The sequence below is a fragment of the Jaculus jaculus genome, chromosome 1, assembly GCF_020740685.1.
Source record: "Jaculus jaculus isolate mJacJac1 chromosome 1, mJacJac1.mat.Y.cur, whole genome shotgun sequence".
Lineage (NCBI taxonomy): Eukaryota > Metazoa > Chordata > Mammalia > Rodentia > Dipodidae > Jaculus > Jaculus jaculus.
This window is the reverse complement of record NC_059102.1, coordinates 235027074-235171252: the sequence shown is the minus strand read 5'-3', so window position 1 is coordinate 235171252 and position 144179 is coordinate 235027074. Positions and strand designations below refer to the sequence as shown.

The window sequence follows — 144179 nt, the reverse complement described above, 5'->3', positions numbered from 1 at the left end:
GCAGTGTGCTGAGACGGTTTTCCTGAGGAAAGTGTTTATGGGCTGGACTAGAGCAGAGTCCCACAAAGTGTGCTGCGGAGTCCATCTTGACTTCTGCATTCTGGTTTATTTTCATGGACCTCAGTCCTGGGGAGACGCATTCTTTGCTGGCTCTGTTGATCATTCACACAGAAGGGAGTGTTGCTTCTGTAGATTACTTTTAAGTATGGAAAATTCTTAGATATAATCAAAAGTGTGGAGGATAGTCCAGCGAGAACCCCCCTCCTCTGCCCCTATGCCCCCTCCTTGGCTTGGATGGTGATTAACTCGGGACTCTTTCTGTTTCATCTCTGGTCCCACCCATCCCACTCCACCCTGGATTACTTTGAAGCTAATCCAGTCCTCATATATCTTTAAGATGCTCAGATTGCAAACCCCTTCCAAGAGCCAAAGAAGCGATTCACCTTGAGAAGAAAGACATCCGATACGCTATTACGACACCATTTAGCAAGGGTCTTGCCTTTCTTCCTCCGCAAACATAGTTGCACTCTCCTTGAGCCATACTAGACTTTGCATCCTTTTAGGAGGCAAACAGCCCCTGGTTGTTCTCGTCTAAACGTACTCAGCTAAGATGACTGCAATGTGACTTCCTCAGACACCCCCACCACCGTCATCTACCATCTTGCCACGTCATCTCTACTCACTTTCTCTCTATACCCTTGGTTCCAGATCTGATCTTCATCCCCTTGTCCTTGCTTTCCAGGGTCCCACTTTCCCAGCATTCCAAAACACACAGGATGGTCTAGGGTGCCACAGGAACCTGCTAAGTCAGTTGTTGTTCCCACCTCTTAATCCCATCAGAACCGTCTCTCTCGTGAGGGCAGCACAGTGCTTGCTATAAGCCGCCACAGATGCATGAGTCAAAGAGAACTCTGGCTGCTAATGCAAACACGGGCTGACCTTGTGTCTTCAAACAGTACCTTATCTCCACCCGAGCAATACTCCTCGAATAACTAATAAACGCCAAAGAAAGTTAGGGAGGGGAAAAAAGAAAAAACCTAACAAAAATTATTATGATGACTTCAAGAGCCAGGGAAAGATAGTAGGTTCTTCTAAAGTTACACCGTCACCGTCAGCAGCTGTGGGGTACATTAAAGCAAGAGGCCGGGGGAGGGACCACAGAGCATATTTCAAAGCTGCCTGCTGCAGGAACAGAAAGCAAAGGGGGTGTCGTGTGGAATACGCCAAGTGTTTGAAGTGGACAAGATTTCTAGCATGTTGCCTTGATGCCTGTACATACTTAATAACAGATGTTTGGTCTCTCTAGGCAGATAATTGTCCTGCTGTAAGGTTGATTTGACCTGCCTGAGCGTCCGGCTTTCAAGCGCTACGGCAATAACAAACGATCTGAGCGCCTCTCTCTTTTTTTGCTGGGAGAATGCTCAGCCACGCTTCCTTTTAAGCACATAATTACTCGGCGGCAACCGAAGCCCATACATCGCCCTCTCCTAATGGCCATGCAGCCATTCGGCCATAATTTATGGGGACAGGGTTCAAAGTTTTAATAATATTTGGATAATATCATTGCCCACACGTCGGTGGCGTCGTGATAGATAGAAGGAGAGTGGGCTTATTTCGATTCCATGCATGACAGTGTGCACGTTAACGACTGGGTGCCCGGCACAGCCTTTATGGAAACTGCCACCAGACCATCAGCTCATGAATTATAGATCTGGGCATGAAGGATTATAACAGTGGTGGGGATCACATCAGGAACGTTGTTCATAAGGAACTGCCCCGTTAGTGCCTCTTCCTTATGCAGATAAATGAATTGCAGGGAATACCAAAATGGTGTAAATAAACCCTTAGTGGATAACATATTAGCACATCAACATAAAAAAATCTACGCTTGGGTCTGCTTGGAGATATTTATGTTTATACTCTCTGCTCAAGTGGCTTCCTTAATTTTTTTTTTTTTTTTTTTTTTGGTTTCTTACCACTCACCTCATAATTCCCACATCCCAATGGTACCGCTGGGCACGTTTCTCCAATGTTCTGCAGAGACTGTGGCTCCAATGCTCTGTGGAGAATGTGGACATCCATCCTCAGTTTGCTCAGAGAATCCTTTTGGGGCAGGCAGAGGGATAAAAGCTGTTCACCAAGTTCAAGGCTGACAGGCTTGCTTCGGGAGAACAGCGGTGCGCCCACAGGACAGCGGCCGCACTCTGGCAAATGGTGGAAGAAAAGTTGGCATCTGTGTCCTCAGAAGCGAAAAGAAGAGTCACCAGCCCTAAGGCAGGAAGAAAAGAGCCCCAGAAAGGCTCAAGTTCAACACACACTACTCAGAAGCACAGGTGGCAAAACAGAGGTTCACAGAGAAGGGCCTCCTTCTTGGCTTGTTACCAAGCCAAGATTCCTGGCTCCTGAGTGCTGCCCCAGGCTGCCTTATCTAGCCTGAGTTTTCCTCTCCCCAAAATGTAAACATTCAACACCAGCTCTCCATGATAGTGCTAAGACTGCACTGGGTCTGCCAACTTCCTCCTCCTAATCTCGACTTGACTCACCCTGAACTTTGACAAGGCTCGCGTGCCATGAGCAATAGCTGAATTTACACACTCGATATCCATTTAATCTGAAGGATTTATTTGGAAAGGACACCAATTACAGCTGCACCTCAGAATAGCTAGACAACAGCACATTTAAATCTCTTTAAATAGCCTGCTGGAGGAGAACCAGCAAGCACTCCCTGCCCAGGTTCGGATCCTAAACCATCACTTGCCTGGGCCTTGGTGGTGTAGCCTGAGCTACAGAGTGAGAGCTGTGTCAAAACAACACCAAAAATTTAACCAGAAATCCATGTGCTGTTACTTGGCTGGGTCCTTTAGGAGGTCATGCCTATGGGACCCTGCGGTGGCATGAGACGCTTTACAAGAAGTGGAAGAGAAATCCAAGCTGGCATGCTCACTCTGTTTCCATGTGAATCCCTCTATCAAGTGAAGAGGCATCTTGTCCCTCACCAGATGCCAAACAGATGTCCCTGCTGTGCCTTCAGACTTACCAGTCTATAGACTCACACACCAAATAAACTTCTGTTCTTCATAAACTACCCAGTCTGGGGGATTTTGTTATAGCATCAGAAACAGATTAAGACAATACTCCAATAGGGTAGCTACTTGAGTGATGGCCACTTTGCAGACAAGGGAGTCAAGCAATAAGAAATTAGTTTGCCCAAGTCATAGAACAGGTGGGTCAGGATGAATGGGTAAGGTTGGAATGGGTCACTTGGCAATCAAAGCTATGCATGGGTCTACAAGCAGAAGAAATTTAAATGCCCAGAGTAGCACTCTCTGTCCAGAGAGCAGGATGTGTCAGGAACAGGAGGACAGGAGGTATGACCCAAAGAAAATTAGGACAGGGCTCAAGGTTCCCATGACCTTCCCATGTGCCACTGCTCATCACATCTGTACCCACACACTGGCTTCCTGGAGGGAAGGTGGAGGACATAGGTCTGCAAGGGTGCCGTGGGAGCAGCAGGAAGCCTCTGACCGCCCCACCTTGCTCAGTCTCAGGGTCATCCTGAAACACTGCACACCATGGCTTTCTGGACTAGGTAGGTCAGGAAAAGCGCCCTTGGTAACACAAAATGGCGAAACAGGGTGGCAGCTTCTTCCTGGCACCACACTTCCAGAGAACTGCGCAGTGCCCTTCACCTTCACTCATGCCGACCAATCACACACTCGGGGTGGGTGGGCCTCACCTTCCCCTTTCAATAAAAGTGCAGTTCGCATGGTAGCTGTGGGGTTTTTCTTGCTCTGGAAACCCCCTCCTCTCTGGGGAGTCGGCTTTCTTTCCCCTTCCCTTCTTACTCTAAAATAAATTTTATTCTTTTAAAATACTTTCCTTCTGGACTGGAGAAATGGCTTAGTGGTTAAACCACTTGACTGCAAAGCCAAAGGACCCAGGTGAAATTCCCCAGGACCTATGTAAGCCAGATGCACAAGGGGGCACATGCATCTGGAGTTTGTTTGCAGTGACTACAGGCCCTGGCATGCCCATTGTTTCTCTCTCTCTCTCTCTCTCTCTCTCTCTCTCTCTCTTTCTTTGTCTCTCTCTTCTCTCTGCTTGAAAATAAATAAATAAAATTTTAAAAAATACTTACCTTCCCCTTAATTCTTGAATTGGCAGAGAATACAAACCCAGTAGCCCTAGACAGTACCAGTACCTCAGAACAGGAATGAAATGCCAAGAACCTCATGGCTGCTGACCTTGGGCCTCCTGGCATCACCTTCCACAGCCTCCTAGTTGCCCCTGACCTTGGAACCATCACTGCAAACAGAGCAGCGGACTTCCAGGAGACATTTCACTCCATGTAGTACAGAGGGGAAAGCTGATATCCAGAAAGATAGTTGCCCTTCTCAAATGCACGAGACAAACCAATAGCAGATCCAAGATGGAAGCCCAGACACAGTCCTTGCCTTCATGGAGTTTCATTTGGGCATGGAGAGACACTTAACACATGGTCATGGCAAATGGATCACTTCAAACTGTAGGAAAGATCTTCAACTCATCTTGAGAACTCCTGGACAGTGTGTTTTCAACTAATCCCATGTGCTTCCACTTCCTGAAGCCCCAGGAGCCAGACATGCTACAGCCATGGGAGCTTCCATGTGCTCTCAGAGAAAGAGTGCAGGACTCTAAAGACCTATCATGCTAGTGCTTATCAGGGATCTTGAATGCTGGCCTCTTAAATATCACCCACAACCTTTTGGGTTTTCAGTGCTAAGAATGGAGCAAGGACTTCATGCATGCTAGACAAACACTCTACCCCTGAGTCATACCCATTAGGTGAATGCATTGGTCCCTGGAGTGAATGAGAACCACCTCCACAGAGTTTTCTCCTAAAGGGGAAAGGGTGGTGTCATTCTTATCTATTGAGATTCTGTAGTCTGACTGAACACAGAGGTTTTCAAGGTGAGTGGGGCAGGTCATTTAGAATCCAGTAAGTGTCATGTGATAAATGGAGGTTGCTGGAGGTGGAGGTAGAGTTAGGACTGCTGGACATAGCAAGTGAGTGTGGGGGGGGGGGCACTGAGGGTTTCTATTAGTTACCTTTCTCATGGCTGTAATATAATAGCTGAGAAGCAACTTAAGGAAGAGTTATTATAGTCCAAGTGATGATTCCAAGGTCAGGAGCAACTTGGGCTTTAGGAGAGGCTAAGGAAGGTGATGTTAGGAGGCCCAAGGTCCATCATTCTGGAGAAGTCAACAGCTGGTCACATTGAGTCCATACTCAAGAAGCAGAGACCAGACAGGAAGTGAAGCCAGACTAGGAAACCTGAGGGCTCATGCCTTGTGTCCCACTTCTTCCAATTAGGAATGGCCTCAAGACCAGCCTACAGCCAGGGACCAAACTGTTCAAGCATGAGAGCCTATGAGGGACATTTCATTCAAAATACAGCAAGGGGATGGAGAGATGGCTTCACAGTTAAGGCACTTGACTGGGAAGCTTAAGGACCCAGGTTCAATTCCCCAGTGTCCACGTAAATCAGATGCATAAAGTGGCACATGGGTCTGGAGTTTGCAGTGTCTTGAGGCCCTGACATGCCCATTCTCTCTATCTGCCTCCCTTCCCCTCTCTCTGTCAAAGTAAGTAAATAATTTTTTTTTTTAAAAAAAGCAAGGGTTCCGGGAGGGTGAGGGGGTTCAAAGTCTTAGGACAAGGTATATTGTTGGAGATAAAGTGGTGAGTATAGCTGCCTTCAAAGTTATAGGACATAACACCTTGGATGCCTTCTTTCGAAGAATTGATGGGTCTTTCAGGGTAGTCCTGTAATGAGCAATTAACTGGCCAGGCAAAAAGTATTTTGTGGAATACTCAAGCTATGCTAACGAAGACAACAGGATCAAGTCATGTTACTGCCGACCGTGAGCTACATGGGGCAGATGGTGTTGGCTTTCATAGAAGAAACAGCTATTCAAGTCAGCCAACAAAGGCAGTAACAGTAAGAATAACTCTCACTCTGTGGCAGTCTGTGTCAGGAAGGTGTGAGATCTAGTTCTGAGCAGCACACTCTGAGGTCGAGACCCACCAAGCTTCCCAGCCAGAGCCTTTTTCTTTGAAGGTGGAGAGCTGCAATCCAAAGTTATGTTGGCTCTCCTGCTCTGTGTTAAAAGAACACACAAAAACGGACCCGTAATCTCACCAGGGATAACCAGTTCCAGACCCTGGGTGATCACCCTTACAGTTTCTCCTGTGTCTGGATATCCATACGCATAATTTCAGTCATGACTATTTTTACTCAACTGTCCAACTCTTTCATGACACATTCTTCTTCCTTGCTGGATCGTATCCATTGTTTTGTGGAGAAACGTGGCAAAATTCCTGTGGAAACTACTTCTGTTGGAAGCCCACACTGTTCCAATGGTATTGTCATTCTACCTTGCTTGTATCTAGGCCTGGCCAATTCTCTGGGACTTAAAACAATGTGACTGGCTCTGAGATAAACATGTGATATAAATCAGACCAATAAGAGTCTTCCTGAGACATTTCTCAAGGAGAATGCCCCAGAATACTTAGACATGTATATCAATACGCCTTACATTGCAATAGGTTGGAGAGAGACTGTAACAATGAAGCCAAAATGAGGAAAACAGAGCCAGCAACCTGGGGGTGTGGGGTGGTTATCTGAGCTTCAGGATCCAGCTACGCCTGAGGTCTTCTGACTCTTGCACTGTGCAGGTGAAGGGGGTCAGTAAATTCCTTTATGGAATCAGCTAGTTTGAATTGCATTCTAACACCCACATTCTTCTTCCAGTTGTTCTAAGGCCTTGGGTCCCACACCAAAGATTGGACTGTTGAGCTCTGGAAACCTCCAGTAATTCCTTCTTCATCACCAACAAACAGTTCTCAAGTCCCATTAGTGAAAGTTTACACTGTTCAAATCTTGGTGTTGTGGCAGCTGCCCAGTCTGCTCAGAATTTTGTCTTCTCACCCACATCCACCTGGAAGACCACCTCACACTGGGAAGTCCAAGTTGAAAACCGTCTCTGTGAAAATTGCTGGCTAACTTGCATCTTCTCATCTACCACCTGGCACCATGGACATCACTATCCACCATCACCTCTACCACCTCCTCCAGTTCTATCACCACTGCCATCATTCGAAGCAGCAACAGGTTAGAGAGATGGCTTAGCGGTTAAGGCATTTGTCTGCAAAGCCAAAGGACCTTGGTTCGATTCCCCAGGACCCATGTAAGCCAGATGCACAAGGTGGTGCATGCGTCTGGGGTTCATTTGCAATGGGTAGAGGCCCTAGGGTACCCATTCTGTGTGTGTGTGTGTGTGTGTGTGTGTGTGTGTGTGTGTGTTCCTCTTTTCCTCCCTCACTGTCTCAAACAAATAAATTAATTAAATTAAAAATAAAAAGCAGCCACACCACCCCTTCCAATACCACCATCATCTCCACTGGCTCCACCACCATGTGCCTCACCACCTGTGCTGAGGTGAGCGTGCCTTCTCCTGCCATTTCACAATCTTAGCCAACCTCCAAGGAACTTTACAAGTGATCGATCTGTGGACATCCCAAACTGAGAGCTCATTGAAGGCAGGGACCTTCTGATCAGGAGGCCAGGCAAAATGCAGTCACTCAGTAATGGACATGGTTCATCTCTGTCATGGAAAAGCCAGGTTCCTGAGCAGGAGGCTGAGGCAAAGCTCTTGGCCCCCATCTGTGCTCCTTCTCAGCATCCTTGAGTCCTCACCAGCCAGGTTGGTGAGGGGATGAGCCCTCTTGTCCCTGCTGACATCTCCATGCTGGGCAGCAATAAGATTTTCCACTTTGTCCAAATCATTATGCAGAGCCCCGATGAGCTCATTCTAGGCAGGTTCCACAGCAGCCTGGGACATGCTGGAGGCAGGTACCAGCTCAGTTCAATACCAGATACCAGGTGTTATGCCAAGCAGATCAGACATCAGCCAATACTTGCTGAGTGGAAAGAGTTTCATTTCAAATGCAGATTGAATATCCAGAATTCCAAAATGCTCTAAAATCCAAAAGTTTTTTTTTAACATTGATCTAATTCTACAAGTGAAAAATTCTACACCTTGACCTCATGGGATATGTCACAGTGACAATGAAAATGCACACACACAAAAGTATTACATAAAATTACTTTCAGACTGTGTGTAACACATGTATAAAACATAAATAAATTTGGTGTTTAGATTTGTGTCTAGTCTACAAGGCATCACATTTCCTATATACAAGTATTTCACAATGTACAAAAGTTCACACTCCAAAACACTTCAACACCAAGCATTTTAGATAAGAGATACTCAACTTGCGATAACTGTTGGGGTGAAATACCCTAGTATAGCCATCTCAAAGTTCAGAGAAAGGCTGCTTCAGACTCTGCAGGCTTGCTTGGAGAGGGGTCATGGATGACTGGTATCTCTCTCAAGGTCCAAGGTGACATGGATGCTGTTTGTACAGATACTCCATGCCATGGAACACAGTGCTCGCCTTTAAGAGGTGAGGGAGAAGGAGGAATCTTGGGTTGGAAGGCCCAAGAAGAGCAGGATGTCCCAACCCCATGTCCATCAATCCAGCACCCCCTAAGGTATAGAGCCAAAATAGAGACCTTATCAGAGGGTCGGGCCTGTGGAGGACACTACTGGAAAGTGGCTGGTCCCTAGGGGACCTCCTGTTTGGCCAACAAACAGAAGGGACAAAATCCTCAAGCTGACCAAACATGAGGCAGGGCTGCCTGGGCACACAAGCTTTGTCTCTGCGTGGATTAAGATAGAGCTGGGGCTGGGCTCTTTTTTTTCTTTCTTTCTTGTTTTTTTTTTTTTTTTTTTTTAAGTGCTGAGAAAAGCCATTAAGGGATTAACACCCCGATTTATGAAAATGGAGGATGATAAAAGAACAATGGGGTGACAGCATTGTGTAAACGACATTGATTCATTTCAGAGACAGGGGCTGTTAACTGGGAGAAATGGAGAAATAAATGGAACAATGAGGAGATGCTTTTACCAGCTTGTCATTAATTAGCCGGGAGTACAATTGTTTTATTGTCCTTTTTGAAAAATACAAAATTGGTAGGAAAATACAAGCACTGAGCAGATCGATGACTCCACGTCGCAGGCTGACATCTGCTTTCCCTCCTCTCCTCAAGCCTGGCCTCCAGAAGTGGCTGCACAAGAGCGGAAAAGACGCTTTCCTCTGGCAGAAGGTCTCTGGGGGCTGAGGGTACAGAGACACCCCTATAAGGACACCCGATCCTTCGTGGTGGAGGGTGGGCTCTAAGAAGGAGAGCAAAGCCCTGCAAGGAAGGAGGTCTGGAGATAGGACACCTGCAAGGTGGCTGACAGCGGCAGAAGCACAAGGTGCCCAGGGGAAGGAGGAAGTGCTTCAGAGACAGCAAGTCCCGTGCCATGGTCCTCATCTGATGGACAGCTCACCAGACCAGGATGAGGCTGTCCCTACCCCATCCAGTTATCTCCACCTATTAGGATTCTAGATCCTTCTAGAATGCACATGATGGCGAGACTGATCCAAGCAGCAAAGCGGGCCCACGTCAGACGAGGGGCCCCGGCCACAGTGGCATTCTGCAGAGCTATGGTGAAACCCTGCTTCAGGGAAGGTTGCCCTTCTGCTTCAGGGATCGTGAAACAAGACTTGCCAGGTGTCGCGGCAGTGGCAGTTAGCATAAGGCAAAGGCATGGTGTGGGCCCAGGGCCATGGAAACCTGCCTGGGGAGTGCTGATGGATAAGGTCTGACATGGGCCACCAGGCTTGTCTTCACCCTCTGGCCACACAGGTGCAACCAGAGAAGGGAGTAAAGCTAGTGGAATGCCAGTTCTGTCCAGCTGTCTATCTGCATGAGTCATTTGTAACAAGCTAGTAAGGAGTTAGCCAACTGTACTGTGTTAAGACAGAGTTAGATGATCCCACACAAGGGGTTAATAGCACTTATAAAGAAAAATAAATAAATAAAAACACCCAGAGAACCAGTTTGACCAGTAAGGAAACTGTAAACAGCTTTCCCATTGTTCTTGCCTGTGGTGACTACTGGCCATTGTTTGGCCTTTAATCTGGAAACACAGCAGATATAAATATAGCTATTTTACAGCATTGTTGCCTTTCAGCCCAAGATCAAACAATGCATCTTTTTATGTCTCCAGTCTTTACGTTGATATAAAGATGTCTTTATGCAGGAAGAATCTATATGTATGTGTCACATATGAATGGGGACCGGTGGTAGGCTTTATGCATTCATACCACACACTTAGTGTCTCCTATGTGCCAGGCACTGCTCTGGAGCAACAAACAAGAAGTGAAGCCTGCCCCTACCCCTACTCTAAAGAATGTACATTGCCTGGTACAAATAAATAAGTAAATAAATAAGTAAAGTGGTCACAGCATTAGATCACATTAGTTAACACTAAAGCCATGGAGAAACATGAAGAGGGTAGGAAGTGTGGGTGAAGATGCTATTTTTTTGTGCATGTGCATGCCTGCCGGGGTCTCTTGTCACTACAAACAAACACCAAGCTTACATGCCACTCTTTCCGTCAGGCTTTACTGGGGGAGTTGAACCGTGGCTTTGCAAAGAAGCGCCTTTAACCACAGAGCCATCTTTTCAGCCCCAGAAATACCAGGGCTCAGGCATGGCCTCACTAACAAGGCAGAAAGCGAGCAGACCCCAGATGTGAGCTATCCACCATGATGGGTGGAAGGTCAAGCCAGTGCTGAGGCCTGGAGGCAGGTCTGAAGTCCAGAAAGAATCAAGGAGACTGAGCAGAAAGAAGGGTAGGAGAAAAGACCATGACAGAGTGAAGGAGAGAGGGAGAGGCCAGGCAGAGCCTGTGGCTGCGTCCTAGAAGGGACATTGCAGCTACTGAGAACGCAGCAGGATCCAGAAGCTGGGCAGCCTGATGTCAGAGACGTTTCTAGCTTCTGCTGTGTGCATCTCTCCTCCTCAACAAAGGCATCCACAGTGGCTGTGGTGTGCAGAGGGAACAGCAGAAAGAACGGTCACAGAGCCGTAACGAGCTGCTACCCAGCTCCCACTGCTGGTTTGACCTGAAGGCTGTGAGCCAGGAATGACAAAAGTTTAGCCTCTTTCAAGAAAGGCTGGTAGAAAGAACCAGCTATTCTCTTTCATATGTGGAACCTGAAAACCTGTTGACCTGAATGTGGAAAAATAGTGGGGTGGTTAGATGTTGGGGAGGGTTGAAGGGCATTGGACAAAGAGGCTGGATTTGACCAGTGCATATTAGACCTCATTAATATGTGTAATGAATGTTCATCAAAAAACAAAATTAGGTTCTAGGGAGACCGCTCAGCAGGAAATGTGCTTGCAGTGCAAGTATGCAGGCTAGATTCTCCAGGTTTAATTCCCCAGCACCTTCTAAGCAGCTGGGTGTGGCCAGTAAGCTGTCCTGTGAGAGGAGAGACCGAAGAATCTCTGAGGCTCGGTGGCCGGCCAGTCTGATTGAGTACGACAGTGTTGAGCCCCATGGGAGATGTCATCCCAAGGAAACACTTGGATGAGCAAGGCCTGAGCATACTCCATGTTCTCCTCTGGTTTTTGCACACACATGCACAGGGCATGCACATCTGAACATATGCATGCATACATTACACACACATCCACTTGTAATTTTCCTGCAAATTGTTTCACATTCCCATATACTATCCCTCCCAATGCAGTGTTAGCACAAGCATGAAAGAAAGTAGTTACAGTATATTAGATTAATTAAGGTTAAGAAGAGTAAGAGGAAAACTTTTTTTAAAAAAAGGCTGAGCTTTCCACGTGTCTCTTGATTTTAAACAAGTGTCTTAACCCTGCCTTACCTGTGCCTTTGCCCCTCCTGACTTCAGATAGCCCAGTCATGAATGGCCCTAAAATAATGGTAGAAAGCTCCAGAAATAAACAATTTATGTGTTTTAAAGAACTTTTATTATAGCATTTTGATGATTGTTCTATTTTAACTATGTTCAACTTATGGTTGTTAAACTTTTATTAGGCCTATTTTAAGATATATAATATATTATATTGCACATTAATATATAATAGAGTGCATTATATAATATACTTATATATATAAAATATGATTATATATATATATATATATATATATATATATATATAACATAAAGGGTTTCCTACTCTCTGCAATATTGGGAATTCTCACAATGAGAAGTAATATATAGTAAAACAAAGCAAACCAGAGGCCAGGGTCACCCACAAGTTATCAGTTTACACTCTCCCTGAATTTCTTCAGGAAGAAGACTCATAGAACCCATTTTCCTGCCCTTTATTCACAGGCTGCCAGCAAACTCAAGGGTAAATTTAACTTCAAGGTATTAAACTATAATGCATCAAGTTCTTGGCAAAATCATCTTCTCTCTCCTAGTTCTCAGTCTCATTTACGTTGTAAATGTCCAGTTTAAGAAGATTGTTTGCTCTTTACAATAAGCAACCTCTAATCATGTAGAATAAAGACTTTAGTATGTCTGAACTGAAGGAGACTGGCTCCTGTGACTCTTGTAACCATGCTTCTTGGATATGGAAGGGGCTGGAAGTGCCTTGTCTCAGGCTTTTGCCACTTCAAGCTCATGCATTTGAACTCCATCATTCAATTTGGGTTGGTTGGAAATAACCACTGTGATGTAAACTGACTGTCAATTTGACAGGACATAATCTCCTGTGAGGGATGATGTAGATTAGATTAGCTTCCTGATTAGGTTAATTAAGGCAGAAAGATCCACCTTGACCATGGGCAGCAGAATTTCATGGGCTGAGCGCTACATAGAAAAGAGATTGTTGGCTTTGCAGCAGCTTTCATCACTCTCTGCTTCCTCACAGCACTGATGTGAGCAGCTGCCTCAAGTTCCTGCAGCCACACCTTTCCCACCATAATGGATGATAACCTAGAACTGTAAACTGAAATGAGCCCTTCCCCCTTACAATGATTTTTTGTCAGGTATTTTGCCCCAGCAACCAGAAAGCATGAGACATCCACCAAAAACACTAGTGCTTTCTAAGTATGTTTACCCATTAGTGTCCTTGGCGATTGTTATTTAGTACCCTAATATATATCTGCAGATATTCAAGTGTCATGTGCAAAATAATGTAGTATGGGCACAAAGCCCAAACACATCTTCCTGGTTGGTTGTAGCCTTGGATGCAGAAGTCATGAACTCAGGGTTAATTCACACAGTGCATAAGTTCTTAGTGTCCTCTGTGACTACCTTCATTTCTAGAGCTTTTCAGAGGGTGGCCTTTGGGCCTGCATGTAGCGCCATTAACTTGTCTTGTTCACGGCTCACCACTTCCTGCCACCATCCACTGTGGCAGCCCACCACTGCAGCACAAAGTCCTTGCTTTGAACCCACCCTGTCTCCCACTGTCCTTGACCTCTAAAAGAGGCTCATCTCCCCGCTGGATCCCAGGGCCCTGCTCTACCTCGCTGCTGCTCCACTGCCAAGTTTCCTTGGTTTTACTCTGTATTCCAAGCCTGGGAGATTGGCGTATCTCCCAGGACTGCATCTTTCCAGTCAAACAGGGAGAACTCCGCCTGTAGCCAGTGCGCTGGAAACTCCATGGAGCAGAGCCAAGCACAGGATGCTTGAGCTGAGGCTACCAAGGCCATGGACAGCGTCCTCAGCTGGTCCCTATAGATCCTTATCTTGGAGTTCCCATGAGGCTAATGGGAAAGGGGCTGAACCACCAGCTTTTGGCCTCCCACATTAGGCCATGAGAATCTGGAGTGATGGATATACCATAGTCACCATGTGTCCTTGGCACAGAGTTTGTTCTTTAAGGGCACTCAGAAGTTTGGTAGCTGACAGAAAGCCATGTTGGGTTCCAGTCTTGCTTGTTCCAAGAAGTAGCAGATAGCCACTTCGACTTCACAGGTCTCTGTCTTTGCATCTGAGGAAAGAGACGGAAGTGCTTTCACTGAATTTGCATAAAAGTTTATGAATTACTTATGAGAAAAGGAGAATTCTCTGAACCTCGTTCAAGGGTGTCTAGCAAGCTTTGTGTCATTGAAACTGTTCTTCAGGGAGCCGAAGCCCAGTTCACAGTGGCTCAGGCCACAGTGGATGTAACAGTGACAAGGAAGAGCCTCTGGGTACATCTCAACCTTGTGACTTGAGAGACAACTCAGTGTTGGCCCCAGAAGGTACAGGCCTAGAGTTCAAGGCCTGGATCTGCCATTTCCATCTCATAGGATCTTTGACAAATAGCTCAGGTCTGGACTGCCCCTGTGCATGTGGGTGGTGATAACAGGACTTCTGGGAAAATTAAATCATGGGTCAAGTGCTGGGGGAGAAGAGCTGTAGAACTTGCAGCTTTTGTGATATTTTGTTTGTTTGTTTGTTTGTTTTATTGGAGTGTTCTTTTGGGAGAGGGATTTGTTTTTTCAAAGTAGCGCCTTGCTATAGGCTGGCCTTTACTTACCAGCTTTTTGTCTCAGCCTCCTATATGCCACCACACCCAACATTTAGTAACCTTCCTTTTGGGGAAAAATTGCCCACTTTCTGTTGTATATTTTTCTTTTATTTGAGAGAGAGAGATACAGAAATAGGCATGGAGAGAGAGAGAGAGAGAGGGAGAGAGAGAGAGAGAGAGAGAGAGAGAGAGAGAGAGAATGGGTGTGCCAGGGCCTCCAGCCACTACAAACGAACTCCAGATGCATGCGCTCCCTTGTGCATCTGGCTCATGTGGGTCCTGGGGAGTCAGACATAGGTCCTTTGATTTTGCAAGCAAGTGACTTTAACTGCTAAGCCATCTCTCCAGCCCCCACTTTCTGTGTTTTAAAGGAGATAATCCACCTCCTCCTTTGTTAGAGGACAAAAATGGCAGTGTTAGGGCTCAGCAAATGAAACCACAGGTACGCATGTTACTTTGACTTCATACAGAAAGTTCCCAGGGTGAGGGCTTCTCTGAAATCCCCATATCTACCTAAAGAGTGATTCACCCAAGAGGAATGCTGACCGCCTTCAGATTTTCGAATATACTCTATTATACAAGAAAGAGCACACTCGCAGCACAGAGACACTGAAGATCAGATGTTACATCTCAAGCCCAGAGGAGCTTTGTTTTCTTAGCCCATCTTGTCTACAAAAAAACAGGTACGCGCCCCTAAAATTACTTACTGTACTCTGCTCCCCCACCCATGCTTCAACCATCTGCCTCTTCTTTGAACCTCCCTCCTTTTGACATGGCTCCTAGGTATGTGTTTATTAGTATATTTGAATACCTTTTCTCATGTGAGCCTTTCTACCATGTGTTTACTATAGCAGACTCAAATACTTGACCTTCAAAGGAAATTTTCTAATTTCCCTAGATCCCTTGTGTTTGTCAGACATATGTGACCTTTGGTCCACCAATCAGAAACATCCACCCCAGGATAGGTGCTTTATCCCTGTGATACAAAAAGGATGGAATTGGGAAGCATTGGGGAACAACAGTGACCACACTTAACCTCCAACCAGAGGTGGCAATGTCTAGGAAGGCAGTAAGCAGGGTGACCCCAAGAATGTTAGCAGTGCATCCAAGGCATAGGAGTGGTGGCCCTCACCCCATCTTCCTATCTGCATCACCAGGCTTCAGTGTCCCCTGATCCTTTTTTCTCCAGTTTTGACAGTGACACAGAACCTCCCACACTCTTGGATTAATTTCTTTCTTACTTAAATTAACCAGTTGCTTCTGCTCCTACCAAGCCTTCCTGATACATGAAGACAGGGCAGAAGGGCTGCGCAAAGTTCTGGAAGTTTGGGGGCTTTCATTCTTTGAGAATATGGACTCTCTTTTTAATGACAACTTCCATAGTTGTAAACAATAACCCATGGTAATTCCCTCCATCCCCCAACATTCCCCTTTGAAACTCCACTCTCTATCATGTCCCCTCCCCCTCTCAGTCTCTCTTTTATTTTGATGTCATGATCTTTTCTTCCTATTATGATGGTCTTGTGTAGGAGTGCCAGGAACTGTGAGGTCATGGATATCAAGGCCATTTTGTGTCTGGAGGAGCACGTTGTAAGGAGTCCTACCCTTCCTTTGGCTCTTACATTCTTTCTGCCAACTCTTCTGCAATGGACCCTGAGCCTTAGAAGGTGTGATAGAGATATTTCAGTGCTGAGCACTCCTCTGTCACTTCTTCTCAGCACCATGGTGCCTTCTGAGGCATCCCAAGGTCACTGCCATCTGAAAAGAGAAGCTTCTCTAACCAAAAGTGAGAGTAGCATTAATATATGCATATGAACATTACGAGAACTGTTTACTGGGTAGTTTGGTGAACATAGTATATACATTTAGCCAGACACCAGCAGATGTTATACCCTAGGGCTCATGACTACCTCTGGTGTAGGTTTTCAGTATTAGGGATGTATTCCATCCCAAAGAGCAGGCCTCCAGTCCAATTAGAGACTGGCCGGTTTCCCCTATAACAGACATGCCACTATTGCACCTGTTGGCTCATTTGGCCTTGGCCATATTTAAGGCTTACAGTGTCCACTGGGGAGTATCTTTACTGGTGATTTCTCTCTCTCCCATTGAATTGCATGCAGCATGGCTTTTTCCAGCTGTCAGATGGTCTACATGGAGGAGGGTTTCAGTTCAGCTCTAGCAGGATTTCTCTGTGACCTTGCAGCCCAAGTATGTGGAGTCTTCACAAATAGGGTGTTACCATTTATTCCTGGTGGGAAACCAAGGGCCTCAGCAATGGTCTGTCATGTTTTGAAGGTATCAGGGATCTTCTCAGCCAACAACTCACTGGAAGGTATTGCATCTCTGGCACTGAAAATTCTCTAGTAACAATCTGTGGCTTCTGAGTGTTCCAGTATCCAAAAAACATGTTTCCATATGACTTATTTATATCCTCATAGATTTTGATTACCCTCCTTCCACCTTTCCTTTACTCAATCTCTTCCCCTGATCTCAGTTTAAAAAAATATTGTATTTAGTTATTTGTCAGAAAAGAGACAAGGAGAGAGGGAGAGAGAGAGAGAGAGAGAGAGAGAGAGAGAGAGAATGGGTGAGCCAGGGCCTCTAGCCATTGCAAATTAACTCCAGAAGCATGTACCACTGTGCATCTGGCTTTCTATGGGTACTGGGGAATCGAGCCTGGGTCATTAGGCTTTTGTAGGCAAGTGCCTTTAACCATGGAACCATCTTTCCAGTCTGAGTATGGACCTTTGAAGGAGGGCTTTTCATCATAATCAAGCACCCATGGGTGTTAGGACTCTGCAGCAGACACTGAGGGATGGACCTCCCACCCCTTACCAAGATGCTCGGGCTGTCGTTGAAAGTGTTGGTAGTCCACTTCACCCACCAGTCACCACACAGGGATGCTACCTGGACTCCCAAGGGAAGATGAAGCAGCAAGAAGAGGTGAAAGAGAATGAGAAGAATGTAAGAAACTCCTACAACAACATGCTGTCTTCATTCAGCTCAAACACAGCCATGTGGGTACAAAAGAGTGTGGCAAGACCCAGCCTAGCCTGTCTTGAGAAGGGCCACCCACCATGGGAAGAAAAGTGCAGAACTTGGTTCAAGGCTTGTTGGGTGTCACTGGTAAGTAAAAACCAAGCAATTTGCATCTTCAACTCAAACTGCCCTTCTTTAGAATCCAGGGATGGAAGGGTCACGAGCTCAAACTGGAAGCCACAGACGGGGCATGCTCACTGATCACCTTTTCCATGGAGGCAACAAAATCCAAAGGAAATGGCCCTAGCAAAAGTTTTCAGACCTTGAAGGGGAGGGCCGTCAGAATCTTCAGGATAACCATCAGCGCACCATCCCAGGGCCCTGCAGTGAACCCTGATTTGCTTCTAGCAAATTCCCAGGAGATGCTCACACTGAGAACCTCAGGCAGAGGAAAGCATTTACAATGAGGATGGAATCCTACCTCTGGGGATAGACTGTGAGTCAGCTGTGGCCTTAGTGCCCCTGATATCCTGGCCATTGCTGCTGGATCAAAGTTTGACCTTAGACCTAAGCTGGCCCAATTAGCATCTCCTTTCTGGGAGTTTTAGAACTGCTGCACAGAGACCGCAACTGAGTCTCATGTGTGGACCCAAGGAGTTGAGTGGAGAGAGTGTGAGGGCGAATACACCTCCACACAGAAGATACAAGGACCTGGATGTTCCAGAAAGTCTATGTTCCTTTTTGTTTCCAGGGGCCTGTGCCCCCCAGTATTTGGATTCCATCACATAATGATGATGCATATGTGTGTGTGTGTGTGTGTATACATACATATATATAAAATTTTTCATTTTAAACCAAGTAAATTAAGTCATATAAACTCTATGATATATTTAAATTTTATTGTCAAAAATAAAAGTCATGTAAAAACAGCCGGGTGTGGAGGCACACACCTTTAATCCCAGCACTTGGGAGGCAGAGGTAGGAGGATTACAGTGAATTCAAGGCCACCGTGAGATTGCATACAGAATTCCAGATCAGCCTGGACTAGAGTGAAACCCTGCCTCAAAACACACACACACACACACACACACACACACACACACACACACACACACACATATATATATATATATATATATATATATATATATATATAGAGAGAGAGAGAGAGAGAGAGAGAGAGAGAGAGAGAGAGAGGGTGCCAAAAGAAGGGGAGGAGTGTTTTGCAATACTTCTAGACACAAAGTGGCCATGGCACTCATGACCAGCACAAGACCTGCATACTAGGAGGTGAAAAATGATGACATCAAAATACAAAAGAAATTAGCTGGATAGAAGAAAGGATTCAGTGGAGAGAGAAAGGAAGGGTGGTGGGAGGGGATTATGTTCACGGTATATTGTTGATATGTATGGAGGATGTTAATGAAAAGTTAATAATTTTTTTTGAAAAAGGAAATTTTTGTTTTATTTTGTATTTCATTGTAATGAGGAAAAAATGTTATATCTCTGGTGCCTCTATGTAATAAACATCACTTAAGTCACTGAGAAGTCCTGCAGTGAGTGATTCTGGATACATGAGCTTAGATTCAGCATCCACCTATTCCTTTTCATGTATAAAATTCATTTTCAGGGACTACAGAATTCTTTGCAGCTCTAGACTTTTTGTAATGGCAGCAACTTAACAGCTGCTGCTCCATCCCTCCCCCCACAGCCCATGCTGTGCTAAGAGGGGGTCTCCTCTAATTAATTGGCCCTGGGATTCACTGTCATTGGTCCAAACTAGGGGTATACCCATCTTTGAGCCAATCATTGTGGACCAAGAGCTTAGACCATACTGCTTAGATTAGACCAATGAGGACTTTCTGGGATCAAAGGGCGAGGTCGACTCTCCCATGCCACCTGATTAAAGATGGGTGAAAGAAACTTCCCCCAAAACAATGAGGCATCCCTGGAGGGAGCAGGAGACAGAGACAAGAGACAGAGGTCTCAAAAGTGACCAACACATGCCCACTGTGACCTGTGGCTCTAGTCCATGATTCTTCTTTGCTTAATCTTTCTTGAGTTAATTTAAAACTTTTTAAAAGTATTTCATTTTTATTTATTTATTTATTTATTTGAGAGATATAGAGGCAGACAGAGAGAATGGGTATTCCAGGGCCTTTTACATGGAAAACAAACTCCAGGTGCATGCTCCACCTTGTGCATTTGGCTTTTGTTTAGTTTAGGGAATCGAACCTGGGTCCTTCGGTTTTGCAGGCAAGTGCCTTAACTGCTAAGCCATCTCTCCAGCCCAATTTGAAACTTGTGACCAGAGTTCTTGCTAAAGTTGATCTTCCCCTTCTTACTTTCACTACCAGCTCTTTCTAAAACATTTCTGAGCTGCCTCCAGGACATCCCCAGTTAAACGGAGAGAGAGGGAAGTGAAGTCACATCTCATTCCCTCCAGGGGATAGAGAGAGGCTCACATGGTTGGGGTCAGGATCCTAGTTTCTAAGAACATTGAACAGAAATGCAGCTATTCAGACCAATGATAGGCTCTGAACAAGATTTAAATGATGGTACTGAGGAAAGTTTCTGAAGACAAGTAGAAAGTGTTTAAATAAAAATTCTACACATTGCATAATGTTCTATGAAGTCTAAACTGTGTGGAGGAAGATTCTGTGAGCTGACTCACCTGCACGGAATCCAAGCTTGAGGAATTGCAACCCCCAGGATGATTTTGTCCTAATAGGACTGTTTTCATTCCTACGTCCCCTGTATCAACGTTTCTGGAGGGAACACTTTCAAGATCCTCTGCAATGAGATGAAACTATTACCTCAAAACCATTTAAATAATTAAAGCCATAAAATAAATAATGCTGTGTAATCAGTGGGGTGGAATTAATTAGGAGGAAAATGACAGATAATAGGCAATTGTCCTTTTCAAATATGCTGAATCACAAGCAGGCACAATGGCATAGGGCCTTATGTGAAGAACACAAATCTTGAAAATCTGGAGTGCAAAGCAATTTGAAACTGTCTATAAAGATGGACTTAGTAATGTCCTTCCAATGTTTTGGTTTCCAAGAAAGATATATATGATTAAAATCCATGTGGAAGCCAGGCAGGTTGGTACACACCTTCAATTCCTAACACTCTGGAAGAAGAGGTAGGATTGCTGTGAGTTCAAGGCCAGTCTGAGACTATATAGTGAATCCCAGGTCAGCCTGGGCTAAAGCAAGACCCTACCTCAAAAACCAAAACAAACAAAAACACACATATGGATTCCAGGCATGTAATCCCAGCATTCTGCAGGCTGAGGTACAAGGATCTGGAGTTTGCACCCAGCCTGGGTTACATAGCAAGACCATTATTTCAAAAACTAAAATAAAAATAGGGCCTGAAATAAAAAATAGGGCTTGGAGAGATGTCTTAAGGGTTAAAGGCACTTGCCTGCAAAGCCTCATGTCTTGTGTTTGATTCCCCAGCACCCACATAAAGCTAGATTAAAAAAGTAGCACGTGAATGTGGAGTTTGTTTTCCATGGCAAGAGCCCCTGGAGTGCCCATTCTCTTTCCCTCCCTTCCTCCTCCTTTTCTCTCTCTCTCTCTCTCTTTCTCTCTCTGTCTATCTTTTCCTCTCCTTGTAAATAGATTTTTTGAAAAGTTAAACAAAAAACCAAAGGTCTGATAAGATGGAATAACACTTAAATGCTATTGTTTGCAAAGCCTGCTGGTCCAGGTTCAATTTCTAAGCCACCTATGTAAGCTGGATGCAAAAGGTGATGCAAGCATCCGATGTTCCTTTAGCAGCCGCAAGAGGCCCTGGCACTGCCACACAGCAAACGATCTCCAGATACATGTGCCATTTTTTGTGCACCTGACATTATGTGGATCCTGAGGAATCAAACTCAGGACTCAAGGCTTTACAGGCAAATGCTTTTAACGTGCATACAAACACACATGTGAATAATAAAAAAAATTAAATATGCTCTTTTATGTTTTTTTTTAATTATTTATTTATTTATTTGAGAGCGACAGACACAGAGAGAGACTGGTAGAGGGAGAGAGAGAGAATGGGCGCGCCAGGGCTTCCAGCCACTGCAAACGAACTCCGGATGCGTGCGCCCCCTTGTGCATCTGGCTAACGTGGGACCTGGGGAACCGAGCCTCGAACTGTGGTCCTTAGGCTTCACAGGCAAGCGCTTAACCGCTAAGCCATCTCTCCAGCCCAAATATGCTCTTTTAATAAATTTAATCTTAAAATTCCTACTGCTCTTAGCCGGGTATGGTGGCACACACCTTTAATCCCAGCACTCGGGAGGTAGAGGTAGGAGGATCTCCATGAGTTCAAGGCCACCCTGAGATGACTGAGTTAATTCCAGGTCAGCCTGGACCAGAGTGAGACCCTGAGTCAAAAAACAAAAAACAACAAAGAAATTCCTACTGCATAATATTTATTACCTTAACAACAGTCTAAATTTGATATAAATACAGTAGTCTATGCTTTGTAACCTAAAAGTTCCCATGATGCAACCCGGCTGATTACTGCAATGACATGTTCTTATTGCCTTTGCCACTCTCTACTCAGCATCCCCTTCTTTTTCCTTGTCCTCATAAATGTCTGCTTCAGAACTCAAGTTCTCTAATGGCTTCTCTTTCCTATACTCCCTGGCCAGAATTTTCTCCATGCTCCTATCCAAAAGGGCAAAATGTGTTTTCCAAACAGTTTTACAGCAGTACAAAGACTAGTATCTTAAATTGTTTTTTTGGTCATCTGCAACAAAATTTACTAATTACAATCTGAAATATATTTATATGCATATTCTTACATTTATAAAAACACACACATGTGCACACAGATATGGCTTACATGGATGGATTGGGAATTGTAAACTATTTTTTTTTTTGAACACCTTATTTCATCCTCCAAGAATCAGACCTATAAAGTAAGACATATCAACCAATCTCCAACACATTGCCATTTACTGACAGGCGCCGGTTCCCCCATGCAAATGGGAGGGCAGTTCAAATAAACAAACACTTAGTGATGTCCAACGAAGTGTAAACAAGATCCAAATAAATGAGTGGGTACGTTTACTTCCTGCTCAGGCGTCAGTTCCTTATTAGTTTGTCTTAAACCAGGGCTTCATTGCCTCCAATCGGATGGGATTCATCAGCCACGTTGCCTCCCGGTGCTGGTTAGTTCTAGAAAATTAATGCTGCAATGAATGCTAGACACATGTTAAAGCATGATCGTGACTCACGTAATTCTCCCTTTTTCGCTCATGGCTGATCATTCCATTACGTCATAATTATCATACAACTATAGCACAAATGCATGGTTATTTCCATCCCTCCGTCCAGATGGTCGGTTACATGATAATTACAGTATGTTTGTACTTACTGGGTTTAATTACCAGATAATCAGGAAGAACATGCAAATTGCTAGGTTGTTGTAACACAGTACATTGAACCAAGTGAAACCTGTGTATTGCATATAAGTAAACAAGCTCTTACAGGGGACGGTGCTGGTGACGTGGGACGACAAGAACGCCCAAGGTTGCTGAGAGGGGCATGGTGTGGCTTAGCATTACACTCGCCGAGCTCGGATTAATGTCCAGATGACAAGGAAATGTAATGGGAGAGACGCTCATGCTGCCACGCCTGCGTGGGGACAATGGGGACCTGGCCACAGGAGTGGCTGCATGAGGTGCCAGCTTGTGGCTCTGGTATCCAGCTTTTCCAAGTGAGCGCATTCCAGAGTCACCTGCACACATCTGTTCTCAGCCCAAACATGCACCTGCCCAAGTGCGGGTAGGGCAAGATTGCAAAACAGCCAAGCACACTTCTGTCTGACCAAATCATTGGTGCAGGCAGAAGCCGGCTCCCAGAGCCCCAGTGTGAGCCGTCAGTGACCGGTGCTGGAGCTAAGTCATTCTTCCCTTCACTCATCAAGGGGAGTGACTCAAGTCAATACTGTCTGATTCCTGGATCAGGCCACTGCTGGACACTGCACAGTTGCCTCATTAGCGTACTTCCCTGCTTCCTCCCCCACCCCACCCCCCACGATTTCTAGTTGAAAGTTCTGTTGTGAAGGGGCCACCTTCTTCCCAGTTTACTGAAGTGAGACTTGGGACCGCTACAGTCAGCATATTCCCTCTCCCATGGCTATCGTGATTGGCTGAATGTTGGACATAAGCCACGTAAACCAATCTTACATCGGAATATTTTCTGGGGGAAAAATGCCAGAAGCAAGACATGTCACCCTTCCCTCTTGGATGTGTACAGTGAAATCTGAAGCCACAAGTCTATTTGCAGCTGTAAGGAAGAAACTGGGTCTTTTGTGACATCTTTGAGCCATGGGATGCAGTTTTACCTGAATGAATCCTTCATCTACATTTTGCAAGAACATGAGTGAACAAACGACCTCTGCTTGCATATGCCACCTTTACTGGTAGTTTTTGATATTGACAACTAGAGCCATAATTCCTTTGAAGCTGTCAGATTTCACTGTCTGGCTTGCCACAGGAAATCCCTTATCACCCTGTTTTAAGTTTTAAAATTACTATTATTTTTTGAAGTGTGTGCATGTGCGTGTGTGTGTATGTGTGTGTGTGTGTGTGTGTGTGTGTGTGTGTGTGTGTGTGAGTACGCATGCTTGCTAGGACTACAGAAGCCCACCCTGGCTTCTGGCTTTTTAATGTGGGATCTGGGGATCAAACCCAGGTACTCACTTGAACAGCCAGCACTTTCTCCACAAAGCCATCTCCCCTGTTTTTGTTTTGAAACATGGAGCTCAGGAGGGCATCTGGTTCATGATCCTCCCACATTACCAGCCTGAGTGCTGGGATTACAGGTGCTCATCATCATGCCCAGCGCTTAGATTCCTCAGCCCTACTCCTAGATCAGCTCTGAGACCTCATTTCTGAAGCTTCTGCATTAACTGCTATCCCTGTTGATATGAGAAGAGCGAGAAGGCCTTGGTCCTGGGGGAGGAAGCAGGGGAATCTTTCCAAAACTCTGCTCTTCTCCCATGAAATCCAGAGGGGAACTGAGAGACGAGCCAGGTGGAATATTACTTGAAGTCACTCCAAGTCATTATCCAGGGTGTGCAAGATCAAGGAAACGGCCAGGAAGACAAGTGACTGATAAACCCAGAGGCAAAGGACAGGCACGGTGCCGAGGAGTGAAAGGGCCCTGGGCAGAGAGGCAGAGCCCTGTGTGTAGGGTTGCCCTCAGCCAGGGTGTGTCATCTGTCTATTTCAGAGTTGGATTGGTTATTTTCTCCTTCCTGGGACACAATACACAACCAGAAGCAACTTATGGAAGGAAAAGGGTTTAATTTGACTTAGAGTTCCACAAGGTAGAGTCCATCACCGTGGGGGTGAAGAAGCAGAACAGGAAACCTGTTTTGACAGGGAAGGAAACAGAGGAAGAGAGTGAAGACCAAGTGGGGGCCGGGCTCAAAAAATGCCAAGGCTGACCTCCAGTGACTCACTTCCTCCAGCAAGGCTCCACCTCCCAAGGTCCCACCATCTCCCTCAACAGCACCACTGAACCAGTTACCTTCTCGTTACTGGAACCAGAAGCACCCCACCAGAAGCAGCTTATGAGAGGAAAGGGTTTATCTTGGCTTACGGTTTCAAGGGGAAGCTTCATCTTGGCAGGGAAAGGACAGCAGAGTAGGCAGCCACGCATCACATTTTGTCACAGCAACAGGAAGGAAGTAGTCCGAGTGAGCCAGCTCTAAACGCGACAGTCTGCCCTGGTGGCAAGGCTCCAGCAAACTCTAAGCCTCCCCAAAGCTCCACTGGCAAGTTGTCAAAACACATAAGCCCATGGGAGACATTTCATTCAAACCAACACAACCACCAACTGGTTATCAAATATCCAAACCCAGATCTCCACAAAAGCCAATACTTGAAGCATCCCTGTCAGGCCGGATGCTCAGTCAGCTCCCGCCCACCCCCCGCATCCCAAGTGACCATGACGTGATGCTGATTTGTGGCTCCTGTTCTGCCTTCCCAGGGATCATGGATTCTACCCTCTGAAATGGTAAAGCCAAATCAGTCCCTTTTCCTTCCTCAAATTGCTTCTGGTCAAGTAATTTGTTCCAGCAATGAAAGAGTGCAATTAGAGCCATCAAATTAAAGAGACGGATACCTCCTATGGCTCCATCCCTCTGCAGCAGGTGCAGGTGTTGTGGGGAGGAATACAGAAGAGAAGTAAACCAAAGAGATGTTCAGGGAGAACTTCCCGCTGGAAAAGTCAATGACATGGAAACCCAAGGACAGAGAAGCCATAGGCACAAGCAGGAGTAGGCATGACTCCAGGAGAAGCCAAGGGCTTGGTAGACAGAGGGGGTGTGCAGATTTTGGGAAGCAGGGAGAAGTCTGTGTGGAAGAAAGGCAGAGAGATTTCTGGCTCAATGGAAATACAGCTGCCCAGGCAAACAGGCCATAGCTTCAAGGCTGGGAGGGACAGACCTGGCACTTTACCTCCAGGACAGCTTGTAACAGGTAAACTGGCCTGTTCAGTTAGGCATGTAAGGAGATCAGCTTAGCCTGTAAGGGGATCGCTGCCTATGTTTTACTCTATGTTTCTAAGCTGCTTTTCATAGATCTTCTTTGTGGAGGATAAAAATACTAACTCACTCCCAAACCACATGGATGGAATGGCACATACTGTTAATACCAGCGACTTGAGAGGCTGAGGCAGGAGGATATAAAATTCCAGGCCTTATCAACATTCCATCATAGATGATACAGGAGGGCAGAAGGCCCCCATTCCTCCCTCAGGAGTTACAGGCAGCTAACGGTGATAGGGAAGTGTGTGACTTCTGTGGTGGTATAACCACCCAGAGGATGTACTCTGGGCAAGTAGCCCCACCCCAGTTATGCAGACAACTCTCATTAAACTCAGCGGGTCACACCCACATACAAACAAAAAGAAGAGATCAGGTAGAAGAGGGACTAGTTAGGAAGAAAAGAGGTTCAGTGGAAGAGAGATGAGGAGAGAGGTCAAGAGAAGGTAATGGGAAGGAATTATGATCAAAAAACATTATATACATGTATAAACATTTTCAACAATAAAATAAGTTTTTAAAAAGATCCAGGCCTGCATGGGTTACAGAGTAAGTTCAAGTCCAGCCTGTGCAACCTACTGAAACCTTATTTCAAAATTAAAATTAAAAGGGCTGAAGAGATGGTTTTGCAGTTAAGGGGCTTTCCTGCAAAGCCTAAGGACCCAGGTTTGGCTCCCCAGAACCCACATATGCCAGATGCACATGGTTGTGCATGCGTCTGAAGTTCGTTTGCAGTGGCTAGAGACCACAGTATGCCCATTCTTTCTCTCTCTCTCTCTCTCTAATAAATAAATAAATAATTTAGAAACATTTTAAAAGGGCAGTGAATATATTTCCACAGTAAAGCATTTGCCTAGTATACATAAGGCCCTATATTCAATCCCTAGCTCTGCACTAAATAAACAAATGAAGGAATAAATAAATAACCCCCAAACCGATTTTCCTATAGCCCAAAGTACAACACATGCTGTGGGCTTCAGGCGCACTCAGGCCACATTGATTTCCTCTTCACACCTGTCTGATATTCAAGACACCCTTGGAGCACTCCCAATGAATCTTTGCAGCTGTTGTCATTGAAGCCGAAGGCCCGGTGCTCAGCGTGTGTCGACACAGCAAAACCCAGCATTTCCCCAACTCTAGTCACCAGGCGTAGTGACTTCTTCACCACCATGGGCCATCTTCTCTCTGGTCAGGATGCTGCCATCATGGAGATGTCAACCACCTCTCTTTCTGGTGCTATAAAGCTTAAGTGGGACATTAACTCAGAATGCTATTGGAATCAGAAAGCTAGATGTATCCTGCGTTAGATGATCATAATTATGCATGCAGCTGAACTCGTATGGACCAAGACAGATGACAAAGAAAGACAGGAAATGGACTTTTATGTACATGAGTTGCTTTATGGAAATATGCTTCAGGTTTTCTTGACACAGTCCCCCACTGCCTCTGACTTTTCTTCTATTTTTTATACAGCCAATCATCATCATCATCATCATTGACACTGCTAATAAGAATGATAGCCAGCAAGCCACAATGGCAAGAACAGTAACCACTCATTATGATTACAATGTGCCGTGTTCAGAATTAAGCACCTGAAATAAATTAGCTCCTTTCATATTTACTCACAATAACCTTGTGTGACACACAATATTATATCCCACTTCACAGATTAGAAAATTGAGACAGAAAAGCAAACAGTAACTAGTACTAGAGGGAGGATTTGAACTCAGGCCCTGAGACGCCAATACCCACACACACTTGACCCAGGAGAAAGCACAGGTTATGAATTATAAGAAAGTCAGTCCCAGATTCCACATCCATTGACTTTTGTGATGCCCAGCACAGGACAGATGTCTGTCTGCTGCCCACTATTTATCCTTGGTGAACTTCCTACGAACCACAGCACAGAGCCAAGCTAGGCCCAATCACCTGGGCCAAGTTCTCATTAAAATGTGTGTATGTGTGTTTAAGGGGCCTAATGATTATTTTCAGTCCTGGTTCCTGCTTATTTGGTTGGGTTTTTCACAATTAATTAGGAGCCTACATTAATGAGGAGGGAAGCACGTGTCCAGCTGGTCCTCCCAGATGTTCCTGGGAAGAGACTCTCCAATTTTCACAGCATGGCAGTGTAAACACATGTGGAAAAGCTGCTCGGGGCTGGTGCAGTCCTCAGTGTGCCCCGTGAGAAGGAACTTAGAGCTGATACAGTTTTCAGTGTGTCCCGTGAGAAGGAACCTAGGGCTGCCTGGATGTCTGGGTTACCAAGGTCTAAAATGATGGCCCCCCAAAACAATGCTGGTGTGGCTCTGCCACAGGACAACCATGATTACACTTCCTTATCGGGATCCTGAGCAAGGACAAAGGAAGCCTCAGATAAGAGCAAGAAGGGAAGAGTAGAGTTGTCCCTGAAGAGCAGAGGGTGAAGGACACATGAATGTCACTGGTAACTCTGCATCATGCCAATGGCCTACTTTCCCTTCTGGTGGTGGCCTTGAAGTTCCCTTTGTCCCCATGATGAGAAAAGACTCACCAACTTGTCACGGTGTGATGGTTCATATTGATTGTCAACTTGACTGTGCCTAGAATCCCCTGTGAGGGATTATGTAGTTTAGATTAGTTTCTGGGCATGCCTGGAGGAATCAGCTTCCTTAGGTTAACTGAAGTGGGGAGACGCACCTTCGCTGTGAGTGGCGCCATGCCATGGGCTGGCATTCTGGACTATCTAAAAAGGAGCGTGTTGACTGGGTAGCAGCATTTGTCACTTTGAAACGTCACTGTGAGCTGAATGTGAGCAGCTGCCTCAAGCTCCTGCCAACATGCCTTCCCTACCGTGACCTCTCTAACCTTGAAGTGGAAGCTGAAATTAAAAAAAAAGAAAGAAAGAAAGAAAGAAAGAAAGAAAGAAAGAAAGAAAGAAAGAAAGAAAGAAAGAAAGAAAGAAAAGAAAAAACCTTTCCTCTCTTCAACTAATTTTTGTCAGGTATATTGTCTCAGTAATGAGAAGTTAACAGATACACTCAGGTTCATTCTGAATGACACTCAGTATCTCTCCAAGGATGATGAGAGGCCTCTCCCTTTCCGTGGCCTCCGCTCCCAGGAACCAAGAAGAATGAGGATGACTCTGGAAATGGACAGAAAACAAGCATCGGTTGGCTATCTCTCCCAAGGCACTGGATCCAGGCCAGGCACTGAGGCACGGGCCTGTGGCTACCTTCCCTACCTTGGCCCCAGATATTGGCACAGTCCACAAGCTCCCTTGGGTACGTGCATCAGCGCAGTACTGTTCAGCCCAGGGAGGGAAGGAGGTGCTGGCTACAGCGCATGAACCTTCACAGTGTTACGTACACGAGCGAAAAGGCCAAAGAATGAGCGGTGCTATTTGCCTGAGACACCTAGAGAGGGCGAAAGTTCAGAGACAGCGGAATGGGGATACCTGGGGAGTTAGCATTTAATGGGGTACCGTTTCATTTTGGGGTTTCAGAAAGATCTGGAGATGGATATGCTGTTGGTTACGTAGCAATGTGAACATGTTAACATTGTTTCACTTTACATTTAAAGTGGATAAAAAGGCAAATTGTATGCTGATGCTACTTTACCATTATGAAAGAAAAAGATCAGGAAAGGAAGGAAAGATGGGGGGAGGGGCTGAAATCACCCACTGGGCCCAGCTTTTCCCTGCATGGCCCTCGGGTAAGTCCCTTGCTCAAATTGGACCTCACTGGTCTCCACAGCATGTGCACAGATATTATAGCATGCTCTGGGCACTGAGGCTATGGGGAGCTTTTGCCCTCAGACTTTTTATTCAGTTATCACTTTATTGGAATTTATATGGAAAAGAGGAAGAAAACCTACAACTTGCACTTTTTGTTTAGAACCAAATACTTAGATATCAAAAAGTAAAGATGGATTGGAGAGATGGCTTAGCAGCTAAGGAGCTTGCTTGTGAAACCTAACGATCCAGGTTCGACTCCCCAGGACCCACGTAAGCCGGATGCACAAGGTGGAGTACATGTCTAGATTTCTTTTGTGGTGGCTAGAGGCCCTGGTACACCAATTCTTTCCCTCTCTTCCTCACAAATAAACTTAAAAACATCAAATTTTAAAGAAAAAATACCCTAAAATCTTTGGCTACTTTTAAGTGATGAGTGGTTGGGTTTTTATGAATGTATATTAATTGTACAAAATAATGGGTTTCAACATGACATTATCATATACCTAATTGTCCCCTTCTACTGGCAAGTCACTTTTCAAAATTAGATTGCACGCGTGATAGAAAGCATGCAGTCCTTCCCTGTCTTACTGAGTCTGACTAGTGTAACACTGCATGATAAGCTCCTGTTCTACCCATTTTCTTTCTGTGACATGACTTTGTCCTTCTTTACGGCAGAATACTACTCTGCTGGGCATAGGTGACACATTCATGGACAGGAACAGAGGCTGATCCCACAGCTTGGCCACTTTGAACAGTGCTGCCATCAGCGTGGCTGGGCAGTTGGTTCCTACTGAATGCTGACTTGATTCCTTCAGGCATGTGTACTCAGAAGTGGGGACAGTTGGGTCATATGGAATAGTAGTTCTCTCACTACTGGGGACAAAACATCCAACTTATGAAAGCAACTTATTAAAAAGGAAAAGGGTTTATTTCAGCTTACAGTTCAAATGTAAGTTTCACCATGGTGTTGGGACAACATGACAGGCCTGATCAGGAAGTCTGGGTCACATCTCCCCATCAGCAGGATGTGAGAAGGTCTGAGTGCTGAACTTGGAGCTGGGCTGTGTTACTGCAAAGCCTGCCTCCAGTGACACACCCGCTCTGACAAGGCTCCATCTCCCAAAGGCCCCACACTTCCCCAGGGTGATGCCAGCTGGCACCCAAATGAAACACATGAGCAATGGGAGACATTTTAGTCAAACCACTACATATGGCAATTCTATTTTTTTTTTTTAATTTTGGCTTATAAGAGATAAAGAAAGGGTGAGAGAGAGGGAGAGAAATGGCACATCTGGGCCTCCAGCCACTGCAGTCACACTCCAGACTCATGTATTCCACCTTGTGCACACGCATCTCTTTGTGTGTATGCGTCACCTTGTGCATCTGGCTTACATGGGTTCTGGGGAGTCAAGCCTAGGTCCTTAGGCTTCGCAGGCAAGTACCTTAACTACTAAACCATCTCTCCAGCCCTGCAATTCTATTTTTGATTTTGATTTTTGTCCTCCATCCCCCATCCTTCTTCCATTGAACCCCTTCTTCTTCTCAACTATTCTTGCTCCTGCTTTAATGTCATGTTCCCCCTCTGCTTCCATTCATGATGACGTATTGATAAGCTCAATACTGCTCAAGTCTTGTGCAAGTCATGACAGTCACTGATTTGTTTTTTCTTTTGAGGAACATCTATGCTGATTTCCACATTTTTCATTGATTGATACTAACAGCTTACACTGTAGTGACCTTCATGTTGCTGGGACAAAGTATCTGACTGCAAGTGGCTGATGGGAGGAAAGCATTTACTTTGGCTTACAGCCATGAGGGGAAGCCTCACGATGGCAGAGCAGAGACTGAGCATCACCTCTGCCACAGCAGGTGGAAAGCAGCAGCCGGAGAGTGAACGGAGCTAGTCCCTCAGCCTCTCCCCAGCAGCACGCCTCCCCCAGCCAGCCTCCACCTCCCAAAGGACCATCAGCTGGGGGCCATCCAGTACGAACACTTGAATTTATGAGGAACATCTGTTGCAAACCGCCACACAAATGTTTTCTTTTTTTTATTATAACAAGACAGACATAACATAAAACTTCTACTTTAATCCTTTTTCAGTGTATTATACAGTAACATTAAGTGCAGTCACACTATTATGCAGTTATCGTCACTAACTATCCCCAGAACTTTCTCATCAGCCCATCCTGAAACTCTGCTCCCTTTATACACTAATTCCCCCTTCTGCCCTAGCCCACAACCAACTCCATAGTACTTTTATGCACCTGAGCACCCTAGGGGTCGGAAGGGGGATCTCACATTATCTGTCTTTCTATAACTGGCTTATTTTTCTTGGCATACCATCTTCAAGGTTCACACTGATAACATGTGTCAGAATTCTCTGTCTTCAGCGGCTAACATTCCTTTGTAAACCTGCAATTTGTTCACCCATCCATCCTCCCTGTATTCTTAGGTTACTTCCCTCTTTTGCCTTCCACAGACAATATTACTGTGAACACAGGTGTGCAGCATCTCATTTCTTTTGCTCTCAATATGGCCAGAAATGGAACCATTGAGGTATATAATAATTTTATATATTTCATTTTGAGACATAATCAATATGTTCTACAGTAGATGGATTTTCCATTCTCACCAATAATACAGAACAAGCCCAGTTTTGCTACTTTTGTACCAACGTGGTATTTTCTGTTTTGTTTTGTTTTTAAAATATAATTGTTATAGCCGTCCCCAAGTGTGTGGACTAGAATGCCTTGTAGTTTTGACACACATTTTCCTAGTGATTTAGGACAGTAAATATCTTTCTTGCTTTTGAAAAATATCTTCACCCATGTTTTGTGAACTTTTTACCTGTTTTGACTGCTGTTGAACTATGTTTTTATATATATTAGATACTAAGCATGCACATACACGTGATCTCAAAATGGTCTTTCAGATCTCTCAGATACTGTGTATTGCCTTCTTATTCTGTTGGTGAGTCTTTCATACACAAGTCTTAAATCTTGATAAACTCTGGTGTACTTAATTACTGGTATCATAGCTATGAAATCATTGCTGAATCCAACATCCTTAAGCTTTTCTTCTATATTTTCTTTCTGTCTTCCTTCCCCCCGCTCTCTTTTGTTTTGTTTTGTTTGTTCGTTTGTTTTGTTTTGTTTTTTGAGGTAGGATCTCACTCTAGTGCAAACTGACCTGTCTCAGGTTGGCCTTGAACTCACAGCAATCCTCCTATCTCTGCCTCTGTAGTGCTGGGATTAAAGGCATGCATCACCAAACCTGGCCTCTCCTACATTTTCTTTCAAGTATTTTATAGTTTTAGTGCATACACTGAAGTTTTCAATCTATTTTGAAAATTTTGGGTTTACTTACAGCTTCATTTTTTTAATATATTTTTTAAATTTTATTTATTTATTTGAGAGCGACAGACACAGAGAGAAAGACAGGTAGAGGGAGAGAGAGAGAATGGGCGCGCCAGGGCTTCCAGCCTCTGCAAACGAATTCCAGACGTGTGCACCCCCTTGTGCATCTGGCTAACGTGGGACCTGGGGAACCGAGCCTCGAACTGGGGTCCTTAGGCTTCACAGGCAAGCACTTAACTGCTAAGCCATCTCTCCAGCCCCAGCTTCATTTTTTATGCTATTATTATTTTGTCATTTTTTTATGAGAGAGAGCATGAGGGGGAGAAAGAGAGAAGGGGGGAGAAAATTGGCATGCCAGGGCCTTCCACCACTGTAAATAGAGCTTCAGATGTGTGCGCAACCTTGTGCTTGAGTCACCTTGTGCATGTGGCTTACATGGGACCTGGGGAGTCAAACATGGGTTCTTAGGCTTTGTAGGTAAGTGCCTTGACAGCTAAAGCTATTTCTCCAGCCCAGGTTCATTTTATTTTAATTTTTGCCTGTGTGTGCATGTATGTAATGTGGTGTGTGTGTGTGTGTGTGTGTGTGTGTGTGTGTGTGTACATGTATGTGCATTTGCAACACCCCATACACTCACCTGCAGTAGGGGTAGCTTGCGTGTGGTGGCTGGAGTGGAACCTCAGTCATCCCACACCACTGTCTTCAGCCTGGTCTTGATGATTGAGGCAGAGCCTCCTTTTACTGATCCTGGAGCTTATGGGAGAGATTCTCCAAAGATTCTCAAGTCTTTCCTCTCCTGCAGGACTGGGGCTTTACATGCACTGCTTCACATGGAATCTAGAGATTTGACTTCACCCAGTCAAAGGCTTCCTCAGGCCTGCATGCTTGTGAAGGAATCTCTCTTAACTGTGGAGCCATCTCTCCAGCCTAGCTTTATTATTTTGCATGTAGAACTCCTATTTTCCCAGCTCTATTTGATAAAAAGCCTATCCTTTGCCCAAGAAGTGGTCTTAGCTCTCCTATTGAAACTGATCATATGAGCCAGGGCATGTTTCTAGACTCTGTTCTGCCCACTGATCTGCATGTCAGCTGTGGTGCTGGTGCCATACCGTTTTGCTTAGTATAGCTTTATAATAGTATTTGTCATCCACAATTTTAAGATTATACTGGCTATTGGGAGTCTTTAGACATTCTTTGAGAGTGTACAGAGGTTGCAGAGTGGATTTTGCATTTCTGAAAAAAATAATACAGTTAAGATATTTTGTTGTATGTGTGGTCTATGTAGTGTGGTGTATATGGCACATGCACATATGTGTGCAGGCATGTGTGTCCTGAGCATGCCCATGTGGAAGTCAGAGGAGAACGTTGGGTTTTCCCCTTCTGTTGTTAATCTGCATGCTTCCAGGAGATGCATCTCACGCTCTTTCTGGAGCTCACCCTTTGTACAGGCCTCGGTGGTTCTGTGATATCAGCTCCCTGCAGAACTGGGGTAACAGGCATGCGTGACCACATTTAGCTCTTTATGTGTGTACTAGGTGGTCTAAGGCCCCCTCAGACCCTCATGTTTGCATGCAAAGCACTCTTACCACTGAGCCATCTCTCCAACCCTATAATGATTAAGATTTTGATAGGTATTGCCTTGAATAACATTGACATCTTAACAATATTGTCTTTGCATCGACTAAAATGGGTTGTGTTTGTAATCCTTCATTAATTTCATTTATTTATTTATTTGTTTTTTGATTTTTCATGGTAGGGTCTCACTCTAGCCCAGGCTGACCTGGAATTCACTATATAGTCTCAGGATAATCTTGAACTCACGGGGATCCTCTTTCCTCTGCTTCCCCAGTGCTGGGGTTAAAGGTGTGCGCCACCACGTGTGGCCTCTAATCCTTTCAATCTTCTTTAACTTCTCTGAGCAGTGTTTCATGATTTGCTTCGTGAGGTCTCTTGTGCGCCTGGCTAAATTAACGTACTATAGAATGCTGATGCTATGATAAACAGAATTTTCCTTGCTCTTCAGACTGTCCCGTGTTGGTACTCATAAACACAACCCCTTCCATGTTCACTTCTGTTCTGCCATTTCAGTCAATGCACTTACAGTTCTAGCATTTTTATTTGTGTCGTGGGCTTGCTCTGTTTTCTACAAATAAGATGAAAGTATTTGCAAAGAGAGATCACTTTCTTTCTCCCTGGCTAACTGGAATGTCTTTAATTTCTTGTCTAATAACTCTTCCTACAGATTCCAATAGTGTTTTAAGTAGAAACAGTAAAGATCAGCACCCTTGTCTTCTTCCAGTTTTACAAGGGAAATAGCCCCTCTTTCCACGTTGAATCTGGAGTTAGCCATGAGATATTCATGCCCTTTACATCACCTTAATTTCCTTCTATTCCTAGATTTTTTTCCAAAAAATACTTTTTGTTCTTTTTAATATTTTTTTAATTTTTATTTATTTATTTGAGTGAGAGAGAAAAAATGGGCACACTAGGGCCTCCAGCCACATTAAATGAACTCCAGATGCATACGCCACCTTGTGCATCTATCTGGCTTATGTGGGTCATGGGGAACTGAACCTGGGTCTTCTGGCTTTGCAGGCATGTGCCTTAACTGTTAAGCCATCTCTCCAACCCTAACATATATATATATATATAATATTATTTATTATATATTTATTATTTATATATATATAAATATAAACATATATAAAAATAAGTTATATATGTATGTATGTATGTATGTATGTATGTATGTGTGTGTGTGTATGTGTATATATATATATATATATATATATATATATATATAACTTCTTTATTTGCAAGCAGAGAGAAAACATGAGAGTGGGCATTCCACTGCAAACAAACTCCAGACACATGTGCCTCTTTTTGCATCTGGCTTTACATGGGTACTGATAATCAAACCTGGGTTGTTAGGTTCTGCAGGCAAGTGCCTTAGCTGCTGAGCCATCGCTCCAGCCCTAGTCCTAGACACTTGCATGCCTGTTATATGATCTTTCTGTACCCACTGAGATGCTCTTGAGTTTTTGTTTCCTTCCCGCTTTCAGTGCTGCTCATTCCACTGATTTTTACATGCTAACCATCCTTTCACCGAGGAACAGATGCCATTTGGTCACAGCATATGATCCTTTTAACATGCTGTTGAATTGGTTTTGCTGCGATTTGTTGAGGTTCAATCCCTTTTAATACCAGTCTGAGATTTCCTAGAGTTGTTGTTGTTGTTACTGTTGCTGTTCCACTTCAGTTTTATCAGGGTAACACCAGCCTCACTGAGGGAGTGAGGAAATATCCCCTTCTCTTGAACTTGGTGGAAGAATTTGAGAAAACTGAGCATTAATTAACTTTGTGGTACTTGGTTGAATTTACCAGTGAGGCTTTTTTTTTTTTTTTTTTTAAGGTTTTTGAGGTAGGATCTCGTTCTAGTCCAGGTTGGAATTCACTATGTACTCACAGGATGACCTCGAACTCACATCAATCCTCCTACCTCTGCCTCCCAAGTGCTGAGATTAAAGACCTGCTCAACCACACCCAACAGAGAATGGGCACACCAGGGCCTCTGACCACTCACTGCAAATGAACTCCAGGTGCATGTGCCACTATGTGCATCTGACTTTAGGTGAATACTGGGGAAATAAACCTGGGTCATTAGGCTTTGCAGGCCAAGTGCCTTAACTGCTGAGCCATCTCTCCAGCCCCTGGCTTTTCTTTGTTGAAGGGTTTTGATTACTTAATCACACTCTTCGCTAGCTACAGGTTAATTCTCTACTTCTTCCTGATCGGCTTTAATTGGATATGTTGCTGTAGGAATTTGTCTATTTCATCTAGATTACCCATTTTGTTAACAAGTAATTGCTCACAATACTGACATTTTTATTTCTACAAAATAAATGTGTCCATTTTCATTTTTATTTTAATAACATCTCTCCCTTTTCTTAGCCAATCTAGTAAAGTTTATCATTTTTGTTGATCTTTTCAAATAACCACTTTTGGTTTCATTGTTTTTTTCCCCTTTTTATCTGATTTTAGTAACCTACTTCAGATTACTTTCACTTACTATTAGCATGGATTTTCTTTCTCCACTATTTGTACCTCTAAAGTTAAGGTCAGTCCCATGATAGCCCATAGTTGATCATGTGTTTGATCTATTCTCCCAATGTTCACCATTTATGGAGAAGTTGAATCCATTTACAGTTAAGGTAATAAATGATAACAGAGTGATTAAGTAATCAAAACTCTTCAACAAAGAAAAGCCAAAAGAGTTGTACCATGACAATGAATTCCCTTGACTTAAAAAAAAAAATATTTATCTATTAGAGACAAAGAGGGAAGGAGAAAATGGGTGCCCTGGGGCCTTTAGCTACTGCAAATGAACTCCAGATACGTGTGCCACCATATGCATCTGGCTTACATGGTTTCTGAAGAATCGAACCTAGGTCCTTGGGCTTTGCAGGCAAGCGCCTTAGCTGCTAAGCCACCTCTCTAGCCCCGATTTGGCTTTTTATTCAACTGGAAATGTCTTAACTTCGCTTCACTTTTGAGTAAATGTCTTAATAGTATGTGGTTTGTGGTCAGTGGGTCTTTGTTGCTGGTGGTGGTGAGGTTTCATGTTGCACTCTAAATACAGCATCCCACAGCCTTCGGGTGTCCCAGTTTTCTGTCGGGAAATAAGTCAGTACTACTGAGAACCCTTTAAACATGGCAATCCATTCTCTCTTGTTGCTGTCAGGACTGTCTCTTGGTCTTTCCCTTTGGTAGTCTGATGATGTGTCTATAAGTGAGTCTCTTTGGGCTTGTCTTACTAGGAAGTTATTAGAGTTTTTGATTTTGTATAGATAGATAGATAGATAGATAGATAGATAGATAGACAGAGATAGATAGATAGATAGATAGATAGATAGATAGATAGATAGATAGATAGATAGATAGATAGATACTGCATCATGTGATGTCCTTATGGGGAGTATTCAGCCATTATTTCCCCTTCCTTCCAGGACTCTCATGATGCTTACTGCCTGTTGGCATTCCACAGGACCTCAAGGCTCTCTGCAGCTAGTTCCTGCTTTTTTTTTTGTTTGTTTCTTTCCCTTTCTGGTCTTCAAACTTAATTATTTTAAATGTCCTGTCCCCGAATTCACTGATCCTCCACTTTGTTTGCTCAAGTCCATTGTTGACCCCCTCTAGTAAATTTCTATTCAGTTATATTTTTCAGCTCCAAAAATTCTGCTTAGGAATTTTTTTATTTCCTTATTGTCAGAGGTAGGGTTCAAATTAGAGGACTAAAACCACACTTTTTCTTAGAAATAGAAAGTTAATTTATTATTAGCAACGCAAGAGTGGGAATTTTAGAAAGGGGGGAGCAAGGAACTGGGAGAGTCGGTGTGAGCCCAGAAATAAGGCATACATAAACACACACACACACACACACACACACACACAGAAAGAGGGTTTCCTTTTGGGTTTTTTTTTATGGAAGATGCTCAACTGACATGAGCAGAAATTGGCCAAAATACTGCCTGCACTGTTCCCTTGCTACAGCATTCACTTAAATAAAGCAGGTTGGCCTCCGTGATCACAGGTAAAATGTTCCTTCTTACGTGTTTCTCTTTAAGTATCACCATTATGGTGCTACTGAGCATTTTCTTTTGATGAAAAAGAAAAGTGTCATGGGCTGCAGTCTCCTTCCATCACTGTCCTCACCAAGTCCATTAATATGCTTACAACACTAGTACCAGTTATTTTATTTGACAATGCTTAGTATGGTATTTGTATATTTGTTTGTATTCCAGTTTGGTTCAATAATGAGTGTGTAAACTGCATATGTGAAATAAATGTAAGTACTAATGTAAAACAAAAACAAAAGAGAAAGAGAGAAAGTGAGAGACGTATGTGTGCAGGAAAAGGCAAGAGATTGACAGAGACAGTGAATGACCACAGAACACCAAGTGATTTGCAGATCAGAAAACATGTGCCTTACTTCAGGAAAGAGGGCCAGAAAGAGAGAAAGAAGGGGCATGTGGACATTTTTGCCCGTGACCTTGGAGTGTGGTGATTTGCCCAGTTGAAGAAGGGCTCTATGGCGGCATGAGCTAGTGTTCAGGGAAGGAGCCAGCATGGCTGGATCTCCAATTGAGCTTTGGCTAGGCACTAAGAGACAGAATGAACTCTGAGACTCTAATGCTCATCTGTGATAATGTTGTCACTTTTTATGTACTATATTTTTAAAATTTTCTGTAATTCTTGGCCCATACTTCCCTTTACTTCTATGAGCCTAACTTAGACCTTCCTTCCTCCCTTTCTTTCTTTTCTTTTTTTTTTTTTTTTTTTTTTTTTTGAGGTAGGGTCTCACTCTATTCCAGGCTGACCTGGAACTCACTCTGTAGTCCCAGGCTGGCCACAAACTCACAGCAGTCCTCCTACTTCTGCCTCCAGAGTGTTGGAATCACCTTTCTTTCTTTTTTGAGGCAGCTCCTCACTCTAACCCAGGCTAACCTAGAATTCACTCTGTAGCCCAGGCTGGCCTCAAACTCATGTCACTCCTCCTACCTCAGCTGCCAGAGCACTGAGGTAATAGGCCCAGCTTTGAAGTTCATTTCTGTAAGGACTTTTTGTGCCACTTTACAGAAAGGATAAGGTGATGGGCCATGTTTTCATCTTTCATTGTATCTGGATTCTGATGGTGAAAATCAGGCATTTGAGAAAACAGCAATGTCTTCCAGTCTTTGCATGTTAATTAACGAAGGAAGTTCTTCACTAATTTCCCAAGTTTTGAGATTAGCCTGAGGAGAAACCTGAAGTTCTTGTCAGCTGTCTCCTGACCATGTCTTCACGTCTTGTGTGCGTGACTTTTTCGGTTCCTGTGCACTCTCACCTTCTGTCTCCTTAGATGTGCTGTCTCCACGGTGATTTCTTGTCCCACATCTCAGGATCTTTGTCCTGCTGAAGCATCAACACTTCTCCTCACCTAAGACTCTTGTTAGCAAATCAAAGGCAATCCTTCATAAACCCCACCAGACAGGCTGGAATGTGGCAACTGGAGATGTTCCCTCTGGTTTGAAGACAGGAATTGGGACCAAGATTGGGCACCGGGGAAAATACTATAAGATTTCTACCCCATTGAATGATGTTCTTTTCTGAATTTCTGTGGATCAATCACTACTTTCCAAACTCCTATGAGGTTGCTTTGCCAGGTTGTGGATGCTTGTAAGGGCTCCATAACAGAACAGGAACCTGGAGAAGCTCCCAGTCTGCCCTTTGCTGATATCCCCTTTATAGGATAGCCCTATGAAAGAATCCAGAAGAGAAAGAAGGAAGAGAGTGATAGAGGGAGGGAGGGAGAAAGAGAGGGAAAGAAGAAAGAAAGAGCAGGAAGGGCATAGGAAAGGAGGGATAGAACGGGGGAGGAAAGGAAGGAGGGAGAGAAGGCAAGGCCACATTTTCTATGCGTGTGTGTGTGTGTGAGAGAGAGAGAAAACCTATTGCCACACTCAAGGTAATGAACATAGTTCTAATCCTCAGGGATTTCTTCCCAGCTCTTTCCAATCCTTTCCCCTTTCTCTGACCTCTTTCACCCCCACCATTCTCAAAGAGCCTCTGGGCTGCTTTCTGTCACTGTAGGCTTGTTTGCACTTAACGTATGCGAAGGCTCCTATGGCACATGTCCTTTCGGTCTTTCACTCTGCCCGATCAACCTGAGATCCATCTATAGTGTGACGAGTGTCAATATCAATTCACTTTCTCCTTGAGTAGCTTTCCATTCTATGAGACCCCAGGTTTTCCATCTGTTCCCTTGTGGTGAATAGCACCTTGTGTCTAGTTTGGGATTACTAAAAATAAAGCTGCAGTGGAGAGTCAGGTGCAAGGTTTTCATTTTTGTGGCCATGAGGTATTGTTACTTTGAGATAAGTAGCTAAGAGCTGACTGGGCACACCATATTGTAGGATTGTGCTTAACTCACCAAGAACCTGCCAAAATATTTTGAAAGAGTTTGTAGTATTTTATATTTTAATCACTGTGGTGGTTTGATTCAGGTGTCCACCATAAGCTTAAGTGTTCTGAATGCTAGATTCCCAGCAGATGAAGATTTGAGAATTAACGCCTCCTGGAGGCAGTGTATTGTTGGGGGCAGGCTTATGGGTGTTATAGCCAGTTTCCCCATGCCAGTGATTGGCACACTCTCCTGTCCGTGTTATCCACCTGATTTTGGCCAGGGGGTGATGTCCACCCTCTGCTCATGCCATCATTTCCCCCTGCCATCATGGTTCTTCCCCCTTAAGCCTGTAAGCCAAAATAAACCTCTTTCTCCTACAAGCTGCTCTTGGTTGGGTGATTTCCACCAGCAATGCGAACCTGACTGCGACAGTAAAGTGGTACTGAGGAGTGGGATTGCTGCTAGACACCTGACTGTGTGGCTTTGGCCTTTGGGAACTGATTTTCAAGAGAAATGTGGAAGGATTTCAAACCTTGGCCTAAGAGATGCCTTGCAGTGCGGTAAATACAGCTTGATGGACTATTCTGGTCAGAGTTGAGAGACCTGAATGCAGTAAGAACTATGGACTGTGAGGTTTGGCTTATGAGGGTGAGAAAGAGCTTTGCTTGGACTGGGCTAGTAGTTTGTGTGGGAAGCTTGCTGTTATGCCCGTGTCCTGAGAAGTTGTGCAGGGTTGCTTTGCATAGAAATGAACTGGTGTGAGCAGAGGGATATGGCATAGAAAACTGCCTACCCATTTAGCTGCAATTGAGAGATTATAACCTTTGAGATTGGGCCAGGTGACCTGCACTGGGGCAACAGGAAGAATGTAGACTCTTTTGAAGGGGCCTGAGTTCTAAAGGCATGTCCCATGTCCTGTTCTGCAAAGTCTGCTCTATTCCCCCTGGATTAGCAAACTGGCACCCTACCTGGTATCATAGAGTATAAGAAATGCAAGAAAGAGAGGGTCATTGAGTTTGCAACACCATCTTGTTTTGGAAATAGCCATGGGCAGTGTGAAGCAGGTTTTCTGGATGCCTGCATGGAGACCCCATGGAGTCTTGATGTTGGTTAGAATTATCGGACTTGGAAATTTGTCACTGGCTAGAGTTGTTGGACTTGAAGCTATAGAGTTTGATGTTTGCCCTGGTTGTTTTAAAACTTGTATTGGCTGAATGTTTCTTTGCTATGCCCAATGCCATCTTTTGTAGTGTGAATGTTTATTCTGTGCCATTATGGGTTTTTTGAGGTCATTCTTTTGGTGTTATGACTCAGTTAAAAGATCTTGGACTATGGGGATGCATGAGCATCACTGGAATTGATAAAAGCTATGGAGAATTTCAAAGTTGGATGAATGCACTGCATTTTTTATTTTTTAAAAATATGTTTTTATTTTTATTTATTAGAGAGAAGGGGAGGGAGAGAGAGAGAGAATGGGCATGTCAGGGCCTCTAGCCACTGCAAACAAACACATGTGCCACCATGTGCATCTGGCTTATGTGGGGCCTGGAAAATTGAACCTGGACACAGGCAAATGCCTGAACCACTAAGCCATCTCTCCAGACCATGCATTGCATTTTTATATCATGTATGGTTATCAGTTTGCAGAATTGGAGGCAGAATGTGGTGGTTTGATTCAGGTGTCCCCCCATAAACTTAGGTGTTCTGAATGCCAGGTTCCTAGCAGATGGATATTTGGGAATTAACGTCTCCTGGAGGGAGTGTATTGTTGGGGGCAGGCTTATGGGTGTTACAGCCAGTTTCACCTTGCCAGTGTTTGGCACACTCTCCTGTTGCTATTGTCCACCTGATGTTGGTCAGGGGGTGATACCTACCCTCTGCTCCTGTTGTTGTTTTCCCTGCAATTATGGAGCTTCCCTTCAAGCCTGTAAGCCAAAATAAACCACTTTTTGCCGAAAGCTGCTCTTTGTCGGTGATTTCTGCCAGCAACATGAACCTGATTGCAACAGTCACAGATGAATGAGGCTTTTAATTCTGCCACATTCATTCATATGTTTATTTATTTATTAGGTGTTTTCAAGTAGGGTCTCACTCTAGCCCAGGCTGACCTCACACTGATGGTGATCCTCCTACTTCAGCCTCCCAAGTACTGGGATTTTAGACATGAGCCACCATGTTGGCTTAATTCTGTTACTTTCTTACCACGCTTCCCACTTTCCACTGTGTTAATTCTAATACAGGTGTGTGGCATCTCATGTGCTTGTAAACTGACTTGCTCATGAGACAAAAGACATGGAGCACATGTCCCTGTGTTTAATTTGTCTTCCACATAGCAAAGAAGCTATGTGGAAGACCAAAGAAGGTTAAATGTCTGTTCAAATCTTCGGTCCATTTTTCTTAGGTTGATTTAGTTTTCTCATTATTGAGGAACTGGAAGGTATATGTGTGAATGGGTTTGTGTGTGTGAACTTGTGTGGATGTGGGAAGTGTGGGTGTGTGTGAAGCTGTGTGGAGGTGTGCATGTGAGGAGTGAGAGTGTATAAAGGCGTGTGGGTGTATGGGCATGGGATGTAGGTGTGTGTTATGTGGAGGGGTGTGGTGTGTGCAGATGTGTGGATGAGTGTGTTCTTTATCAGATGACCAATTTGCAAATATTCATTCCCACTATGTGGCTGTCTGTTCATTCTGTTTCTTTTCTTTTTCCTTTTTTTGTGTTTTTTTTCAAATATTTTTTGTTCATTTTTATTTATTTATTAGATTTATTTATTAGAGAGAGACAGATAGAGAGAGAATGGGCGCACCAGGGCTTCCAGCCACTGCAAACGAACTCCAGACGCATGTGCCCCCTTGTGCATCTGGCTAATGTGGGTCTTGGGGAATCGAGCCTTGAACCGGGGTCCTTAGGCTTCACAGGCAAGTGCTTAACTGCTAAGCCATCTCTCTAGCCCCCCTTTTTTGTGTTTTGTGTGTGTGTGTGTTGTTTTGCTTTTTGAGGTAGAATCTTGCTCTAGCCCAGGCTGACCTGGAATTCACTATGTAGTCTCAGGGTGGCCTCAAACTCACGGTGATTCTCCTACCTCAGCCTCCCAAATTCTGGGATTAAAGGCATGCGCCACCATACTTGGCCCTTGTCTTTTCATTTTCTTAATGCCTTTTGCAAAGATGTTCCTGTAAATTATGGTGATATCAAAATTTATTTCATGGATATTTTTATTATAGCTGAGAAGATGTTGACTAAATTATAAAGTCAAAATATTTTTTTCCTCTGGATGGAGAGATGGCTTAGTGGTTAAGGTACCTGCCTGTAAAACCTAAGGACCCAGGTTAGATTCCCAGTATTCACACAAGCCAGATGCACATGGTGGCACATGCATATGGAGTTCGTTTGCACTGGCTAGAGTCCCTGGCATGCCTATTCTCCCTCTCTCTTTCTCTCTCTCTCAAATAAATAAGTAAATAAGCCAGGTGTGGTGGCACATGCCTTTAACCCCAGCTCCTGGGAGGCAGAGGTAGGAGGATCACCATGAGTTCAAATCTACCTTAAGACTACATAGTGAATTCCAGGTCAGCCTGGGCTAGAGTGAGACCCTACCTCAAAAAACCAAAAGTAAATAAATAAATTATTTAAATTTTTTTTTCTCTTTAGCCTTTATTAACTTATGCTTTGCACATAGGCTCAGAATTCATTTAGACTTTTCTTTCTCTTTTTTTGTATTTTTTGTATTTTTTTTTTATATTTTATTTATTTTTATTTTATATACACACACACATATATATATATTTGGTTTTTGAGGTAGGGTCTCACTCTAACCCAGGCTGACCTAGAATTCACTATGTAGTCTCAGGGTGGCCTCGAACTCATGGTGATCCTTCTACTTCAGCCTCCCAAGTGCTGGGATTAAAGGTATACACCACCATGCCCACCCAAGTATTTTATTTATTTATTTGAGAGAGAGAAAGAGCATGCCAGGGCCTCTGGCCACTGCAAATGAACTCCAGACACAAGTGCCACCTTGTGCATCTTGCTTTACATGGGTCCTGGGGAACTGAAGCTGGGTCCTTAGGCTTTGCAGGCAAGCACCTAAACCACTGAGCCATCTCTCCAGCCCTAGGCTTTTCTTATGGTGCACAATGGGGACCCACAACCACTGCTTTACATACAGCTCCCCATTTCCTGGCAAGATCTCCTTTCCCCACTGCAATGCCTCTGCCTTGTCCAGCGTCACTCGCCGGCCAGGGTGTGAGTCCCCATAAGGCTTGCTTGTTGTTCTCTCATCATGCATTTGCCAATTTCCAGCCATCTGTGCTCTTCTTCACCAGAGCTTTCTTAGAGGTCTTGAAGCCAACCAGTGTTAGCACTCCATTTTCTTCTTTGGCACACTTCTGCCAACCCTCCTAAGCTCTGTATATTTCCATGGGAACTTGAAAAGCAATTTGTCAGTTTCTGTACAACAAAAGCTTAGCCAGGTGTGGTGGCGCACACCTTTAATCCTAGCACTTGGGAGGCAGAGGTAAGAGGTTTGCAGTGAGTTCAAGGCTACCCTGAGACTACATAGTGAATTCCAAGTCAGCTTGGGCTGGAGCAAGACCCTACGTTGAAAAACCAAAAAAAAAAAAAAAGCTTGCTGGAGTTCGGCTGAGATCTGAGATCACACCTGATCTGCAGCTACACAAGTGTGATCAGACTCCTCACCATGAACACGGTGTATGGTTCCATGTCCTCAGGTCTTCATTTCAGCAGCTGCCTTCCCGACTTTAGTGTTTGGGATTTTTCAGTCAAACTTTACACTGAAGTATTTGAAACAAGGGGTCATCAACATGGAGGCCTTTAATTTCTGAAGTAAGAATAAAGAGCTGAGGGTGGACTAGGCTGCGGACGAGGAGACCAATTAAGACGCTGTTTCACAGTCCAGGCAAGTGCTGATGGAGATTTGGGCCAGGATGGTGACAGTGCAGATGGACAAATGAACTGGCTTGAGATTTAATTACATGGAACCACATGGAACTGTCATTTTTTTCTTTTTTTTTTTTTGGCCAAAGAAGCTATAATTACTGGCAACTTTATATGATTCAACCTAATACGTTGGAGGTTGGTCAGGACTCAGGACTGATGGGTTAATTAGAAGCAAGGAAGCATCAAGGGTGGCCTAGGATCGGAGCTCAAGCTCCCTCAGACCACAGAGGTGAGATTAGGGAGCCCAGCACCCCCATTCTCCCTGCCTTTCCCTTCCTTCCTTCGCAACCTCTTCCTCTCTCCCTCGTCTTTCACTTTTAAGGGGACACAATTACCACAGGCTACATGTTTACTTTTAAACTTGCGTTTTTCCCACCTGGCTCCTGCTGGCGTTTTAATGGTTCTTGGTGGCTTAGCTTTTCATGGGCAGGGCACACAGAAAGAGCACATTTTCTGCGCACAGTTTGAGGTTCATGCACACTCCCTTAACGTCACAGCCATAGCAACACACCCTTAACTTTTTATTTCTTTGAGCCCAGCCCTCATCTGGAAGGGTTCTGGGCCACATTTTTGAGCACTTTGGTGCCGATGATCATGAGTTTATGGAGGGGTGGCTAGCAGCGCATGCTGGAGTTTATGCTCAAATTACTATCCTAAATGACTCCGTGGGGGGTTTCCTTCAGGGGTCACTGAGAGCCAGAGTGGAATGTTTTTCCTTCTTCGCTTTATCCCAGGCCTTGGGGCACGAGAACCATAAATGCAGGTAATGTGTTTAATAGCCTGATTCTCTAGCTCGTTTTTTTTCCACCCCTTCCCCCCACCCCCAGTAATCCTCATGAAACCTCACCAAACGGGCTGGAGACTCACTTTTCCCTGCCTTGTTTCTGCAAAAGCTGAGGTTTGGGTGGTGGGACAGCATGACAGGACTCTCCCTGCCTGTGGCTCAGCCAGATGGGAATGACTGTCCCCGAGCCCACCAGAGCCATCTAAACTGTGAAGCCCTACACATAGGTAGTGAGCTCCCCATCACTAGAGGTGTTCAAGCAGTGAACAGACTGCGGCATGACAAAGATATTTGTCACTGGAGATTTGCACATCCGACAGGGAGTTGAACAATACTGCAACCCCCATCTGTAACTCTGCTTTCCATGCTTTCAATTGATTGCTTCTAAATAGAGAATTCTAGAGAAGAAAAACGAGAACTCTTAAGTTGCATGTCTTTCTGAGTAGCCTGAGGAAGTCTTGCTCCATGCTGTTTAAGTCATGAATCATCATGTATCCGCGCTCTGTCTACTGCCCAGCCGCTAGCCATGTTGACAATTGGCTCATCAGATCCATTCTTTTGGGCATCTCAGGGCTCGTGTTCAGGTGGAGTGTCGCATGGAGTGTCAGGTTCTGCACAAAGCCACCGTCTCGCTTCCTATCGTGATGTCTGAATTCTGTCATCCTACATCATCACAGGCGACAGAGAGGCAAGTGGATGACAGTCAGACACAGACAGACTACATCCACACGACTGTCACTGCCATCCTCTCTTTTTAGTAGTTACGACGAAGCTATTGCCATATTAATTTATAAACCAAACTTCCTCGTGAGTATATGCATAGTCTACGGAGGTTCCATTCTATCACAGTTTCAGGCAGTCACTGGCGGGTCAGTCCGCATAAAGCAAGTGAGGGGACATATGTACCATAAAGCTTCTTGCAACACAAACTTTGTCTGAGATTAAACCCTTCATTGTTTTACCACACGTGTATTAAACACCTGCCAGTCCTGTTATTATCAATGCTGGGAGATGGGCTTAGGACAGAGCGGTGACCAGTTTTGCACATGAACCCTGCCCTCAGGGAGCATCTATCTAACGTGGTGACAGTAACAAGTAAGTCATTTGCAGCAAGGTGTTGACAATTCTTGTGACTCTCAGGGGCAGGCAGGGGCCTTGGCTAGCATTTACATGGATTATCTCAGACACTTTCTGACCCTTTAAGGTCAAATTTCTCTTTATAAGTGATAGTGATCAAATTCAGCATCCAAAAGTTTACACAAATTGCTCAAGCTTACACAGCTGCTGGTTGCTAGCTGCTAGCAGACCACAGCTTCAGGAGTCTGGGGTTTGTCCTTTAAAAATAAATAAGTAAATTTTGTTTATTTGCATGTGTGTGTTGGCACAGTAGGGTCTTTTGCCACTGCAAAAGAATGCCAAACACTGGGGGCTCGAGAGGGGGCTCAGTAATTAAAGATGCTTGTTTACAAAGCCTGACACACTGGGTTCAATTCCCCAGTACCCACGTGAAGAAAGATGCACAAAGTGGCACATAAATCTGGAGTTTACTTGCAGTGGCAAGAAGCTCTGACACACCCATTCTTTCTCTCTCTGTGTCTTCCTCTGCTTGCAAATAAACAAATGAATAACTTTAAAAGTATGCCAAACACATGTGCCACTTTGCACCCAGCTTTACATGGATGCAAGCAAATGCCTTTAACTGCTGAGTCATCTTCCCAGCCTGCAGAGTCTATACCTTTAAGAAATAGTGCCTCTGTTTAAGATTTCTCCAAGGCCAAGTGAACACTCTGGCCTTACAACCACCATGCACCCGAGCCCCATTCTTACCTCAAGAAAGGCACACATGCAGGTCCACACACCTCCTCTCCTCTGGTCTAACATATTAGCCCTCAGAGGCCTTCCAATAAAAACTGTTTCTCTGCCCCAGGCAATTAATCTTGCTAGCTCAAAAACATTCATAAATTACAATTACACATTTTGCTTAAAACCTGAGGCTTGATCCTCACCAGGTATCCAACAGCTGCTTTGAAAGCAAAGAATAGAAAAAAGACAAGAAAATTGGTAAAGACCTTACTGTGTGCTGAGCCCTGGGAGCAGGGGGCGGGGCGGGGGAGGGCTGAGCTACTGGAACATAGGACACAGATGCAATCAGAGAAAAGCTACCGGCCCTGGGCAGTATAAGGTTTAGCTGCACAGGAAGAGACATGCTGGTTGTAGGCAACAGGGAACCAAGTAAAAGACTCCCATGTGACATTGGAGATGTTCTTTGTTTGTTTGTCTTTTGGTTTTTTTGAGATAGGATCTCACTCTAGCCCAGGCTGACCTGGAATTCACTATGGAGTCTCAGGGTGGCCTCGAACGGACAGCAATCCTCCTACCTCTGCCTCCCGAGTGCTGGGATTAAAGGCGTGTGTCACCACTCCTGGGTGGAGATGTTTTTCAAAAGTAGAATTGCTGTGTGGTTTTGGACAAATCCCTTCTCCTCTCTGAGTCTCTGGTTCTGCAGCTGCACTGATGTTTTCTGGTAGAATTTCTGTGGAAAGTTTGGCTGTTCTCTATCTGCAATATCCATTAGCCCGATGAGACTTCAGAGCTCACGGTGGTTATTGTGACTACCCTTTAAAGTTCTAAGTTTGGGAAGTTTAGGTGTTTTAATTTAAGTAGTCCTGTGTAACATATCACTACCATGTTGGACAGCGCAGGTCTAGCCAACTGGGAGACAGAAAGCTTTGTCTGTTTGAAGTGGAATATTGGCAGAGAACTTTGGGAAGTGAGTTTTGCCTCACCTGCCTTGAAGTAATAGTGCTGAAATGCTTGGGCTTTGGAGACAGAAGACTGACTGCTTCCAGCTTTGGTGGTACATTTGTTTGTGAGATCCTGAATGAATCTCTTGGCCTCAGAGTGCCTCAGTTTCCCCATCTGCCAACTTTGAATAATAGTAGCATCCAGCTTACAGGGTTGTTTTAAGAACTAAATGATAAGGCGGCATGGTGGCACGCGCCTTTAATCCCAGCACCTGGGAGGCAGAGGGTCACTGTGAGTTTGAGGCCAGCCCGGAACAACAGAGTGAGTTTCAGGTCAGCCTGAGCTAGTGTGAGACTCTACATGGGGATAAAAAAAAAAAAAAAAGAAAGGAAGGAAGGAAGAACAAGAACTAAATGAGGTAATGGTGTCTGTCGGAACAATGGTACGCACTCAGTGCGCGTGGTTAAGAACTGTACCTCTGTTACCAAAATAGCATGGTGAGATTCACCTCGTGAATTTCACTGGGTCCTCCAGCCCCTGCCTCTTTACCAGAGAGGCATCAGAAAGGTCTGTGGACTATTTTCTTTCAGATGCCAAGGTGGAATGATGGCAACCCAGAGCTGAGTGAAAGGAGACCCTGTGTTTGTCAGGACCATTCCACCTATTGACCTGTGTCAGAAGTCTTCTCCTTCCCAAGCCCTTGGGAGATGCCGCAAGTTTAACCATGTGCCTCAGCACCCCAGAGACCTGTGTGGAAGGCATCGAGGTTTTTCTTGAGTTCTTAGATTCAGTGAGAAGCACAAGTTAACTAGGTAATGATTAGAGTGAGGCATTCAATGATTTCATCCACATTTGTTAAGGCTGTTAACCAAATCCAAATGGGCCTGAACAAGAACACAGTCTTTCTTTCATTTTTCTTTCTTGCCTTCCAATGTATTTGCAAAGGAAAAACCCTTCAGAACATAGGATGTATTCTTAGGTATCTTTGTGTTCAGTTTAGTGTGATGGTAACTATGAAGTGTCCACGTGCAAGCGACTCTGTGCAGAGTGTCACCGGTGTGACCAACAGTGTGTGACCTTGGAACAATGTCCTCTTCTTTGAGTTTGCTTCAGTATCCCCATAGATCCAATAAGGACTTGGACTCGGGATGGAGAGTGATTCTTTAAATGCCTTTTGACTTGGAGAGTCCAAATTTTTCTTTTGTCTGTTTGTTTTTAATTTTTTTGTGCATTTTTATCTATTTATTTGAGAGTGACAGAGAGAGAAAGAGGCAAATAGATATAGAGAAAGTGGATGTGCCAAGGCCTCCAGCCACTGCAAATGAACTCCAGATGCATGCGCCACTTTATGCATTTGGTTTATGTGGGTCCTGGGGAATCTACCTCAAACCAGGGTCCTTAGGCTTCACAGGCAAGCACTTAACCGCTAAGTTGTCTCTCCAGCCCTGAGTCCAAGTTTTAATAGTATTCTTTCCTTTTCTTTTTGCAGAGTTTTAAAAATATTTTTTATGTGCACATATGTGTTTATATGTATGTGTGCATACACATGTGTGCCAAGGCCTCTTGCAGCTTCAAGAGCTAGATGCTTGCATCACTTTGTGATCCTGCCTAAGTGGGTGGCTGGGGAATTGAACTCAGGCTGGCAGGTTTTGTAAACAAGCGCCTTTAACTGCTGAGCCATCTTGCTAGCCCCCATGCCCTTTCTTTTAAAAATAACAGTATAACATAGTCAACAAGGACTTGTCATTAAAATGCAATGCCATTCTGTGAGTCCAGAATTGCACTTATTAGGAATAAAAACCTTAAAGACCTCCAGGGGCCAAGCAGGTGGTAGCCATGAGCTACAGAGCTGGGCAGACTCAGGATAAATCGTAGCACCCATGCTTTCAAGGAGGCTACTATCCCATGTCTCCAGGGAATGTCACCTCAAGGGAAGGTGGCCTTTGTTGACATATCTCCAGCTTTTCCGAGCAACACTAGAAATCTGGACATTTTAAAATAAAGTATCTCAGTTTTAAATGTTAGCTCAAAAGCTTGCAAAAGCCCTAGGTCAAGCACGGATTATGAACTTGTCCTTCCTCCTGGTAAGTCCAGGGCCTGATGACTGGGCCCAAATGCCTGGTTTGTCTTTAGAATAAATCCAGGCACTAAACATTTTTTAAAATCTTTTAAATCTGATTCTTTCTGCTAAAAATCAATAAAAATCAATGTCCCAAACCAGTGTAATCCACCATGGGCTAGCCAAAAACTCAAAGCAAACAAGAGCTCTGCTAGTCTCTGGGAGTTGGCTTCCCTGTGCCAAGAGTTGGCATTCAGAGCTCTATGTTGTTCATCTCATCAGTTTCTCAAGCAGCAAAACCCCACCGGTCTGGATTATCTTGAATTCCTGGGCAGCTTAGCAATCAAGTTGTCCCCATTGCTAAGCCATAAAGTCACTTTCCCAGAATTGTCAGGAAACCAACATCCAAGGTAATGTTTGGTCCCCATCTAAACTGTCCTAGAAATGGTCATATTGTCCCAGTTGTTCCATCCATAGAAGTCTGTATCTTCCCCAACAGCAATTGTAGTGAAAGAGGAATAGATATTTCTATTCCCTTGTTTACTGTCTTTTCTTCATTGATCTCCTAAAAGGAAAGACTGATGACCAAGGATAGGATAGAGACAAGAAGAGGACAAGAAAAAGAAGCAACTCAAAGTGGAAGTCCTTAATGTAATGTCCACCTGACAATGTCACACACACTCCTACTTTCAATATGTATTTTAAAGACAGATGGCCTTGTTTTCAAAACATGTTTTGCTCAGGCACATTTGGATACACACATTGAAAAATAGGCTTGTATCCTTGGCCCCAGCCACATCTCCATGTGGATACCACAGGATGATTTGATTCATAGGTAATGTACTGAAAGAATGTCTCAGGCCCTGTCAACTTGAAATCTTGCATCCATGGAGAATGCCAACCACAGTGCACATGTATGTGGTTGGGTGGAGGGGGCAAATGAGCTTTTCTAAATACATGGCTCTGAAAAGATCTTCCAAAGGGTCCAAAGCCAATGTCCCAGAGGCAGGGAACAATAGCCCCAGGAATGATTATACTATCTCTGAACACCTTCACCTCCTTGGTGTCCTGAAGTTAATTAGTCTTTGTGAAGAATAGAGCTATGCCTCTCTTGCATCTGAGGATTTTTACTCATGTACCTAAGCGCATCAGTTCTCTGATGGCTCAGGAGGGAGTGCAGAATGGTAGGTTCAGTCACTGCTTCCAAGATGCTTGGCCACCAAGCTATATAAGCTAGTAAGATCCCGTGTGTTACCCACCAAGGCTTCAGTGGTAAGATCTACAGCCCTAGAAGAAAAACATTCAAAAACTCAGGAAGTCAGAGGAGTGTAAATGGGTGGTATATGGCCAGCTCAATTTTCATGACGAAGGATGAAAACAGCAGCACAGACAGATGGTGACAAAATATATATATGCATATGCTTGACTATTACACAAGCATTTTTTTCTAAAGTTACTTCTTGAATAAGAGGGAGTTGGGTCATATTTAAATCTGCATAAGGTCTCATTCTATCATTTAATAATAAGTTACTTCAAATATATTATTTTGAATAAGCAATGTTATTTCAGGAAAACAAGTCAGCCTGAAATAACTTCAACCATCTGGCTTAGGATGCTGAGAAAGGTCACCTAACACAATCAATAAGGAAAGAGGAAAGGGGCACTTAAACAGCTTTAGTCATATTTCCTGGGGGTAAGAATTTATAAGAGTAAGCCTTGAAGATTGCTGTGTACAAGCCTTTAAGTGACTAATCAGAGGTTCTTAGAGTAATTTGTCAGTACTGAAGAATATCAACAGTACTTATGAATTATGATACAATTTCCAATGACAGTAGCATTAACAGGCCAAAAATATTTAAGCATCTGAACACAAAGGGGGGATATTCTACAATAACAAGAAGATGTGACAACTATAATCATATGTGCACGCAACAAACAGAAGCCAAAATGTACACAACAGTAACTGACAAAATTAAAGGAAAACAGACAATGGAATGGTAATCGCTAAGAACTTACATACCCCATTCTGTACAACGGATAAAACAATTAGGCAGAGATATCAACACAGTATTGGAAGCTGCAAGGCCTAGTAGATGTCTATACTGAACTCGGCACTCTATATTCTTTCTTCTCAAGTGCACATGAAACGTTTGCCCAGATACACCATATGTTAGGTCGTACATTAGGTCTCAACGCACTTAAAAAGATTAAAATTAGACAAAATAATACCTCTGGCCAGGATGGAAATGGCACTAGAAATAAGTAACGCAAAATAAGTTGGAAAAAGCCATAAATGTGTTGAAATTAAATGATACCATCCTAACTAAACAATGATCAACACGCAAAGCATGAGAGAAATTTGAAAATACATTGAAATGAGTGAAAATTAATCTACAACATACCAAAATTTACAGGACTTAGCTAAAACAGTGCTTGCAGAGAAATTTCTGGCTATAAATGCCTTTCTTTGTTCTTTTTTTCCTTCATTTGTATGTGTGTGTGTGTGTGTGTGTGTGTGTGTGTGTGTGCGTGTGTGTGTGCTCATGCACCTACATGCATGCATGAGCATACATGCACTGCAAATAAACTCCAAACTTTTGTGCCCGGCTTATATGAGTTGCTTGGGAACTCAGGTTGAACTTGAGCCAGTAGGCTTCACAAGCAAGCACCTTTAACCACCAAGCAACCTTCTCAGCCTCATAAATACTTTCTTTAAAGAAATTGATAATCGAGCCGGGCATGGTGGCACACGCCTTTATCCCAGCACTTGGGAAGCAGAGGTAGGAGGATTGCCATGAGTTCGAGGCCACCCTGAGACTCCATAGTGAATTCCAGGTCAGCCTGGGCTAGAATGAGACCCTACCTTGAAAAAAAAAAGAAATTGATAACCTAAAAATTGATAACCTAAACTTCTATCTTGAGAAACCAGAAAAAGCAAAGCAAAGGAAGCCCCAAGCAAGCAACGGGAAAGGAACAGTAAAGATCAGTATGGACAGAAACAGAACACAGATGAAAAAGAAATTGAGAAAGCTGATGAAATCAAAGGTTGGTTCTTCGATAAACAAAGATCATCAAAATTGACAAACCTCTAGCCAAACTACCAAGAAAAAAGAGAGAGGAAGAAAAGCCTCAAATCATTGAAAGCGGGAAACAGTAAAAAGTTTACATTGACCTTTCAGGAAGAGTGCAGCGTTTCTACTTTCTGTGGATCCTAAAGTTTACAGAGAAAGATAGAAGAATTAAGTAGTCAAATAATCTTAGTTGGAGGACTAAGACCTCCTTTCTCCAAGACAGCACAGGGTCAGACTTCTTCTGGTACCACCTTTGATTCCTTCCCATCCATTCTACCTGTCCTTTGTAGGAACCCAAAAGAACCAATGCAGACATTCATGTATTATGCAATATGACCCATGTCCTGAACACGCATCTTTCCCTCTTATGCCCTAGAGCTTATAAAGTGACCAAAATAGAAAGAATGAATAGTATTTTGACTGGATGGATGGATGGATGGATGGATGGATGGATGGATGGATGGATGGGTGATGACTCAAAATCCTTTACCTGAGTAGAAATAGATGAGGCAGTGTGGTTTCCTGGATGGCTACTACAGAAGGGACACTAAATTCAGAAACCTGGAAACCTTCTTTCTAGGCCCTCCGTGTACAAATGCATCACTAGTGCTGAGTCACTGTTTTGCAACCTCCGCGCCACGTGGAGCATTCATGGGATGGATAACTAAATGTCCTCTAGGTATAGGCTTTGTATCTTAGGACTAAGTGGCTTTGTCCAGCCATTTCCAGTACATGGAACCTGGTCTTTTATTATTTCAAAGCCAATTTAGAGGAACTTTTCATTAAATCTTTCAACATGGTCACACCCAGCAGTGAGTATAAATGTAATGCTCTCTCTTGAAATCTTTGCACAACTTGAATACAGAGTTCCTTCTGTTTAAAAAAAAATCACATGGCACCCTATCAGTATTCACACTAAGTTTTTGGCATAGTAATTTGTCAGCTCCAATGATGTCACTCTGTAAACTGGCCTTAAATTCTGTTTTCTATTATGGATGGGGAAGGGCATTGTGGATGGGAGTTTATGGGATGCCTTGGGTTTGACAGAGAGTCATGTGGGTAACAAAATAGGCAAAGGAGGTCTTTAACATTTTGAGTCTTCCTGAAAAACTAGGAGTTGTTTCTGAGTACACCATAGCAAAGAAAATTACTCAGTCCTTTCTTTGTCTTGTCTCTCAATTTCTAAAACATTCTAATTCAAAATTGGTTTACATTTTAGAGATTTTCTTAACATAGAAAACGGCTTGTTCTAATTTCAGAAATTTTCTTTTTCATATTAAATCAAGATATTTTTCACTGGCTTCAATCACAAGAGATGTGACCAGGACTTACTTTTCAGCATTCTTTTTTTTTTTTTAATATTATTTATTTATTTATTTGGGAGCTACAGACAGAGAGAGAGAGAGAGGGAAACAGAGAGAGAGAGAGAGGGAGAGAATGGGCGCGCCAGGGCTTCCAGCCACTGCAAACGAACTCCAGACGCGTGTGCCCCCTTGTGCATCTGGCTAACGTGGGTCCTGGGGAATCAAGCCTCGAACCGGGTCCTTCAGCTTCACAGACAAGTGCTTAACCACTAAGCCATTTCTCCAGCCCACTTTTCAGCATTCTTGCCTGGGCTGACATGATGGTTCAAATGTGGCCACACACTTGACGTGACTTACTATCTGATTGCTTTAGCAGCATTAGTCTACTTTGCCTTGTATTATTTTCTGGAGGTGCTAAAAGCCACAAATGCTCCCCACTCTACAATCATAAAACATTGTCCTTACTAAGGAAAGATAAGAATCAAATGCTTGGTTAAAAATTTGGTAATTTTGCCGGGTGTGGTGGTACACACCTTTAATCCCAGCACTCAGGAGGCAGAGGTAGGAGGATTGTTGTGAGTTTGAGGCCTCCCTGAGACTACAAAGTGAATTCCAGGTCAGCATGGGCTAGAGTGAGACCCTACCTCGAAAAAAAAAAAAAAAAAACAGTTGGTAATTTTTCCTTTGATCTACTAGAACTATGCTATTGTTAAAAATCACCTATATCTTGAATCTACCTTTAAAGTACTACTTTATAGCAATCTACATTGAGTTTTCTTTCAGTTACATAAATGCAAACTATGATTATGGTTTACTCTTTCCCTGATTTGATTTTTCATGAAGACAAATACAGACTTTACATTTAAAATAGCAAAACCTTTCTCTACCTTTTGAGGCAACTCAGTATTGGAAAGCCTTTGGGACAGTCACAGGCCCATGAAAAGATATTTCTATACATACTTGGTGTTGGTGACCCTAAGGCTCATTTTCAAGGCTTTTTTCGATTTTGTTGAGAGTGAATGTTTCTTTGTTTGTTGTCAGTGCTGGGCTTGAATCCAGAACCCTAAACATGGTAGGTAAGTGCTGTGCCGCTGAGTTACATGCAGCCTTATCTGTTTTGAGAATCTTAGCTGTAACACACCTCCTGAGCCAGGGGCCCTGAGAATCAGAGGGAGGAAACATGTGAGCAGGCTGATCATCTGCATGCCTGTGGACAAATTTAAGGGAGGTTTGAATGTCTGATTTACTGGGAAGTGAAAGGTCAGAGGATTTATTAGGACCATCAATGCCAGAGCCATGTAAAAGAACAGAGGCCAGAACTCCCCTGGCACTGCCATCCCCTTGCCAGCCTCTCACCTTGCATTCCATTGCCCCTTCTGTGCCAGGTTCTTGCTCTGGGGGGAAGTGCTTTGAGGACTGAGGAATTGATCTAAGGAATCCTTTGGTTAGGGGGAATCATCTGTAAGCAGAATCTGGATCCATCTGTGTGTCCAGGCTTGGTCACATGGTGAAATGGAGGAAGAAAAACATCAGGTCTGGTAGCCACAGATATGGCAGGACCATTGTGGGTAGGAGGGAAGGATAGGCCCTCAATAGTCATTTCACCTCCCCACAACAGGGCCTTCCCTACAGGAAAAGGGGATGATGATGGTACCTCATGTCTCTGCCATTGCTTTGTGTAGGAGGTCAATAATTTCTTACTGCTGAGACTCAAGCACCAAGGCCACCCCACCTAGGAGAGGAAAAATAAAATATCATCCTGGCAGTGAGATACTTCCCAGAGAGTTCTTGGTCAGGGAAATACCTGAGGTCTCCAAAATATATACATGCTTTGCCAAAACTAGATGGTTAAGACCCTATTGCTAAGGTCCCACATGTGTTGGTTGCTAGATAGTCAATAATCAAAATGGGTAATGAGCTGAAAGCCTTCTTCTCCTTGCTGGCTAGCTATCAGAGTGCTGGGAACTGCTATGCAAGCTGCTGAGAAAGTCAGCTTTCTTATCCAATAATGGACCCACCCTGCCTGCTATAAAACTAGCCAGGCAAGATGTACCTACTATTGCAATAGTGACATGACTGTCATAGGGGTAATCAACTCTTCTTTTAAAAACCTTTTAGGGCTGGAGAGATGGCTTAGCGGTTAAGCACTTGCCTGTGAAGCCTAAGGATCCCGGTTCGAGGCTCGATTCCCCAGGTCCCACATTAGCCAGATGCACATGAGGGTGCAAGCGTCTGGAGTTCGTTTGCAGTGGCTAGAGGCCCTGGCACGCCCATTCTCTCTCTCTTCTCTCCCTATCTGCCTCTTTCTCTCTCTGTCACTATCAAATAAATAAAAATAAACAAAAAAAATTTAAAAAAAAACCTTTTAAATATTTTACTTTATTTGTTTATTGGAGAGAGAGAGATGGGCAGATAGAAACAGAGAATGGGTTGACAGGGCCTCTAGCCGCTACAAATAAACTCCAGACACATGTGCCAGCTTGTGCATCTGGCTTACATGGGTTCTGGGGAATCAAATCTGGTTCTTTGGCTTCATAGGCAGGCACCTTAACTGCTAAGCAATATCTCCAGCCCTAATTTTTAAAAAATATTTTATTTTGTTTATTTATTGGAGGTAGAGAGAGAGAGGTAGATAGAGAGAATGGGTGCACCAGGGCCTCCACTACAAACAAATTCCAGGTGCATGCACTACCTTGCACATTTGGCTTACATGGATCCTAGGGAATCAAACATGGGTTTTAGGTTTTGCAGACAAATGCATTAACCACTAAGCAATCTCTCCAGACCAGCAATTCCTCTTTTGACTGGATCTCACACCCACTGAATGGGTGGCGATCCATGCCAGGCACTAAAAACCTAGTCAAAAGCCTATGGGTAAGAAGATCATGGATATAGGAAGGGAAATTGCCAACTGCTGTTTAACTAAATGGATATGATGTGATTACCAAATTGCGCCTTTAAAATTTATATGATTATGCCCATAGGTTAGTCCACTGATCTCAGAAAGAAAAAAAAAATGAGTGATATCTTTACAGAGATGGAAAGAAGAAAGAAATGAAGGAAGAGGAAAGAGAGAGAAAGAAAGAAAATAGTTTTTAAAAAAGAGCTAAAGGGGGCTGGGGAAATTGCTTTGTGGTTAAGGCATTTGCCTGTGAAGCCTAAGGACCCCATTCAATTCCCCAGAACCCACATAAGCCAGATGCACAAGGGGGCACATGTGTCTGGAGTTGGTTTGCAGTGGCTAGAGGTCCTGCTGTGCCCATTCTCACTCTCTCTCTATCTGCCTCTTCCTCTCTCTCTCTCTTGAATTAAAAAAGGAGGGGAGCTAAAGGGCTGGAGAGATGGCTTAGTGGTTAAGGCACTTGCCTGTGAAGCCAAAGGACCCATGTTCAACTCTCCAGATCCCACGTAAGCACAAAGGTGAGGCAAACACAAGATCACACATGCCCACTAGGTGGCGCAAGCATTTGGAGTTCTGTTGCAGAGGCTGAGGACTTGGTTCACCAGTTCTTTCTCTTTCTCTCTCTTCTCTTTCTCTCTCTGCTGCACTCTCTCTGAAATAAAACTTTTTAAAGGAACTAAAGGATTGAGGAGATGGCTCAGTTGATAAAATGCTTGCCAAGAAAGCATGAGGAACTGAGTTCAATCCCTAACACCTATGTAAAATGGTAGGTGTGATGGTACATGCCTGTAATTCCAAAACTGAGGAGGCAGCAACAGCAGATCCCTGGAGCTCACTAGTGAGATAATGTAGCAAATCAGTCAGCTCTTGGTTCAGTGAGAGATAAGAGGAAGATACTCAACAGTGACCTCTGACCTCAACAGGTATGTGCACACACGTGCCCACACAAAGCACACATGCACACACAATATAAAATAAAGATAAAATAATTAAAAAAATGAATGGGGGCAGCGACAATGGAAAAGAGTGTACCAACTCATGATGTATCCATACAAAATATGTTGCCAATAATAATAGTAAGGAAAAAAAGGAATAGCCATGTGCGGTGCTGTATGCCTTTAATCCCAGCACTCAAGAGTCAGAAGTAGGAGGATTTCTGTGAATTCAGCTCAAGACCGGCCTGAACTGATATAGTGGATTCTAGGTCAGCCTGGGCTAGAGTGTGATAACTAACCTGCCTTGAAAAACAAAAAAAAGAAAAAGAAAGAAAGGAATAAAAGAGATTACATTGAAAAGGGCTTGAAGAAATGGCTTACCAGTTAAGGCACTTGCCTCAAACCTAAGGACCCAGATTCAATTCCCCAGTACCCGTGTAAGCCAGAGGCACAAGGTGGCACATATGCCTACAGTTAGTTTGTAGTGGCTTGAGGCCCAGGTTCTATCTTCCTCTTTCTCTCTCTCTCTTTCTCAAACAAATAAAATATTTTTGAAAGACATTGCAAATTTCAAGATAAGGTTCCTGACAATGGTCACAGAGATTGCTAAACAATGCTTTCTCCTGTCCTAACATTTTGTGCTTCTCAGTTGGCAAATTACGGAGGAACACAGCCTTTAACATCTAGAAAGCCCTGCTATCTGTAGGGTGAAACACTGTCCCATAGGGTACATGTCTGCCTAATCATCTTAAAGTCCCTAAGAAATCCACAAAGATCCTGGCTCTTTAAATCAAGGGTGAGGTGAGCCCTCCTCCCCCCACCTCCCCTCTCCTCAGTCCCTGAGAAGTGTGAGCACGCTGGCATTTCCTTCTAACCCCAAGTGCTTCTGAGACAAGGCAAAGCCGCAAGCTGCAGCCTAACCCAAGCTCAGCTACAGCACAACCACCGGCCAGACCACGTCAATGGAGTTTTCTGAAGGCTTGAGTGGGGATACCCACAGCCTCTCTCCCATGGGATGGTTGACTGAATGCATGGAAAACCACATGCACGCAACTGGGATAAGCACAAGGTCTGGGACAAATGGCGAAGGTTTGATCCAAACTGGAAAATGCTGCCCCCACTCCTCTTCTCCCAGCCAAGGCAAGGAGGTCAGGCTCTGACCAGTTTAGAAACTGTTCAGCAGTTAAAGGCACTTGCTTGCAAAGCCTGAAGAGCCAGGTAAGAATTCCCCGACATCCATGTAAAATCAAATGCCAAAAGTGACACAAGCATCTAGGGTTCATTTGCAGAGGCAAGAAAACCCACCATGTACACACGCGCGCACGCGCACACACACACACACACACACACTTAAATAAGAAGAAAAACTAACATTCATCAAGAAAACTACAGCAGTCAAATAATAATAACCATCGGGGAGGAGTCCTCAGGTTGAATGATTTGTCTCCCCAAAGCTCACTTTGATACCTGGTCCCCAGTGCTACAGAACTGGGAGATGGAACCTCATGGGAGATGTTTGGGGCATGCACTGGGCTCTTGGGAATAGACTAATGCTCTACGCAGGAGTAAATGGGTTCTTGCTCCTGGAGAGTAAGACTGCCAAGCTCGCTGGCTTTTTTGCTGATTTCCTCTTTATGCTCTAAGATAAGCAGCGTGAGGCTCTCACCAGCACCATGCTTTTAGACTCCCCTGGCCTTCAGAACCATGAGCCAAAGTTCACCCCACCCTCCCTTACAGATGCCTCATTCTCAGAGGCTTCCTTTCAGTAACAGCGTCCTGAAGCACGTAGAGAGAAACGGTTACCAGTCCTCAGCTTTGAGGTCCTCATTTCAGTTCCTCCGATGGTGGCCTTTCCTTGGTGATCATGACTAGGGCTAAAGTAAGCTCTGCCCTTGCAGAAAGACAGTGGATAGACCTTGACAAAGTGTGGAGTTGGGCTAACCAGAGTCACGTTCCTTTCACTGCTGCAATCTCACCCCTGACACTTCTACCTGTTGTCCATCCTTGAGCTTTCCCCTGCCCTAAGAAGAGGGCGGAAAAACCAGGCCCAGGGGCTACAGATGACCTACAAACCTTGGGAAGCACGTTTCACCACCTCAGCGTAGCCTGCTTGCAAATTTTCTAAGAACAGGAAGCATTAAGGCAAGGAGGTGGCATCAACCTGCGAGTGAGCCCCACACCCATGGTTCAGTTGCCAAGGGGCTCTTGGAGTCAGGAGCCCTGCCTCTCTTGCCAGATGCTGAGCAGTCCTCTGGCAGCATCCCTCCCGGCTCTAACCATGTGGCACTTTGTAGTTTAGAAAATTATGCCACTATTGCATGTGTTGGCTCATTTGGCCTGGCTGGCCAAATATAAGGCTTGCAGTATCCACTGTTGGGTATCTTCACTAGTGACTTTTCTCTCTCCCATTGAACTGCGTGCAGTGAAGCTTTGTCCAGCTTTCTGTCATCTGGTCTACATGGAAGATGTTTTCAGGTCAGCTCCAGCAGTGTCTCAGTGGCCTTGCAGCCCACGTCTGTGGAGTCTTCAGCAATAGGGTCTTACCATCTATTACTGGTGGGAAACCAAGGGCCTTGGAAATGGCCTGTAATGTTTTGGGGGCATCGGGGACCTCCCTGGCCAACAACTCACTGGAAGGTATCCCATCCTTGGCACTGAAAATTTTCTAGTAACAATCTATGGCTCCTGTGTGTTCCACTGTCCAAAAAAGTAGGTTTCCATATGAATTATTTATATCCTGTTAGATTTTTATTGGCCTTCCCTCCACCTTTCCTTTACTCAATCTCTTCCCCTGACCTCACTGAGGATTTTCACCCCATTAATCCATTAATCTGTTCTTCCACTTACATTATACAAGACCAACCTATTAAGCACCCCCCTCCCTTCCTTTCTCTTCCCTTTATCTCTTTTCTACTTTACTGGCCTCTGCTACTGAGTTTTCTTCCTACTCACACAGAAGTCTAGTCAATTGTAGCATGGATCCTCATATGAGAGAGAACATGCGAAGTTTGACTTTCTAGGCCTGGGTTACCTCACTTAGTATAATCCTTTCCAGATCCATCCAGTTTCCTGCAAATTTCATAACTTCATTTTTTTGTCCCGTCAAGTAGAACTCCATTGTGTAAATGTGCCATATCTTCCTTATCCACTCATCAGTTGAGGGACATCTAGGCTGGTTCCATTTCCCAGCTATTATGAATTGAGCAGTAATAAACATGGTTGAGCAAGTATCTCTAAGGTAATGAGTCCTTATGACATATGCCTAGGAGTGCTATAGCTGGGTCATATGGTAGATCTATTTTTAGCTATCTCAGGAACCTCCACACTGATTTCCACAATGGCTGGCCCAGATTGCATTCCCACCAACAATGTAGAAGGGTTCCTCTTTTTCCACATCCTTGCCAGCATTTATGGTCATCTGTTTTCATGATGGTAGCCAATTTGACAGAAGTGAGATGGAATCTCAACATAGTTTTAATCTGCATTTCCCTGATGACTAAGGATGTAGAACATTTTTTGATGCTCATATGCCATCTGTATTTCTTCTTTTGAGAACTCTCTATTTAGCTCCATAGCCCTTTTTTTTAACTGGGTCGTTTTGATTTCTTATTATTTAATTTTTTGAGTTCCTTGTATATCCTAGAGATTAATCTATCAGATGTGTAGCTGGCAAAGATTTTCTCCTGTTCTGTAGGTTGCCTCTTTGCTCTATTCGCAGTGTCTGTTGCTGTACAAAAGCTTTGTAATTTCATGAGATCCCAGCAGTTAATCTGTGGTTCTATCACCTGAGCAGTTGGGGTTATATTCAGAACATCTTTGCCAACACCAATATGTTGAAGGGTTTCCCTACTTTTTCCTCTGGCAGTTTCAGAGTTTCAGGTCTGATATTAAGGTCTTTGATCCATTTAGATTTAATTCTTGTGCATGGAGAGATAAGGATCTATTTTCATCCTTCTACAGATACATACCCAGTTTTCCCAGCACCATTTGCTGAAGTCTGTCTTTTCTCCAATGAGTATTTTTGGCATTTTTGTCAAAGATCAGGTGGCTATAGCTACCTGAACTTACATCTGGGTCCTCTACTCTGTTCCATTGATCTACATATCTGCTTTTGTGCCAGTACCATGCTATTTATTTTTGTGTGGCATGTCTGTTATGGGGAAATCCAACCACCCTCTAATTTGACTGGGGGCCTGCTCCATGGGAGGGAATACAGCCCTGATACTGAAAGCCTGCAACAGGGATAGTCATGAGCCCTAGGGGTGTAACATCTGCTGCTGTCTGGCTAAAAGCATAGATTATGCTCACCAAACTGCCCAGTAAGCACTTCTGTTAATGTTCATACCCATATATTAATGCTACTCTCACTTTTGGTTAGAGAAGCTTCAGATGGCAGTGACATTGAGATGACTCAAAAGGCATCATAGTGCTGAAAAGAAGTGACAGGGGAATGCTCAGCACTGATATATCTTAATCACATGTTCCATGGCTCAGAGTCCATTGCAGAAGAGGTGGCAGAAAGAATGTAGGAGCCAAAGGAAGAGTAGGACTCCTTACAACGTGCTCCTCCAGACACAAAATGTCCTGGATATCCTTGTCCTCACAGTGCCTGACACAACCTACACAATACCATCATAATAGGAAAAAAAGATGATGACATCAAAATAAAAGAAAGACTGATTGAGAGGGGGAGGGGATAGATGGAGAGTGGAGTATCAAAGGGGAAGATGGGGGAGGGAGGAAATTACCATGAGATATTGTTTACAATTATGGAAGTTGTCAATAAAAAATAATAATAATAAATATTTTTAAGTAAAAGAAAAAGCAAATTCTGCCACCCGTGGTGTGGAGGTTTGATTCAGGCGTCCCCTATAAATTTAGGTGTTCTGAATGCTAGGTTCCCAGCTGATGGAGATTTGGGAATTACTGCCTCCTGGAGGAAGTGTATTGTTGGGGGAGGGCTAATGTGTAATGGTGAATCTTATTTGCCAATTTAACAGGATTTAGAATCACCATGGAAACAAACCTCTGGGCATGTCTGTAAGGGATTTTCTAGATTAGGCCAATTGAAGTGGGCAACACTATTCCATTGGCTGGGGTCCCAGCCAGTTTCCCTATGCCAGTGTTTGGCATACTCTCCTGTTGCTATTGTCCACCTTATGTTGGCCATCATTTTCCCCTGCCATCATGGAGCTTCCCCTCGAGCCTGTAAGCCAAAGTAAACTTTTTCCCACAAGCTGCTCTTGGCTGGATGATTTCTACCAGCAATGTGCACCTGACTGTGACCTTAAAGCAACACATGGTGACTAGGGAGGTGATGCCAGTGATTAGAGCCAAGAGCCCTCAGGGATCAGGAAGCCCAGGTTCCCGAGCACTGGGTGTCCATGGAGCACAATGCTCACATGAATGGTGCAAGCACAGCATCCTCACATCCTGTCAGCCCAGCAGATCCTGGTGAGCTGTAGGGAGACAAGGCACCCATGGGTCCCAGCTGCCCTAAAGCTCCTTTTAAGAAGCGAGAAGTGGACCCAAGGCTCAAGAGAGTCAATAAACAATATCATTTAGTTAGAATTTATATGAGCTTTCTTTTTTTTATACTCATTTTTCCTATTACCTTCTATTTTTACAAACTGGATTTCTATCTGTGAGAATGAATGAGGAGGATTCATTTTGTAAGATGTATGAGTTATTTAGGAGGAAAATATTAAGGAAACAAGAGTCTAAGAGGTTCATAGACATGAGAATAATTGTTAAAAGTGATATACACATGTAATTTAAATCAAGCAAACCCTAACCAGCCTATAGTGCTTGCCTCTCTCATTGCTGCAACAAATACCCAACAAAAAGCATCTGAAGAGGAAATTCACTTCAGCTTACAGTTCAAGGGGATGCAGCCCATCGTGGTGAGGGAAGACACGGTAGTGAGAGGACAACGAAGTTTGTCATACTCAGGAAGCGCAGAGCAAAAGATGCTGGTACTCAGCCAGCGGCCCCCCCCCACCTCTCTCTTTGGTTTTTTGAGGTAGGGTCTCACTCTAATTCAGGATGACCTGGAATTCACTATGCAGTTTCAGGGTGGCCTTGAACTCATGGTGATCCTCCTACCTCTGCCTCCCGAGTGCTGGGATTAAAGGTGTGTGCCACCATGCCCAGCCTTTTTTTTAAATTTATTTATTTTTTCAATTGGCAATTTCCATAATTGTAAACAATATCCCATGGTAATTTCCTCCCCCCCCACTTTCCCCTTTGAAACTCCACTCTCCATCATACCCCTTTCCTCTCTCAATCAGTCTCTCTTTTATTTTAATGTCATGATCTTTCCTGCCTATTACAATGGTCTTGTGTAGGTAGTGTCAGGCACTGTGAGGTCATGGATATCCAGGCCATTTTGTGTCTGGAGGAGCACGCTGTAAGGAGTTCTGTACTCTCTCCTTTTTAGACCGCCTGGGACCCCAGCCAATGGAATAGTGTTGCCCACTTCAATTGGCCTAATCTAGAAAATCCCTTACAGACATGCCCAGAGGTTTGTTTCCATGGTGATTCTAAATCCTGTTAAATTGGCAAATAAGATTCACCATTACACAGCCCAACTCATGAGCCTACTGCTATAGTTGGTTAGGAAATGTGCCCACAGGCAAAAGGTATATGGTGCCTGGTCCCAGTGAGCAGGATGAAGCCCCCACGATGGAGCAAGAAGGCAAAAGGAAAAGGCATGAGGAGCCTGTATCTTACCAACCAACCAGGAGCCCATGCCAGGGAGCCAGGCATGGGGTTGACTCTTCCTTTTGTAGAGATCTACCTGTGGCTCCAATAGAAACAGCTGCAGTGTGGCCTCTTGGCCCAGTCAGACTCTGGGGAGTCACCTAGAACACTGTGGATGGGTATTAAGTCCATACTGGGCATCGCAGGGCACCAACAGAAATGCGTACTAGAACAAACACCTCTCTGGTTGCTCAGAACTGATCTTACACATCTCACCTCTCCTTGATAGCTGTTTGGACTACAACTGACACTCACACCCCCCACCCCCAGTGGAAGGAAGGAGATTTAAAGCAGAGATTCTCAACTCTGACACCATGGGAGTTAGGGACCAGAGAACTCATTCCAGTGGGGAAACTGCCAGGTGCATTACAGAGCATGTACAATAAGTACTTCTGTCTCTTCTCGTCACACACCTGGGGCCCCTTCCCACTCCATAATAACCAAAAACAACTACAGAAATGACCCAGTACCCTCTGTGACCCTGGATAGAAATTACTGGATTGAAATGATACTAAAGAAGTTCTTGGGCTGGTGAGATGGCTTAGAGGTTATGGCGCTTGCCTGAAAAGCCAAAGGACCCAGGTTCAATTCCCCAGAATCCATGTAAGCCATATGCACAAGGTGGCACATATGTCTGGAGTTCATTTGCAGTGGCTGGAGGCCTATTCTCTCTCTCTCTCTCTCTCTCTCTCATACCCTTTCTCTCCTTTCAAATGAATAAATAAATAATTTTTTTTTTAAAAAAAAGAAGTTCTTGTAGCATGTAGGGTGTGTGGAATGACAAAAAGGAAAATATTTTCACCTTGGTGATACAAGAACTTGAAAATTTACTATAAGACAACAATTTAAACAGCAATTTCCTGTACCCACATAAAGCCAGATGCACAAAGTGGCCCATGCGTATGGAGTTTTTGTAGTGGCAAGAGGTTCTGACTCATTCGTTCAATCTCTCTCTCTCCTTCTCTGTTTGCAAATAATAAAATATTTTAAATTATTTTAACAGCAGGGCATTCTGGATATAAATTGAAAGGGGTAAGTATACAATAAGTGCTCAGTAGCAGTTTAGCCATGTGATGGCTGCCCTAGAGAAACAGGCTGTGACCTCCACCCTTTCCTGAGGTCACCAGAGACGCCGTGGGTCCTGCTGGCAGCCCTCCCGTGATTCTTTCTCCTGGTTTGTTAGTGATACTCAGCCTGTTATTTGCCATCAAAGACTTCACAGCAATCTTCAAGACTCAAAATGACACAGACTAGACCAGCTTCCTGTAACAGGAGCTTTTGAACATTTAAATTCTGCACATCTAATTAGAAATATGGTATGGCCAATGATGCATGCAGAAGAAATAAATATAGTAAGCTGCAAGGCAACTTGGGAGGGTTGCACATGGTTTAAATGAAAAAAGGAGGAAAATTAATATAGTCTGTACTGGATAGCCATGGTATTTGTTCTTCACAAGAATCTTCAGCCTATTATTTTAAGTGGGTTGAGCTGTTGGCGTTAGGAACTCGAGTGGATAAATATGTACACAAGAATTGTATAATCCAAAATTGTGCTTTCCTCAAATACAGCCAGTCAAGCCCAAGAGAAATAAAGACAGGAAGAGAAGAACTAAGAAAGGATGGGATGCCCAGAAGTGCAGTGAGGAGGGATTCATGAAGTCTCCACTTCTTTGTGCCCCTGACAGTGTGAGCATCCTGCTCTAGGAATTGCCCATTTCTCACACGCGCCTCCTAAACTACTCCATCTAATGCTATGGGTTGCCTGACAAAAGTTCGTTCTCGGAAAGCTGGTGCCACTGTAATGGTGAGAGGGATGGAGTTGGCAGGAGCTGGGGCCTGGGCACAAGTCATCAGCTGTCCTCCCAGGAGCACATCTCTCACCTCCACACACCCTGCCTGAGTCTCTCTAGCTTCCTGCTTGTCAGTGTGATCTCATCCACATACTTTCTTACTGTTTGTTGTTTCTTTTTTTTTTTTTCTTAAACATTGTATAGCCCAGGCTGACTTCACCCCTGTGGCAATCCTCCTGCCTCAGTCTGTTGAGTGCCGGGGATTCAGGGGGTGTAACCCTCCACCCCCAATCCCACCTCTACCAACACCAAGTCCAGCTTTCTCGCTCTTGTGATGCCATCCCATCTGAAGCCCTGATCAGAGTCGTGCAAGTGCCAGTGACATGCTCTGGAACCGCCAAAATTGGAGCTAATCCACCTTTTGGTCATAGCAGCACAACACATTAACGCACAGGCTTGACTGTCACACCTCTCCTCCAATACTTAAGAACATGGTGACAGGCCTGGGAAGTGCTGGTAAGCCAAGATAAAAGGCACTGTCTACCAGATCGCCAAAGGCATCGCAAACCCCTCTGCAATAAGTGTTTGACCAAATGCCTGCAGAAGGAGGTATGGGGTCCCCTCGCCAGCCACTGCGCCGCAGAGTCACCTATAGTTACAGATGAACCGTAATTAATGCAGGATGTGGACCTTTGAAAGACAATCCTGGATAAGAGTAATGTGGCATGTGCAAAGCATACTGATGGTCTGGGAATGTGGAACCAGAATCCTTGCATCCAACACTACTATTGGACTCCTCATGACAGAGGATAAAGCATCTCTCAGCCTCCCTCTACCTCCCCTAGAGTTATAGATCGCCATCTGTGGACAGACATCTTTTCTGAGAGAAGATGTCATCAACGTTCAGAATCCAATACTCACCCTGGGCTTTGTTCTGCCTGGGCAGGAATCCATACTCCACCACGGTTCTGAGGAGCGTCACAGTCTTCCCAGGCTGGGTTGTGACACCTCTGTGCCCCTCCCCCACATTAGCTTGATATCCAAATGTGGCTAGAAGGCTGTGAGACTCGCGGTGATCAATGACAGCTCCAATCAAAACCACCCAGATAGGCAGTGCATTCGTGGCTCCTTGATATAAAAGGTGTTTTATTTCTCATCCCTTTATTTTTGTCACTGAAAGAATGCTTCCCGTGTGCGGATTAATTAAAGTGTAAACATTAAATATTGATTGATGCATTATCAGCATGGAGCAGTGGCCTCCCGTCTGATTGATTCCTGGGGTGATTTATTGTCATATTTGGGGAGTCATTTCACTTGATAACCAAGAGGGATAGCCTGCCTCCCCCCTGCCACGCTGGCTCCACGCCATCCTCCTTTTTCCCCAGGACCTCCTCTTATTCTTCCAGGTGACATCTGAGTACCAATAACTGTAACATCTTCATCTTACTGTCAGGAGAAAAGAGTGTGGCCTGACTTTTTTTGTTGGGGGAGAGGGGTATATGTATGCCTGTTTGTGTCTTCCAGACAATTACCAAATCAACTAAGAGTTGAACATAGAAACTACAAAATCTACACAGAAATATTGGGTATTTCTGATAAACAGAACTGGCCCCTACAGAGCTCTGTGAAATGTGATCGCTGGCAAGCTGCAGGGTAGAGCGTGTAAGACAACCCAAAGGAGAAAAAGGAAAAACAAAAAAAAAACTAAAGTCTTCCAGTCCTCTGTATTTTCTGAGTACTAGACAATCAGGAAATAAAACAATAATTAATAGTGATGATTGATTATCAGCTTCGACACATGTGACTCATGAGATCACATTTTGTCAGACTGATTCACATATAGATGACAAATTGATGAAATGTCGACGATTTTAAATTTATAAATTTAAACGCCCTTCTGAAATGAGATATGATGATATTTATTTGGTTTTCAATAAGAAAATGACCCAAAAAAAAACAAGTCATAAGCAGCTCCCATGTGTTGTTTTTTTTTTTTTTTTCCACAAGTCAGGCATGAGTCTAAATGCTTTACATAATTTCCTTATGGAAAACTACATCACCTCTAAGGTATGCACTATCATTTTACTTATTTCATAAAAAAAAAAACCAAACAAAACAAAACAAAAAGAGCCTCGAGTGGCCAGGAAATCACGGAACATATCTGTCCAAAGATACCAATGCCCTTAGAGTGTGCTTCCAGACACCCCGGGGCCTGACATCCAGTCAATGCTGCATGTGGTCCAGGGATTCCAGGTGAGCTGAGGACTGTGGCCTTAAGGTCTTCCTATTTCTGGTTTCTTTCCTCTTGGCAGAAAGGAGCAGACAGCGTCCTGATCAATGCAGAGAAAACGCCACAGGGAAGTGTTTGGCCTGTTCTCTAAAAGCTGCCATTCTGAACAAGAGCCCAGTCAGGACCTATAAAACAAGCAGGCGCTGGAGGCCCTCTTGGCTCCAGGCAAGGGCCCCAGATGGGATTTCCCAGGAGTCTCCGCTCACCAGCTTCCTGCCAGGATGATGTCTTCAAGGAAGCAAGAGTCTCGTTCCTATTAGTCACTAGTGTAAACAAGGAAAGCAGCTCATTGTCCTCCTTCCCACCCTTCACAACCACCCAGGAAGGCGTACTGGTGGCTCAGGGCTCCTGCTTCACATGGAATCTTGTCTATTACACTTAGGGGTTCCAGGTTCTCCTAAACACATCACCCAACAAGATGCCTGATCACACATCAAGGGCCAGAATGAACCCTCTCTCTCTGGGTCCTGCCAGGTCCTCCTGAGCCACTTCCATCCTCTTCCATCACCCTTTCCAAGGATGTCCTAGATAAAATAAGGCACTGAGCAGCCCTCCACCTTTGCATAATGGGAGTTTATAATTATGATTATTCATCTGTAGAAAATGCAGCAGATGGTGACCATATTCCAAAAATACCCTGCTACAAACATGTCCATCTTCCTTGACTTTTCTGTGAAAAAGTTTGGATGAAAATATCTCCCTTTGTGTGTGTGTGAGTGTGAATGAGTGTGTGTTAGGTGTCTGTATGTGTCAAAGGGTAGTGGTGCAATATTTTCTCTGGACCCTTTCACTCACATGTCTTCAGTGTCTTATTTGGATAAATGCACTAAGGCTATGCATTGTTCTCTAAACACGACTTTAGCCACATCTGAGAGGGCCTCTCCTATTCCCAGGCCCTGTGTCACACACTTGACCTGAAAGTAAGTGTCCCAAGGAAATGCCCAGGAGAACCATTTCTACATGCACTCTCATTTTGACTTTGCAACCCAAGAGTTAATTTGGAAAGATGGTTTTAAACTTCTAAGAAAGAACATCTGTAGCATATTTCCTAGAAATACTATCTGCTATAAATTCTAGAATTGGCCTAACTTCCTAAAATTGTCCTTTGCAAATCAATTTCATAGCTTTTAAAATTCAAAGCTGCCGTAGATTCAACTGACATTATCCCGTCTTGTAAGGCAGAGCTGACGTCACTGGAACAGTAGATGGGCAAAGTCCGCAGTTTTGGCCCAAACCAGAGCAGAGCAAGGACACGTGTTACGGCCTCTGTGCTGTACGCGGGGTGTTTCTTCCTGCCATGCTTGGTGCTGGCTCTCGGTAAGACCCATTTTCCCCACAACGTTTATGAATATTTACTATGTGCTCACGACTACTCTAGGCACTGGGAGGCAGCAATAAATAATAGAGACTAAAATCCCTGTTCTCACGGGTGTACGTACGCCCAGGAACTTTCAATGGATGAGGTCAAGTATGTAACACAGGGCCTGGGGACAGAAAAGGAACCTGAGAGGCGGAGCAGAGGCAACCAGGTCAGTAAGCACAGCTCTGCCTGCCAGGGCCCAAGCCTTTTCACCAACTGCCAGGAGTGCTCAAGTGATCAGAAGGGATACCAAAGGCCTGCCAAATCCAATCCCAAGACAGGGCTTTCTTCCACCCCAACACCTACCATGCCAGGCAGGGTACTAAGCACCCCTACTCAAGATCTCTTTCTATGCCACCCCAGTATTTCTTCCCATTTTAAGGAGGAGTATATTAAGGCTCAGACAGATGGACTTAGCCAAGATTGGTGTCTAAAGAGCATGAAGTCACCTGACTCCAAAACAAGTACTCATTCTAGGTCCCCAACACTTCTTGGCTTGTTTTGGTTTTCTTATGGGAAGGAGTCTTTGAGGAAGGACTTGTGGAACTACATTTGCAAGGCTTGTTTTATTTTTGGGGGGGATTTTTGCAGGTGGGGGAGGAAGGGGACTGTTGGGGATTGAACTCAGAGCCTCAGTCATGTTAGGCGAGTGCTCTGCCACTGAGCCGTGCACCAGCCCTGTCTGTACAAGTCTCATTCTCTCAACATTGTCACCATCATCATAGTCATCACTAATTTCATCAACTTGAGAGATGACATGGGGCAGCCATGGTGGTGTATGCCTCTAACGCCAGCACTCAGGAAGCTGAGGCAGAAGAATGGGAATGGGAGGCCAGCCTGTGCTACCTAGCATATGTAGCCCAACTGGGCTATAAACCAACACTCTGTGTCAAAAAACACAGGAGCTGGGGAGATGGCATAGAGGTTAAGGCGCTTGCCTGCAAAGCCAAAGGACCCAGGTTCAATTCTCCAGGACCCACATAAGCCAGATGCACAAGATGGCACATGCATCTAGAGTTCCTTTGCAGTGGCTGGAAGCCTTGGTGCACCCATTCATTCTCTCTCGCGCGCCTCTTTTTCTCACTCAAGTAAGTAAATAAAATATCTTCAAAAAATAAATTTTTTCTAAAGCACAAGAGAACCATGCGTTTGACGGAGATCTTCACTGGGACCACTTTGTGAGTAGCCAGGGACTGTGATAATTATGTACATTGCATCTGCTGTACCCTTGTTCATGCTGAAGACCAGGATGGGGCCTCAGAACACAGCTCTGGGTTTAAACACATCTCTCCTCTTCCCAGCTGGGCAAGGGCAAGGCTGGGCTTGGTCTCTTGCCCACTATTACATAGGCCTGGTTCTCCACAAAGCTCATGTCATCCTGCCTCCCAGAGGCTGGGCACAGCCTTTAAACACAGCCCGCGGGAACGGAGTCCGGCATCGTCTGGGCAGCCTGGGGTGCTATGACTCAGCAGACCTGTGAATGAACCTGAGAAGTCAATGTGCTGATGAAAGCACGAGTTTGGGTGTCAAAGCGGAAGAAGCATGAAGTATGGCCACTGTTACCTCAAGTGGGCCGAGCTGGGGAGAAGCGGGAGGCCGGGCTTTGTTAATGCAGAGCATTCCCACCTGGAAGTCCCATGATCTAGGGAAGGTCTTCACAACGCAGCCCGAGACAGGAAGCTGAATGCCTGGGATGAACAGAGGTCATGTGCAAGGGAAGGAGAGATGCGAGACCGAAAAGGGAAGGAATGTAGCAAGTGAGCCGTGTTGAGCACATCCTGAACTGAGCCTGATGGACGTGAGCACCTGGACGTAGATGGTTCCTCGGGTCATGTCTGTAAAAAGGGCCAGCTAGCTGTTCACTGTGGGCTGCTTAGGGAGAAAGGGGCCTCACTCTCCAAGGGAGGTGACAGCTCTGAGCTACCAGCAGCTGATGCGGAGTAGGGGCACTGACCCCTGACCCCTGACCCAGCTGAGGGACCTGGGACAGGCCCTAGCGGGAACCTACACAGAGAGCCAAAGACTGAGGTCTGAAGCTGCATCTACAACAGCGGGTCAGGGTCTTGGCGCTGACTTTTGGAATTGCTGGCTTGCAGTGATAACGAAAGGGACATCCACTTTATGTCATGACCTGTTCCTCTGCATTTAATGTGCCCCTTTATTGCATGCACGCCGGTGTGGGCACACAGAGGCACATTAAGGCTCCCTGCACAGAGAGGAACAGCTGAGGAGTCCTGCAGGAACAAGCAGGAGGTATCCCCTGGGCATCAGGACAGTGTCCTGTCCACCCTTCAAGAGGCACTACTTCCCTGGGACCCACCCACAGAGTCACCTGAGGTCTCCTTCTCAGAGCCTGGCCCCATCTGCACCCCTCAATTTCAGCTCCAATGAGGAAATACAGTTTCCATTTACAAGGAGAATAATTCAATAAGTCATGTTCAGACTGCTTCGCTCTTACACACAAAAACTATTTTTAAAAAATCCAACCCTTCCACGTCTGACCAAGGAAGACACAGAGCAGATCCAGCAACATTAAGATTCTTCACACCCAGTAGTTCCACAGGAACATTCAGATGGCTCGGATGATCTTGGGCAGAAGATGGGAACCTGAAAGGTTCATTCTTAGAGACATCACCATCGGCCGGGCAGTCCCTGTGTCTGAGGAGGGACCGTTCCCACAACCCGGTGCGTCACTTCCCCCATGGATACATTTCACACTGTGTTAGTCAAACTGCGGCTGCATTTATTACAAGAGGATTCTTGAGAGACAGGATGGTAAAGGCTTTCTCACACTAGGCCAAGGCCCTGGTTGAACACACACCCGCATTAATTCAGAGACAAAAGGATGTAAAACAATAAATAAATAAAAGTCACATCTGTGTGGCCCAGGACCCCATAGTTGTGACAGGGCAGGGATCAGAGATGGGAACATAAAACTCTTTGTCTGAAAGGCTGGTGCACTATATGAAACAAACTTTGTAAAAAAGACAGGAGAGTGTCCTTTTATACAAAAGCAATATAGATAACAAACTGCTGTTTTCTTTTTTACTATCCAGGAGATAATTATCTAAAAGAAAAAAGAAACTGATATATTCTGTTTTGTACAGAAATTATCATGTCAGGAAAACTCTATAATCCCACCACTTAGATTTGAACCTTCTCCCTAAAATAAATGTTTACCTAGTGTTCGAAAAATGAGGATCTAGAAGAGAAAACTGTCATTTCTCCCTACAAAAAGTAGCTTTCCGGGCTGAAGTGATTGCTAAGTGGTTAAGATGCTTGCCTGCAAAGCCTAACAACTTGGGTTCAATTCCCGCTAGAAGCACAAAGTGGCACATGCATCTGGAATTTTGTTTGCAGCAGCTAGAATCCTTGGCATGCTCCCTCCCTCTCTCTCTCTCTCTCTCTCTCTCTCTCTCTCTCTCTCTCTCTCTCACACACATACACACACACACACACACACACACTACCTCCCTCCCTTCTCTCTCTCTTTCTCTGTCTCATTCTGTTTGAAAAATAAATAAATAAATAAAACTAAATAAATAAAAATAGTTTTCCCATTTTTAAACCAAGTATAAGTCACTCCTCTATGCCACTGTGTTATTTCCTAAAATTGTATATAAGTTGAGGAAATTTTGAAAGAAAGAAAAAAGCAGTTTTGAAGTTTGCTAAATGATCACCATCTAAGTCAGACTAGTTTTTATAATTCCTTTAAATTAAATATCTTTGATAATAAAGGCAAATTGAGGACCAATAAATTATAACTTTTAGGCTGACCAGTGACTAATTATATATATTATAATTAACTCTGGTTTCCTACACGAGGCATTTAGCTTAATAATCATCCCATCCATTAGCATATCTTAAAGGGATTTTGCAGAGCAGCCAGGGCATACCAAGAGCCCTCGGAATTCCTCCCTGGGCTATGAAAGGGTGCAGAATCAAAAGAGATGAAATTACTTTAAAAAGAAGTTTGGGCTAACTATAAGTTGAGAAACTCAGATTATAGTCATAAAACCCTAACTTAAAAATATTTATCCTAAATACACCCTCTGACCAGCACTAAGGAGCCTTTATGTTCTAAAAATCTACAATTTCCACTTATCTGTTCAAAACAGCTTTAGTCCTTTCAGGGGCTGGGGAAGACATTGACGGAGATTCAGGGTTAGGATCTGAACTTTGTAGAGGGACAAGTTTTTCAGGAAGTCCTTGACCTTGTCTTGTTGATAGTCCTAAGTAAAACCAACAGTTGTTGCTGATATTTCTGTTTGTACAGAAATATGGCATGGCAGGGGCGGGAGGGGTGGCTTAATGGTAAAGACACTTGCCTGCAAAACCAAAGGACCCAGGTTCGATTCCCCAGGACCACCCACATAAACCAGATGTTCAAGATGGCACATGCACCTAGAGTTTGTTTGCAGTGGCTGGAGGCATGGTGCTCCCATTCTCTCTCTCTCTCAAATAAACAAAAATTTAAAAATTATTTTAAAAAAACGACATATCAGGCAAACTCTATAATCCCACCACTTGGATTTGAACCTTCTTCCTATCATAAACGTTTACATAGTGTTCTATAGAACAGCTGTCCCTGACGTCCTTGTTCATTTTACAAACTTAAATACTTCTCTGGCACGTAGTTAGCTGAACTCTTGGGTTTATAAATAAAGCAGGAGAGCTGCTCTACAACTACTATGATTATGATGATGATGATGTTGGCTGTCTCTTGTGGCAACTGTCTAATTTTCCTTTACAGAACTGCTGTGAGGTTAGGAACACCCAGGAAGTCCCGTCAGAATATTCTAGTGAGCTCCTTGCTACCTGTGACACCTGTGTGGTGTGAAGCCACTGAAGTCTCTTTCTCGGCCTTTCCCTGTGAGTCTCTGGAGTGAGTGCTTAAGTTTTTTGATGTAGTTGGTGATCCAACCGTGTTCATGCCTGCTGTATTTTCCAGCTCTCTCTAGGTAATTGTCCAGTGTACATCGACATGTCACACCAAAGACACCATGAAGGTCAGACTGCAATAGAGCAAGTCCTGATTTTATCCGGGAGATTGATGTGCAAATCACCTTGATTTCGATTTGGCACAGGGTTATAAAAGGTACTTGTAATCACCGATAGCGTGTAAGATCAGGCCCCAGCATGGGACACTGTATTTTATATCCCCGCTGGAGTTTTCCCTAATACAACCATAAATCAGCCCAGAAAGCACACACTTGGTCTGTGTTAATAGACACAAGGAGAAATCCTGGTGCACTGAAACACTTTTAGAACTTGAGACAAGCGTCAAACTTTGTGTCAAAGCGACCCAGATGTACCTTTCAGAGGACGGACCACTGCAGGGCTTTTAGAAGTCACAGAGGAACATGGGCCACAGGAGAATTGTGTGGTTGGGCCCAAGTATGTACAGAAATTTCTATTTTTGAGTGTTGAAGCAAAGACTCAAAGTGTTAACATGGGGGGAAAAAATCTACAAACCAAAATAAAGTCATTCTAATATATGCATTTAAATATGGAAAGGACAGCAGAAGTGCAATGGATCAAGGGTCTGGCTAAGAATCAAAACATTCATAGTGTGGAGAAGAGAGGAAAGTGTAGTAAGGCGGTGCGGGCAGGTATAAGTGGTTCAATCAAAAAAACAGTTTGCAAAATAGCTTTTAAGAGTAACAGGGTCATTTTCTCCTGTGTCTTTCCTGTCTATTGCTACAAAATACTTCTATCATCAGATTAATGTATTTTAGGAAAAGATGTACTTTCATTTCTCTTTTTAAATTCTTAGAGCAGGCAGCCATAGTTTTTAATAACCATTACGTTAACAAAAAAACCTCCATGGGCTGGAGAGATGGCTTAGCGGTTAAGCACTTGCCTGTGAAGCCTAAGGACCCCGGTTCGAGGCTCGGTTCCCCAGGACCCACGTTAACCAGATGCACAAGGGGGCGCACGCGTCTGGAGTTCGTTTGCAGTGGCTGGAAGCCCTGGCCTGCCCATTCTCTCTCTCTCTCTCTCTCTCTCTCTCTCTCTCTCTCTCTCTCTCTCTCTCTGCCTCGTTCTCTGTCTGTTGCTCTCAAATAAATAAATAAAAATAAACCAAAAAAAAAAAAATTAAAAAAAAAAACCCTCCAGAATGGGAGCTGAAGAGATGGCTCAGAAGTTAAAGGCGCAAAGCCTGACAGCCTGAGGCTCAATTCCCCAGTACCCAGGTAAAGCCAGATGCACAAAGTGGCGCGTGCATCTGGAGTTTGTTTGCAGCAGCAGAAGACCCTGGAGCACCCTTCCCCGCACCCCCCCCTCCACCGTGTCATAAATAAAAAACATTTCAAAAACCTGTTTTGGAGAGTCAAACTCAGTATCAGAAGAAGAAAGGCTCAACTGCAACCTTTGGGTGCATCTCCCTCTTGGCTTGACCTCAGGCCCAGATTTTGCTCAGGGAACCTGCTCTGCTGCCATAACCTTGTTTCCTCAGTGTCACCCACCCCGTCCACTGTGGGCACCCAAGCCAGCGGTCCTCCCGCCTTGCTCTGGTGGGTTTGAAGGAGAAGACAGGGACCAGGTGGGAGCTACAAAGAGGCATTCCCTAGATAACAAAACATAGAAAGGAGTTATCACTTGCATTCCTTCCCCCACATTGTTACTCCTATAGCAATTCCTCCTCCCTTCACCTCAAGTCAGTCAGAAAATTCCTCATGAAAATGATCACAAATTGCTCCTGAGTAAGATAAAAGCCAACAGACTCTTCTGAATTGCAAGGGAAACAACCTACTGATCACAACTGATGCCTTCCATTGGAAGACAAGCAGCTTCGACCTGAAGGCACGTGGAAGCCGTCTGTAGAGGCTCACAGCTGGTGTTTCTGAAAGCATGAGCAGCCAGACTGAGGGCTGAAGAGGAGGAAAGAGGAGAGACTGAACTGCTGACTTGCAAGTTGGCCAAGCCAGAGGCTTGTTCCACATGACTGACCCCCATTCTATGACTTACTCTTTCCTATAATGTGCCTTACTTTTTCAACCATCCTTTCGGTATTGATATTTTATCAAGGCAGAAAAACAACCTTCGAGATGAAAACGTAGCATTGTGTTTAGAAAGACGGAGAAAAAAGTGACTGCTGAACACCTTCTTAAAAATGGTGGTGCATGCCTTTAATCCCAGCACTTGGGAGGCAGAGGTAGGAGGATCACTATCAGTTCGAGGCCAGTCTGAGACTACATAGTAAATTCCAGGTCATCCTGGGCTACAGTGAGACCCTACCTGGGGGAGAAAAAAAAAATACCTTAATCTTACAGAGGAGCTTAGGTTTCTGGTATCTGGATTTTTTATATTAGAACTGTATCTCGAGCAGTTTTATACAATGAAAATCAAAAACCACAAACAAACAAAAAGTTAAGAACAAAAGGAAGTTCTCCTTCAAGGCTCAGGGTCCATTTCGGAAGAGGTGGTGGAAAGAATGGAAGAGCCAAAGGAAGGGTAGGACTGCTTACAATGCAACTGTCCAGATAGAAATTAGTCTCGATATCTATGACCTCACAGTGCCTAGCACTGCCTTCACAAGACCCTCATAACAGGAGGAAACGACGATGACGTCAAAATAAAAGGGAGACTATCAGAGAAAGGAAGGGGCTAGGGCTATGACGCAGAGTGGGGCTGGGGAGGGAAGGTGGGCGACGGGAGGGAATTATCATGGCTTATTGTCTGTAAGTATAGAAGTTGTCAATAAGAAAGTAAAGGAAGTTCCATACCACCTTTACCCAAAGCCAGGACACCAATCTGAAAAACATAGAAACATATGAAAATCCCATTTTTCTTCCAAAAGTCTGAGCTGTGTAGAGGATTAGAAAATCCACGCCTAGTGTGGCAGCCACTCTCTCCACTTGAGGAGGAGGGCTTTCCAACATCTGCCCTCGAACATGTCCCCTGAGGACAGATCTTACCAGTGCTGGGCTTGCAGAGGGAGCAGAGAGATGGGCCCTTCCTCCATTTCCCAAGAGGGGACCTTTCTGGACCAGAAACGCACACAGGTGGAGAAGGTACCAGGCCCTGTGCTTTGTCTCCTGCCTGCCGTCTTCTGAGATCATGAAGATTCCCAAATCAGGAGCCAGAAGCCTGGCCTGCTTGTAAACCCGGTCATCTGGCACTGGAGGAGGAAGGAAGTGTCCATCCTTCAATGTGGAGCAAGTGCATAAAAATCCACCTCCCCTGGGGTCTACTGGAGCCCTTCTTTTTGTCCGCATCAACTTTCCCCAAGAGATATTAGAAATTTAAGAAACTGATCTAACCCTGCCTGGTTTCTCCTACTGTGAGTCTTAGAAGGTCCTGAGAGAAGGAAACGCCCAGGGCCTCAGTTTCCCTACCGGGAAAGGTGGTAATGACCAAGTGGGCATGGTGACATGCTGACAGACATCTACTAGGCTCAGCCACTTGCGTAGGATGAGCGGGGGAGGGACAAGGGATGCCTCTATCCACAGCTCTACCACAAATGGGGCTCAAAATTGTTCCCCGGGTACCCTGGAGATCAGGCCCACTAATGAGACAATGCTTGTGAAAATCCTGCACCCAGTGCCTGGACACAGCAAAGCCCAAATGTAAAGCAAGTTTGCTTGAATGTTTGCTCCTTGCTTAAAAAAAAAAAAAAAAAAACAGTCCTCCAGGGCTGAGATATAGCTCAGTGATAGAGTGGTTGCCTAGCATGGAGAAGAGCCTGAATTTGATTCCCAGAACTGCAGGGAGAAAAAAAGAAATCTTTCAAAATCAGGGATCCGCAAGCCTGGTTGTGCACACTTTTTAATCCCAGCTCATGTGGAGGCTGAAGCAAAATATTCAAAATGTAAAAGTGAGCTTCAGAGTGAATTTAAGGCCAGGCTAGACAATTCAGTGAGACTCTCTCAAAATAAAAAGTAGAACGAAGACTGAGGACAGAGCTCAATGAGTCAAGCCCCAAATTCAATCCCTAGTACCACCAAAACCTACATACAAACAAACCAGGAAGTCGCCATGTTTGAGCAATACAAAAGCATTCCTCTCCTGAGGGTCTTTTTGATAGATCCAGGAGAGCCTTCCACCCCCACCAACCTCAAGCAGTGCCAACTGGTACACTCATAAAGGGAACTGGATCAAATGAGAGGAGAGAGTGCCAGGAAACCGCACACAGATTCAGTAATCCCTCCCCAGGTGAGCCCTCCTAATGGCATCAGGGAAAAGGTAAGATGGCTTTCAAAAGCCGGCAGGGCAGGCGTGTGGACTGAGTATATGGGAAATCTCGGTGCCTGCCTCTCAGCCTGGCTGTGAAATTAAACTGCCCTTAGGAAAAAAAAAAAAAAGTGAAGTCTGAGGGAAGAGAAGAAGAAAAGGCAGTAAGTGGCACCCTGGTGGCTAGCCACCAGGTGCAGAGCTGGCCCTGAGAGGGCGGTGAGGGCAGCTTGGGATTTAAGGAGGGCTAATGTAAGCCACACAAATGCCTCCTCAGAGCCAGGGTGATGGAGACTCTGGGAGGTCAAAGTCCTGTTTGTAACCTAGCGTGTTGTGTTCCCTGTTCTTTCAAGATCTGGAAGTGATTAAATCAAGAGATTAGATGTCTTAAGTGTGCATTTAGTGAATTTCATCTTTGCATCAGAGAGTCATGCAGCATCCTTTCCAGAGACTGTACTGGGGCTTCTTCCCCTGTTCCTGTGTTCATAATTCAGGAGAGGTGTGGGGGAGGACTTGGAGAATTGGAAGAGCAAGAGGTTATAGGACAGGTGAGTGGAGCCGGCCCCACTCTACGATAGCAGGAGGCCCAGCACACCACACATTCCTCGTCTTTCCATTTGCTTCCTCTGCTGTGCACTTCTGTATGCAGCAGAGCGGGAGAGTGAGCGTGTGTGTGTTGCTGCTTCCCTCTAGCCTTGGGCTACCCCTGTCCTGCCTCTCTGTCCCCAGGACTCCCTGCCTCTCCCCACCCCATTCTTGATAATTATAGTTTATTGATTTCTCTTGGTGTTTGCTGCCCAGGCCCCACAGTTCTTCATCTTAATGGGGCACCTTGCCGTTCATCACAGGCTGCATTTCCAGAGAGGCAGGGTCCACCGGGGAGCTCCTGCCCCAGGGTGTGTGGGTCAAGTCCCCTTGTCCCTCCAACCTCCACTTACTGCATGTAGTACAGGCTCTGTGTGCAGGCGCAGTCTGAACATCCTCCCAGTCCTTCATCACTGCCCGTGAGGTTCAGAGTCGTGCCGGGCTTGGCTGAAAGTCACACGGCTGCCAAGTGCTATGGTTAGTTGTACATGAAACTCCTCGATGGTCACCCCGTTCCTAAAAAAAAAAGAAATTAAATTTTAAAAAAAGACCATTCACGTAGGTTTAGGGTGAAGGAAAAGTGCCCCAAGATGCTGGTGTAAAATAAAACTTGAAGACTACGATGACGAGCAGATCCCCCGCCCATTGCCACCCAGAAAGACAGGGTCCCCAGCCAGCTGGAGCAGTGCCCCAGCTGTTTCGGGAGACAACCTGGCTCCCGAGCTGTTTACTTCTCCCCATAAACAGGAAAGCCATAAAAGGGGCCTCCTTTGCTCAACCACTCAGGGGCTTCTCCCTCCTCTTCCTCCTCCTCCTCTTCCTTTCCCTCCGCCCCCAGTGTGTCCCCAAGCAAGAGGGGCAAGTGTTTCCCTCAGAAAATTGTTACCTTCTTTGTCCCTTTGTCTCAAGTGCCTCCTCTGGCCTGGAAATCCAACCGTTAAAGCCAACCTGAGTGGGGGACCAAGGCTGAACACCTGTGCCCAGCCCAGAACCCAGAGACACAAAGGTGACAATGACCGATGAACTGTAACCTCCCCCACCTCTCACTGATCACCTACATTTTTAAACTAATGGATACACAGGAAGGACCCATTTCAAGAAAAAAAAAAAAAAGACAGAAAACTATAATTTGAAGAACAAACAAAACTGGAGAGAAAGGGTCTGAGGGACTGAGCAGTGAGAGAAGACCCAAAAAAGATTAGACAAGACATATCAAGAATGTTCTGGATCACATTCTTTCCCAAGAGATTTTGAAAAATAAAAAGGAAGGGGTTTCCACAGGTTAGGCAGCAGGGGTGTCTTTGGAAACTCTAGTGCTTAGAGCTACTAAAAGACTGTGCTAACAGCTGGGCGTGGTGGCTCACACCTTTAATCCCAGCACTATGGAGGACGAGGTAGGATTGCGGTGAGTTTGAGACCAGCCTAGGAGTAAGTTTCAGGTCAGCCTGAGATAGAGTGAGACCCTGTCTCAAAAACAAAGATTCCGCTAAGTCCTGCAGCAAAGGACCTTTCCAAATGTCCTTGCACGCGTCTCTTCCTGCAAGTGACCCTGCGATGTAAGTCGCCCTCTGTGCTTTGGTCAAATAAATAAATATTTTTTTAAAATTCTGCATGTGGCTGAGCCCTTGAAAAGTTATGTGATCTCCTTTCACCCCATTCCCACCAGCCTGGAAATGTCTCCAACCTCCACCATCTCACTTCCCGGGGCCCTGGACATGTGCCCACAACGCCTCTTCAGACCCAGTGTGCCCCAGTCCTTACCTCGGCCATGTCACTTAAAAAACCCACTCCTAGCTACAGATTCTGGCAAGTCACGTCTGAAAGAGTCAGTGTTTTAAGGTCTCACGTTTACGACTGTGTTCAACTACAGGGGTTCACAAATCCCCTGTGTAACACACAGAAGATGTCACTCTAAACTCTGGAATTACGGTTTCTGTTTTAAAAACAAGAATCCAGAAGATCTGGCAGGATCAGAAGAAGCCCCCATTCATCTCGTACAATACTCATCTAAGGCTGAGTGGCTGTCTTCAGGTTCGACTTGCATCTTTCATTTGCTGGTGTCTCAACCTTTCCTTTCTGTCACTGAGAAACTCAAACAATGATCATAGCCCTGCTGCTAACTTGCTGTGTGATCTTGGACCAATCACTTAACTGCTCTGTGTTTTTAAGTTCTCGTGTGGGAAATGGAACAAAAATAGTCTTCTCCCTCTGTGAGTTAGGTTAGAATAGACTTGCTCTAACCTCCAAAATCTTGAGATACCCAAATAAAAGTTTATTTCTCATCCTCCATGTCACCTAATGGCTGACACGGGATAGGGTGAAGGAAGGGATTGCTGCAGTTTCCGGGGACAGGAGGCTCCATCATAGTCTGGTTTCCATTGTTATTCCAGAGCAAGAGACAGAGATGGGAAGAAAGTGAAAAACTGTCACTGAAAAGGTCTACCTGGAAGTGACACACATCCTGTCATTCACATCCTGTTGACCAAAGCAAGCTTGCCTAATGCGCAGGGCAGGACATTAAGACCACCCACAGAAACACAGCAAGCTTAAGAGCCATTCTCTTCCATGGTCCTCGCCTGATGCAATTTGGTATCTTTCCTTCAAGGGATTACCTCTTTGACTAGAAATATCTGTGAAGAATCCCCAGGCCAGAGCACGCAGTGTTTTCTAGACTGTGCCTAGAACTGTGTGTGCACCCTGCCAACATGGACTGGCTGGTCTTAGAACTTGGGCCTATCTGTTGCACCACACACACACACACACACACTCACATCAAAAGTGTGATGGGCCAGGCATGGTGGCACACACCTTTAATCCCAGCACTCAGGAGGCAGAGTTTGAGGCCAGCCTGAGACTACATAGTGAATTCCAGGTCAGCCTGAACTAGAGTGAGACCCTGCCTTGAAAAAAAAAAAAAGTGTGATGGATCAACATGGAGAAGTGGCATCCCGCAGGCTGAGAAGAGAGTGCATGTGCAGGTGGTGTTGGATCCATGTCTTTGACCTTGAGGAAGCGTACACGTCTGTCCTTGGCAGGAGGAGCGGGCTGGAGGATCACTCTGCTCACCAGGCCATGTGAGGCAACCCTTCGCGGCGCAGAGACAGGCATGGATTCTGGTGGATACAGAGAAAGTCACAGTGGATTAAGGATGCTTATGCCCACCTCTGCCAAAATCCAGCTGGACCACAGCCTGAGGACACTTCCTCAGGTGTCACAGCCTGTGTGTCTTTATCCTTTGTCAAGAAAGCATCCCAGCACTGCACTTCCAGTCTCCCCAGGCCCTGCCCACAGTACCCCTTTGCCTAACAAGCTTTTCTGTCAGATACCATATGAAGAGAAGGCAACTATAATGAGGCAATCAGATGCTTTTATTTTTCCCTACCGCTGAAGATCTCACAAGTACAATTTTGTCGAATGCTCATGGTTTTTCTATTTGAATGCAAAGAGGGTTGAAGAAAACCCCAACCCGACTCACACACCCTTGCCTCTGTTAACTAACTTCCTTGGTGTCTTGGGAAGGTCCCTCAATCTCTGAGTCAAGAGGCCCACCTCTAAATTTAGACAGGTGAGCATCCTGACACCTGCCCTGCCATGTCTGAGAACTGCTGGTAGGTAGGATGGGAGAATTCTACTACATTGAAAAATCTTCCTACTCACACAGAAGCCCAGTCATCTGTAGTTAGGATCCACATATGAGAGAGAACATGTGAACTCACTAACAAAGGCCAGTAAGCTAGAAAAGAGATACAAAGAGAAGACAAAGAAAGGGAGGAGGTTACTTAATAGGATGGTATTGTATATATGTAAGTAGAAGAATAGATTAATGGGGGTGAAAAGGCCCAAGTGAGGTCAGGGAAAGAGATTGAGTGAAGGAAAGGTGGAGGGAGGGCTAATCAAAATCTAATAGGATATAAATAAATCATATGGAAACCTACCTTTTTGGACAACGAAACACTCAGGAGCCGTAGATTGTTACTAGAAAATTTTCAGTGCCAGGGATGGGATACCTTCCAGTGGGCTGTTATCCAGGGAGGTCCATGATGTCCCCAAAACATTATAGGCCATTGTCAAGGCCCTTGGTTTCCCACCAGGAATAGATGGTAAAACCCTATTCTGAAGACTCCACATACTTGGGCTGCAAGGCCACTGAGAAACCCTGCTGGAACTGAGCTGATAACTTCCTCAATGTAGACCAGCTAACAGAAAGCTAGACGAAGCCATCCTGCACACAGTTCAATGGGAGAGAGAGAAATAACCAGTGAAGATAATCAACAGTGGACACTGCAAGCCTTATATTTGGCCAGCCAGGCCAATTGAGCCAATGGGTGCAATAGTGGCATGTCTATCATGGTGGAAACCAACTGCCCTCTAATTGGACTGGAGGCCCACTCCATGGGAGGGAATACATCCCTGATACTGAAAACTTAAAACAGGGGTAGTCATGAACCCTAGGGGTGTAACATCTGCTGATGTCTGGATAAATGTATATACTATGTTTATCAAACTGTCCAGTAAGCACTTCTCTTAATGTTCATACCCATATATTAATGCTACTCTCACTTATGGTAGAGTATCTTCTCTTTTCAGATGGCAGTGACCTTGGGATGACTCAGAAGGCATCATGGTGCTGAGAAGAAGTGACAGGAGTGCTCAGCACTGCAATATCTCTATCACACCTTCCAAGGCTCAGGGTCTATTGCAGAAGAGGTGGCAGAAAGAATGTAAGAGCCAAAGGAAGGGTAGGACTCCTTACAATGTGTTCCTCCCAGACACAAAATGGCCTTGATATCCATGACCTCATAGAGCCTGACACTACCTACACAAGACCATCATAATAGGAGGAAAATATCATTACCTCAGGGCTGGAGAGATTGATTAGTGGTTAAGGCATTTGCCCATGAAGCCTAAGAATCCAGGTTTGATTCTCCAGGTCCCACATAGGCCAGATGCACAAGGTGGTGCATGTGTCTGGAGCTCATTTGCAGTGGCAGGAGGCCCTGGAGCACCATTCTTTCCTCCTCCTCCTCCTCTCTCCCTTTCTCTGTCTCTAATAAATAAATTTAAAAAAATAAATCTTTAAAAGAAAAAGATCATGACCCCCAAATAAAAGAGAGACTGAGTGAGAGGGGGAGGGGATATGATGGAGAACAGAGTTTCAAAGGGGAAAGTGGGGGGAAGAAGGACATTACCATGGGATATTTTTTACAATCATGGAAATTGTTAATAAAAAAAAATTTACAAGAAATAAAAAAGAAAAGAAAAATCTTGGGGCTGGAGAGATGGATTAAAGTTAAGGTGCTTGCCTACAAAGCCAAAGGACCTAGGTTTGATTTCTGAGGATCCACATAAGCTAGATGCACAAGGTGGCACATGCATCTGGAGTTCATCTGTAGCAGCTGGAGTCCTTGGCACGCCCATTCCCTCTCTCTCTCTCTCTCTCTCTCTCTCTCTTTGTCTGTCTAATAAATAAGTAAAAACAAAAATTCTGTGAAGCCTCACCCAGTAGTTTTTACCTGTAATCCCAGCACACCTGGAAGGTAGAGAAAGGAGGATCAGGAGTTCAAGATCATTTTTGGCTACCTAAGTGAGATCACATCTAAAATAAATAAATAAATAAACAAATGTCTTTGTGAGTGTGAAAGGATAACAAAGAGCATGCCAGGAAGCCTGCTTCCATTTCTTGGAGTCAAAGCATTGGCGGTGTTTTCTTGGAGTCAGTATGCTGTGAAATGAATTACAAATGCAGCCACGTCCAACAAGACTCCTTTCTTATGTCAGTTCTGCAGCCAGAACTCACTGCTCAGTGTCTTGCAGGTCAAAATTAAGGTGTCTGCCAAGCTGTTTCTACTCTGGGGGCTCTGGGGAAAGAATCTGCTCCCCAGTTCATTCGGGTTGTTCAAAGAGTCTGGATCCCGACGGCTGCAGGTCCAATGTGGCCTGTTTCTTCATTGGCTGCCAGTTGCTCTCTGCCTCTCCATCCAGCTTATATACGCTCCTTCTCAGGAGGGCGAGGAGACACCACAGAGCCGCACGCTCTCCGTCTTCTAACGTGACCCTCCGTCAGGTCTCAAGATGGCTACCAGGAGATTACCAGGCAGATGGCTTACACCGTGCGGATACAGTTGACAAAGGCATGACGCACAGTCCAACGGGACCGGCCAGGACTGTACTAGGTTTCGTTACAGAAAATGGCCCACAGTTCAAAACTTATAAATTGTTTGTTTCTGGAATTTTTCAAGACTACATTATAGGGTTTCTTTTAACTTTTTTTTTTTTTTTTTTTTTTTTTTGGTTTTTCAAGGTAGGGTCTCACTCTAGCTCAGGCTCACCTGGAATTTACTATGTAATCTTAGGGTGGCCTCAAACTCACAGTGATCCTCCTACCTCCGCCTCCCAAGTGCTGGGATTAAAGGCGTGCACCACTACGCCAGGCTCTTTTAACATTTTCTATGTCCTATGTTAGATGGTGTTTGACTCTTGGTAATTGAAATCACTGGAAGGCAAACCACAGGTTGGACTGCCGTAGTCTGCCATGGTCTCCAGGTGCTCTCTACCCCCTCGCCCCCTGCCAGGAGCCAGAATTCCGTTTGCTTTGGGTTGAGCTAGAAAAGCCAGAATGAGGGACACCCCAGGGTAGAGAAGGGGCAGGAGGTGAGGCAGTCTCAAAGGCCAGCATCTGCCCACTGCCCTTCCCTGAGCATCTCTGCTCACACCTGCAAGAAGAAAGGAATCCTCTTTATTTATTGTTTGTTTGTTTTTTGAGGTAGGGTCACACTCTAGCCCAGGCTGACCTGGAACTCACTATGTTGTCTCAGGGTGGCCTTGAACTCATGGTGATTGATCCTCCTACCTCTGCCTCCTGAGTGCCGGGATTAAAGTCATGCAACACCGCACCCAGCTTTTGGAATCCTCTTCTTGACTCTGGCAAGAAGCCTTTTTGGCACTTCCTCCTGTCCAGGCCAGTCTTGACTCCAGTTTTCATTCACAGGTGACTGGTCAAAGCAAGTCATGTGCTCTTGCCTAACTTTACACATAACTTTGCACCTGTCCTGGGACATTCCACAAGCCAGCCCTGCCAACACACGAAGACTGGACCTGGTGCCCACAGGACGATCAACCAGATCGCATTTTATAATCTCTCCTCTTCACTGACTCCACGATAAGGTTTGCTTTCAAACCACTCACTCACCGCTCTCGGCTGGATTTCACACTGCGGCTGGTCACTAAGCACGGGCACGTTGTCGTCCTAGCACTCAGCAGGGAAAGCAGGAGCGCGGGGATATGGAGGGTAGCCTGGACTACAAAGCAAATCTTTTTAAAAAAAAAAAAAAATATTGTCTGTGGGCTGGAGAGATGGCTTAGAAGTTAAGGCACTTGCCTATGAAGCCTAAAACCCCAGATTCAGGGGTGGGGAGATGGCATAGCGGTTAAAGTGTTTGCCTACAAAGCCAAAGGATCTGGGTTCAACTCTGCAGGACCCATGAAAGTCAGATGCACAAGGGGGCACATGCATCTGGAGTTCGTTGCAGTGTCTGGAGCATGCCCATTTTCTCTTTCTCTCTCTCTGCCTTTTTCTCTCTCTTTCAAATAAATAAATAAATAAATAAATTTTTAAAAAGCCAAGTTCCATTTCCAGTACCCAGGTAAGCCAGATACACAAAGTAGCACATGTATCTGGAGATTTAAAAAAAAAAAAGTGTGTTTTCCCTTTAAGAATGTCTGGCCATCTTATAACAAGTATGTTGTTGGACACTAAGAAACTGCAAACTCAGACCTGTGCTTTCAGTGGAGGCAAGTTATTAAATATTTTAATAGTACAGCAAACATATCAACAGACTTATGAAAAAATGTAGGAAATGATTTTATTCATTCAGCTTGTGTTTCAGAGCATTTTACTTCAGGGGTCCAATGTCTATCAAAAAAAATTGAAGCCAATAAATGTATATATTACTCTCACCAAACTGCCCTGAAAGCACTACACTTAATGTTCATATTCATATATTAATGCTACACTCACTTCTGATTAGAGAAGCTTCTCTTTTCAGATGGCGATGACCACTGGGATGACCCAAAAGGCAACACCGTGCTGAGAAGAAGGGACGGAGGAGTGACCAGCACTGCAACATCTCACACCCTCCAAGGCTCAGAATCCATTGCAGAAGAGGTGGCAAAAAGAATGTAAGAGCCAAAGAAAGGGTACCACTCCTTACATACAACTGTACAGACAGAAATTGGCCTTGATATCCAAGACCTTGCAGTGCCTAGTAATACCTACACAAGACCCTCATAATAGGAGAAAAAGATGATGACATCAAATTAAGACAGATTAATGGACAGAAGGAGGAGATAAGACAGAAAGCAGAGTAATAAAGAGAAAAGCAGTAGAGGGGAGGGAAATGCCATGATTTGTCTGCAAGTACAGAAGTTGTCAATAAAAATATATATATTAAAAAAAAATGAAGCCTAAGTTTGACTTTGAAGAACCTCAAAGGGTTTCCATGAGGCACACTGTCCCATAACCTATTATCAGCTCCGTATTTTGCCTGCATGCTTCTCGCTGTCCAGCTCAATATCACCATGGCACCTAAAAGGTTTTTAATATAGATATGAAACGTATCTGTATCATCACCTCGGTGAGAGCACGAAGTGGGCTTTTTTTCCTCTGGGGTCTTCCTAGCTATTTGCTGCTGACATACGCTATTAAAAATAAACCTACCCCGAGGAAGTAGTCATCCTACATGATATTAGAACTAATGTTATCGTTTAAGGAGCTGCAAAGAGTTGCCAACTACAGGACCCCAGATAATGATGAAAATATGATCATGCAAGATGACAGTTGGCAGCGAGATGACTTTCAGCACTGTAATATGTCACAGAGGTGCTTATTTAAGACTTATACTATTGAGCAAATATTGACGCCATCAACAGAATAAGAACCACCCATGCCTAGGTTAGATAAGGAAACGTGTTCACGTCTGGGGTTTGGGGCCAGCTGTGGTGTGAGCAAGGAAGGAGGGTGAGGAGGAAGTGCACTGGAGTTTGGTACATGCCAAGCTCACAGAATCTGCACTGGGGCCTGAGGAGGGCTGCGGTGTTTTATCCTTGTCTTACAGGCATAGAACTAAAGGTCGGCAAGTTTTCTAAAGCTGAAATTCAAGCAACGTCACTGCTAAGATATGGTAAAACCAGCCTGGCCTGGTGGCACAGACTTGTAATCCCAGTTGCTTAAGAGGCTGAGACAAGAAGATCACAAGTTCAAGACCAAGGTGGGCTACACCTTGAATTCAAGACCATCCCTATCTCACAAAAAAAAAAAAAAAAGAAGGAAAGAAAAACATTTGAAAAAGAGCTTAGACTAGTAAAATGCTTGCCTAGCATGGGAGAGGCCCCTGAGTTTAATCCCCAATGCTGAGGAAAAACACGGCAAAACTAAGATATGACTCCAGAGTCAGACAACGTACTCAGTGTGATGTTTCAGTCTGCTGTGTCATGAGGATCTTGAGGCATATAGGTGAGCGGGCCTGTATTGCCCTCACCCACCACGCATGGAGGGGCAGGCCTCCTCACTGCACCCCAGGTCAGAGAAATGATTTACACAGCATTTCACCTTCCAATCACACAGTCAGTCTAATAGCTTCCGTGTTCATCTACCATGTTTCTTGAGCATCTGCAGGAACTAGGCATTCAAGCACAGCAAAGAGATATCGCTACATCTGTTTAATAGTGCTCTGTTGTTAATTGTCCCACAGTTCCATAACATCTGTCCCCTGCATACTCATAAATTCAGAAGAGCAGGCTCTACTTTACAGACAAGGAAACTGAGGTTCAGAGAGAGAAGTCAATCAACCAAGGACTGGGAGATGGAGTGATGTAGTAGGAGGACCCTATCCTCCTCTTGACTCTTTCCCCTCCCACAGACCACGGTAAAGAATATCTGAGCTTTGGCCATGCTGGGCTCTTTGAGTTCAGTGATAGTATTGAGCCCATTTAGGGTGAGGGTCCCATACACCAGCCAGAACCTCAGCTGTGCTTTCTGTCTCTGACAAGTCCCAGTTATATGCCTCTCCCCCTGTACGGTGGTGACTGGATCTAGTAAGGCGGTGCTAGACCTCTCTGTTCATCATACTAACCCTTTTTAAATGCAAACCAGTAAAGAGGCCCTCTCTTCTTGTCTCTCTTTCCCTCCCTTGCTTCTCAGGCACTGTATAATTCCTGCACTTTACCAGACCTGGGATTACTGAAGAATATGTCCAGAAAATTAGAGGTACCTATTTTGACGTTAAAAATAATATTTAGGGGCTGGAGAGATGGCTTAGCGGTTAAGCGCTTGCCTGTGAAGCCTAAGGACCCCAGTTCGAGGCTCAGTTCCCCAGGTCCCACGTTAGCCAGATGCACAAGGGGGCGCACGCGTCTGGAGTTCGTTTGCAGAGGCTGGAAGCCCTGGCGCGCCCATTCTCTCTCTCTCCCTCTATCTGTCTTTCTCTCTGTGTCTGTCGCTCTCAAATAAATAAATAAATAAATAAAAATTAAAAAAAAAATAAAATAAAATTTAGGCTAGGTGTGGTGACACACACTTTCAAGCCCAGCACTCAGGAGGCAGAGATAGGAGGACTGCCGTGAGTTCAAGGCTACCCTGAGACTACATAGTGAATTCCACGTCAGCCTGAGCTAGAGCGAGACCCTACCTAGAAAAACCAAACAAAATAAAATTTGGGTGTTGGGGAGATGGTTCAGTGACTAAAGGCCCTTGCTTGCAAAGCCTGCTGACCCGGGTTCAATTCCCCAGTACCACGTCAAGCCAGATGCACAAAGTGGCACATGCATCTGGAGTTCATTTCCAGTAGCAAGAGCCCCTCCCTCTTTTTTTCTTTATCTCTCTTCAAAGAAACAAATATTTTTAAAATGACATTTAATTTGCATGGGGTATCCAGCAGAGGGGAGGAAGCAGAAGCAGAGAGGGTCCCAGGTCTGGTAATGGAGAAGGCCTGGGGCCGGAGGAGGTGGCGGGGCGCGATGACAGGGTTGGTGTCTGGCTAAGCTACGCAGCTGGCCTGTGGGGCTCAGCAACGTGAGCCTGTCTCATTTTCAGTCAGTTTTACCTGCTGCATTTGCATATGCCTTATGATATCTGTTATCCTAATTACATCTATTTTTCCAGGTACAGACAGACATAGCCCGGAGTTGGGGTACCCATTAGCAAATCACACAGGCCTGTGCAGCTGTGTTTTGATCAGCAGAAAGGATTCTTTGGCATCGAAGAACTGAAATCACCTTTTAGGGTATGACAAGCTCAGCCAAGCGTCTCGCAAGTGAAAATCAGAGGTTTCTCTAAGGAAGAGGGAGAACGACCACAAGGAATTAAAGGAGAACAACCTTTAATGGCTTCAGCTGTGAAAGCTCAGTCATGCTGAAGGCATCACCATCTATCACACAGCATGGCAGGCCGGCCAAGCTCTCTTCTGGCCAAGGGGTGTTCCCTTGAATGCTTCTAGAAGAAGGAGGTGGCAAGAGAGCCCCCAGGGGTGGTCCAACCCATCACTCTTCAGGCCGGGCTCCAGCAGGGAGGATGTGGACAGTTAGAGGCCATGGCACGCTTGCAGGATGGAGTCCAAGCCTTCATCATGCATCCTGACGTTTTCTCACCTGCTCAAGTGGCTTGCACGCCATATGCAAATCATTATGCAAATAGCCTCAAGCCCTTTTTCATACCCTGTAGCTCTGGCCTCCTTTTAGACTCTGGGTGGATCTTTTCCTGTTTACTTGCTCTATGGTGGATGGACTTCTATGCCCAAGCTGGCATATTTCAGACACCAGATTACCATTGCTATCACCATCATCATCACTGTCCATCACTACCATCGTCATCATCATCACCACCATCGTCACTATTGGCATCTCTTTCTCCTGCCTCATGTTTACTAAGCTATTATATGCCCCAGGGATGGGCTAAATGTTTTCTACATACTAGCTCATTTAATCTTTACAAGAACCTTCTATGGTGCTAGGGGTGTTGTTCAATAGTGGAATACTTAGCTTAGCATGCATGAAATCCTGGACTTGAACCCCAGTACCAACAAAAGGTTAAAAAAAATGAAAGAAAAGAACCTTATGATGGTGTCAGGTACTGTTATTTTTACCGGTAAACTAATGCACAGGGAACTTGAGTAAGTAGCCTAAGGTCATGTAGCTGGAAGGTGAGCGAGTCGTGATTGGCCTCCAGGCTCAGGCAGACCCCTCGGCCACACAGTTATAACTCTGCAGTGTTACCTCCCCAGACATCTCTGCACATTCTGACTCTAATTTCAGCCTGTCCTACTCTGCACAGTCCTTTCTCTGGGGCCGTAACAGCCACACGACAGTACTATTGCCGAAGTACGTCTGTGTTTTTATTTGTACGATAGGTTTTATGCCTGGGATGAGGCTTGTGGCAGATCCTGTCTCTTCTACATTATAAAGTCTTATGTACATGCCATAAAAATGTCCCCTGGTGCTTATGGCATCATATTGATCATGGCCGTCTAATCTCACGTGTAAAGCCAGAGAACAGGCCATGTACACGCTCCTTTCTGTGAGTTTGGCCCACAGGTTTAGCTTGTAAATCTCCACTCACATACCAGTGCCAAGTGGGGGGGGAAGGATTATTTATGAATGGGATTCTTGGGCGTTCTGCCCCAGATTAATTGCTTTCAATCCTATTTTATGGCGGTCCAATGGGTCAATGGTGAGAGAATGAATCTCAGCCACACAGCTACAATGGGGGGAAAAAAATCATAGGCAGCATACATCTTACTGAAAGGTGACCATCGTGAAACCAAGCCAGGCTTGGGACACAGGGGGGCGAGGCCCCGCAACTCTGGAGGGGATGAGAGCACTCTGCTTGTGTTCACCCCGGAGAGCAGCTGAGGCTGGCAGTGCCATTCTGCTCAAGCCAGTAGTCCTGACTTCTTTAGTACCCTTGTCTTCTAACAGGGAGGCGAAGCACAGATCAATAAGGCAGCCCACAGAGGTGCCTGCAGGATGGCCATTTCTCATTTCTCAGGCCAGACACTGATGCCACCTATTATCAGCAATGAAAGGCCACTGGAGACCGGATGGAGGCACATCCATAGCACATCTGTCCACCTCTCTCTGATAAACATCTCTTGCACAAGCCTGAAGCAGAGAAACCATTTCAGGAGGCAACAGGCCTGGCCACCTCCTGAGGACGCACAGTATTCCACAGGATGCTATGTAATAGCCTTCGATGTTAGCGTGCATTAGGACCACGTTGTGTTCCTGTGTGCAGTGGAACAGGAATGCTGCTGGGGAATTTTCTATGGCTGCTGACTCCAGAGAAGGCTTTGCGAAGCCCACATACTGGCAAGACCCACTCCAAATTAAATTGCTTGAGGGAAACCACAGTGCATCAGTCAGTCCTCATTTTTTTTTTTTTTTTTTTTTTTTGGGAGAGGAAAAGACATTATTCTGCCAAACTAGTTGCTTACAGTGTCATATTTTTATCTTTCCGTGTTTGAAAAAAAAACTGATCTGGATATTGCAGACAGAGTTGGGTGCAAGTGACCTGCATCCTTATCCTAGGTGGGCATCCCTTATTGCTCTCAGTCAGAACAGGACAGAGAGTGGGCAAGGGCCTTATCATGATGAGACAAAACACTTGACAAAGGGCAGCTATTGGGAGGAAAGGATTTTAGTTACAGTTGCGGGGGGTGGGGGGATTCCTGCTGGCAGGGAAAGGATGGCACGGCAGATGCTGACCATCACTTCTTGCCACATCATGTGGAAAACAGCAGCAAAAGATTGAGCTGCGCTGACAAGGGGAGCTGACTAAAACACCGCTAAGTCTGCCCTCAGTAACACTCCTTCTCTAGGAAGCTCCATCTCCCAAACTGCTACCAACTGAGAACCACAAATCCAAAACACATCACTTTATGAGGGACATCTCATTCAAACCACCAAAGGACCAGTTCTGAAACACATGCCATAAGAATCCTTTTCTCCCTTCCATCCTATAAACATTGTATGGGAATATGAAACCCGCCCATAGTTCCCTTCCTGTGAAAGACAGGTGTGCTTGGCGAGATGACCCAGGGAAGCCCTCAGTGGCCTTCGCGCCACAGAAAGGAATAAATATTAGGAAAATAGCATTATGAAAACTTCGCTTCAATATCAGCTTAGAGAATCTATAGAATATTTCAAGGGGGAAACAGGAAAAAGCATTTTCTAGAGGATGAACCCTCTTAATCGATGCTATTAACATATGGCATGACAAAACAGTTTGCTGAGGGAGGCTGTCCTTGCTGTGCATGTCACATGCGTTTAGCTTCCTCCCTAGTCTCTACCTCTAGGTGCCACCAGCACTCACCAGCTGTGACAGCCAAAATTATCTCCAGATATTATAAGAATGCCCCTGGGCAAAGGTACGGAGACATAAACAAGGGTGTTATAAGGGTTAATATTGGCTGTCAGCTTGGTTGCATCCAGAGATGCCTCAAAGACAAATAAAGCACATCCCTGAGTGTGCCCAGAGAGGCTGAATAAGGGAGAAAACCCAACCCTTAGTGTGGTGGCACCATCCCATAGGCTGGGGCCCAGATGGAGCAGAAGGAGTAAGCCAGCTAGCCCGGGAATTCCCTCTCTGCTTCCTGTAAGCTTCTACTCTCTGCCATGCCTTCCCCACAAAGAGGGACCCAAACCTCTGAAACCATGAGCCAAAATAAACCCTTCCCTTTTTTTTTTTTTTTTTTTTTTTGCTCAGATATTTCTGTGATAACAGTGAAAAGCTAAAACAGGTGGTATGCTAAGGATCTGGAGCCAGCCACCTCAGAGCCTGTGCAATTCATGTCCAAAGTCATGGAACTACTGAGACAACTTCCACAAACGAGCAACAGCAGTAAAGCACATCTGGAATGCCCACTGGCTACATGCTAAACAGGTGCCAGGTACACCTCACACACCACCTCTGGCAGAGTATTAGTGGTTACTGATGTCTGGTGCCATAGGCTGGTGACTCAGAACAAGAGGCCACCAGATTCATCATGCTCACAGGATATGGGAAACCTAAGTGACCATGGCCACATACCACCCTCACAACTGCCTGGGAGAACAGAGGCCAGGCTTTCGTCCACCTGCAGGCATGCTGTCATCCTGGGGACAGTTCTCTACACTGAATGAGCTGGAGAAGTGGGCCATGCTTCTACTGGAAGGTCACGGGCCCAGACGACCACCCTGTCACCCCGCACAGCCTTGCCCGTGTAGTAGTTTGCTGCTAACATGCAAACATCACTTGACAAAGAACAGCCCGTGACCCACAGTGGCAGCCTCACCCTGGAGCGCATTGGAAATCTGGATTCTCGGGTCCCACCACTGACCTTCCAATCAAGTCTGCACCCTTACAAGAGCCCCCAGATACCTGAGAGGACTTCACAGTCCGCTGATCTGTTCTGTAATCGCAGCTCAGGACTGCTATTACCATCCAGTCAGCTACCTATCATCACCTTAGCAAGCTCCTGAGATTATCAGTTTATATGAGAGGAAAATGTGATTGGGGTTCCTGGTTTTTTAAAGATGTCAGTCTAAATTGTTCTGCCTTGTTTCGGGTTGTTCTGTAAGGAGGTAGCATATCATGGCAGGGGCATCTGACAACAAACCTCTCACCTCCCAGCAAAATCTAAAGAAGTGGTCCAGGCCCTGTTGTGCCCTCACTGGCCTGCCTCTACTGACCTGGCTATCTCCCAATAACCCCACTCTGGCCTTTGCACAGATCCAAACTTGAGCAGAGTGTGCACAAACGGATGCCCACATCCCTGCGGGCTTGCTCATCCAATAAATGTTTATGGCCTGCCCCTAGGACGCTGACAGTCCGGCACCCCTAACCCCCACCATGTGACTGGACTGTGCACATGTCATTTAGCTTACATGGAGTAATCAAGCACCACCTGGTGCAAACACCTGGGCAAAATCCTGCTGGTGATGGCAGAACAAGGATTTTCACGCAGACTTATTTCCCCAGTCTCCCCTCGTCCGCACAGCTGATGCTGGCGGGGAGATGAGAAGCACGGGCTCTGCTTGTCCTCGCTTAGAACACACCGAGGGCAGGAGGGAGGCCGGGATGCAGACTGACAGCTGGCATGTGCCCTCCACCTATTGTGCATCACAGGCTTAGACACACGTTAGTTCACTGGGGTCGGTTAGCTTTATTAAGCTCTCCACCCGTTTCATCAGGTCCAAATCAAAGGCATTCACAGACCACCCATGAAAACCACTAAGCAACCACAGCCCTGATCTTAACTAGTCTGCACCATCAAACTGGATCTTCTCAACAAGGAGAAGTCCAAACCACAGCCCTCTGTGAACCTCAAAGCCCTGCCCAAATCCTTCCTTACCTGGGGGAGGGAGGGGAAGGGGGTTTCCTAAATTTTGAAACATTATTTGGCTGCCGTTCAGTTTCACGTAGTTTGGGGGTGTGGAGGTTTTGTTCTGTTGGAGGACATGAGGGAGTTGATACGGGGTGTCATTACGTAGCCCCGTCTCCCCTGAACAATAGCTCTCCCTACCTCAGCCTCTGCAGTAAAGGCCTTAGAGGCATGTGCACCAACCTGGATTTAGTGTTGTTTTCTCCTAAAGATGTCTCAAAGCTGGTTTTAGACAGCAAACACCTTCAGAAATGTAAGAGTCCATAGAAATGACTGACACACCTCTATCTTCCCAAGTGTGAATGGGAAATGGTAGAAATATTTCCCAGAACTCTGGAGGTACACTGAGCAAACCCTGAACTGTAGCCAGCTGGATCTTGGCATGTGGGCAATGAATATCTGCTATCTTCTGATTTCTTTTTCTTGAGGATGTCCCAGGAATCTTCTGAGGTCTGCCAGCAAACTCCCCCACCCCACCCCGCAAAGAGTCTCCTGGGGAACTCTCCAACCCAGTAGGCAGAGCTGCGCAGACAGCAACTACCAACCATTCATTTGCTTTCTGGAATGGTGGGCTAGTGCGTGGCTTGTGGAGTTTTATACAAATGGAATTAGACTGTGTGCATTGTGTGTGGGTTACGGCTTTTTTTCACTCATAAGAGTTGTACACACTGTGGTAAATATCAGTGAGCCATCTCTTTTGGATTGCTGGGTAGTATAGGATATTCCACAATGTGCCTAGTGCATTCAGTGAGAAATACACCAAAAGAAAAGAAAAGAAAGAAAATAATATAGTGCTGGAGAGATGGCTTAGTAGTTAAGGCACCTGCCTGTGAGGCCTAAGGACCCAGGTTCAATTCCCCAGGACCCACATAAGCCAAATGCACAAGGTAACACATGCATCTGCAGTTTGTCTACAGTGGCTAGAGGTCCTGGTGTGCCCATTCTCCCTCCCTCCCTCTCTGTCTCTCTCTCCCTCTTTATCTCTCAAATAAACAAAATATTTTTAAAGAAAAGAAATAAAAATATATGAAAGCAAAATCTACTTCTTCTGAAAGTATACCACGGAGGAGGGTGTGTAGAAAAGGAGTTAACTTTTCTGAACTTGTTCCACCTTCAGGATCTGTACTTTCTCTTTGCCTGGCAGAAATATTCCCCAAATCTTGTCATAGTTGACACCTTCTTGTCTACATCTCGACTCTCAGGTCACTTCCCCCACGGTCCTGCCAGCATCCCTGATGCTCCTCCCTGTGTTCCAAGTCACTCTCCATCATATCATAGAGTTTGATGTGCTCTGAGTGCTTATCATCCTCTGAGCTTATTAAATCCGTTCGTTGCTGCCTATTCCCTTCTTTAGAATCCAGGCTTCGGAAGGGCAAGAGCTGTCTGTCCTATTCCCTATCATATCTTTCATGCCCCAAATCACCATCTCCACGTAACAGATGCTCAGGTAAGTACTGGTTCAATAAGCGCATGCACGAAGGAATGAATGAGTAAGCAGGTGAAGGGCCACTAGAAATTAATTTGTATTTTCTAAATTTATTTTCTAAAAAAAAAAAAAAAAAAAAAAAAGTGGTAGTTTTGGAAAAATCCTAGCACTCCCTAATGTAATGAAGGTATCGTGAGGGCCTCCCACCGACACTGGAGGTCACTTCCAGATAAAGTCAGCAGTCTGGATGTGGCGCAGCTGCCATGACCCAGAAGGTATTGTGAGGGCCACCCACTGACACTGGAGGTCACTTCTAGATAGAGACAGCAGTCTGGATGGGGCGCAGCTGCCATGACCCGGAAGCCCATGGCATGCCTGCACTGGGAGAAAGCAGCACAGACCCAGACCCTCCCTGCCACACAGCCGCTGTGCTGCTTCCATAAATCATCAGAAATGCTAGATCATGCTTAACTCCCTCTGACTATGGCAATGAAGGACACACACACACAGAATTTACATACTGTCAACCTCCCAAGAGCCTCTAAAGAAAGTCCCCATGGCCCCCAGACACTACTATTGAGGAGGACATCAAGTGACAGATTAAGTCGAGTTCGCTCCCCAATGAAGGAACAGGAAGCCTCGCCCTGCACTTGCTGACATCTGCAAATGTCTTAAACTACACTTGCTGTCGGGTGCCTCCCAGGGAAGCTGTCACTATGAAGAACACGTGCACACCTGCCCTACGTCCCGGCTTTGCACAACTCTGTTGCTAGCAGGTAACTGCGTTCACACTGTGTTCTTTTTCCAGATTCCAATCGTGAAAAGCCTTTTAATCTCACCGCACAGAGAAGGGGATTCACCAGAGCACTTTGCATTCTGCCTGTGAGTGTGGGATTACAGCTGGCCCCAACATGGCTGGAATCCTGGGAACAGACTGTGGGAAGCAGTAGCCACCGGAGGATCTGAACCCAGCCCAGCTTCAAGAACAGGGCAGGCTGAGAGGAGGACTGCTCTACTGGAATGGCTGGAATGAATTTTTGTAATTTGACAAGATGGAAAACAAATGGGGGTAGGAGGCAGAAGAGCAGAGTTTGTGATGGCATCTAAGAGCCCCAGGCAAAACTGTACCCCTCTCATTGTTTGGTTGTGTTCTGGGTTGTGTATAGCCCAGGGGAATCTACACAACGGACAAACAAAAAATGCAGGGAGGGCTGTGTGGTGGTGCCTTTCATCCCAGCACTCAGGGAGTCAGAGGTAGGAGGGTCACCTTGAGTTCCAGGCCAGCTTGGAATTACACCCAGCAAGTTCCAGGTCAGAGTGGGCTAGAGTGAGACCCTACCTTGGAAAAAAAAAAAAAAGAAAGGAAGGAAGGAAGAAGAAAAACCCAGGGAGTGCTGCCCTCCTGATTCCTGGATGGCAGGACACTAACATGTCCATCAGTGTTCATGAACCTTCCAGAAACATGTCCCTGACCTTATGACCCACACTTAACTGGACTCAGCTCAAATTTCTTTATTAATTAGAATGTCAGAGCCTCTTGAGATCAGGTAACACTTTGATTCCTGCCATGACACTGTCCCTTCCCTCTACCCTTAACACTGAGCCAGGCATTAAAGCAAAGAAATAACCCATTTGATTAATTGCTGTAAGCAAGGAAAGGAATGCCAGCATTTCCCCAGTGGCACACTCCATGCCCAACATTTTTCTCTGCAGAGTAAATGGATAAATAAGTGGATGGACAGATGAATCAAGAATGATATTTTAACCACATTATATCTTTTGATCTCCACAACAGCCCTGTGAAAATAATGACAACAATAGTTAACACTTGCTTTCTGCTAATTACATGCCAGCCACTATCCTAAAGTCTTCATACATATTAACTCCTTTAGCTCTTTGGAAGCCTATGAGATAAGAACTATTATTATCTCCATTTAGCTGATGGAAGCATATGGAGGTTGCACTGCCCATAGGAGCAAAGCCAGGCTCCTGGCTGGATGCTCATCAGCACCATGCATCTTTTCCACTGGCTACATTTAATGAAGTAGGAAACAGAGGGTTGTATGATATTCATCTGAACAAGGTCACCCACAGCGTGAATACAAACCAAACCCAGGGCTGGGCTCTCTGGTTAATGTTAAATGGCACAGCTAAGAGCTGTGAACTCTAATAGTTGGTGGGTTCTGAGTTCATATTCTCAACACCCAAATAGCACATGTGCAAGAAAGCTGTCCCTACAAATATGTGAGAGGAGTCAAAGAAAGATTGGGGAGAAGAGCTGAGACCATGGGCACTAATTTGCTCAGCACTCCTCCCAACGTGGATGTACTATGAGGTCCAAGACAGAAAGCAAAAGGCAGAAACATGCCTCCAGTTCCACACCCTTTGAAATCATATTGCTTTGGCTGCAGAAGACAACATTCACTGGCATAACCTGGTGCTCAGTCCTCAAGTACCCAGCAGAGCCTAGGCAAAGACCAGAGGCAGTCCTCAGCAAAGTTCCTGAAGAACTGAGCATGAGAGGCATACACACTAGGCAAGTTCTGAGGAGGTCTCCCGGGGCCTGGATTTTACTACAGAATGTGCCAAAGAGTCTGGGGGAAGTCGGGGAATCCTCAAGGATGAGGGACGAAGCTGAGGTCAACACAGAATAACCATTTATAAGCATGTGGAGGGAGAAAAGCCAGAGCTCGGTCTGTTCCTAACATTAGTTTGCGTGATATTCAGGATTCCAATTTAAGAGGATCCAGGGGAAAGCAGGGAGACCAAGGTTTAGGGCTGAAGAATGTGAGTATCTTACATTCCCAACCTCACGTTACACTGGCTGCGCAGTTGAGAAGAACTGTGTTGCTGCCCTGGCTGGACAGAGCAGGAGAACTGGGAGAAAGACGCTGGTATACAGTGCCGTCATTCAGATGTAAGTTGGAACAGGAAAGGTTGCATGGGACCCACTGAGTCTCATTCAGCATGGGGACATGTTGAAGCTACAACTCTGACTCAAGCTATAGTCCCAAGAAAAGGCACTTCTGTCCCTCAAAAGGGGGTGGGAGGGACTTTCCCTTACCGGAGAGTAGAGAGAAGCCCACAGAAATGTCCCCGTTTGCAGGCTCTAGCCCAGCTGGGACTTGTAAGGCGCCACTCACTCACTTGAGTGACAGGCAGGGCTTCCTGACACACAAGCCCCAGCTCCCCAGAAGCTGCGGAAACCAGACCTTGCTATTTCATTTTTTTTCTCCATCAAAATGAAACCAAAAGGTATTTTTGTCCCATGAAAGTGGATGAGGAGAAGGCATTTACTGGGCAGTCTTCTCTGTGCACAGCCTTTCTAAAAAGCCAAGATATACACCACTGGAAAGGTTTGATCAGTGCCTCAAAAGAAAAAAAAAAAATTGGAAGTTTTAAAATGGAAGTATAATTAAAGGGGAAAAAGACTTTGTTACAAGCTGTTTGCTAAATTAATCCACCAAGGGGATCCCACAGGAGTGGAGAGTTATCTCTTGTAGACATGGAAATACTAGCTAGTGGATCCCAGTTCCCCACAAATGCACACACACACCCCGGAGTGGGACCCCCCCCCCCCAAAGCCCTCACCCTCATTCTCAACTGAAGGCACTTAATGAGATCCAATCTCTCTTAGCAGGATTCTAAGGTACCACTTCTTGCGCTGGAAGGGAATCCGGGTACCCTGCTGGGCTTTCTAAACATCCCAGTTACTAAGTTCCAAGAATTAGCTACATGCTATTGCTTGGTGGAGATTTTTTTTTTTTCACGCTCACAAAACCGCAAAAGGATTTAACCAAAAGGAAGCAAGGGTTTTCTTTTTATAAATTCGATTAGCCTTTTCCACTTTCTCTGCCTCGGGACATTTCCTTTGGGAGGAATTGTATACCCAGAGATCCCTTAGCGAGACACTGTTGCATGCGGGACACAGTGAATTTAAGTGTAGTGTGGACGGAAAGTAGAAATCACAGGCAGTGCAGTCGTCAGCCAAGACAAGTTTCAAAAAGCCAAGTCGGTGTGGGAACAGCCCTGAAAGGCGAGCCAGACAAACTTTGCGGCGAGCAGGTAGACCCTTGGCCCGGTACTGCAAGCGAGCAAGCCGGCCCTCTGGATTTCCCTCCGAAGCCCAGCGGGACACCTGTGCGCAGGTCCCGGAGCCGCACGCACTGCACGTCAGGAGACAGCCCTTTGGTGGAGAGCGGCGGGAGGTCCCCCTAACACTGCGCCTTTTCGCTGCTAGGACTTATCTGTTAGTCCACAGGGCACTGGGCCAGGGGTAGAGATATCCAATTAGTTTGCCCAGGCTGTGGGTTCGAAGCCGCACCAGGGTGCGTGAGGAGGTTAGGATTTGAATGACAGCAGATCGCTTAGGAAAGGAGTCTATTAAATTCCAAGACAGCGCGGAGTCGTGGAATTGGAAAAAGGCCGAAACTACGGAGGGCTTTCCAAATTTGGTCTTTGCTTTACGCTACCACTACCTTCCCCAGCCCCAAGCCCAGGAAAGAGCCCTAAGGGCTTGGGGGGGGGGGTCAGGGCCCCTCCATCCTTCTCTGTTCCTCCTCCCTCTGCAGGCTTCCAGACAAGAAAAATACAAATAAACCCCAGGTGGTTAATGTGGATGCACCTAGGCTCCCCATACACAAACGCGCGCGCGCACACACACACATACACGCACGTACGCACGCACACACCCCACGCACACAAAGCTCACCACTCGCTCGGTCCCACCCACCTCCCGGGAGGGGAGGAGCTGGGAACCTGATCTCCCGGCTTCTGCCCCGAACGTTTCCCCATCAATAATGTTGATACCATCGATGTGCTTGCTCCCTGCCCCGCCCCCGGGGCGCCGCGGCCGCTTTTTGCCTGGCACAGGAAAACGAAACCTCCTCGCCTGCCCCGTTAGCCTTGGCCGGGGGACAGCGGGGACCCGGAACCGGAGATTTCGGAAGCTAGATTAGGTGTAGGACCGCTAGGGAAGTCCTCCATTTCTGTGATAGGGTGTTCAACCTGTACGGGTGCAACCGGAAAGAGGGTTTGCGGGCTCAGGCAAGGCCTGGTCCCAGGCCCCATCCCAGTGCTGGGGTCAGACTAAGCCTGAAGTAGTAAGTTTTTCGGGTGGCAGAAGCAGGCCTCAGAACGGAAGCTACAGTTCCACCACCTCTTCCTAAGATTGGCGATTGAACCAAAAAGCCCCAAACCCTTTCCCTAAGAACAGTATTGTGGCCGCAGCCTTAGGGCACAGTCCTTCTGGCCGGCCAATCCACCAGGACACTCTAAGCCTTGGGAGAACTGAGGTGACGTATTGGGAGAAACAGTCACCAAATTCCCCAGGGGGAGTCTACAAGACTGCCAAGGACCTCCCTGGGGTGCGGTTCCTCTAGTTCAGCAAGGTCACGACCCCGGCGCAGTTGTTGCCTCGCTTGGGGCCATCCCCATTCTCTCAGGCCTATCTGCCCCTAAGTCCGAGGCCCTCTTGAGGAACCTGCAAGCCCCAACCTCGTCACCTCGATTTTCCAGCCGCGGTCCCCAACCAAGGATTGGAGGGCGCGACCCAAGGGAACGCGCTCAGGCCTAGAGGTGAGCAGGGTGCGGGGAGGGACCCTAGTTGTGGCACTTTATTCGTCTTCGCTGTCTTTTCTCCCCCGACACGTTCAAAAATAAAAAATTAATCCCCACTCTGTCGGTTTTTATTGATTTAGTTAGGTTTTTGCACGCAGCATCGCCAGCTCGCTGACACCATGGTGCCCACATCGGCGAACCGCGGAACTTGGGCCCGAGACAATGGTTCATAATTGATGTATCGCCACCAACAATAAAGACCAGTTCTCTCCCCGCCATTCGGTCCGTCCCCTTCCTCCCATCCCCCGCATATCCCCTCTTTTTCTCCCCGGGCCAAAGGGAAAGAAAACAAACAAGATATTAACGGGGGATGTCGCGCGCTGAGCTAGGCGCCCGCCTCTGTGCCGTCGAGGCCCCAAAAGAACGAAAAAAGTTATGAAAGTTTGGATCGCCCCAATTACTCCGTCTCTGTTCTCCCATCTTTAATCAAGCTGTGCGAAGCAACTTTTGCGTGTTCGTTTGTTTGCTTGTGTTTTGGACAAGGAAAGCCCCCCTCCCCAATCTTAATCACACGTGGAGCACGTGGGATGCTGTTCCCGGGAGCTTCCCGGGGCGCCTACCGAGAGAAAGGTTTGCACGACCGCCCGTTCCACTCGGCTTCTGGCTATACGAGTGCCCCGGAGGCCGAGACTTCGAGGAAGCCAAGAATGTTAGAGACGGATGGGAGCGGCTGCAAACTTGGGCGCAAACGGGGAAAAGGGGGTGCAAGTCCGCGTGGAAGCGTTGGTGGACTCGGAGAGGGTCGCGTGGCTGTGTTCCCGAGTGCGCAAGTTGGCGCGGTGGGGGTGGGTGCAGGATTTACACGTACTCGGATTTGAACACGTTCCCCGGGGTTTGGGGAAAGCAAGAGGCTTGCACCCCAGGAGTGCGCAAATCCATCTTTGCCCAGGGGTCTCTTTAAATATTCAGTGAGAAATAATGGCATTTGAACCACCACCTATGGAAACATTATTATCTTCATTCTTCAACATCAGACCCGCTGATAGCTTCGTTTGTCTTTTTATCAAAATCTACTGTACCCACCAGGAGCTCGGGAGAAAAGGAGTGTGCAGCGCAGGGTGGTGGTTGGGGAGGGGGAAGAGACAAGAGACAGAAATAAGCAAGAGTAGAACTAAGAGAAGGTAGGAAGGAGAGGAGAGGGAAAGAAGGGAGAAGTTATACTGAAGGGGAAAACTCGGCAGACAGAAAAGAACTGGAGGAGAAAAAGACAAAATGTCATTTGGGGAAATGCGGCATGAGTTGGAGTTATCGAGGCTCTCGGCACGGCTGCTTGGTGCCCACTTCGCGCGAAGCGACAGTGGCACTACCCAGACGCAAAGGCGCTCCGGAATTGGGGCGTCCTTATGAGCCCTCTCCTTTCCTGATCGCCAGATAGGGCCAGGATTGTGTATCTGCACACCCCCCCCGCCTCCTCCCCCACCACTCAGCCGAAGTTGAGTTTAGTCGTTCGGGCGCTGGACTTCGGGAACCTTGGCGCGAGGAGACCCCCGAGGCGCGAGGGGAAAGCCTTGGCCGAGTGGGCAGAGGACCGAGGCTCAGGTTCGAGGGCGCCTAAGCCAGGCAGAGGGAGTGCCGGGCCTGGGGCTCCAGGTACCCGGGCGCGGGGAGGGAGGCTGCCTCCCGGCTCAGGGAGATGAAGATGGAACGAAAAGTTTGGGCGCCGCGTGTGGCAAGTGCCAGAAAACTGGAGGCGAGCGGAGTGGCAGTGTAGGAGCCGCGGACAGGGACCCCCACCGGGATCTGAGCCACCACCTTGTGCTGCCTCCATCTCTGGGCGGGGCGCCCAGGGGTCCTGGATACAAGCGGTACCCAGGACCCGGCCCGAGCGGCCAGACGGCCGGGGAAGCGGCGCACCTCCCCTCCCCCCGGCCGGAGCTGAACTCGGAGCCCGGGCGGGTCGCAGCTCTCCACCCGCCCGGGGCTCAGCGGCGCCACCGCCGCCGCCGCCTCCCCGTGGAGTGACGCGCCCTGTAGCCAACCCGGGCAGCCGAGGGGAGGAGGTTCGGGAGGGGTCTTGGGCGGAGCCGAGCCGCCCCCTTATCCCACGGGCTCGGGGCGCTTCTCCCGAAAACTTCACTCCTAATTGTCCTGGGAATGTCCGAGGTAGAGAAAGGCAGAGAGAAGGAGCTAGCCCGAGGCTGGAGGCTCCGAGCCCCTAGGGAGGGGAGGGCGACGATAAGAGTGGCGAGAAAGCAGCCCCTCCCCCCCCTCCACGAGCCCCAAACCCATCGTGTTTCCCAAACCTTTCCTGGGTCCTCTTCTCCGCGCCCCCGCGAGCCCGGGATCCTGGGGATGGAGAACTCCGGGCGAAGAAACGCCGAGCCAGGGCGGCGGGCGGCGGGCGGGCGGGCGGGCGGGGAGGGAGGCCCGGCCGCAGGCCAGAGGCGGACCGGCGTGGGGCTGGCTCTTTCCCACTCGCTTATTATTATTTTTTTTTATGAGGGTGGGGGTGGGCTGCTTGCTGGTGGCTTTAAAAAAAAAAAAAACAAAAACGAAGGAACACTCACGAAAAGGGACTCCCTCTCACCCTCTTCCTTACTCCCCCCCCCAAAAAAAAAGCCCGCCACGGGACTGATTCCTTCCCTCTCCTCCCGCCCCCACGCGGACCGGCGCGCGGGAGTTGGGAAGTTCGCGGCGCGCCCGCAGCCCCGGGTCCCCAACCCCCCGCTACCCGGCCCCACCCCCACCCGGGCGGCTCCGTTCCGGGGAGGGCATGCTAATTTGGGTTCGGCCCAGCTCGCGATGGGGGTGGGGTGGGGAGGGAGGGGAGGGAGCGGGGGGCGCCGGCCGGGGCGCCGGGCGCGCAGTGGCGAGGAGGCAGGCCCCCAGCGGCCGGGCCGCGGAGTCCCGGGCGGTCGCGAAGAGGGTTAACCCAGTGTCGGGCGGCGCGGCGCGGCGCGCCGAGCCAGCCCCGCGGCCGGCGGCTTATTGGGCCAGCGCGCGGAGAGACAGGGGTCTGCAGCAAATCACGAACTAATTGATTAAGGCGAGCGGGTTTGAATAGCGCTGGCCCGGTGCCAATCGCCTTTCAAAGAGCCCCTCTATGATTAATCGCAATGCATTATTGATAATCATAATTATAGCAGGACACATGCGCGCTGCGCCCGGGGCCGGGGAGCCGGGGAGGGGGCGGGCGGGCCGGCGGGCGGGGGGAGCCGCCGCCGCCGCTCGATTTCCGTAATTTTGAGAAGATTTTTTTTTAGTAATTTTTTATTCTGCCCCAGCTGATGTTTGAGCCAGCATGTCGCGGAGGAAGCAAGCGAAGCCTCAACATTTCCAATCCGACCCCGAAGTGGCCTCGCTCCCCCGGCGAGATGGTGAGTGCTCCGGCCTGCGCCGCGGACACACACAGACAGACACACGCACTCGCGCGCACACTCGGACCCACGCACACGCGGCGGGTCCCGCGCCCACCGCCTCCGCGACCCCCCCGCTCGCCTCCTCTCCTCCGCGCGTCCGATTTTATTTCATTCTTCTCTCTCTTTTTGTTTTTGCCTTTTCAATTGGCGGGGCCGCGCTGGCCCCTGCCCCGGGGAGAACGAAGCCCATCTCCAGGCAGGAGCTTTCCGGAGTTCCCGTGGCCTCGGCGGGGAGGAGGAGGGAGGGCCTGCCGGCCTTGGTTCCTCCGCCCGCGCCGTTCCGGGGAGCCGCGGCCGGGCCCCGAGTGCGAGCGTAGGCCTCCCCTGGCTACCCACGCGGGGCCCTAGCCGATCCCTGCATGGCGCCCCGGGTCCTGGGCTCCGGCCTCCGCCTCCCGGGCCTCGCCGCGCAGCCCGGCTGCCCCGCGGAAAGTTTACTTCGCGCTGGTGGCTGAACGCCGAGCGCGTGCAGAGCTCGCTGCACCCCCACTTCCCCGCGCTCCACTTGGCCTGCGGGACGCAGTGGGGTGCCCTTTGGGACTTAGAGATGGAAAAAGTAGGGACTTGGGACGAGGCGCAACACTCTGGGGTCGCGGCCGAGTTGCTCCTTAGACCCGACATGGAGACGGGGAAGTGTCACGTTCTGGATCCCCAAGTTTATCCTCGCATCTTTTCTGCCAGTGTTTGCACCTATGTAGTCTCCCCCAAATTGGTGTTTGGTTTGTGCTTTCTGCGGATCGTAGCGCCCCATCCTTGCAGGCTGGTCTGGAGAAGGGTCGTTGGGTAGTTTGGTTTTGTTGTTGCTGTTCTGGGGGTTATCCCCCCGCCCCCGAGAAGACCCCTAAAACCAGCAGTCGCTTCTTTTGAGGAGATGACTGCTGAGTATCCCGAGGAAGGGGCAAGTCAGGAAAAGTTTGTGTGCGGGACCTGCTGCTTGAGAGTGGGAGAGGTCCGAGCCAGGGCACCGGGGATGCCGAGGGAGGACCCTTCCGACCCCTTGGTGACCCGAGATGGTTCACCGCGGTGGCCTCAGAGCTCCCAGGCCCTGCGCCGTAGGCGATACAGTGGCTCTGGGGCTCCTCTCGGTTCCTGGGTCACCCCGGCGCGATGCCTCCCTCTCGGCCGCGGGAGGACCAGGAACAAGCCTAGAGGGTTATCCGCGGCTGCGGGCGCCTGTTGGGATCTTCAAGTCCTCAAGAAGCGTTTTGAAGTGTGGAAGAGGGACCTGCACCCCAACGGAGCTCTGAAGAGTGGCCTGAGATAGGCACTTGTGCCCACTTAGCTCTACGGCCAGCCCAAGCTCCATGTCGCTGGGCTCCTTCCCCCGAGGCCTGACCCGGAGTGGGGCTGGGCGCAGGGACGCGCGCAGAACCCCAGCCAGGCCAAAGGACACGCGCTTCTTTCCCCTGGCTTTCGGAAAGGGACAGTCCTGGTGTGGGGATACCTAGGGAAAAAATTCGGGGCACTTAAAACCCACTAAGAAATCGAATGATAGCAGGGCTCCCAATACTTTCGCAAGCTTGAAGCCTTACCAGTATCTGCTTTTCTTACTCGTCTGGGAAAGATAACCCTAAAACCAACCCCGCTTTTCACCCTAAAAGAAGCAGTATATCCAGGTGAAATTAACGAAGGCCGCCGCGACTGCTCGCGAGTATTTTTCTAAGGTTTCGCTGCAAGGCTTCTCGCTGCCCCTAAAGTTTCTGGTGAGACCTTTGGCACTAGAATACTGTTAAAGTTAACAATTTGCATCCGAAAAGTTGAAGTACAAAGAAGGGAGACTTTTTAAAAAGATATATTATTTTGTGATTCTGTGCTGATGTTTACATTTTCCACCCCAAAATTAAAAAGAAAAATACCAACTCGAGCTTTGGAAGAAATGATGCTAGTTCTTTGCTTTGCAACTCTGGGTCTGGAATTTTTAATAGTTGGGGGTTCTCATAAAGCGATAGCATAAAAGGAATTCACTACCTCGTACCATTATTATTTATTAGTTCTATTTTTTTTTAGTTTTATTTGAGCTTTGAGGTAAGTTAATTAAGGAACTGAATCAAGTTTCCTTTCTTTCTCATAATTTCTTTCTTCCTTCTTTTTCTTTCTGAAAGCTAGTTCATTGTCCACAAAGCAGTGAAATCTTGGGGCACCCTAGGAAACACCCCCTTCCAGGCACTTTCCTCACCTCTTCTCACCCCTCCTCCTTTCAGTAGTAATGGTTTTAGGTTATGACTGTTTTTACATAGTTGAACAATAAGTTTGGGAGAAGTTGCCTAGAGGGTAGATTTTGTAACAGGGTTACAGGATTGAGTGTGTTGTAATAATATTCGTACACAAGTAATCCTCCACACCGCCTGACACCCAGGAGGGCCTCTCATAGCTCAGTTTTTGTGTTTTTTGTTTTTTGTTTTTTTTTTAATTTGGGAACAGTTATGAGATAAATAGAAATGAAAGTTCATGACATGGCTCAAGGTTACTTTGAAAAAGTCACCTTTTCTGCAATCTCCATCCATTTCCCCACATAGCACATTCACCTATGAGCTGTTGCTCTGTGGCTTGGTTTTGGTAACTTTAGAAGGCAAAAACCTCTATTCAAACGCAGGAGTTACTCGTTCTTAAGATAAGATTGTCTTAAAGGATGGCGAATGAAATATCAAACACACCCCAAGTAATTCCATGCTCTTCTTATATACTGGTTCCTCAAACTGTGACTTCCATCCAGAACAGGACCTAGAAAAGTTTGCAGACCCAGCCACAGTAGCTCTCCTCTGCAGCTCCTCTCCTGATGTGTTGTGTGTTCGCATGCTTGTGTATGTGGTGTGTGTGGGTGTGAATGCATTTACAAAGAAAACCAGGCCAGGATAAGCTGCCACCCTGCAGCTTCATCTGAGCAACTTCCAAAAAAAAAAAAAAATCAAGATTATTTAGTCGCTTTTAGAACTTTGACATTTTTCTTTTGCTTTAGGTACAGCCGTGGTATATTCAAAAAACACTCAAAAAAGAACTTGATGAATTCTCTGTTTCTTATGAAATCAGGATTATGGTAAATAGGACTTGTCTCTTAAGATATTCAACAAGTCTCAGATGAGTTGAGGAAAGATAACTGACATTAGAAAGATTATTTACCAAGATAGAGAATTGTCAGAAAAGGAATATTGGGCTCTAATGATTTTATATGTAGTTACTTTCTTGTGGATTTGGGTTTCAGGTGTGTGTGTGTTTATTCGGTTTTCTTCCTTTCATGGTTTCAAGATCTCTGCAGCTACATGGAGGGCCCATTCTGACTCCATTTGTTAAGTATTTTGCTACTCCTATTTTTTAAGGAAAAGGTAATATTGGAAGAAAATACAAACATCACTGACTCTCCTATGAATTATCATAAAAATCCCTCATATTAATACTGAAATTCTATTATTTACCAAAGTAATTTACTCACTGTGAGCAACGTAATGGCCACACATTGATTTCTGGGCCCAAATGGTTAGAAAGAACTATAATGAATTACTTTAAAAAAAAAAAAAACTAACACCTGCAAGATAAGGCAGTTGGAAGGAATTCATGTTTAATCAGGCCTATTTTAAGTATGGCATAATGAAAGATTCTAAGTGAGAAAATGAAAACTGCTTTTCTTCATTTTTGTTTTGTGTTGTGTTTTTTGAGATTTGCTTCAGGCTGCTTCCTAAAATTTTAACAACAGACACACAGTAGTGTCTCCTTAAGCTTGAGGTAGGATGCGCACAACTAATATTTTGGTTCGGAATGTTTAGTCATGTATTTTCCATCCAGTTTCTTCTGTGGCTTATAGCCACAAGTACCAAATTGTAGGTTATGCTATCGGCAGGGCTGGTGGGGGGGGGCTGTGTTTCTTTTCTTTCTATGCTTGGAGGTCTCAAGTTATCTATACTGACAACATCCTTTAAAGGCTGAAACTTCTTTCCCCCAACACACATTTTTCTTAAAGAAATCTGACTCAAATTTGGGTCCGGGGGTTATTTTTGAAACTTTTCAAAGTCGACCTCTGTAAATAGTGACCAGAACAAATTTGTTCCTAACCATAGTTTTTCTGAAGACACTCTCTGGTGCAGATAGCCTTGTATTCCAAAATATGTTTAAATTGAAGTAGGTGAGCCATTAGCTAGAGAGAAGGGAAATTAACCCAAGAACCCACACCCCTCCCCCCCCCCCCTAGAAGAAAAAAAGTTTCAGTGCCAGGCTTTAGAAAACCTAGATGTGTGGAGCTGTTTTAACCTTTGCTAGCCTCCTCCCATGCAAAGGTGACAAGGTCCAGATCATAATATGTCCTTCAGTGTCTTCCCAGTGACCCCCATATTGAGTCTTGCTAGTCACTTAGCAGGAAGTTAGTAGTTTATTTTAGTTTCTCCTTATCAGCTTGGCTTCTTTTCCTAACCTTATTCCCCTGCCACCCCCAGATGCCAGACCCCCAAAGGGGAAGATTGACAGGTAGTTCCCATAGCTCAACTTCACCCTCTAACAACAGGGATTTAGTTTCTTGTGACTTTGCCAATGTTTATGTAGTCAGCGTTTAGATCTCGCCTTAAGGAGTCTCTCTTTTCCGCGTCACTGGAATAGGAAAGCCACAAAGAAGTTTTTGAACAAACCCTTGCAACTGGAACCCCATCTAGTGTTCAGTTTGATTCATCCACGGGGAAGACATTTTCCCCTTTCATTTATTGTGTACAGGAGGTGGGCTCGGACCACTGCTTTAAATGGAGTGTCTTGTCTGTGTGGTTATTTTTTTCAGAGGTTTCTCTTGTATCCTTCCACACAAGAACACCGAATCCTGGCAACACTGAGTAAACTTGAAGGGGCCAGTCAATTTGTCATTCGGTTACATATCACATACAGGAAACTTTAGACATTCCAGAAAATATGCACAGCATATGTTGTAGTGTTTACAGTTTCTTTGGAATCTTAAGTTGGACATTCAGACACAGCCTTAAAAAACAAAAAGATTCAGGATCACTCAATCAAATATGTTTGTGATGGTCTTTCCAAGTAGGTCTGTGCAAAGGAACAGCCTGTTAAAATTATGGGTCCCAAACCCTCCATTGTGTGAGGTTCTGTTAAGAAATGCTAGTGGAGTCTTAAGGTAATGGAAAGTCCTGAAGTGTCTTTCTAAGGAGCTCCAAAACAGAAAACTAAATCTGGTGGAATCCAGTGGTTGGTTTCTAGGACTCTTGTTTTTTTCCTTTCCTGGCTGGCTAGACCTTTCTATGTGAAGCCTAGTTTTATTTTTATTTTCTCAGACAGGTATGCTTTAACACTTCAGTTTTGTGCTTCCATTTCTACAGTGTTTGGTTCAGAGGATGCATAAGCGACAAATTTGAATTGAGCATCATGTACCTAAATAGTACAAGAGCTAAAACATCTGAGATTTTAGGGGAGATTTGGTGCCATGATAACACTACCTTCTTCCTCTCTACCCCTCCCCCCCAAAAAACACCCAGGAAATTCCAAGTGTCATTTTATGAATACATACATAGAAAAGCACTGCTCCTATCTGACTAGAATTACAAAATTAATATGTAAGCAGAATCCATAGAAAAAGGCCTGGAATGTTATTCTCACCACAATACAAGGAACAAGGCAACTGTAGTTACTATAATGAGGTCACCAGTTGCAATCCTGTGTTACAGATTATTGGGAGAGATACAAGATAGAGAAAGGGTAGGACCAGAAAAATAAATTAGAATATACATGTTCCTGTGTGTTTGTGTGGGTGTTGCATCTTACTACAACTTAAAATATTCCTCTCGACAGTTAAAGATTCATGGCAGTTTTCATGTTTTGTGTTCTTTCTTTTGAACCTGTTTGGTTGGCATTGTGTTCAGGACGCAGATAGGTTTAAAGTTGATAATTATTACAATGCAATAGCACCTGCTCCCGAAATGAATCCAAAAAGATCCCAGGATTTTGTTTGGGGGGATGGGGTGTTCATAAACATCAGGAAATTAAATTAGTTCACTCTATAGCGAGATCAAATGTCAGTTTATTAAAATGTGAAAATTTAAGCTAAAATATAGCTAACTCTTGAACACAGTCTCTCTCTCTTAGAAGCAAGCAGGCATTTATTTTTAAGCATCTATATTTCCCACCCAGTTAACACAATCCTAAATATAAAAATGTTCAGGTTGAAAAACTTGAAAATTTTCTCAAGTGAGTCTTGATGCAGCACAAATACAGAATTCAAGTTCAGAAAAGTAATCATCACTTAAACCCTCCAGAGTAACCTTGCTTTATTTTTTTCTATATGTTACGAGAATATCAGATGTTTACAACTTATAAAGAATTAGAATGCTCTTTAATCGTGAGCACAGATGTGTTAAATATTTGAAGCAACTACATTGTAATGTGTACAATTGATGAAGTCAGTTTTCTGATTTCCCTTGCTAGTTATTTAGTTCTGAATCTGTCATTATTTGTCTAAGCCCAGCTGACCAAGCAAAACTGTGTTTTAAAGTGGCTTTATGTTTTGATAAATGTGAGCTGGTTGAAAAGTATTTTCCACTGAATGCAGAGCTTAATAGAACATGCTGACATAATAGTTTTAATGCATTTTGTTGAAAATGTGTGAACAAACAGAATAGCTTTTGTTCCTTCATAATTGGCTGTAAAAGTAGATGGAAACATAACCATTACATATGGAAATGTGCAAAGAGAAAGAAATAACATTTCTGTTGAATATATTAGGAATTGCATTTCCTAGTTTAAAATAAGCATCTGAAATGGATGCATCATTTAAAATAGGTTGTCAAAATAAGAAGCTTTAAACAGAATTTTTGTCACATTATTTTTTTTTGTTCCGAGTTAAGACTTAACTTTTAGCAAATTTCATTTAATATTTTGTTTGTATTATTTCAAGGCGACGAGAGAGACAGAAAGTGCTTAAAGCAGCACCTCAAATGTGCATGGGAATCTGGTGCCAATTAAGATGATTAAACATTAAATTAAAAGTGGATCATTATTGGTATTTTCTGCTACAACTGCGATTTGTTTGGTGTTGTTAATGCATTTCGCACTATAACCTTGTGGAGGTTTAAAGATGGGGATTAGGAAAGCTGGCTTATTAAGTATAACTTAGCTACTAAAATAACACTCCCAGTGAGCAAAGTGTGCATACATTTGGCATACTTTACCAGGGGTCCTAATCAACTTCCGCATCACTCCAGACAGATAGAGTTAAGGAATTTTCACAAGTGAATATTTAGATGTTAACTATATTTTTTTGAAATGCAAAATAACTCAAGCTTTTTAGATACCTCATTTCAAAGGCAAGGACTGGCTCTTCTGAGTCTAGATTTACTTTTTTTTAAAAAAGGCAGCATTTTGATTTAGCCATGTATTTATATCTGCAATTGCTGCTGTTTTTTTTCCCTACAAGTTTTCTAGGAGATTCAATTTGGAAGTCATGGAAACTACCTATTATCTGATTCAGTTCTGTAGAAAAGCATGCAGGGAGGTAATCCTTGAATTAAACAGTTTTTTTTTTTTTTTCACAGCCTTCAGAGATGACCACACACCATTTGGACAACAGAAGTTGGTGTTCCCCATGCTGGGCAAACAAGGGGACGCCATCCTGTCTTTGAATAGGACACTAGCTTGGAGTTGGAGATTTTTATGTTTAATTTACAAATGGATCTTAGCAAGTAGACATCTGAGCGACCAGTGGAAACAAACATGAAATAAAGGGATTTTTATAAGAAAAGGTTCAGGACAATCTGTTAAACAATTGATAACAGTTAAGAGCAAACTGTTTTTAAAGGCATTCAGACAAGGAGAAAAGCCAGGCAGTTTCAAACTGTCCTTGGAGCAGAAGTTCTTATGAGATGGGAACACTTCACAGGACACCCTTCTCTAGCAGCAGTTCCATCAGAAATGCAGCTTTCCTGCCTGTTTTTACAGGTATAAAGAGAGCTTTTGATGAGATATTTAGTACCACGCTGTTGCCACTTGGAGCTCAGTGGCATACATTCTTTGATGAGGAGAATCCAGGGCTGCACTCTTGCATCTGAAAAAATCAACATGGCTGGGGTGAAATATAGGTGGCTGGCAGGTCTATGAGGGGTGTGTATGTCATGATCCTTTGTGTATGTGAGCCCCTTTCCCTTCTGTAGTGAGTCTGATCCTGAGGGGCTGTGGAAGATCTGCGCAGTGTGTCTGAAGTGCATGTGTTTCTGCTCAGCCTGAGCCAGGTTGGAGGTGGGGGCTTGAGGTGATTTTCAAGTCGTCAACCCCCAGCTGGGTGATATGCATTTTCCCCCTTGTCAACAACTGATTGGAACCTGAATGACTACAAATTAGTTTAGTGACAGAACAAACTGTCACAGATATCTTTGAATCAGTTGAAAATGAATAAGGTTGACAGAAACTCAAGAGCCTAATAAGTCCTCAGTCTGGTGATGGTAGGACCCTCTCCTGACTAGTAGACAATCAGGTGTATAAAATACTGGAAATCGATATTTTGCTATGGAGTTTCATTATGTACCAATGTCTTCCCTTCGTGGTATTTTATATTTTTGATGAATTATTGGAAGGCCATGACTAGCCAAGATAGCAGAGGAACAGGAATTCCTCCACATCTTAAGAGTTCATTAGGACCATCCCAGGCTAACACTGACTGGCATTCACAGCCTGCGTTTTGAGTTTTGCAGGTAGAAATCCTTATTAACCTTTCTCTCTTTTTCAAGTCATTGATGGCAGTGTGTCTTGGGCTCCCATTTTAACCCTACACGTTTTGATGTTTGTAGGAGACACAGAGAAGGGTCAGCCGAATCGCCCCACTAAGAGCAAGGACGCCCACGTCTGTGGCCGGTGTTGCGCTGAGTTCTTTGAGTTATCAGATCTTTTGCTTCACAAGAAAAACTGCACTAAAAATCAATTAGTTTTGATCGTCAATGAAAATCCAGGCTCCCCACCCGAAACCTTCTCTCCCAGTCCCCCTCCTGATAATCCTGATGAACAAATGAAAGACACAGCGAACAAAACAGACCAAGTAGACTGCAGCAACCTTTCAGAACACAAGGGACTTGACAGGGAAGAGTCCATGGAGCTGGAGGCCCCAGTTGCCACCAGCAGCAACAGCAGTACACTGAGCGGTGCCGCCAACACCACCACCCCAAGCTGCCACAGTGGTGGCAGCGGCGACTCCTCCACGGGTACCTCATCTATCACAACCTCTCTACCTCAACTCGGGGACCTGACCACGCTGGGCAACTTCTCGGTGATCAATAGTAACGTTATCATCGAAAACCTCCAGAGCACCAAGGTGGCTGTGGCCCAGTTCTCCCAGGAAGCGAGGTGCGGAGGGGCCTCAGGAGGCAAGCTGGCCATCCCTGCCCTCATGGAGCAGCTCCTGGCACTGCAGCAGCAGCAGATCCACCAGCTGCAACTGATCGAGCAGATTCGTCACCAAATACTGTTGTTGGCTTCTCAGAGCGCGGACTTGCCGACATCTTCTAGTCCTCAAGGTACTTTACGAACATCTGCCAACCCCTTGTCCACGCTAAGTTCCCATTTATCTCAGCAGCTGGCGGCAGCAGCTGGATTAGCGCAGAGCCTTGCTAGCCAATCTGCCAGCATCAGTGGCGTCAAGCAGCCCCCCTCAGTCCAGCTACCTCAGAGCAGCTCCGGCAGCACCATCCTGCCACCCAACAGCGGCCCTTCTCCCAACATGAGCATAGTGGCAGCAGCTCCCATCCCGTCCTCGGAAAAAGTGGCTTCGAGTGCTGGTGCCTCCCACGTCAGCTCCCCAGCAGCCTCCGCATCCTCCTCACCAGCATTTGCAATAAGCAGTTTATTAAGTCCTGCATCTAATCCACTTCTACCTCAGCCGACCCCTGCTAACGCGGTTTTCCCCAGCCCTTTGCCCAACATCGGAACAACTGCAGAGGATTTAAACTCCTTATCTGCCTTGGCCCAACAAAGAAAAAGCAAGCCACCAAATGTCACTGCCTTCGAAGCCAAGAGCACTTCAGACGAAGCGTTCTTCAAACACAAGTGCAGGTTCTGCGCCAAGGTCTTCGGGAGCGACAGTGCCTTGCAGATCCACTTGCGCTCCCACACGGGAGAGAGGCCGTTCAAGTGCAACATCTGCGGGAACAGGTTCTCCACCAAGGGGAACCTGAAGGTCCACTTCCAGCGCCACAAAGAGAAGTACCCTCACATCCAGATGAACCCCTACCCCGTGCCTGAACACTTGGACAACATCCCCACAAGCACCGGCATCCCCTATGGCATGTCCATCCCACCGGAGAAGCCAGTCACTAGCTGGCTGGACACCAAGCCAGTCCTGCCCACTCTGACGACTTCCGTCGGCCTGCCGTTACCCCCAACCCTCCCGAGCCTCACACCCTTCATCAAGACAGAGGAGCCAGCCCCCATTCCCATTAGCCATTCTGCTGCCAGCCCCCCAGGCTCAGTCAAAAGTGACTCTGGGGTCCCTGATCTGGTCACAAGAAACCCTGGTGGGCCCCCAGAAGAAGCTGAGGGGTCCGTTCTGCCATCTTCCAGTGGCAAAAGTGAAGAGAGTGGCCTAGCTACCAGCTCAGTCCCAACGGCTAGCAACAGCACCCTGAGCTCCCCAGTGGCTGACTGTGGCCCAGGAGGGGCCACCTTCACCAACCCTTTGTTGCCACTCATGTCCGAGCAATTCAAGGCCAAGTTTCCATTTGGGGGACTCTTGGACTCAGCCCAGGCCTCAGAAACATCCAAGCTGCAGCAACTGGTAGAAAACATTGACAAGAAAGCCACTGACCCCAATGAGTGCATCATCTGCCACCGGGTTCTCAGCTGTCAGAGCGCCTTGAAAATGCATTACCGGACACACACAGGGGAAAGGCCCTTCAAGTGTAAGATCTGCGGCCGGGCTTTCACCACGAAAGGGAACCTTAAGACCCACTACAGTGTGCACAGGGCTATGCCCCCCCTCAGAGTGCAGCACTCCTGCCCCATCTGCCAGAAGAAGTTCACGAATGCAGTGGTCCTTCAGCAGCACATCCGCATGCACATGGGAGGTCAGATCCCCAACACCCCTGTCTCTGACAGCTACCCCGAGTCCATGGAGTCCGACACAGGCTCCTTCGATGAGAAGAACTTCGATGACCTAGACACCTTCTCCGACGAGAACATGGAAGACTGTCCTGAGGGCAGCATCCCAGATACGCCCAAGTCAGCCGACGCATCCCAGGACAGCCTGTCTTCTTCACCTCTGCCCCTCGAAATGTCGAGCATTGCTGCTTTGGAAAACCAGATGAAGATGATCAATGCCGGACTAGCGGAGCAGCTGCAGGCTAGCCTGAAGTCGGTGGAGAATGGGTCCGTGGAAGGGGACGTGCTGACCAATGACTCATCCTCGGTGGGTGGCGATATGGAGAGCCAGAGTGCGGGCAGCCCAGCCATCTCAGAGTCTACCTCTTCCATGCAGGCTCTGTCCCCATCCAACAGCACCCAGGAGTTCCACAAGTCACCTAGCGTCGAGGAAAAGCCACAGCGAGTGGGACCGGGCGAGTTTGCCAATGGTCTGTCTCCCACCCCAGTGAATGGGGGTGCTTTGGACTTGACCTCTAGTCATGCAGAGAAAATCATCAAAGAAGATTCTTTGGGAATCCTCTTCCCTTTCAGAGACCGGAGTAAATTTAAAAACACTGCTTGCGACATTTGTGGCAAAACCTTTGCTTGTCAGAGTGCCTTGGACATTCACTACAGAAGTCATACCAAAGAGAGACCGTTTATTTGCACAGTTTGCAATCGTGGCTTTTCCACAAAGGGTAATTTGAAGCAGCACATGTTGACACATCAGATGCGAGATCTGCCATCACAGCTCTTTGAGCCCAGTTCCAGCCTCGGCCCCAATCAGAACTCTGCGGTGATTCCCGCCAACTCACTGTCATCTCTCATCAAAACAGAGGTCAACGGCTTTGTGCACGTTTCTCCTCAGGACACTAAGGACACCCCCACTAGTCACGTCCCTTCAGGGCCTTTGTCATCCTCTGCCACATCCCCAGTTGTGCTCCCAGCTCTGCCCCGGAGAACTCCCAAACAGCACTATTGTAACACATGTGGCAAAACCTTCTCCTCATCTAGTGCCCTGCAGATCCATGAGAGAACTCACACTGGAGAGAAACCCTTTGCTTGCACTATCTGTGGAAGAGCATTCACTACAAAAGGCAATCTAAAGGTACCGCTCTACCTGCACCCCACCACCCTTGACTGATGGTAGTGTGCTCTCCTGGAGCCCTTGGCCAGATAGTTAGGGAGAAGAAGGTTCCAGAAAGGGGACCTGATGCCTGCAGCTAACAGGGAGAGAAATGAGGGTACCTGTGAGGTCGGGATTGTGGCAGGCACAAGGGCAGCCTGTAGCTTGCTGCGCGTCACCACGCCTTGAATAATTTGGTACCTAAGCAAAGCAGCTGCCCCTCTCTCTGCTGTCTCGCTAAGTGCACCAAATGGATTGCTTTACCTACCAAATCAGACAGCCTGGCGTTGCCACAGGGTATTGATTAAAGACCTCCAAGTGGCTGCATGCTGCCCATATCACTTAATAATTGTGGTTCTCCTTGGCGTATGCAGCTGTTTTTCATAACTGTAGTCCAATGTGGTTTGTTTTCCTAAAAACAATAACAAATCACTCCTCTGCTAATGAGGATTATGATAATTGATTATACAGCATTTCCTACTGATACGTGTTGGAAATAAAGCAAATACGCTTCCGTTCTAGAGCAACAGTTGAGCCCTCTTGCTGTGTACATTTTTCTGTTGACAGAGTATTTCTCTGGAGATTGCTGCCAGTAATGTGAGATGAATAATTACTTTCTGGCTTTTCTCCCTCTACGCGGGGGCCCTCCAATGGGCAATCAGTGAGGGGTACTTCCTTCCCATCAGAAAAGCACGGTCACAGGGTAAAGGGTGTCAGATACAATACTTACCATTGCAATGAGAGTGGACATAACAATTTTAGCCCTGAAAGGAGCTATCTACGACTGCCTGGCTTGCTTGAGGCCATTCTAAGGTAAATACGGGTAATAAAAAAAAAAAGAAAGAAAGAAAGAGTAAGTAAGGCATCTTTTCCCAGGGAAAGGAGAGACGGCTGCAGAGAGCAAACAATGTTATTACTCGTTCACGGGAGTGGATGGTTCCTGGTACTTCTTTCCCTGTCTGTCACATAATAAGAATAGACATTTAGACCACTTGTTTTGTCAAGTGTTGGGATATGAGTTGAGTCGGATTCCACTATTAAGCTTCTCTCTCTCCCCTTCTCCCTTTTTTTCTTCTCCTCTCCACACCCGGTATCACAGGTCCACATGGGCACTCACATGTGGAACAGCACCCCGGCGCGCCGGGGCCGGCGGCTCTCTGTGGATGGCCCCATGACATTTCTAGGAGGCAATCCCGTCAAGTTCCCAGAAATGTTCCAGAAGGATCTGGCAGCGAGGTCAGGAAGCGGGGATCCTTCCAGTTTCTGGAATCAGTACACGGCGGCACTGTCCAACGGGCTGGCCATGAAGGCCAATGAGATCTCTGTCATTCAGAACGGTGGCATCCCTCCAATTCCTGGAAGCCTGGGCAGCGGGAGCAGCTCACCTATCAGCGGGCTGACGGGCAACATGGAGAAGCTCCAGAACACAGAGCCCAGCGCTCCTCTGGCTGGCCTGGAGAAAATGGCCAGCAGTGAGAATGGAACCAACTTCCGCTTCACCCGCTTCGTGGAGGACAGCAAAGAGATTGTGACGAGTTAAAGGCCACACCACAGACAGCGTTCCCCCTCACATTGCCACCCGTGGTTGCCTCCTCCTCCTGTCCCATCCCCTTCCTTTCTGTTCCCTTGGGTCTATGAACTACAACATGATGAAGACATTCTTTTTGTATGTTGTTCAACTTCTAGAGTTCTAAGAAAGCTTATTTATTAGTGATATAACCTTGCTTTGCAAACAGAATGCAAGCATTAACTTTGGTCTTCTGTATTTTGGACTAAATACTAATGGACTAGAGTGTTGTAAACTTGCTGTAACATTTATGGCAATTGCAAAGTTGCCCTGCTAGGCGGTCTTAATCTGGCATTAACTTATTTTCTATATCCAGTTTAATATGAATCTGGTGTTGATGCAATGCCTCCTTGATGCATTAGGTCTCTAATAAAGTCTGTATATAAGTGTACACTTTGATCCTGCTGGAAGATTTTATCAGCAAACACATTGTCTAATCTTTCAAAACAGATTTAAGGAAAGGACTGAGCACAGATTGAACAGTGTGCTTCTCTGAAAGGTTTGGGGTTTTTTGTTGTTGTTTTTGTTTTCATTTTTATTCTAAACTTCAACCTGCTTTTTTTTGTTGATGTTGTTTTGTAGATTTAACCATTTCCGTTTTGAACTGCTATTTGTATTGTGCTTTTTACTTGAGTCGTCTTCAATGTTAATAAGTTTCTGTACAGTAATAAGCACGCAGAATTCTTTAGGAAAAAAAAAAACACAAGTGTTGTTTTGGTAGTTGAAACTGAGACGTAGCATTTTGCCTTGTAGGGTATATTCACAATAGAAAACCGTGTGCTGGAATTTCACAATGCTGCTAAGAATAGCATCTTGAACAACCTTCGGTGGAGAAAGCGTAGATGCTCTTGTATATACAATAAGAGATATCACTTTCATTAAAATGTACATATGTTGCTTACAAGAGCAAATGCTTCTTGATCAAGAGAGCAGGTATAGTGTCAGTTTATTTTGTATTAGGTATGGAAGAAAAAAAATTGGACTGTTACATGCACTTTCTTGGAAAGTTGAAAGGAAAGGGAGGGGGTCCAATTTGTTTAACATTTAATACTAACCACAGAGATACTGTAATTTTACTCAAGTAATCAAATACATTTTTTTTTTGCAACAGATAAAACAACATGCTGTGTCTGTGTTTTTAGAGTGCATTTCTATTTAGTCAGGCCCCTAAATGTATGTTAACAGTTCCCCAGGTAGCAGTAAATTGTGTGCGTGATCGAGTATCTCTCTCTACATAAGAAATTGTAAAAGACATAACAGGCTTGCATGGGCCTGTGTTTCTCCTTTTATTTTGAAATCTGGAGATTCTAGATTTGTCTCCCAATATCCATTACTTGTTTGGGAATGTATGTGAGTCTCCACTCTTCTCCCACCCCCTCCTCCCCATGGGAACAATAATGAAATAAAAAGTTTTGCTTGGAGATCTCATCCTGACAGGTAAGTTTCCTTAAGCAGGATATTTGGATTCGATTTCAGCTTTAACTATTCTGGTTCCATTTCACTTGATTCAGTAGGTGGTTTTCTTTCTTCCTTGCTTTTTTTTTTTTTTTTCTTCCTTTCTCTTTTTTCAGGCGGCTGAGAGCTGCATTGCTGGAGAATTCCCCATGCAGCAGGGTTATATAATCTGACTCAGAAACTGGGCCTCAACCCAGGAGGTCAACATGTTCCTTATTTAATTAGACTTTTAGGCATTTATAAAGCACATGCATACTTAAAAAGAAAAGGTCTATTATAAGGAATCTAGAATCGATGTGAATATTTCATCAGAAATGATCAGCTTTGTGCTGGGAGGCTATGTGTGTTTTATTTCTATGCAGTTTGGGGATGAGGTTGGGTGCACAGCGTGGGCGAATTCTTCCTTTGTTGCAGAGCTGTCGTGAACCTCAGTAGCCTGGCTGCTGCGTCCAGGTGAGAGTGGAATCCCCAGGTCACCTCCCAACAGAAGTTTCCAGTGGATGCGAGCCACCCCGTGGAGCCTGGGACCTCACCTCCCCAGACCTTGTCCTTAGCCTTCAAGACCCAGCCGTCAGCGTCAGCGTCGCCGAGGGCCGCCACATGGGTCGTTGGTCGGCCTGGGAGCCTCAGCTGGGTGTCCGAGGACGTGGGCTGACGCAGGCCCGGACTGCAGCAGATGCTGGCGGGAGTGGGGAGGGTAACCCAAACCAGGAGGGCGGGGTGGGATGTGCATCCTTGGAGTGAGAATTCTTCAGCACCGGGAGAAATGGCCGGAATTCCGGGGGGAGGAGGGGGCAGGACAGTGGTTTTTACCGGGTAGGAGGCAACGGTCACCTTGGCGGAGCTGGGCCCTGGGACGTGTGGGGCCATCACGGCTGCGGCCACCACCGCGGGACTGCTCCGCGGCCCCCAGCGATGCGGGGCCCTGTCCCGGGGTCTCAGGCCAGGCCCAGCGGCTGCCACTCCTCGGGGGCTGCGGGTCCATTGCCACGAGGCCCACGGTGGGAGTGGGCAGCCGAGCACTGGTCTCTTTTTCCCCTGACACTCCTCCCAGCGTTCTCTGCAAGTGAGCCCAGAGGAGCCAGAGTAGCCCCTCGCTTAGACAGATTTCCAGACGCAGTCGAGGGCCCCAAGAAAAGGCGGTCTGATCTCTGTCTCCCTCCTCCATGCATCGATTTGACCATCTTTCTAATGCATCGATTATCCCCCACCCGTTTCCCTTCTCCATCGGCTCCAAACCCAGAAGGCGCCCGCAGCGCTGAGATAAACACACACTTAGTCTGCGCTCAGCCCAGGCGAAGAAGAGCCTGGGGTTGGTATTTCTCCAGCCCAGGGTGGCCTTCCAGGCAGATGCTGCGAGCGCCACCCCCACCCCCTCCGGCCACCTCGTCTCCCGCACCTCCTTTTTCCTTTCTGCAACTTGAGGGGCATCCTGGTAGTTTAGAATCGCGGACCAAAACTTAACCCAGCTGAACTAAAACGGGCCCTTGTGGTGTGGCAGACAGCTAAAAAGCCAAATTCACAAAAATTTTAACTAAAAATATTCATAAAAGATGAATTATAAAAGCACTATAAAGCACACCGGGTGCCAATTGACCCAACTTTTACAAACCCTAGCGATTTGCTTTTTTCGTGGCTACTTGGTAACTGCTCTTTTTCTGTTACTGTCTTTTCCTTCTTTCCAGTCCTTTATTTCTTCTCTGCATTGCTCTCTCCCCTCTACCAATATGAGACTCCCTCTTTGAGGAAACCACCCTTGGAGAAGAGAGACCCCCTCATGGGATGGTCCAGCTGAGGAAGGGCCCTGCAGGTCAACTGGAGATAAATGGATACTAAATTTGGGCTTTGAGCTTCCCAGGTCAGGTTTAATCAAATGGCTTTTAGGTAAAAGGGGAGAGGCCAATGTTTTAAAATTATATATTTATTTTTAAAAGGTGTTCGAACTGAAAATCCTAAACGATTTACAGTTAACATGAATTTCTAGCAGATTATTATTGTTTTTGGCATGTTGTGAATGTCAAGGAAGAGACGTTTAAAAGAAAGAAAGCTCCCACTCTGTTAAAACGTAGCAGTTTTCATAGGAAAATAAGGCCATGGGCTCTTTTACTGAGAGCTAACACACTCCATCCCAAATGAAACAAATGTCGGAGAGGGTAGCAAAGTGGTGAAAAAAAAAAAAATAAAGTGAATTTTAAAGGGGCCCAAAGTTAGGCAGCAATCTAAGATTCACAGAAAAGTGGAGAAGGATAAGACAGGAATTAGGTCATCTCGTCCAGACCCCAGGAAATATGTTTAGATCAAAGCCTGCACTGTTAGAATAAACAACACAGGACCCACTGGGCCTTACCAATATTTTCATCTCTGTGCTAAGAGCTGCTAATCTAACCAGTGCTATTTGATGAAAGGGTTTTTCTTTTTTCTTTTCAAAATTACAACTGTAAAAATGACTAAGTAAAAATATGTCCTCTTAACTATAATAGGAAGATAAAGATTTAGATTTGAGCTAAAAAGTAACAACACCCGGGCCCAGATCAACACAAACTTCCTGGAATTCTGGCACTAAGTAAATTATCTAATCCTAACCCATTGTTCCCTCCTGGCTACCCCCCACCCTGAGCAATTGACTATGCCAGATGATTTACATAAAAAAATTGTTAAATTTTAACTACAGTCTAAGAACATTGCAGGAGGCCTTCTTCTGCATTCCTTAAGGGCCTATCTGTCCCCCCCCCCCCCCCCCCCCGCAGTCCTGCAGTCCTAGTAGCTTACCCTGTCTCCCTTCCCTACCCCCAGTAGGTTGTTGGGACATCTGTGCTGGCCTTTACTGTGTGGATGAAGTTTGGTCTCTCTACCAAAACGGGAGATTGACATGGGCAGGGAGCTTATGTCCTATAAACCTGGCTTTGAGTCTACACAGTTCTGCAGTGGTTGATACTTTAGTAGCTAAGCCCAAGTCTATATGTAAGGCTTTCTTTCATCACAGAGTCGATGGCCTTACAACCAACTGCCAAGGAACACTGGATAGATAGAAACATCCAGAAAAGGGACAGGAAATCCCAGAGAAGGAAAATTCACCCAGGCTAAATCCAGGATTGTAGTTCCTTGCTGAGTCTGGTTTCCTCTTAACTGTTTAAACACATGATTTGGCTTCTCCTGGGTCTCTGAGTCCATCAGAGCCCAAGTTTAACAAAGGCTCATGGGGTGTCAGCTTGGCTCCCGCCCTCCGTGACACCAAGGCCACTGAAGGGGTGAATGTGAGGGGCCTTTATAAACACCGCCAGGAACAGGCCATCTGTGCAGGGGGCCTCTGTCGCTTTGCTTAAGAAGAGCAATTCCAGGGTTAGCTTTTTACTTCAATTCCATAAAGGGCCTTGAAGACACACAAATGGCAAGTCAGAGGCCCCACACAGTGCCCATTCCCTGTTGGACCCAGGTGGGACCTCATCCAGCTTCACAAAGTGTAGCTAAATCCTCATACAGGGCAGGCTATCAGGAGATTGTGGATCAGAGACGGGAGTCACCCTGTTGAAATCATCTCTTAAATAGGAGGCCCAGGCAGCCACCTGTGAATGTGGATGAGCTTGTACCACAACCACCTACCTCTTTTCTGAATGTTGCAGCAGGAAAGGGAAGGCTGACTTAGCATATAGATGTACTTTGCATCCAGAACTTGGAATTTGGGGCATCCCTCCGTTCCTCATCTTGAGTGAGGTTCATAAACTCCAGTTAAAAGCAAAATGGAGCTCCAGACAGCAAAGGCCTAACAATGGGACAGCAGGAGACTTGGAGCTGTCACTAGCTTCAGACGATCATGGCTTCCAGTCTGAGGCCTCCATCAACACTCCCATCAATCATTTCCCTCTGGACTCTTGCTTCCTTCACCTGGGTTCTGGGGAGTTGAACTTGGCTCAGACAGCCCCAGGCCCTCCTGCTTAAGCATCAAGGGCCCTTAATCGCTGAGCGATCTCCCCAGGCCATTCTTGCTACTTTCACAATCTCCTTTCGGAGTACCTCCTACATTGTCACTTATTTAATATTTTCACTTAAGTGACTCCCTTTTTAAAAGCTGCACCTGGAAACATAAGGTCTGGGTTCTCTTCGGCACTCTTGTCATTGTGTATAGAAGAAATTCCAGCACTGTGAAAGTTTCAAGTGACATGCACTGAATCCCAAAAATCAAAATAACATGAACACATCCTGCTTCCTAATCAGCTAAATCATTTCTTCCTTTTCTTCTAAGCATTTTCTTCTAAACAGCCGCCTCTTGCTGTAGTTATATGTGAGGTCTATGGATCTTGAAAGGTTTTATTGAAGTTCCCATCCTTCCTTACTAGCCAACACGCATTGTAAGTGGTCTAGGGTTTTTCACTGAGGATTGACTCTTCGCTATGACGTCATCACCAGCATTCTGCTTTGGTATAATAAGAATGAGCATAATCAGAGTCTATCACACAAGGCCGGTCATGTCTTGCGAAACTTGTTTTATTTGGGTCTGTATGCACCACAATAAATGTGGTTATTGGCATGAATTGCCATCAAAATGGTGTGAGGGCCAGGTGTGGTGGCCCAGCATAACTGAGGAGGTAGAAGTAGGAGAGTCACACTGCAAGTTCAAGGCCAGCCTAGTCTATATAGCAAGTTCCCGGCCAGTTAGAGCTACACAGTAAAACCCAGTCTCAAATAAGAACAACAAAAGTTCGAAAAGAGCCTGGCACTATGACGATACATATCTATAATCCCAGCACTTGGGAAGCTGAGGCAGGAGAATCAGTTCCAAGACAGCCTGGGCTACACAGGAAGACCCTGTTCTTAATTCTTAATTAAATAGTTTCTAAAACCTATCAACAAAGGCCTAAACATGTGGTGTTTCCCCTGACTTTTCAGCCTGACATGAAATTAGGGGCATTTGAGTGTCAGAACTGGGCTAGGGGCTGGAGAAATAGCTTAGAGGTTAAGGCACTTGCCTGGAAAGCCAAAGGACCCAAGTTCGATTCCCCAAGATCCATGTAGGCCAGAGGCACAAGGTGGTGCATGTGTCTGGAGTTCATTTGCAGCATCTGGAGGCCCTAACGTGCCCATTCTCTCTCTCTCTCTCCCTCTCTCTCTCTCTCTCTCTCTCTCTGTCTCTCTCTCTTTCTCTCTGCCTCTTTCTATCAGAAATAAATACTGGGCTTGAACAGAGCAATGACTAAGGCACAGGTAGATAGATGGCACAGGTCCCCACCTTTGCTTTGCAGTCACTCATCCATTATGCAGAATTTCTTAGCTGCTGCTTCTGTGGGGAGAGAGGCCTGGCAGAGGCTGGGGCTCTTGGTGCAGTCTCATGTGTGGTATGTTCTCCTAGCCTAGGCTGCTTCCACATGGAGGATTTTAACAGCATTCTGTCATCAAGAGGATTTCTCCTTAAACACACATTAGTGCAAAAGAGGAAACAAGAACTGTGAGTGGGAAAGCTTAATTACAGCAGCAAGCTGCGCTGGCCCTTTAAGACCCCTCCCCCATTGGTAATTGGGCCCAGCTCTTGGGTAACTAAGATAACATCCCTCCCAAATCCTGCCATTTCTAAGCATCCTTAGTCACTGCGCTCACTGTAGGGTTTACCATAGCCTAACAGCAGAAAGGCCTCAGAAGTCATGCCTAAGAGTCCTTCAGAGATACCACTGGGAGCCGGGCCCTGTGGCTCTGTGACAGAGTGCTTGCCTTGCATGCACCACGTCCCGAGTTCAGATCCCCAGCACAGCAAAAAGAAAGGAGGAAGAAAAAGAAACCACTGCTCAGACTGAGAAGTTGTCTGAGAATTTCAGAAAAGATCAGACACTCAGGTGCACACACACACACACACACACACACACACACACACACCCCTAAATCTCTTGTTTGTTTGTTTGTTTTTCTCTTTGTTTTATTTCACTGTGATAAGGTTGTGTAGATAGCTCAGGCTGACATCAAACTGACCTACCTCTTGCCTAAACCTCCCAAGTGTACCACCATACCTGACCACTTTCCTAATCTCCAGAGCCAGGAGAACTTGTCTGAATATGGCGAAATCTGGGGGAGAAAGAGAGAGCACCTCACTTAGATTTTACCCTCTCTGTCTGTGGGCAGAAGTGGCACACCCAAGGTCAGTTGATGAGCCCAAGGTCAGGATACAGAATCTCAACCTGGGTTCTCTACCTAGTCCTTATTTAAATGAGAACAAACAGGGTGACCACAGCAGTCTGCGTGTGTGCAGGCTTTTCTTTGGCCCTCTTCAGTCCTGGCCCTCAGTCAGGCTGCTTGTGGTCTCCCCACCATGGCTGGGCACCTCCCTGGGTTTCACCCAGGAACCTGCCTTGGCCAGGAAAGAAGGCAGATAGATGCCTGCCATGGAGTGGCCATTCCAAGCATGGACCACAAAATGTATGTGTTCCTATAAGTAATTTTGTGCCTCGGCTATCAACATGCCAGCTGGCTTCAGAAGAAGAGTGAACACTTCTTGGAAGAGAGCCTTCCCTAGCCAAGCCCACCCTAGACCAGCCAAGCCCACCAGCACAGGCACCTGAGCATACCAAGGTACACAGCCTGGGCAGTAACTACTGCTGGCTGTTTAAAGCAGTGAGTGTGGGGTGGTGTGTGGAAGTCAATGGAGCTCAATTATATAATTTACATAAAAAGTGTCATGGGTCCAGGTGCTGTTCTTGAATTAGCTTGGCTCATCTCTGTTACACTCACAAGACTGTATAATTGAGCCCACTTGATAGATAAGGAGACTGACACAGAGACTTAAGTCTGAGGTTGCTCACCTGGTAAACAATAAGAATTTGAACCCCTAATACTTGCCTCCAGAGCACACACACAGAGTTCCTTTGTGTGTGTGTGTATGTGTGTGTGTGTGTATACGCTGGGGAATTGAACCCACTGGGCTGGCGAGCTTGGCAAGCTAGCACTTATAACTACTGAACCATCTTCTGCAGCACTCCCCACTGAGATTATTTTAGATGTATTTGTATTTATTTGCACACGTGCGTATATGTATGGTGGTGACGGAGTTACATCATGGTTTCTTGTTGCCAGACACATGTGCTCCTTTGTGCATCTGGCTTTAGATGGGTACCAGGGAATTGAACCTGGGCCAGCAGGCTTTACAAGCAAGTAGTTTAACCACTGAGCCATCTTCCCAGCAAGCGACCCCCCACCCCCCGCCAACACTAAGTTCATAATGACTGTGCTGTCTTACCATGCCACATATCTCCCCTGGCATCTGCTACCCATTCCTCTGTAGCCAAACCCCAGTACATAGTGTTTTCTTGGCACCTTCCTGATCTAATGTTCCCTTCCCTACCTGTTCTGAAGTCTCCAGAGAAGAGCCGCGGGGACCCAAGGACAAGCCATCTATTCTCGAAACACCTGTCTTTGGGAAAACCCTCTTGCTTGAAATCATTCATGCTCCGTGCACCATGTAGACAGAAACAGCCAGTTCCTCTGGGTTGGTGGCCCATGCCTGTCATCCCAGCACATGGGAGGCTAAAGTGTTAGGATTGTGGGTTTGCACACCAGCCAGGGCTCCCTGGACGGACCCCACCAAAAATAAAAATCCGGATCTAGCGCAGATGCACTAATTGTAGAGGGCAGGGCTGTTTCATGCATGTGATAATCATTACCTACCCTACAAAGACCTTATTAAGACCTACATATCAAATTACATTTGTATTTTTTTTTTCCATAGGAAATGATCCCTCCAGCTCGAAGGGTGTGGGGCTTTACCCTTTTTATTTTCAGACTGCAAACTACACAGTGGACACTGAGGGAGAAAGTCAGTTGTGAGCCATCACCGAGGACATCACTGTCAGGAGGAGCCGTTGCTGTGTTTCTGTCTCAAAATAAAAAGACTTAATGTGATTCCCATCTCCTTCACATCACAAAGCTAGATTTGAACATTCCTGGAAAATCCCAGATGTGCTTAGAGAAATCATTGAAATTCAAGGATCTCCAGTGTGGGGTCAGGTTCCTTGTATGGATGTGGCAGTGCCGGGGAAGATTGGCAAGATGGGTGTCTTTTACTTGTGATGTGCTGTTTTCTGTTGCTATCAAAGTATACCTGAGGCTCAGCACTGCAATATCTCTATCACACCTTCCAAGGCTCAGGGTGTAATGCAGAAGAGGTGGCAGAATGTAAGAGCCAAAGGAAGGGTAGGACTCCTTACAACGTGCTCCCTCCAGGCACAAAATGTCCTGGATATCCATGACCTCACAGTGCCTGACACTACCTACACAAGACCATCATAAGAGGCGGAAAAAATGATGACATCAAAATAAAAGAGAGACTGATTGAGAGGGGGAGGGGATATGATGGAGAAAGGAGTTTCAAAGGGGAAGGTGGGGGAGGGAGGGTATTACCATGGGCTATTTTTTATAATCATGGAAGTTGTTAGCAAAAATTTGAAAGAAAGAAAAAACCTTAGAAAAAGTATAGCTGAGGCTGCCTAGATATTTGTGGGGTCAGGATGCTGGGAAGTGACCCCACAGCTTGAAGCATGTTGGGCAGCACTCACTCTGTGGCTGAGCCAACACTGTATAGTAACATTTCATCTCAGCCCAAAGGCCCAAAAGCAGTATGACTGGACACCTAGAAAGCTGATTTTGCTCATGGTTTGGGAGGCGTTGAGTCCACAATTGGGTGGCCACACCTTTGCCCTGTATCACAATGTGTGTCTTCAAACAAAACCCCACTCTTCTTAAAGGTCCCACCTCTCCGCAGGGCACAGCCTCAGGAGTGAGTTTCAGGGGTGACAAGCTACATACACCGCCCATAGCATTGATTGAAAATGCAGTATTTTCCCAGGACTGCCACAACTGCAGCAGCAGAAAAGTGCTATCTCCAGGGTGTGACAGCTCCAAGCACTGACAAAACTGTGGTCTCTCTGGGGCAGAAAGTGCTCCATGCCTCTGTCTCAGCTTCCGATGTCCCCCAGCACACGCTGGCACTTCTGGGCTTGTAGACATGGCTTTTCTACGTCCACGTGGTGACCCTTTGAATATTTGCAATATTTGCATATTGAATATTTTCTTGTCAGCTCTCCTGTGTACGTTTACCTTGTATCTCCAAATAAAGTCCCAGGAACAAGTCCCAGGTGGCTGTCACAGTAGCCTACAGGGAGGAGTTGAGAGGAAATGCATTCATGGAAGGACCGATGGCGGTTTCCCAGCACATTCTGCCACACAGAGGAGCAATGGCCTCAGAGTTTTGGAAGTGCTGGAGTGCTCCAGCCACAGAGTGGAGACTCCGGGCTGCCGCTCACAGCGCTGACTGTTTCTGTTGGCTTCTGCAGCCTGGCTAACAAATGTGAAAGCCTTGCCAGCATTTAAAACTAGAAGCTCTCATAGAAAAGTTCCAGTTTCCAGATTCCTTTCAAATGTCCTACGATCGGGTGTTCTCTCCTTCCCATTTCCACAGTTGGCTGGCACCACCGTGGAAGGGAGCAAACCTGCTCCCCACTTCTCTAAAGTCTCTCCCAAGCCATCCAAAATAGTGTGTCTGGCACCTCCAACAAAGCCATTCATGTCGTGACACTATGTCAGGAGGAGGGCTCCCTCAAGAGGAACCAGACAGGACCTGTGGGCTTCTTGCAGAAAGAGGTACTCGCTGGAGATGTTCAGAACGAACAGGAGGCTTGAGGCTGGGCGTCAAGTGGGGGAGCAGGGAGCTCTGCTGGTCATCTTTCCTTCCCACGGCTTTGGGCTGTTCAAAGCATTTCAACATCCAGTTTTGTTTAATCCTCCCCCAGGCAGAGCAGATGAGGCCTAGGGAGCTGATCATGACCTCTCTGGGACCTTACAGTAAGTGGTAAAGAACTTCTTACATTCAAAATTTGTCAGCCTAGGAGAATAGATAAAGAAAATGTGGGATATGAATACAATGAAGGATCATTTAACCCTGAAGAAGAATGAAATTATGTCATTTTCAGAAAGATGACTGGAAATGGAGATAATCGTAGTAAGCAAAATAAACCAGACTCAGAAAGACAAACACTGCTTGATTTCTCTCACAAACATCACCCAGGTTTTTTAAAAAGACATGAAAGTAGAAGGGGACTACCTGGGTAAAGGGGATCTATGAGAAGAAGGAGGGGGCATGAGAGGACGAAGGAGGGACAAATGTGATCCAAGTACATTGTATACATGTATAAACAGACCCCACTGACACCCATTATTTTGTACAAATAGTATACACTAACAAAATAGAAAAAAAATCTCTTTATAAGCCCAGTACTCTATTCTTTTTATTTTTTTAAAATTATCTATGTATTTGCTATTTGTATGTGTATATGTGTGCGCACACATGCACACACACACATGCACACACACGTGCATATACGCACATGCATGCCAAGGCCTCTTGCCTTTGCAAATGAACACCAGACATTTATGCCACTTTGCGTCTGGTTTGTGTAAGTGGCTTGGAGATTGAACCCAAGCCAGCAGGCTTTGCAAGCAAAGCGCCTTTAACCACTGAGCATTCTTCCCAGCCCCCTTTTCTCTCTTTAATGAAACATTCATAGTTTTAGAAGTTGTGTTTGTGCCGGGCGTGGTGGCACATGCCTTTAATCCCAGCACTTGGGAGGCAGAGGTGGGAGGATCATCAAGAGTTCGAGGCCACCCTGAGACTACATAGTTAATTCCAAGTCAGCCTGGACCAGAGTGAGACCCTACCTCAAAAAAAAAAAAAAAAAAAAAAAAAAGAAGAAGTTGTGTTTGCCCTCTGACACACAAAAGTTCCATCATCTTTGTGCTTAGAAAGCTTAATTCAGGCCAGTCACAACAACAAAAAAAAAAAAAAAAAAAAAACACATACACAAAAAGGCTAGCTTCCCACAGACAGGGATTGAGTAATCTAGAAAGAACTTTTTTCTTTTGTTGATGATCAAACCAGGGCATTGTAAATTTTAGGCAAACACTGTTCCACTGAGCCACACCCCAGTCACTACAGAGGATAATTTTCTTCTTCCTCTTCTTCTTTTTTCTAAACAGATTCTACTCTTAAATTCACTCTCCCTTGTTCCCATTCCCCTGGGGCCCTCCTCTGTGGTGTTATGGGTTTTACTGTGGGGTCATGAAGACCTCAGTTAATTCCAATGGGATAGTGGGGGACTACAGATGATAATTTTTAGGACCCACTTATCCAGACTCTATCTCCCATTTTTCCTCTGTCCTTTCCTCTTCCCTTCCTTCATCAAATAGTGAAGAGTTGGTACTATAGTATGAAAGTGGTTTGTCCCCACCAAAAGCTCATTTTATTTTTATAAAAATATGTGTATTTATTTATTTATTATGAGAGAAAAACAGACAGGGAGAGTGAGCAAGTATGGTCATGCCAGGGCCTCCTGCCACTGCAAGCAAACTCTAGACAAATGCACCACTTTTGGTACTAGGAAATTGGACCTGGGATATTGGGCTTTGTAAGCAAATGCCTTTAACCACTGCTGAGCCATCTCTCCAGCCCAGAAAACTCATTTTAAAGCTTAGTCCCCAGCACATCAATATTGAAAGCTGGTAAGTCCAGTCCATTGAGAAGTGTTTGAGCCTCAAGGGATCTGCCCCTTGTAAAGGGATAAATGAAGTTCTCTCCAGAATGTGTTGGGTTTCACAAGACCAGCTGTTGTAAAGTATGTGTTGTAGTTACCCACGCATCACTGGGACAAAATTCCTGACCCAAAGAAGTTGATGGGAGGAAAGGAATTATTTTGGCTTATAGTCTTGAGGGAAAAGTCTCAGCATGACAGGGGAAGGATGGTAGAGCAGAGACTGGACATCTCATCTTTCCACAGCAGCTGGCATAAAGCAGCAAGAGTGAGCCCAGGTCTGGCAAGGGGAAGCTGACTAGAACACCCCTAACCCCCCCCCCCCACCAGCAACATACAAGCTCCGGTAAGGCTCCACCTCCCAAATTGCCACCAGCTGGGACCGAAGCATTCCTAACATATGAGTTTATGGGGGACATCTGATTCAACCACCCCAGTATGATTGGCCTCTATGTGACTTCTCTTCCCCTTTCCACTGTGAGGCCTCTTCTTCAACAGATGTTAATGCCTTCTCAGCATTCAAAGTCTTGTTTTTAAATTTTTTAATTGGATAGGGAGAAAATTGGCACACCAGGGCCTCCAGCCACTGCAATTGAACTCCAGATGTGCGTGCCACCTTGCACACTTGTACCACCTTGTGTACTGGCTTACGTGGCACCTGGAAAGTGGGACATGGGTTCTTAGGTTTAGCAGGCAACGCCTTATCCACCAAGCAATCTCTCCAGCCCATTCAAAGTTTTGAATGAAGAGACCTCTTCCTTTCTAACCCACCTATACTTAGGAAGCCTGCTGTAACAACAGAAAGCTGGCTGAGTCCATTAGTAAACAGTGAAGTGCTTCCTAAGTGCCAGGTTGTTTGGCAAGCACCAGGATTAGCCTCTTGTACTCACAGCACTGTGGAGACCACTGTGTAAGCCTGCAACATGCAGAGCAATGTCTAGAAGGAGGTGCAGGACGCTGAGCGTGGGAGGGGTCCACCAAAGTTTTCTAGGCCCTGGGAATGGCAAACAGTGAGCCTCTTCCCCATTGTGATGGTTAATCTCTGTGTGTCACTTGACATGACAAAAACACAAATCTCTGATTATATCTGTGAGGGATTTCCCAGATTAGATCAGTTGAGGTGGGAGGACCCACGCTAACTGTGGGCATTGTTCCTGTACTATATAAAAAGGAGAAAGATGGGCTGGAGAGATGGCTCAACAGTTAAGATACCTGCCTGCCAAGCTTAAGGATCAGAGTTCAATTCCCAAGTACCCAAGTCCAGGTGGCACATGTGTCTGGAGTTCATTTGTGGTCTCTAGAGGCCCTTGAATGTCCATTCTCTTGCTTTCCTCCCTCTCCCTCCCTCTCTTTCTCTCTTTCTCTCTCTCTCTCTCTCTCTCTCTCTCTCTCTCTCTCTCTCTCTCTCTCTCGGTGTCTTGGGGGGCGGGTTTCAAGATACGGTTTCACTCTAGCCCAGGCTGACCTGAAATTCACTGTGTAGTCTCAGGTGGTCTTGAACTCACAGTAATCCTCTTACCTTTGCCTCCCTAGTGCTGAGATTAAAGGTGTGCACTACCACACCTGGCATTTTCTTGCTTCCCTATCTCTCTCTCTCTCTCTTTCTCTTTTTACTCTTCCCCCTTCTCAAATAAATAAGTTAAAAAAAATTACAGGAGAAAGCTAGCTGAGCAGTCAGCATCTGTCATCTCTGCTTGCTCTCTGCTGATGTGATAATGTAGGTTGGCTTCCTGTTTCTGCTGTGCTTTCCCCACCATGATGAAACTTTCCCCTTGAAATTGGAAGCTGGTGCAAACCCTTTCCTTCTATCAGCTACTTCGAGTCATGCATTTTGACCCAGCAGTAAGAAAGTGAGAAAAGAGCTAATACGCCCATGCTAAGCATTGCTGTAGTGCCAAGTCAATGTTACCTCTACATTCTGCTCCTGTGCCCTGAACATTCTGCACTGTGAAGACATGAGGGGGGTTTCAGCCAATGAGATGAGAGATAGACAGCACCTCCTCTCCCCCCCAAGACCATACACCAAGCCAAGATAAGGGGCCAAGACCAGATCCTTCCCACAAGGAACATCTGGTGACAACACAGGAAATAGGAGAATACAATAGCCTTGTCTCCACATAAAGAATGAGAAAAGAAAAGAAGTCACTCCTTACCCATGTGTCTCACTCATGGTGTGCTGGAATATCTGGGAACACCTGTGGGTCTGCAGCCTTGACCATCAATGGGGAAGAAGAAGACTGGGGTTGATGGGAGACTTGTGAAGTTAGGGCCCCCTTCTGTTCTCTGCTGCTTTGCTTCCCACTTGAATCTCCTCTCCTAACAGAATACAGACAGAAAAGGGACCTTGACTAATTCTAGACTGCCTCAGCAGCATGTAGCATTCTTGGAGAAAACAGACACTATTCTTGGGTTAGTGATGGCTGCTAGAAATAACAGTTTGTCGGCTTCAAAGGACAGAAAAGGTCGTTCAGAGCCATGGTCAGTGGAAAGGCATATTTCATTAATGAGACCCACAGAATAAATACAGTTTCATATCAATGTGTTCTTTTTCTGAGCACTGAAAGAAGTAGGACCTGTTCTAGAATTAACAAAACGATATTGCATTAAAAAAAAAAAAAAGTTTAAGCCGGGCATGGTGACACACGCTTTTAATCCCAGCACTCGGGAGGCAGAGGTAGGAGGATCTGTGTGAGTTTGAGGCCACCCTGAGACTACATAGTGAATTCCAGGTCAACCTGAGCTAGAGTGAAACCCTACCTCAAAAAATGACAAAAAAAAACTATAAAGCTGGTTTAATGAGATGGGGGAAAGGGAAGAGTAAGAGAACAAGAGAGATTTTATAGCATATATAGATCTCAATACAAAGTCAATGAGATATGTGAAATGACTAATCATTAATAAGACTCAAAAACCTGTGATTATTATAGGTGAATGATTGAAGTCTGTATTATTGTATTCATATTTAATAGCCCTTATATACTGTTGTACTTTGGATATGGCGTAAGTTCATGTGGTGGAAGCTTGGTTCACAATGTAATGGCAGTAAGAGGTGGGGCTTACTCAAAGGTTATTAGATCACAAGGTGTTACTCTCAGAAGGGGTTCGGTCAGTTCTGGCAGGACTGAGTTAGTTAATTCTCACAGGATGGTTTGTTTTAAAGCGAAGTCACGCGATATGCTTGGCCTCTTCCACACATGGCTGTTTCCCTTTCTGCTTTTCTGCTATGTTGTGACACAACCAGGAGACCCTCTCCAGACATCAGCACCATTCTGTGTGAACGTTCCAGACATCAGCATCTTGAGCCAATTAAACCTCTTATCTTTACACATTATCCAGCATCAGGCATTATGTTACAACTACAAAAGACAGCTTAAGATACCTGTTTTTAAATGCAGAACACTAACACAGCATAGTAAATATTTATACATATCTACTTTAAAATGTTTTCTTTATTTATTTTAGATAAATAGAGAGAGGCAGATAGAGAGAAAAATGGGTGCACCAGGGCTTCTAGGCACTACAAGGAATGAACTCCAGAAGCATCAGACTTACATGGGTACTGGGGAATTGAATCTGGGTCCTTAGAATTTGCAGACAAGTACCTTTACCATTATGCCATCTCTCCAGCCCAATATCTACTTTAAACAAGAGCTCTCCATCCTTAAAAAAAAAAAAAAAAAAAAATCCAGGGATTGGAGAAATAGGTCAGTTGGTAAAGTGATTGCCTTCCAAGCATGAGGATTTCAGTCTGATCTCCAGAACACATATTTTAAAAGTCAAGCTTGATGGTGTGTGCTTACAGTGATTTATATCTCCCACTGCTGATGGGCAAAGCCCTAGGACTTATGGGCAGTCAACCTAGCCTTTTTGGTCAGTGAGAGATTGTTGTCTTTAAAAGAGGTACCTAAGGAATAGCACCCAAGGTTGTCCTCTGACCTCCATACATGTGTATGTGCACTCCCACACACACATGCATCTGCACACACTCAAATGTGCCTGTGCACACAAACATAGACACACACAAATCTAAAGGCAAAAGCAAGTGTCAGTGTGTACTACCAGGTTGATGGGACTTTGTAAAGTGAAATTGAAATCTCAAGTTTACAGTGTACACATTGTAGTTTACCCCAAGGAAACTAACCACAGATATAACCTAGGCTAAAGCTGTCCTCAGATTTTTTTTAATTTAATTTTATTTATTTGAAAGAGAGAGAAAGAAAGAAGCAGAGTGAATGAGAGAGAGAGAGAATGGGCATGCCAGGACCTTCAGCCACTGCAAACGAACTCCAGACACTTGAGCCATCTTGTGCATCTAGCTTATGTGGATCCTGGGGAATCAAACCTGGGTCCTTTGATGTTGCAGGCAGGTGCCTTAATGGCTAAGCCATCTCTCCAGCCCTCGGAAAGGGTAAAAATGGTATAATCAGAATATTTTGTTGCTCACTTGTCTTTTATCCCCAACAGCTTCCATCTTCTCTAAGCTTGTTTGTTTGTTTGGGTTTTCACTTTTTGAGAGGATCTCACTATATTCCCTAGGCTGGTCTTGAACTTGAGATCTTTCTTCCAGTCAAGAATTGAGATAACAGCTATGCACCACCATGCCTGGTTTCTAGCTCAGCTATTTTATGATATATGATGTTCTGGTTGAAATCAACATTTGTCATGCTCCCCCACGGGTCACAAGCACTTGAAATGTCACTCTCAAAATGCAAAGTCAAATCTGGAATGTCTGGGAAGGCATCTGTGATTCTGCATCTCCCAAGCTCTCAGATGCTACTGCCAGGCTGGTCCATAGAACACACTCTGAGAAGCAATGCTCTAAACTAGCGTTGCACCACCTCTGTTCCCACTACTCCAGAGTTTACTGAAGTAAAGACTTGGGGGGATGGAGGGATGGTTTAGCGGTTAAGGCATTTGCCTGCAAAGTTAAAGGACCCAGGTTCAATTCCCAATGACCCATGTTAGCCCGATGCACAAAGGGGTGCACGCATCTGGAGTTTGTTTGCAGTGACTGGAAGCCCTGGAATGCTCATTTTTTCTCTCTCTCTCCCCCACCCTCTCTCTCTCTTTCCCTCTTTCTCTGTCAAATAAAATAAAATATTTAAGGTAAAGATTTTGATCTAAATAGATGGCTTAGCAGTTAAAGGCACTTACTTACAAAAGCTGATGGCCTGGGTTCCATCCCCAGTATCCACATAAAGCCAGACGCACAAAGTGGCACATGCATCTGAAGTTCCTTTGCAGTGCCAGGAGGTCCTGGTGTACTCATTCCCCATCCCTCTCTCACTCTCACCCTGCTTGCAAATAAATAAACAATAAAATAAAATAATAGCATAAAATAAAGACTGTGGAGCTATGGTTCTAAAATCTTCCAGTATATTAAAATCACCTTGAAAGCTTGGTTCACAAAGCTCCAAAGTCTGATTTACCACCACCTCCTCCCTGTTTACACCAAGCCTGAAGGCAGGGGATGCAGGCCACCTCCCAGCCTCAACTCCACTGCTCTCTCCTACCCTGGCGCCCCCCAAATCTATAGTTCCTTGGCCTTCCCTCTTCTTTCTTTGAACATACTATTTGTTCCCATAACTCTCCGTCTTGCATTTTGGTCTTAGCACAGATAGCAGTACCTCAGAGAGACCTTCACTGGCCACCCAGTCTCAGTAAAGCTATACTGTCTTCAAATTTCTGAGTTTTCTGGCCTTCCTGGATCCCATTACTCTCTTGAGTTCCTTGCTTCTGTGTTGGCTTATTGGTCCACTGCGGTCCTAAGGGCAGGGATGCTATCTGTTTGCTCTGAATTCCCATTGCTTGGGCTGTAAGGGAATGAGTGAGTGGATGTGTGCTCAGGTTGAGAAGCAAGGTATAAGCAGCTCTGGCCTTGGAAACTTCGGACCCCAGAGTGAAGCAGATCTGGTTAATGAGCAAAATGGTCGGTGGAGCATAAATGGGCTTGTGCTCCTTCAAGGTGTGGGAAAAAACAAGTGCACACTAGACTGTAGTAGTTGTCCCATCGTGTGCTTTATATGATACCAGATACTCTTAAGACTACTTGAAAAGAAACTAAAGTTCAAAATATTTGCTTGTTTACTTGTGAGAGAGAGAGAGGCACACAGAGAGAATGGGCACACCAGAGCCTCTGGCCACTGAAATAAACTTCAGGCACATATGCCCTTTGTGCATCTGGCCATCCGTGGGTACTGGGTTTAAAATCCAGGCCACCAGGCTTTCCAAGCAAGCAGCTTTCACTATTTGGTTATCTTCCCCACTCCCAAACTAAGTTTAAATAAAAAAAGTGTATACTACAATATTGTGTTATCCTGTCACCCATAGACTACCATGGCTTTCATTTTTGTGTTTTTCCATTTAGAACATTTTCAGTAATTTCAAACATGGACATTGTACAGAATATACATGGCACATATATTTTCATGCTCTGTTCTCTTAGCATTTCACATTACAGGATGAGCATATTTTCATGCCTATAAAGAGTTTTTAAAACATGTTTTAATGATTGTTTAACATTCCATTATATGGTGGGAATACATCATTTATTTATCTCTTTTACTTTATATTCAAAAAGGCATTGTGACTTTGGACTAGCCATCTTTCAAGTGGAATACAAGTGTCTAATAAATGAATTTTCCCTTTGATGACAGTAACAGTTCTCAACACAAGTGGTTAAATGTGGACACACAGGCGATATTGGTTTGGTCACCAGGACAGGTGGACAGGACACCACCAAACCCCCTGAGACTCAGGATAGGCCTCGGCAAAGGATCCCCTGCCCTAAAGTCACTAGTGCTGGAGCCCAGAAACTTGTTGTATGGGACAGTGTCAGGGTTAATATTCAACATCCACTTAAAATTCCAATTAGTATTGTACCATTAGCAGAGTACAGGACTTTGCTCTGGCATTTGGCCTCAGAATAATGTCCTAGTAAAGTAGAATCCCCCCCCACACACCACCCAGAGCTGGAAAACCTAAGTTGAGTTTACTTCCATAATTCCTGTTTTATCAGCAATTCCAGAAACAGTAACAGAAGTAGAAGTACCAATTGTATTATTATTATTAATATTATTTTGGCTTTTTTCAAGGTAAGTTCTCACTCTCTAGCCCAGGCTGACCTGAAACTCCCTCTGTAGTCTGCTTAGCCTCAAACTCACAGTGATCCTTCTACCTCTGCCACTAAGTTAAAGAATTAACTGGAATTAAAGGTGTATGCCATCACACCCAGCTACCAGTTGTTGGTTTATTTGTTTGTTTGTTTGTTTATTTATTTATTCAGTGCTGGGAATCAACCCCAGGAGTTTTCACATGTTAGGCAAGCAGTCTACCATTAAGCCAGCCACATCCTTAGCATAAAGGACTTTTTTTTCTTCTTCTTCTTAAAAAAATGTATTTAGTGGGCTGGAAAAATGGTTTAGCGGTTAAGGCACTTGCCTACAAAGCGAAAAGACCACAATTCAATTCCCTGGGACCCATGTAAACCAGATGCACAGGGTGACACATGCATCTGGAGTTTGTTTGCAGTGGCTGGAGGCCCTGGCATGCCTATTCTCTCCCTATATCTATAACTCTATCTGCCCCTCTCTCTCTCAAATAAACACATAAATAAAAGTAAAAAAAATTTAAATGTATTTATTTATGTATGCACACATATGTGCATACACATAGCAGGGGCTCTTGTCACTGCAAATGAACAGTATACACTTTCACCAGCTTATATAGTTTGCTGGGGAATTGAACTTGACCCATAAGCCTTGCAAGCAAGTGCCTTTAACTGTAGAGCCATCTTCCCAGCCACATTTTACCATTTATTAAAAAAAAACATCTTTCAGGGGCTGGAGAGTTGGCTTAGTGGTTAAGCACTTGTCTGTGAAGCCTAAGGAACCCGGTTCAAGGCTCTATTTCTCAGGACCCACGTTAGCCAGATGCACAAGGGGGCGCATGCATCTGGAGCTCATTTGCAGTGGCTGGAGGCCCTGGCTCACCCATTCTCTCTCTCTCTGCCTCTTTATTTCTCTGTCTGTTGCTCTCAAATCAATAAATAAAAATAAACAACAACAAAAATGACTCCCTCTCTTTATAAAAAAATACTTTAAAATTATTATTTGGTTATTTACAAGGAGATAGATAAAGATGTATATATATTCATATATACATATGCACACAGACAGAGAGAGAGTAGGTGAGAGAGAGAATGGACACTCCAGGGCCTCTTGCCTCTGCCAACAAACTCCAGATGCATGTACCACCTTGTGCATCTGGGTTTGCATGGGTCCTGGGGAATGCAACCCAAGTTATCAAGCTTTGCAAGCAAGGATCATTAACCACTATGCTATTTCTCTAGCCCCTGAAAAACTTTTTTTTTTTTTTGCTTTTTTTTGTTCATTTTTATTTAATTATTTGAGAGTGACAGAGAGAAAGGGAGAGAAAGAGGCATATATATATAAGAGAATGGGTGTGCCAGGGCTTCCAGCCACTGCAAACGAACTCCAGACGCATGCACCCACTTGTGCATCTGGCTAATGTGGGTCCTGGGGAACCGAGCCTCGAACCGAGGTCCTTAGGCTTCACAGGCAAGCGCTTAACCGCTAAGCCATCTCTTCAGGCCCCCTGAAAAACTTTTATATTGACAGTTTGCATATATGAAGATGATGTAATTTGATCATAATCCCTTCCTGTTACCTTTCTTTGGGTGCCCACTCCCTTCCGTTGAACCCCTTCTTCTTCAACTGGTGTCTCCTTTTTTGATAACTCTCCCCTCCTCCATCACGTGTCGAAGGACGACGACGGGCTCAGTACAGCACGGGTCTTGGCAGAGGAAACAGCAGCTGCTATGATGCCATGAATACGACCTCC

At 45.5% G+C, this 144179-nt stretch overlaps 1 protein-coding gene and 1 long non-coding RNA gene across 7 annotated transcripts; one reads left to right on the top strand and one right to left on the bottom strand.

The window, feature by feature from the left end:
- Nucleotides 1-70452: 70452 nt before the first annotated feature.
- On the bottom strand, nucleotides 70453-107495 carry LOC123463540. 3 transcript variants are annotated; one of them, XR_006638984.1, is made up of 5 exons: nucleotides 107417-107495; nucleotides 84720-84829; nucleotides 82603-82638; nucleotides 82070-82232; nucleotides 70453-70857 (listed from the first exon to the last, which is right to left on the bottom strand). It is a non-coding gene; the product is annotated as an uncharacterized LOC123463540 (long non-coding RNA). The 3 variants fall into 3 exon arrangements; XR_006638983.1 differs by lacking the exon at nucleotides 82603-82638; XR_006638985.1 differs by lacking the exon at nucleotides 82603-82638 and having other exon boundaries at nucleotides 70453-70719.
- Sall1 (spalt like transcription factor 1) lies at nucleotides 107260-123037 on the top strand. 4 transcript variants are annotated; one of them, XM_045159536.1, is made up of 4 exons: nucleotides 107260-107276; nucleotides 108398-108490; nucleotides 117292-120719; nucleotides 121837-123037. In XM_045159536.1, exons 2-4 carry the CDS (start codon nucleotides 108415-108417, stop codon nucleotides 122275-122277), a joined length of 3945 nt encoding a protein of 1314 aa, XP_045015471.1. In that variant the 5' UTR covers nucleotides 107260-107276; nucleotides 108398-108414; the 3' UTR covers nucleotides 122278-123037. The 4 variants fall into 4 exon arrangements, with proteins under 4 accessions (XP_045015471.1, XP_004664910.1, XP_045015473.1 ...); XM_045159538.1 differs by lacking the exon at nucleotides 107260-107276 and adding an exon at nucleotides 116044-116446 and having other exon boundaries at nucleotides 108375-108490; XM_004664853.2 differs by lacking the exon at nucleotides 107260-107276 and having other exon boundaries at nucleotides 108328-108490.
- Nucleotides 123038-144179: the final 21142 nt, after the last annotated feature.

Bases quoted from the DNA above. Each gene is read 5' to 3' on its own strand.
- Sall1 (XM_045159536.1), top strand. From the start codon at position 108,415: ATGTCGCGGAGGAAGCAAGCGAAGCCTCAACATTTCCAATCCGACCCC. The intron at 108,491-117,291 runs GTGAGTGCTCCG...TGATGTTTGTAG, and splicing joins CTCGCTCCCCCGGCGAGATG to GAGACACAGAGAAGGGTCAG. The intron at 120,720-121,836 runs GTACCGCTCTAC...CCGGTATCACAG, and splicing joins CTACAAAAGGCAATCTAAAG to GTCCACATGGGCACTCACAT.